The 139,360-nt window shown below is 46.2% G+C and overlaps 11 protein-coding genes and 1 non-coding gene across 14 annotated transcripts; 4 read left to right on the top strand and 8 right to left on the bottom strand.

Annotated features, from left to right (window-relative positions):
- Nucleotides 1–34,943: 34,943 nt before the first annotated feature.
- Nucleotides 34,944–41,263, bottom strand: desi1a (desumoylating isopeptidase 1a). Its single transcript, XM_067233270.1, has 6 exons — nt 41,067–41,263; nt 40,772–40,793; nt 40,570–40,639; nt 40,129–40,238; nt 39,474–39,596; nt 34,944–36,246 (listed from the first exon to the last, which is right to left on the bottom strand). Exons 1-6 carry the CDS (start codon nt 41,155–41,157, stop codon nt 36,156–36,158), a joined length of 507 nt encoding a protein of 168 aa, XP_067089371.1. The 5' UTR covers nt 41,158–41,263; the 3' UTR covers nt 34,944–36,155.
- A 2,020-nt stretch (nt 41,264–43,283) lies between these two features.
- cbx7a (chromobox homolog 7a) lies at nt 43,284–47,353 on the top strand. Its single transcript, XM_067233725.1, has 6 exons — nt 43,284–43,569; nt 44,676–44,719; nt 44,855–44,920; nt 45,239–45,305; nt 45,526–45,820; nt 45,940–47,353. The coding sequence occupies exons 1-6, from the start codon at nt 43,501–43,503 to the stop codon at nt 46,620–46,622; spliced, it is 1,224 nt and encodes a 407-aa protein (XP_067089826.1). The 5' UTR covers nt 43,284–43,500; the 3' UTR covers nt 46,623–47,353.
- A 544-nt stretch (nt 47,354–47,897) lies between these two features.
- ep300b (E1A binding protein p300 b) lies at nt 47,898–82,459 on the bottom strand. Its single transcript, XM_067230709.1, has 30 exons — nt 80,391–82,459; nt 77,724–78,301; nt 76,820–76,996; nt 75,971–76,268; nt 75,341–75,454; nt 74,990–75,226; nt 74,483–74,582; nt 74,137–74,268; nt 73,619–73,736; nt 73,206–73,389; nt 72,298–72,375; nt 72,080–72,168; nt 71,810–71,962; nt 71,197–71,709; nt 70,714–70,950; nt 70,282–70,495; nt 69,911–70,029; nt 67,288–67,527; nt 67,007–67,095; nt 65,827–65,907; nt 65,261–65,317; nt 64,919–64,996; nt 64,673–64,740; nt 62,902–63,052; nt 62,434–62,694; nt 62,117–62,282; nt 60,948–61,115; nt 60,600–60,761; nt 52,865–53,146; nt 47,898–52,463 (listed from the first exon to the last, which is right to left on the bottom strand). The coding sequence occupies exons 1-30, from the start codon at nt 80,482–80,484 to the stop codon at nt 49,239–49,241; spliced, it is 8,463 nt and encodes a 2,820-aa protein (XP_067086810.1). The 5' UTR covers nt 80,485–82,459; the 3' UTR covers nt 47,898–49,238.
- Nucleotides 82,460–82,894: 435 nt separating this feature from the next.
- On the bottom strand, nt 82,895–87,639 carry xpnpep3 (X-prolyl aminopeptidase 3, mitochondrial). The gene is made up of 10 exons (XM_067232985.1): nt 87,424–87,639; nt 87,000–87,122; nt 86,405–86,812; nt 85,907–86,091; nt 85,678–85,740; nt 85,437–85,550; nt 84,904–84,989; nt 84,599–84,782; nt 83,474–83,594; nt 82,895–83,347 (listed from the first exon to the last, which is right to left on the bottom strand). The coding sequence occupies exons 1-10, from the start codon at nt 87,491–87,493 to the stop codon at nt 83,175–83,177; spliced, it is 1,527 nt and encodes a 508-aa protein (XP_067089086.1). The 5' UTR covers nt 87,494–87,639; the 3' UTR covers nt 82,895–83,174.
- Nucleotides 87,640–87,810: 171 nt separating this feature from the next.
- Nucleotides 87,811–92,221, top strand: st13 (ST13 Hsp70 interacting protein). Its single transcript, XM_067232430.1, has 13 exons — nt 87,811–87,932; nt 88,328–88,465; nt 88,750–88,798; nt 88,947–89,040; nt 89,391–89,464; nt 89,642–89,708; nt 90,292–90,376; nt 90,600–90,710; nt 90,861–90,963; nt 91,250–91,366; nt 91,488–91,584; nt 91,690–91,784; nt 91,902–92,221. The coding sequence occupies exons 2-13, from the start codon at nt 88,356–88,358 to the stop codon at nt 92,031–92,033; spliced, it is 1,134 nt and encodes a 377-aa protein (XP_067088531.1). The 5' UTR covers nt 87,811–87,932; nt 88,328–88,355; the 3' UTR covers nt 92,034–92,221.
- A 1,990-nt stretch (nt 92,222–94,211) lies between these two features.
- Nucleotides 94,212–96,091, bottom strand: rbx1 (ring-box 1, E3 ubiquitin protein ligase). Its single transcript, XM_067233139.1, has 5 exons — nt 95,995–96,091; nt 95,351–95,429; nt 95,099–95,169; nt 94,582–94,667; nt 94,212–94,460 (listed from the first exon to the last, which is right to left on the bottom strand). The coding sequence occupies exons 1-5, from the start codon at nt 96,070–96,072 to the stop codon at nt 94,448–94,450; spliced, it is 327 nt and encodes a 108-aa protein (XP_067089240.1). The 5' UTR covers nt 96,073–96,091; the 3' UTR covers nt 94,212–94,447.
- A 198-nt stretch (nt 96,092–96,289) lies between these two features.
- trnaq-cug (transfer RNA glutamine (anticodon CUG)) lies at nt 96,290–96,361 on the bottom strand. The gene has a single exon. It is a non-coding gene; the product is annotated as a tRNA-Gln (tRNA).
- A 416-nt stretch (nt 96,362–96,777) lies between these two features.
- Nucleotides 96,778–100,427, bottom strand: chadla (chondroadherin-like a). Its single transcript, XM_067232100.1, has 7 exons — nt 100,278–100,427; nt 99,877–100,071; nt 99,361–99,662; nt 98,392–98,896; nt 97,537–98,223; nt 97,212–97,378; nt 96,778–97,108 (listed from the first exon to the last, which is right to left on the bottom strand). Exons 1-7 carry the CDS (start codon nt 100,425–100,427, stop codon nt 96,778–96,780), a joined length of 2,337 nt encoding a protein of 778 aa, XP_067088201.1.
- A 1,429-nt stretch (nt 100,428–101,856) lies between these two features.
- On the bottom strand, nt 101,857–109,879 carry rangap1a (RAN GTPase activating protein 1a). Of its 2 annotated transcripts, none has more exons than XM_067232568.1 (16): nt 109,779–109,879; nt 109,154–109,273; nt 108,796–108,923; nt 108,574–108,633; nt 108,079–108,258; nt 107,480–107,614; nt 107,143–107,301; nt 106,935–107,048; nt 106,602–106,701; nt 106,391–106,475; nt 104,122–104,272; nt 103,859–103,975; nt 103,648–103,753; nt 103,282–103,370; nt 102,797–102,954; nt 101,857–102,599 (listed from the first exon to the last, which is right to left on the bottom strand). In XM_067232568.1, the coding sequence occupies exons 2-15, from the start codon at nt 109,263–109,265 to the stop codon at nt 102,829–102,831; spliced, it is 1,662 nt and encodes a 553-aa protein (XP_067088669.1). In that variant the 5' UTR covers nt 109,266–109,273; nt 109,779–109,879; the 3' UTR covers nt 101,857–102,599; nt 102,797–102,828. The 2 variants fall into 2 exon arrangements, with proteins under 2 accessions (XP_067088669.1, XP_067088668.1); XM_067232567.1 differs by having other exon boundaries at nt 102,833–102,954.
- Nucleotides 109,880–110,216: 337 nt separating this feature from the next.
- LOC136940424 (zinc finger CCCH domain-containing protein 7B-like) lies at nt 110,217–121,638 on the top strand. The gene is made up of 23 exons (XM_067232566.1): nt 110,217–110,334; nt 110,595–110,655; nt 110,801–110,837; nt 111,041–111,238; nt 111,354–111,512; nt 111,670–111,750; nt 111,914–111,970; nt 112,094–112,154; nt 112,246–112,472; nt 112,644–113,241; nt 113,352–113,410; nt 113,500–113,599; nt 113,757–113,912; nt 115,156–115,370; nt 117,562–117,662; nt 117,822–118,003; nt 118,195–118,280; nt 118,527–118,693; nt 119,065–119,170; nt 119,313–119,421; nt 119,797–119,939; nt 120,047–120,216; nt 120,404–121,638. Exons 2-23 carry the CDS (start codon nt 110,597–110,599, stop codon nt 120,582–120,584), a joined length of 3,252 nt encoding a protein of 1,083 aa, XP_067088667.1. The 5' UTR covers nt 110,217–110,334; nt 110,595–110,596; the 3' UTR covers nt 120,585–121,638.
- A 371-nt stretch (nt 121,639–122,009) lies between these two features.
- tefb (TEF transcription factor, PAR bZIP family member b) lies at nt 122,010–130,290 on the top strand. 2 transcript variants are annotated; one of them, XM_067233306.1, is made up of 5 exons: nt 122,010–122,236; nt 125,795–126,259; nt 126,864–127,081; nt 127,322–127,533; nt 128,085–130,290. In XM_067233306.1, the coding sequence occupies exons 1-5, from the start codon at nt 122,134–122,136 to the stop codon at nt 128,116–128,118; spliced, it is 1,032 nt and encodes a 343-aa protein (XP_067089407.1). In that variant the 5' UTR covers nt 122,010–122,133; the 3' UTR covers nt 128,119–130,290. The 2 variants fall into 2 exon arrangements, with proteins under 2 accessions (XP_067089407.1, XP_067089406.1); XM_067233305.1 differs by lacking the exon at nt 122,010–122,236 and adding an exon at nt 124,655–124,880.
- Nucleotides 130,291–131,365: 1,075 nt separating this feature from the next.
- Nucleotides 131,366–138,458, bottom strand: LOC136940385 (protein Tob2). The gene is made up of 2 exons (XM_067232508.1): nt 138,329–138,458; nt 131,366–136,618 (listed from the first exon to the last, which is right to left on the bottom strand). Exon 2 carries the CDS (start codon nt 136,359–136,361, stop codon nt 135,138–135,140), a length of 1,224 nt encoding a protein of 407 aa, XP_067088609.1. The 5' UTR covers nt 136,362–136,618; nt 138,329–138,458; the 3' UTR covers nt 131,366–135,137.
- Nucleotides 138,459–139,360: the final 902 nt, after the last annotated feature.

Raw genomic sequence — 139,360 nt, 5'->3', positions numbered from 1 at the left:
GTCAAGACACAAACAATTCAGTTGCATGAGCCCAGGACATGAGACCTACATTTAATCTTAGGGACTGGCTTACAGAAAATCGACAGACAAAATTGTAGATCAACAAATTACTTTGTGAAATTGTCAGGAATGAATGAAATTATTCTAAAGTGATATCATGAATCTTTTAAAACAGCCCCTTTAATCTCCTTGATTTCCAATTTTAGATTGTTTGATGTTTAAACTTGTATAGTAACGGTATAGTCTCTATAGTAACTGCACACCCCAACTGAAATGTACTGACCTGTCAGCCAACCACCCCGACCTCCACTGACCCCGGAACCAGACCATCTCACCTCCGACCCCTCTGAACTACAGCCTCCACTTCATGCACACTCACACCACAAATATCAGGTTCCGCTGTTGTCACGGCAGCCGCCGAGGCAGCACGAATAGTGTGATAAAACGCTATCTTTCTCCGCGGGGGGGGGGGGGGGGTCGTCCATGTCACAGGAGACGCGGTGTCTCTTCCTGCGCTGTACGTGGAACACGACAAGGTTTCAGATGACCAGAAACAACCTCTCTGCTGTGGGAGGGGTCACACCTAGTCAGGTCCTCCCCCACACACACACACACTAGGTGGGTCACACACACACACACCCTCCAGGTATCTCTGGTTCAAGTGTAGGGCTGCTCAGGGTGCTGAGGGGAGGGTGAGGATGAAGATGAACTGGGAGGGATGGGAGATGGGATATACACACACTAATACAAGCGGATTACACAATACTTACACACTAATACAAGCTTACTACACCATTCACGCACACAGACTAAGACAAGTTGACCACACAATACGCATACACACAAATACAAGCCTACTGTCACGCCCCTGGCTGTGACACTGTTTCTGTTTCTCTTTTCCTTTGTGTTCTCCTCTCTCCCTTTCCCTGTGTGTGTGTGTGTGTGTGTGTGTGTGTGTGTGTGCCACAACCATCCTCACCTGTGGCAGATCAGCAATCAACGATCTACGTAAACCCTGCTCACCATCCAGACTCCAGATTGTTACCTCCACTACGACATTAAACACTTACCTTTTTGAACCTTCGCCTCACGTGTCCGTTTTGAGGTCCGAACGTTGCTGTACCGTAACACCGACTACACAACACACGCTCATACAATCGGACTACACAATGCACACTAACTGATACAAGCTGACAACGCATGACACATATACCTGTTGGCTCTCCTGCAGGGTGCTACTGTAGCCTGTGTTCAGCCTGTTTCTGTTTCTGTGCATTGATCAGGTTCAATTAGGCTGCAAACATGTATGCTCAGGACACCATCCGGCTCAGGCCCCGAGGTCAGACCATTCATGGTACTCTCAATGTCAAACTATGTGAGTCCTCTGTGCACTCACACGCATCCTCACATACATTCAGTACACGCTGACAACACACACATACTCACACGTACAATACGTGCCGGCAACACACGTTCACATACAGTACACACTCCTCTTTCAGACTCCCTCAGACTCTCTCTGTCTATCTTTGTCTCAATTCTTTCTTCCTTTTTTGGTCTCTGTCTCCCTCTCCGAAACACACTCACCCCTCCCTATCCATCACTACCCACAGTAACTACAGTAAAACACACTCACCCCTCCCTATCCATCACTACCCACAGTAACTACAGTAAAACACACTCACCCCTCCCTATCCATCACTACCCACAGTAACTACAGTAAAACACACTCACCCCTCCCTATCCATCACTACCCACAGTAACTACAGTAAAACACACTCACCCCTCCCTATCCATCACTACCCACAGTAACTACAGTAAAACACACTCACCCCTCCCTATCCATCACTACCCACAGTAACTACAGTAAAACACATTCACCCCTCCCTATCCATCACTACCCACAGTAACTACAGTAAAACACACTCACCCCTCCCTATCCATCACTACCCACAGTAACTACAGTAAAACACACTCACCCCTCCCTATCCATCACTACCCACAGTAACTACAGTAAAACACACTCACCCCTCCCTATCCATCACTACCCACAGTAACTACAGTAAAACACACTCACCCCTCCCTATCCATCACTACCCACAGTAACTACAGTTAAACACACTCACCCCTCCCTATCCATCACTACCCACAGTAACTACAGTAAAACACACAACATCCGTTACCGAGTTCTGCAGATGTGCCCAGGAACTGATACCCATGATCGGCCTGGAGATAAAGCAGTGTTATTCTACACATATTTATTGTCAGTAAAGTCAATAAAGTTGTTGTTTCCATAATCTTTCATCGGGCCAGGTTGTGCTAGTCAGGGTGCGATAGCTTTATTATCATCACTGTGGATGCAAGTGGCTGGTTATTTAAAGCGTAGATAGGCTACCATGCGATGAGTCCTTCAGACTGTTTTCCTCCATAAATTACATTTGTTTTATCCAGACAAACCGTTCTACTGCAAAGACCAATTATATGCATGAGTAAAGAACTATTTTATCATGAGATTGTATGGATGGCCACTAGGATGACCCTGTCTGCCCATGAAACAGGGCTGACATGTCTATTTATGGTGTGTGTGTGTGTGTGTGTGTGAGAGAGAGCGAAAGAGAAAGAGAGAGAGTGTGTGTGAGAGAGAGACAGAGAGAGAGAGAGAGAGAGAGAGAGAGAGAGAGAGAGAGAGAGAGAGAGAGAGAGAGAGAGAGAGTATTTCTCTCTGTAATAATACAGACCTCAGACAAATAGACGTGTCATGTATTTCTATAACGGACCTATCCTATATAGGGTCAACAGAGCAATATTCTCACAGCTTGTATTTCACAGCACTGTACCCACACTCAAGCCATCCAAGCGAGGAACTGTGTATTGCCCTATTTGCTTTGCTTAATAAATCTGGAGTGATGGGATTGTAAAAGCCAGAAGACTTCTCCTGTGTATTTCCTGTGAAATGAAATTGAGGAGAGAATATTTTATAAACTAACAAGTTGACAGAAAATGCATTCTCATTTTCTGGAATGACCTAGGGAAGGATAGTGGAGAGGATGAGCGAGAAGCAAATAGTACAAGAAGTCAGATGGTTTATGGGTGATGTAGTTTGTTGTTCCTGTACTTTAAGAAGGATGAAGCTGCTGTAGTTAAGGAGTGAGGTAGTTCTGGAGTGATGGTTTTGGGCAGATGTTGGGGGCTGCACTTCATTGCTTTTGTCGTTTTGGAATTACAAGTACTTTAGCGGTAAAATAGTTCAAAGTCAGGTGTGTTTAAGAGTGATGATTTAGGAAGTTATTACCTACAGTATTTTAGCAGTTCGATGGTTTAACAATGTTATAGTTGTTGGAGGCTGAAGGAGAGCACACACATGCCAGCTGAGATTGATGGGGATAATATTTGACATTTATTCTCAACCCTCTGGTGTAGAGACAAATGTGTTTAAGAGTACAAATACCAGGATGTAGAACATTCCGCTCGGGGGAAAAATAACGATAAGATCACTTGTCAGCCACACCAACACAGGGGAACAAATCATAGTTTGTCGCCTGAGTCGTTCAGGCGAGGAAGAAACAAAAAACAAAGAAAGGGGATGAGAGGGGGGGGGGGGTTTAGGGACGGGGAACGAGGAGTAGAAAGACACGAGTGAAAAAAGGTGCCTTTTTTGTTTAATTAGCGGTGGCAAATTAATTAGTGACAGAATTGGAATTAATTAGCAGTGAGAAGCGTTCTAAAGAAAACGCCACGAGGAGGGACCGGGGGTCTCTGCAGACTCTCAGCTTGTTGAAGGGGGAGAATGTGATCCCATTATTTAGCAATTAAATACATTTTCTGTTTCAGAGACGCCGACTTTTAGCGCAATTAGTGTGCCCTGCTCGCCTCAATAACAGAGCTGAAGGAGCCCCTGCTGTTTTAAACACCCTTCCGATCAACTGACTGAGTCACAGCCGAGCATGTCCGTCTATGAATAGCACCATAACGAAGTTATGTTGTTGTATTTGTGGGTTTGTTGGCGCTACTGGACACGTTGCCTACAGGCGTTAGCAATGACTTCATTCACAGTAGGGATTAGGGAATTAAGTTATTTTGAATTATTGGCCGTATGGCTGATATCAAACGCTTGGAAAGAGAATCACGGGGGTATTTTAAAGGTGTTAATAGTCCCTGTTCTCTTGCCTTTGTATGCCATAGCTCCCAGTTTTTCGAACCTAGCAGCATTTCTTGGACAGTTCTATAGCCGTCGTTAACAGTGTACTCAAGTGCATAACCCTAAGTGACATCATGTTCCCTCTTCAGTGCTACCCCCTGAGGAGCCGGCCCTCACAGCTCCCCGAGCACCACAGCAGTGCACACAGCACAGTCATGGGTCAATGCCCAGGATCTATCTATCTACCCACACATTCGCTTTTCATCAGTCTTCTCGTCGTCTAACCTGAGGAAGTGGACCCTCTGCGTACCCTCCGCCCTTCGCAGTGTCACGTGACCGGTGGCCCTGGTAACCACGGTGTCATCACCATGGAGACGGGGGTTCACGTGAGACGGAGGACGGGTTAAACCACTCTGTTTACCTTAGAGAGCGGAGATGAGAGGGGATGGGAGAGAGGAGGAGAGGAGGAGAGGCGAGGGGCCGAGGAAAGGTGAAGGAGAGCAGAAGACAGTGGAGGGGAGAAGAAGCTCTTATCATGGGGTGGATAGAGCAAGGCTCCATACCTCGGGTCAACCCTAATTGTGTAACACTGGCCATGACCATCGATTCTTCCAGCAGCTCATTTGGAGTCATGCGCACTGCTTCCCCGTACCAATGGAGAGGCCTCCCAGCCATCGACCTGCACCCGGCCGGATCAATGCTAATGACAGTGCATGTACAACGCTAACACGGCTCCTACACAACGCTCTGGTCACGATCACACACCATGCGCTAACACTGCTCCTACACAACGCTCTGGTCACGATCACACACCATACGCTAACACGGCTCCTACACAACGCTCTGGTCACGATCACACACCATACGCTCACACGGCTCCTACACAACGCTCTGGTCACAATCACACACCATACGCTAACACGGCTCCTACACAACGCTCTGGTCACGATCACACACCATACGCTAACACGGCTCCTACACAACGCTCTGGTCACGATCACACACCATACGCTAACACGGCTCCTACACAACGCTCTGGTCACGATCACACACCATACGCTAACACGGCTCCTACACAACGCTCTGGTCACGATCACACACCACGCTAACACGGCTCCTACACAACGCTCTGGTCACGATCACACACCACGCTAACACGGCTCCTACACAACGCTCTGGTCACGATCACACACCATACGCTAACACGGCTCCTACACAACGCTCTGGTCACGATCACACACCACGCTAACACGGCTCCTACACAACGCTCTGGTCACGATCACACACCATACGCTAACACGGCTCCTACACAACGCTCTGGTCACGATCACACACCATACGCTAACACGGCTCCTACACAACGCTCTGGTCACGATCACACACCATACGCTAACAAGGCTCCTACACAACGCTCTGGTCACGATCACACACCACGCTAACACGGCTCCTACACAACGCTCTGGTCACGATCACACACCATACGCTAACACGGCTCCTACACAACGCTCTGGTCACGATCACACACCATACGCTAACACGGCTCCTACACAACGCTCTGGTCACGATCACACACCACGCTAACACGGCTCCTACACAACGCTCTGGTCACGATCACACACCATACGCTAACACGGCTCCTACACAACGCTCTGGTCACGATCACACACCACGCTAACACGGCTCCTACACAACGCTCTGGTCACGATCACACACCATACGCTAACACGGCTCCTACACAACGCTCTGGTCACGATCACACACCATACGCTAACACGGCTCCTACACAACGCTCTGGTCACGATCACACACCACGCTAACACGGCTCCTACACAACGCTCTGGTCACGATCACACACCATACGCTAACACGGCTCCTACACAACGCTCTGGTCACGATCACACACCATACGGACACAGAGAAACATCATGGCCTGCTGAGCCACAACAGTGACCCCCCCCGGAAGAGTCCGGGCCCGGTGTAACAAGATGGATTCCATCCATGGAAGGAAAACGTCCCTGCATGTGCTGTGCTGAGCTACAAGGTGCTTATTTGCCAGGGTTGTGGTTAGCGCGCCTGTCACAGAGCTCTTAGTTTCTAATGGAAGGGGGGGGGGCAGCCGCACAGAGAAGCGGTAATAATAATATATCATAGAGAATATATTTGCGGCCATATATCATAGTAAGATAAGGTTGTCTGCTAAGCGGCTGAATAATGATCATAATAATGCAATGAGTTGCTGCCATTGCAGCTGGTTTTGAAGCTTAAAAGCTGAGAGAATCTTTGGTACACACAAACACACAAACGGGTTTGGATAGGTTTACAGCTCAGAGATGCAACCTGCTGGCTTGCCAGCACTCCTCCCAGACTCCCTAGAACCTGAAAACAATAGCACCACTGCTAAATATAGAGCTCCTGTCTCTTCTCCCTCCCTCCCTCCCTCCCTCCCTCTCACTCTCTCTCTCTCTGTCTCTCTCACTCTCTGTCTACCTCTCTCTGTCTCTCTGTCGTATCTCTCTATCTCTGTCTCCTTCCCAAGCTCTCTCTCTTTCCCTTCCTCTCCTCTCTCTCTCTCGCACTCCCCCTATGTCACTTCTATTCCTTCCTTTATTCCTTTCTTACTTCACCTCTAATCACACTTCCTTCTCCACCTCTTCAGAATAACTGTTGCAGACCTGCAAGTGTTGCTGTTGATGATGTTGGTGCTGATGTTGATCAGTAGAGTTGTTTGTTGTATATGTTGCCCTGACTGCCAACAAGGTTGTGTTAAAGTAAAATAGGATTGGTTTCACCGGTCGTCACCTCGCTGTCCTATCATTACATCTCCCTGTTTCAGTGTGTCAGCATTTTCATGTTGTCCCCTAGTGTGTGGCGGGTACTCTGTATGTGTCTGTATGTGAGTTTAGATTTTTGTTTGTGTGAGCCTCTGTCATTATTATTTCCGTACTGTGCATCTGAGGGGGCATGCGTTTGTGTGTCTGTGTGTCTGTCTGTCTGTCAGTGTGTGTGTGTCTGTCTGTCAGTGTGTGTGTGTCTGTCAGTGTGTCTGTCTGTCAGTGTGTGTGTGTGTGTCTGTCAGTGTGTGTGTGTGTCTCTGTGTGTCTGTCTGTCAGTGTGTGTGTGTCTGTCATTGTGTGTGTGTGTGTGTGTGTTTGTGTGTCTGTGTGTCTGTCTGTCAGTGTGTGTCTGTCTGTCAGTGTGTGTGTGTATGTCTGTCAGTGTGTGTGTGTGTGTGTGTGTTTGTGTGTGTGTGTGAGACACTCAACGGTTCTAACCCAAATGTAGCAGGCAAAAGTCCTACAGACACTCTGCCGTGTCTATTTAATAAGACAAGCAGCCCGTCTCGTCTCAACTACAGCCACGCTATCAAAACCTTTCTGAAACTCTCCCTCTGCACCTTTGCTATCTCTTCCCCTGTTATCCTCCCCTTCAATCCCTCTATCCGGGCTGCCTGAGTCTGCCTGTTTGGGGCTGGAGGAGGAGCCGTGTATGTGGGTGATGTTTGGATGCAGAGCTGCTAATCAGGATAACAAGCGTACAGGCTGTCGTGGCGTCTGATGCTGTGCCGTCTGCCACTTCAAACAAGCTCCGCCGCCGAGGGTGCGACGCGCCCCATCACACCCGTCTTATCGCAACCAGGAGGATTCTGGGAAGCGACTCGTAGTCTCGTCTCGCGCTAGGATCTGAGGCTCTGGTTCTCGATGCGCTCCTCTGGTTCACACTCCTGGTGTTCTGTCTCTTCTTGTGTGTCACGTCCTGTTCTGAGTTGTAGTACACGTTCGGAGGTTCTATTCTAGTCTGGGTTCTGTGAGGCGTTTGCCGTGGTTTGCGTTTTGCGCAGGTGACTTGTTAACGAGCAGAGGGTGTGGTTTGGCTGCTTGTGTGTGAAGAAAAGTAGTTGTGTGGCGTCACTTTGCGTACGTGTCGGCCGGCTTGTGTGTGTGTGTGGTTCCTCGCATTGGCACTATCTGAAAACGTACAGGCACGTTCACACACAGCTCCCTTCCTGCCCCTTCCATGTTGCCTGCTTGTGGAGGCTGGCATGAGATTACAAGCTGTAGCAGCAACAGCAGGCTGCCGTTGCTGACACATGGATCGGAAATCAATTGCGTCCAGGCAATCCATAGACAGCCCCGTCCGGGTCCTTGCATCACCCACATGCCACCAACTGCTTTGTAAGGAAAGGGAAAGGCATTATCACCATGTCCATGCCGATGCTGACTAATTGCACTGTTTTAGCAAAAGAAAACATGTCTGTGTGATCAATGGCAGAGGGCATTGATCTGATGGGGCTCTATGGAGGCAAGGGCAAGCGGGGGAGGGGACAGAGATTCTCTGCTGCAATCAAAAACCTGTTCATTCACTTAGCATGCAGCTGACAGAGACTGATAGGCTGCATGTGTAATACGGCGGAAATGCTGACACTGCTCCAAAGGGTCAATAACTCCTATCTATATTAGACCGAGTCAGATAATGACCTTTCCTTTGGTGCTGATTTTGGTAGTGAAACATCTTGGACATGTAACAGTGGTTACCTGTGGCCCACACATTTTTGACATTATACACATCTCATCTCAGGGCTGGTTAGTGGTCTTACTGCTGTGAGTCTATATAATGAATATACAGTCTTGAGTATAATCTAGCCGTGATTCTGTCTGGCTGCAGTTAGGCTAAGACTGTTAATGCTCTCAGAGCTCTCGCTAGTTTCCCTCTTATCTCCAAAGCAGAGCACAGGGATTTAAATGATCTTATTATTAAGGAATCTGCAGTGTGGAACGACAGCCGTGTCTTGTTCGTGCGATGAGGGTGCACGACTGGGTGAGGAGTTTCTAAAACAGAACTTTATAACGTGAGAAAACCTTTCAGATGTGTTTTAGTGCTGGTGAATATCCGTGAGCACGGGCCCGGACCCCACCATCCTCATGTTTAAATGCACACAAACACACACACACAGACACAGAGAGATAGAAGGACAAGTAGATGGGCAGATCGATCGAAAGAACCTAGATGATCTCCGCGTTGTTTCACATGCAGACCATTTGTTCTCGCATAACTTGGACGAAAGGTTTACGATAACGACCGACCCTGACCTAAATGAGAAAACACTAATGCGCCTTAAATAGATGAAACCTTTGTCTTCAATTTTCGAGACGTACGAGGGAGCCTCCTCAGAGGCTGGGACGGCAGGTCCTCTGATTGGCTCGGCGGGAGGGGAAGTACCACGTGGCGTTCAGAGATGACAGTCATGCTCTGAATCCTGATGTGTCCTTTATGTTCCCACCTTCCCCTGAGCCACCGTGTGGAGGGAACCTGAGCAGAGACACAGTGTGGAGGGAACCCGAGCAGAGACACAGTGTGGAGGGAACCTGAGCAGAGACACAGTGTGGAGGGAACCCGAGCAGAGACACAGTGTGGAGGGAACCTGAGCAGAGACACTGTGTGGAGGGAACCTGAGCAGAGACACAGTGTGGAGGGAACCCGAGCAGAGACATTGTGTGGAGGGAACCTGAGCAGAGACACAGTGTGGAGGGAACCCGAGCAGAGACACAGTGTGGAGGGAACCCGAGCAGAGACACAGTGTGGAGGGAACCCGAGCAGAGACATTGTGTGGAGGGAACCTGAGCAGAGACACAGTGTGGAGGGAACCTGAGCAGACACTGTGTGGAGGGAACCTGAGCAGAGACACTGTGTGGAGGGAACCTGAGCAGAGCCAGAGGTAGCAGGCTTCCCAGCAGGCCTCCTGGCTGTAACACTCCTTGATCATGGAGGAGAAGGTGCACACATCACACACACACCACACACACTTCACACACACACACACACATCATACACACACCACACACATCAAACACACACACGCCACACTCACACATCACACACACACATCAAACACACACCCAGCAGGTGTCTCTGCTTGGTCCTCCAGGTCTCCTTCATGTCTACCTGGAGTGTATTACAGACAGTGGGAGGATAGCAGAGCTGGAGAGAGAAGAGGAGGGCTTGTGAGTTGCAGTGCGCCACTCTGCATGTGGCATTTCTCACAAACGCACTAACACAATAATGCCCTTTTGTAAGATCTCTCTGTTCTGACTTAATGGGTTCTGCTCTCTCTCTCTGCCATCCCTCTCTGCTCCACTCCCGTGCTTGGTTTGCTGTGACAGTGGTTTGAAAACGGGGGGGGGGACATAACAGAAAGTGTACTGTGCTTCTTGTGCCTAGGAGCAAACACATCTGCCATGCCCATGCACTATAAAGAGAATAAGGGATACATTAAGGGAGATGGAGACCGAACGAGGGGGAGTGGATTAGAAGGGGGAGTTCGGAGGGAAGGAAGGAAGAGGGGGGCAGAAAGGGAGGGGGTTCAAGGAGGGGGTTCTAGGGAGGGAAGGGAGGAAGGGGGGCAGTAGAATACAGAGGGAGGGAGGGAGGGAGGGAGGGAGGGAGGGAGGGAGGGAGGGAGGGAGGGAGGGAGGGAGGGAGGGAGGGAGGGAGGGAGGGAGGGAGGGAGGGAGGGAGGGAGGGAGGGAGGGAGGGAGGGAGGGAGGGAGGGAGGGAGGGAGGGAGGGAGGGAGGGAGGGAGGGAGCTGCGGTGGCCTTTGGAGAGAGAATAAAGAAACTAGCTGGATGGAGCGAGGAAAAGGCGGAAGGTGAGGACAGACAAAGCACAGGTCGGGAGAGATGGGAGTGTATGAATGAAAGTCTGGTGACAGGGAGGAGAGTGGCATTTGGAGAGATGGAGAGGCTTGTTGCAGTGGTGGCGCTGGTATCCTTGTATGAGCAGAGGCGAGTCATCGCAGCCCCATTGTCTCTAAGCCTCTGGCAACACTTGAGAGGCTCCTCTTTGGCCTGTAAATAGAGATTTGAATTTGGAATGAGGGTGAAAAGAGAAACACAGAGGGGGGGAGGGAGATAAAGGGGGGGGGGAGAGTGGTAGAGTGAGAGAGAGAGAGAGAGAGAGAGAGAGAGAGAGAGAGAGAGAGAGAGAGAGAGAGAGAGAGAGAGAGAGAGAGATGGAGTGGGGGAGAGAGAGAGGGAGAGGGAAAGATAGGTATGTGTGGAAGGAGGGATGAGAAAGAGAAAGAAAATACATTAAAGATGGGACAAATATGACTGCTGGTATTTAACATGGATGCTTGTGTGCGTGTGAGTGTTTGAGGATGTGTTTTTGTGTCTGTCTGTCTGTCTTTTGTGGTATGTGTGTTTGTGGGTGGAGGGGACTAAATAAATATAAATACAATGTGATTCCTGCTCCCTTTGTTAACCGATTCTTAAAGAGAGTGGGATGCAAGGAGTGTGAATCATTCATAACCATTCAAAATTCAAATCCTGCAACCCACACACACACACTCATACATTGAGTGCAGGTCACAGATATTTCTGCACGCCGCGGAAATATAACTGAATGTCCAACAAAGTGCTATATCTGCATACTGTACACACTCACAACTAGCAAATAAATGTCAGTATTCATACATTTAACTCTCTTGAGAATTCAGCAACAACCCCAAAACTCAAAAATAAAGTTTCCTTTAAACCTCAGGCCTTCAAAGTCAGCACAGGGAAAGTTAAAGATATAACTGACATTTCTCAGAACTCTTCCTTCCACTCTCAGGTTTAATCATTCTCAACACGCCTCAGCTGTTGTTGCCCAGAAACAAGTTTTTTTATTCTCTCTGCATAACAGTGAGCATATCTGAACGAGCAGCCATCTTTAATAGCTTTTCTCTGTCGGACAGAGAGCGGCTCTCCTCAGAGCTGTCACGGACATATGTAGTCTGGGTTTCTAGACAGCTGAACTCTGAGGAAGACAGCTGGAGGGGGGAGAGTTTCCATACAAGATGGTGCCACCGAAGACATTGAATCTGGGAGATTCCTAGTCTGGTAACCCAATTTCATAGCCCAGTCTCATAACCCAGTCTCATAGCCCAGTCTCATAACCCAGTCTCATAGCCCAGTCTCATAGCCCAGTCTCATAACCCAGTCTCATAGTCCAGCCTCATGATCTAGCCTCATAATCTCAAAGCTGATATGGAACATTGATGATGATGTATATAAAATGAATGTGTTTGTAATAGTTTTATTCTGAAATGCTTCTGTGTTCATTGTTTAAATAGACATCCTGTGACCAGCATGTCTGTCCTGTGAGCAGGAATGAAACATGATATAACTGGGTTTTGTATGGGAAAAGAATGTGACATTTATAACAAATGAATACTTTTTTGAAGGACCAGATGTTAAGAACTTATTTAAGACTGTGTATGTTTATGACCTGTATCACTCTGTGGAACTATGGTTATCGTGTTGTCCTTTGATAGATGGACCACAAAGATCTTTGTTAATTATCATTGTATCATCGTAAATAAAAAAATTAAAACAATTCAGCATCCTGATTATTTTATCATACAGGTACTGCAAAAATTCCATTACATAGCCTAGTCTCATAGCCCAGTCTCATAGCCCAGTCTCATAGCCCAGTCTCATAGCCCAGTCTCATAGCCCAGTCCCAGTGGTCCTACAGTTGGTCTTGTAGCTGTGGCCCAGTCACGGGGCTCCCATGGGAGACGAGGATGACCTAATCTCTACGCCAGAGCGGAGGCACACCTGGATGCATGGCATCATGTGCCAAGCCGGGGAGACACGAGGAGTAGTGTAGAGGGAGGAGGGAGCCATCTGCAGGAGGACCGCACCGTCCAGACACACACACAGCGTCCAGACACACACGGCGTCCAAACACACACAGCATCCAGACACACACACAGCATCCAGACACACACACAGCATCCAGACACACACAGCGTCCAGACACACACACAGCGACCAGACACACACACAGCATCCAGACACACACAGCGTCCAGACACACACACAGTCCAGACACACACAGTGTCCAGACACACACAGCATCCAGACACACACAGATGAACGGAGGGAGGGAGGGAGGGAGGGAGGGAGGGAGGGAGGGAGGGAGGGAGGGAGGGAGGGAGGGAGGGCAGCTATAATGTATGTTTTGTAGCATCCACTGGTCTATTTGCAGCAGTGTGTGTGGGTGTGTGTGTGTGTGTGTGAGAGTGAGTGAGTGAGAGAGAGAGAGAGAGAGAGAGAGAGAGAGAGAGAGAGAGAGAGAGAGAGAGAGAGAGAGAGAGAGAGAGAGAGAGAGAGAGTGTGTCTGTGTGAGTGTCTGCATGAGAGTGAGAGTGTGTGTGTGTGTGTGTGTGTGTGTTTGTGTGTGTGTGTGTGTGTGTGCATGCCAGTGTGTGTATTGTGAGTGTGTGAGAGAGAGGGAGTGTGTCAGTGTGAGTGTCTGAGAGTGAAAGAGCGTGTGTGAGTGTGTATGTGTGCATCCATGTGTGTGTGTGTGTGCGTGCCAGTGTTGTTCTGTGTGTGTTTGGGTCTTTTTGCTGAGCTGAGGGGATTCGAGGGGACGCCCAGAAATGAATGGGAGCTGTCAGCCAGCATATGATGCTGCCTCTGCTGTTTACCAAGGAGGGGAAGAGATGGATGAGAAGCAACTGAAGACATTAAGACTGTCTCTCTATCTATCTCTTTCTCTCTTTATGTCTCTCTCTGTCTCTCTCTCTCTCTGACTCCCTCTCAATAATTAAATCACAGTCTTTCTTATTCTTAGAGAGAGAGAGAGAGAGGAGAGAGAGTGAGAGAGAGAGAGAGAGAGAGAGAGAGAGAGAGAGAGAGAGAGAGAGAGAGAGAGAGAGAGAGAGAGAGAGAGATGAGAGAAGAGAGAGAGAAAGTGAGCCTATTAAAGTTTGCAACAGGGCTTGACCTACATTGCTCACATAGGCTGCTTAAGCAGAAGCACACACTCACACTCACACTCAAATCTCAGGCATGCTCAACAGTTTAATAATGATGCAAGATTCAGAGAAATCCAGTTGTCATATTAAGTCTCAGGATTAGATGCTCCTTAAGCCCTCTCACCATGCTCCAGCTCTTTTAGGTGGTTAATATGTGTGGGTATTAATCTCAGCTCACACACACAAACACACACACTTTCTCCAAAGATGTTATGTTGAGACATTCCCAAACCTGCAGTCTCAACGCACACATCACAAGTGCTATGGCGGCAGATGTATTGTTGGTTTCATGCACACACACACATACACACACCAACCCAAACACAGCCCACCTCTCCAGGTTTAATTGTGTGGGCTGACCAAGTCTATTTCCTGCATTCTCTCAGCAGTAATTAGAAGCCAGGGAGACGGGCAGGTAGTCCTGGTGATAATGGCCCGCTGCTATTTTGGTTCTCTCTCAGTCTGACGCCCTAACAATGCCGTCAAGCAGTGAACTCTGCTCTGGAAGGAATTGAAATGTTCCTGCCGCCCCCACACCGTCCTCCATCTCCCTCTCTCCTTCTCCCACCCCACCTATTCTTCACCCCACTTTATCTCACTCTCATTCAGCTTTTTGACTTGTGTGCTTGTGTCAGTGTGCGTGTGGTTGTGTGCATGAGCCTGTGTGTGCGTGTGTAGCCTGTGTGTGCGTTTGTGTTTGGCTTGATAACGGTCCCTTCGACAAACTCAGGGTCCAGACTGACATACTTTACAATGTCAAATCTACATATTAACAAAATACAATATCGTGAGAATTGTGAAGGTGTTCTTTTATTTAGATCAAGGACACGGACAGTGTTTCAATGTCATTATGTCTAACCCAGCCTCCACTGTTTACAACAGGAGTGCTGTGGTCTCTGATTCTGCTCTCGTATTGAGAAAAACCACTGAGCCAAACAGAGATGATGATGAATTTTAAATGATGTTCAGGTCCATTGTATGGAACGTACCATGTGATGTCAACTCTCTTTTGTGCGTAGGAGAGATTATTGTTTTCAGTCAGTCTATTGACGTATTAAATGTTGTGTAGGCCTACATGTAGAAAATCCAGCTCCAACTAGTTGTTAGCATGTCACCTGTCAGAGAGATGTAGTTCTGATTATCCAAAAGCTGCATTGATAGTTTCAGCATCTAGATTCATGAAGTACAGATAATTATCCAAATCGGATGATTTATCCAGACAGTTTTATTATTGTTACTGGTCTAGACTGTGCTTCCTGTTTGTCTCCAGACTGTACTTCTGTCTGCTCAGTTGGTCACAAGATGTCTCTTTGAGCAATGAACACATAAGCCTTCAGAATAAACCACTCTTCAAACACATTCATTTTACATAGAACATCAACAATAGAAAAGTTCCTTCTCCAGCTCTCTTTTTCGCTCTCTCCCTCCGGTTCTCTCTCACACTGCATCTGCCCTGCACAATGACCTGAGTTAAACCTTGAAATTAGCAGCAAATTGCTATTCCTGGGCCATGACAAGGAATGTGTGTGTGTGTGTGTGTATATCAGAGAGAGAGAGAGAGAGAGAGAGAGAGAGAGAGAGAGAGAGAGAGAGAGAGAGAGAGAGAGAGAGAGAGAGAGAGAGAGAGAGAGAGAGAGAGAGAATTAGGTTGCAAGGAGCTGGAGGGACTTGGCGTCAGCATTTACATTGATGTGTACACTGTGTTCATCACAGATGTCATTGTCACAGTTGACACACAGTGTGTATGAGTGTGTGTGTGTTTGAGTGTGTGTATGTACCTTTGTGTGCCTATGTCTGAACTGTTTGTGCATGTGTGCCTTTGTGTGCATGTGTCTGTACTGTATGTGTGTGTGGGATTGTGTGTGGATACCGTCAGCAGGTTTTTTATCAGCATTTATCCGACCAGAAAGTTGCCGCTGAAGTTGTGGTTTTGGTGATAGTCTCTGAACACAGCAGGCCTCCAGATTGCAGAGATATTTCACTTTGCTCTGTGAATGCCAATGAGTTTGACCCTCAAGGTCTTATTCTGTCACTCTCTCAACCAGGCCTTGAAGAGCTACAAAAATAACACAGGACTTCTGGGTTTTTTTTTACCTCCGATGCAATTTCACCCCCCCTCATCCATCGGGGTGTCATGTTTTTGGATCAGAAATAACCAGAGCCTGCAAGAAGAGAACATCAGTACTGTCAGTGTCCTCCATGTCTACAACACGAAGGCCGTTCTCCCTGCTCCTCCTCCTTGTGTGTGTGTGTCTGTGAGTGTGTGTATGTGTGCGTGTGTCCCACTGTATGTGGCTGTGTGAGATTGTGTGTCTCCCTCTCGATGTCTGTTTTTGTATGCGTGTTTGTTTGTGTGCCAAAATGCACACACTGTCGTGAATCATCGTCCCTCTCAGGGTCTTTGAGACCCCCCGTCGATGTGCCCAATCGCATCAAAGCTCCGGCAGAATCACTTTGGCCTCGTTCTCGGCATGCCTCCCAGGCCTGGTTTCGTCTCCCCAACAAGAAGAGATCTGGGGCTGGATTTAGGATATCTGTCTGAATGTGTGTGTTTGTGAGAGTGTGTGTGTGAGTGTGTATCTGTGTGTGTCTGTTACCTGGTGTGTGAAAGGCCTGTTGAAAACATAAACACACACACACAGACAGAGAGAGAGAGAGAGAGAGAGAGAGAGAGAGAGAGAGAGAGAGAGAGCGAGAGAGAGGGAGAGAGGGAGAGGGAGAGAGGGAGAGAGGGAGAGAGGGAGAGAGGGAGAGAGGGAGAGATGTGTGGGGAAAGATGAAAGAAAGCAAAAAGAAAAAGGGAAATGAAGGCATATCAACTGGCAGGCAATAGCTGAGAGGGGAAGGGCAGAAAAGGGGGAGGGAGATGGAGGGAGAGAAAGAGAGAGAAAAAGCTTAAGAAACTGGCAGCTCATGCCTCTTCTCCCTGTTTTACGTCACTCGGTTAATTAGATGTCGTGTCTGGCAGGTAACTCCACTGAGACTTATACCCATGGGGTTAAGAAGTGTAGCGGGGTTTGCTCGTTTAAGAATAGAAATACTTTATTATAATAAAGTATCCTGATATAATGGGAAACCACCTCAGAATTTGTTTAAAGGGGCTGAGGAAACCTTATAGAACCTTGTTTAATAATAGCCTTCGTAATAATCAATCTAATCTTAAGTAATGAACTCTATGAAAGTAGAGCAGATCAGATAACATGAGGGATAACGTGAGTATTATACACACTGATTTATTTAACCCGTTAAGGATTAGCGCCGCACATATGATCGTTCGAATGCGGGTCTCACAGCATAACGTCACACGTGCGATTTCGAACATTCCAACTGAATATTTTCCGATGGACAAAAACTATGCCACAAACGCTTTAGTATGGCTTCGAAATGTACTAATGACAAGGATAACAAGTAACACTAGCATGGTAGAAGCATTGCTACGAGTGTTATAGCTAACTTAGCCCGGAAGCTAACGAAAGCTAGTTAGTTACCGTTTCGGAAAAATAACTTGTGCTGTGGGGACCGTCGGAAATATTTAGAACTTACGCATCTAAGGGTTAAGGAAATTTAATTATATAATGAACAAATACAAACAGGGCTCAACATTAAAAAAAATTGCTTTGAAACTTACTGGCCCACCCTCCAAAAGTTGTAATTTATCATTGTTACAACAAAACCAAAGACTTAGCTATAAGTTATGTTATTCTGTTAACATGTTTAACCATTTATTAAACACATCCTGGATATAAAAAGAACAAAAATGAAATCACATATCTAGTGATAACAAATAAAAATGTCAGCAAAACAATTGACTTTTAACCTCAAACATGACGTGCTCTCTTCCCTGCTGACAGCCATCTCTGCACAACTCTGTCTGAAACTGAAACTTCTGGTCCCTCAATGCTAAAAGCTTCCATAGCATTTCATCAGTATGATACTAAAGGCCGATTTATACTATACTAGGGAACGGCTATTCTCGCCGGTCGTTTCAAGCAGCCGCAGTCCATGTCGAACGCACCTATTGTCTCGCGCCAGTTGTTATTTTATCGAGATTAGCTAGAGAATTACAATTTGACAACCACGCGTCACTCACTACTCAACTGTTGATCTGCCAACTGTGCGCCCCACGAGCTGCAAAGTTATTTATGCATTTAGCAGATAGCAACAATTTTTTTTTTCAATCAATAATTTGCAGTGGCCCGATCGGGCCAGTGAGTTGCTAGTTTAACTGTCCCGATGTTACTTTTTACTGGCCCCGGGCCATCGTTATTGTCGAGCCCTGACAAAATAAGTTATGCGTTAGTCTTGAGTCTGAATAGTACAATGTTTCAAAACAAAATGTAACAAAATGGAATAAAAACTAGGGAGGGTACAATTTCTGGGAAAATTGTAGGGTGTGCTTGCTTGCCTCGGTTGCAGATGGGTCAGATGGGCATTTTAGATTAAACAAGCTGAACCCCCTTTGAAACAAGCTATTCTAACAACGTTGTCACCGGCAGTATTTTTCAGATGGAATCGCGATTCAAACAGTACCATTTGCTAACTGCAAATATGCCCCCAAACGCGACTTTTTGGTCTCAGTCTAGAGCCCTGCGTGGAGAAGCTGAATTGTGCTACGAGCAACCCAGCTAACAAAATGACGTCCCCAGGACGTGATGGGGGGCAGGGAGTTTGCCGTGGGGGCAGCGATAAGGCGGATCACAAAGAACACCTGCAGAGGAAGATACGATAGGATGAGAGACAGTGATGATACCGGCGGCTTTTTGTGTGTGTCACTGTAGTAATTGCTAGGAGTCATAAGGTTTTACTATTACAACAATACACTTAACAGGGATGCTTCACGACCAGAAATCTGTGTGTACAGGAGTTTGTGTGTGTGTACAGGAGAGAGTGTGTGTACTCCGATACCAAATCGCTACTCAAACAAAAAGGTAAAATACCAGATATTCTGAAGTTACAGTAGTACCGAATCTACCCAGTACCCATGCAGAGTTGGGAACTTTTTAACGCAGTGCCAATCTGAAAAGATGCCGGCATGGAACATCCCGAATGTCCCCCGAAAGTTATTAACATAATGTCATATCATAACCCAGGGGTTCTCAAACTTTTCAGCCCACGACCCCTAAAATAATGGAGCCAGTGACTCACGACCCCCACATCCACGGAGGTGGTTTACGTATACCTGGGAGTAAAAATAGGCCCTGGACTTTGAACCAGACCGGCCCACCAGAACTGGCCACGACACCACAGCTAACCTAGCCTGGCTCTGCCCTCCTACGTACTTCCGCTAAATTTTATTTTTGCTTCTGTACATAGGTCTGGCCATGAGGTACGTAAGTGAGATTTTTCAGGTTGATTTTCTACCGGCGAATCAGCGAACAGAGGGAGTGGCTAAGAACGATGACGTTGATGTTGTGCGCTAGTTTGTGTTGTAGTTCCGTAATGGCAGCGGAGAAAGATCAGAATCAGAATCAGAATCAGAAAGGGATTTATTCGCCATGAAAGTTTGCACAGACAAGGAATTTGCTTTGGCAGGAAGGTGCATACAATAAACATATACCTAAAATTTAAATATGTGGACTAACTATACTAAGGGTACATAAACTAGCAGTACTAAGTGGAATAAATATAAGTTGCCGTAAATTACAATATAAAAATACAAAAATACAAATATTACAAAAAATACAAATGTACAAGATACCATGTTGTGGTGCAGTGCAAAAGCAGAGTGTTTTAAGCAATAAGTCATTTGAGTCAGTGTGGTCCCTTGGCCTTGTTGAAGAGGCCAACAGCAGAAGGGAAGAAACTGTTTTTGTGGCGTGAGGTATTGGTCCTGATAGACCGCAGCCTTCTGCTGGAGGGGAGTGACTGAAACAGGGAGTGTCCAGGGTGGGAGGAGTCGGCCACAATCTTCCTCGCTCGCCTCAGGGTCCTCGAGGTGTGCAGGTCCTCGAGGGTAGGCAGATTGCAGCCAATCACCTTCTCAGCAGTACGGATGATACGCTGCAGTCTGCTCTTGTCCTTGGCAGTGGCAGCAGCGTACCAGACGGTGATGGAGGAGGTGAGGATGGACTCAATGATGGCTGAGTAGAAGTGCACCATCATTGTCTTTGGCAGGTTGAACTTCTTCAGCTGCCGAAGGAAGTACATCCTCTGTTGTGCTTTCTTGATGAGGGAGCTGATGTTCAGTTCCCACTTGAGGTCCTGGGAGAGGATAGTGCCCAGGAAGCGGAAGGACTCCACAGTGTTGACTGGGGAGTCACACAGGGTGATGGGGGTGAGTGGGGCTGTGTTCCTCCTGAAGTCCACAACCATCTCCACTGTCTTAAGAGCATTGAGCTCTAAGTTGTTCTGGCTGCACCAGGTCACCAGGTTGGCCGCTTCCCACCTATAATCAGACTCGTCTCCACCAGAGATGAGCCCAATAAGGGTGGTGTCGTCCGCAAACTTCAGGAGTTTGACGGACGGATGACTGGAGGTGCAACTGTTGGTGTACAGGGAGAAGAGCAGAGGAGAAAGGACGCAGCCCTGAGGTGATCCGGTTCTGATGGACCGGGAGTCAGAGACTTGTGTTCCCAGCTTAACGCACTGCTTCCTGTCAGACAGGAAGTCTGTGATCCACCTGCAGGTGGAATCAGGCACGTTCAGCTGGGAGAGCTTGTCCTGAAGCAGGGCGGGGATGATGGTGTTGAAGGCAGAGCTGAAGTCCACAAACAGGATCCTGGCATAGGATGCTGGGGAGTCCAGGTGCTGTAGGGTGAAGTGGAGGGCCATGTTAACTGCATCGTCCACAGACCTGTTGGCTCTGTAGGCAAACTGCAGGGGGTCCAGTAGAGGGTCAGTGATGGATTTAAGGTGTGCCAGCACCAGGCGCTCAAAAGATGCGAGCAAAGCCATTCGGTCCGTTGTGGCAACGCTGCCGAATATCCAACAGCTAAAGCCGGAGCAAGAACAAGTTTTGCTGAGTTTTGTTGGTGGCCATGATGTTGTGGCCCTCCTCCCCACGGGGTTCGGGAACAGTTAGATTTTCCAGCTACGGCAGCTAGCTCTGTTACAGTAGTGAAGGAATTGGCTAAGGCGAACACCAGCGATTGGTTATGGCAGATCAGAGTGGCTCTGGGCAGATCCAATAGTTTTAAACATCAACAGAGTACCCGCCTACAAGGAAGTCAACGCTTGTCAATGGAGCGAGGCCAGACTCTCTGTACAAATGCAATGTACGATAGTCTGGTTAGGACCAGGCTACAGCTAACCTGCTAATGCATGCACATTCTGAGTTTCATGTGATGCTAGTTCGGGGGTTCGAAAGTTAATGCTCGCGCGCAGGGCACATTTTTTGGCCTTTATTTGAACGCAAAGTATTTTTTGAGCTTTGTGTAAAATAAACATAGGTGTTTTTCAATTGGTAAAACCGTGTCTAGTGAAGGGGACGTATTTTTGTCTCTTCAGCCCCACCCTTACGTTTCTTAGCCTGGTTTTCCATCGTTATTCTTCTCCCGGTGCTCCGGATGGCCAGTCCGCTACTGCGGGGCTGTGCCGCGGTGGTGGATTTTCAAGTCATATTATTTTAAATTCTCGTGCTGTCAGGAAGTGCTGCAGCACTCTCAGCACCCATAGTTCCCGCGGCCATGGGTATTCCCTCTCCACTGAAATCCAAAACTCAGCCAGTGTCTTGGCTGAGAACGCTGCCTTTAACGTTTGGTCACTTAACAGTTCAACTAATGCGTCCTCCTGATTGGATGTCAGATGGTTTGCCATACTTACAGTGATTGGAAAATCAAAAGGCTGATGGCTGTTTTATTTTCATGCATTAATTTAACTACTATTTTTAACTTGTTAAAAATTTTGGCTAAAATATGCTATTTATAATTGTTTTAAAATGTTCCTTGATTTCTGGAAATCATCTCGCGACACCCCCTCGCTGTCTCGCGACCCCCCGTGGCGTCGCGACCCCCACTTTGACAACCACTGTCAAAATAAATGTCTATAACTGACTAAATTGTGACCTTTTAGGAACTTTAATAACGTCCTAAGGACGTCCTAAGGATAACATCACGGTATAACCTATACGGGACCAAATAGGAATGTCACCGAACGTCCCTTGTTAGCTGGGAGCTAGCCTAGCTGCTGTTTCTAGCCAAACTGCACTGAGGATTGTTTGAATGCGCCGGAAATTAAAAACGTTTCTTTTGACATAAAGTTTAGGCTGTGGCATTGAAGACAGCGATGCACCACACAAGGTTGAGTTGAAACACATTATTTAATGTGACATTACTTACTGTAGGCTACATGCAAGTCTTGAATTGCTTAAATGTATAATGCTGCTAGTACACCATGGCACGATACGATACTTGCTGTGCAACAGCAATGCACGTTGTATCCATGCGTCGTTGCTAACGTGTGCTGACGTTGTGACGTAGGCTAGCACTGAGTTCCCTTCGTTGACACAAGGCACTTTTTGCCACAAAAACTTTCAGCCTTAACCGTGCAACGGAACGTAAATAAAAATACAAGCAACTCAATCCCTACCAAGACGAAACTTTTGACAACGACGTTGTCTATGTAGTCCAAATATTGACGGATCCTTAGGGGGGCAAAAATAAATTGTGCGATTAGCTGGCGGGGGGGCCTTAAATAAAAAAAATAGTCCATAGCCCAGAGGCCTCAGGTGCTATTAAGACGCCCTTGCGCGTGGGGAGGGGGAAGGGAGAGAGAGAGAGAGGCCTCGTTAGAACAAGGGTGGACAGTCTAGCGGTAACTATAATCCTAATAAGAGTTAGGTTGAATCATTTGTAAACTAAATCAAACAGACAAAGTAAACCACAACATGCCAATGACACAAGTAAGAAATGTAGCTAGTCGCAGTTACTTTTGTCGTGTGAAGAGAGGGGTCAAGGTTCCATTCACTAGTTCAGTAATCACACCATAGATTGAATAGATAGCTTTTATTGAAGCAGAGCTGGTAGCAGAGCCAAGCCCGACGGTGGAGGAGGCTGGTAGCAGAGCCGAGCCTGGAGCGGTTGGTGGAGGCCGGTAGCAGAGCCGGGCCTGGTGTCCGGGTGTGGCGGAGAGTCCTAATGGGTCACGGCCGAGCAGCAGCTCAAGCAGATCCCCAAAAGGAACAGACTCACCTACGGGCTGCAGCGAGGCTGATGCAAGCCTGACTGTGGTGAAGGTCGGGGATGTTGGTCCTGACGTATGAGCGGTATGCCTTTCCAGAGCCGAGCCTAATGCAGTGTGGTGTAGGCTGGTAGCATAGCCATGCCTGATGCGGTGTGGGGGCCTTGCGCCAGTGGAGATGAAGGGGGGCCAATAGTGAGGAAGTCGTCCAGGAGATGGAGGAGGAGGGAACTCAGGAGGATTCAGCGGAGTGCTTCAAGAAACACGAAGATGCACGGCCTGCTTTTGCATCCAATGCCAGGCGGACAGCAAGCAGTTTGAGTCCTGCCAGTGAACCCAGAAAGGCGGGTGGATGGGAGGGCCTCGAACGCGGTCCCAAGGCCCGCAGGCCGGCTGGGTCGAGGGAGCAAGATGAGCGAGAGTGGGTCCCGCCGCAGAAGAGCATGCATGGAGGCTCCGGCAGGCAGACAAGGAGCAGCCATCGAAATCGCAATGGACCACCAGGGCCAGTGCCTGCGGGTCCGGACAGGAGGGGCTGCAGGGAAAGGAGGGCCGGAGGAGGCGAAAGGGTGCCAGGCGGGAGCCGGGACCGGACACCCCAGGGCCGGACGGGAAGGAGAGTGGGGGCAGGGGCAGGGCGGACAGCGAAACCCGACAACAGAGGACAGGGCCACGGCGCACGGCATTGGTGCAGGGGGCAGCAACCCGGGACGGGAGGAGAAGGACGGCCAGGACCACGTAATCACCCTGGGGGATGGCCGCCCGGAAGGAGGCAGACACGGGGTGTGGGGGGGGGGCAGAGGGGGCCACGGAGCGGGCAGCGCCGCGAAGGCAGGGGCGACAGGGCCCCGACAGGAAAGGCAGCAGCCGGGGCGGGCAGGATGGCTTGAGCGGAGCCACCTGCAGAAGGGAAGGCACAGGGCAAGGGCAGAGGGGCGCAGCCCAGAGGAGGCAGGGCCAGTCCAGAGCAAGCAGGGGCTGGGCCAGGCGGCGGGGCGGGGCAAGGCCAGGCGCAGGGCAGAGGGGCGGTGGGGAGCCCAGGGAGGCGACGAACACCGCAAACAGGGCAGGAAGGACAACGAGGGCAAGAGCCGGACCAGGGGAACAGGGGCCGGGGGCGAGGCAGCAACCCGCCAGGCACAGCCCAGCACCCGGCAGCGGGAGAGGCGGGGCGGGAGCAGGGAGCTGGCAGGGTGCCGACAGGAACGGCAGCGGCCGGAGCGGGCGGGCGGCCCGGAGCCACCTGCAGGAAGGAGGCACAGGGCAAGGTTAGAGGGGCGCAGCCCTGAGGGGGCAGGGTCAGACCGGAGCAAGCAGGGGCAGGAACAGGGCCGGCGTCGGAGCGCCCCGGGAGGCGACGAACAGCGCAACGGCAGGAAGGTCGGCGAGGGCAGTAGCCGGGGCAGGAGAACAGGGGGCATGGGCTAGGCAAGAGGCAGTAACCCGCCAGGCACGGCCCGGCGCCCGGCAGCGGGAGGCAGGCAAGGAGCGGGCAGGGCGCCAAAGGGATGGGCAGCAGCCGGAAGTGGCAGGCGGTCCAGAGCGGAGCCGCCCATGAGGATAGCGGCCCAGAGGGAGGGAGACACAGGGAAAGGCCAGGAGGCAGGAGCGGGCGGGGGGAGGCGCGTGGCCAGCGGGAAGGCGGAGGCAGGAGCGGGCACGGACCCAACGGGAAAAGGGCAGCAGCCAGGGCAGGGGGGGCATCAGGGGGGGGAGCCACCTGCAGGGGAAAAAGCACAGGACACGGACAGAGAGGCGTGGCCCGGAGGCGAGGAACACCGGGAACAGGGCAGGAAGGTCAGCGAGGGTGGGAGCCCGAGGCCGGGGCAGGGAGAGGCGGGCGAGGCAGGGTGCAGGTACCCGTGGGGCGCGGCCCAGCGCCCGGCAGCAGTAGGGGGGGAGCGGGGAGGTAGGCCTGCCCCCAGACTCCCCGAAACGGAGGGAGAACAGCCAGGCCTGAAACGGATCCCGAGCCCAGAGGAGGTGCTGCAGGCCAGCGACGGTCCAATCTGAAGGCAGCGCCGGGAGGCCCGAGGTGTACAGGTGCCACGGAGCAGGAGACGGGGGGCTATGCGGAGCAGCAGCCTGGGCGGGGGCGGGGGGGTCAGCCAGAGAGGAGCCACCCGCAGGGAGAAAAGCACAGGACACGGTCGGGGGGGCATGGCCAGCTTGGCGTTTTCCTGAGATTCACGTATAGGTGTGGAATGGCCGGTAACTTTTTTGGTTTCAGTGTTTCAAATGTTCATGCATCGTTTATACTTCAAAATATAACAATACAACATTCATAAATGGTATTGTTATATGTTAGTATGATACAATTATTTGGATCTAAAGATTGACTAACGTAACTCTACCTGAAGGTAAGTTATGATCAAACATCAATTAAAACAACATTCTAAACACTAAGAAAAGCACACATTATAACACATCAACCCCTTTCTCTTGTCAGGGGTAGGAGAGGGTGTGAATGGTACCGTGTTTTGTCTGTTGGCTCGGCGTTACAGAAGATACACACACACACATCCCCTCCCTCTTTCCCTCCTTCTAGTTCAGAGGCGTGAAGAGCGAGCAAGGTTACAAAAACGATCCTTACGAGGACAATGTTGTTGTGTTCCCTGAATAAACACGTTGAGTAGCACCAAAATATGCTGTCCAAAAATTAATTTACTAAAAGCACGACTGCATGGGTCATGATTCATCATAGGTCAAAATCATTGTGTAACACTGCGGTTTTCGGCACTGTTTATTGAATCAGTGATTTGACATGCCCACACTTGCCATTTTTTACTTGATTTCCACACACCCCCTTTCCTGTGGTGTTGAGCCTGTCAACTAGTCTCCATTTACATTTACATTTAGTCATTTAGCAGACGCTCTTATCCAGAGCGACTTACAGTAAGTACAGGGACATTCCCCCCGAGGCAAGTAGGGTGAAGTGCCTTGCCCAAGGACACAACGTCAATTGACACGGCCGGGAATCGAACTGGCAACCTTCAGATTACTAGCCCGACTCCCTCACCGCTCAGCCATCTGACTCCCTCCACGCCTCCTTTAGTCCTTCACTATCCATATGCCTCCCACAGGTGTGTGGTCTGTGCAGTGTGTGGTCTGTGCAGTCTGTGGTCTGTGCAGTGTGTGGTCTGTGCAGTGTGTGGTCTGTGCAGTGTGTGGTCTGTGCAGTCTGTGGTCTGTGCAGTGTGTGGTCTGTGCAGTGTGTGGTCTGTGCAGTCTGTGGTCTGTGCAGTGTGTGGTCTGTGCAGTGTGTGGTCTGTGCAGTCTGTGGTCTGTGCAGTGTGTGGTCTGTGCAGTCTGTGGTCTGTGCAGTGTGTGGTCTGTGCAGTCTGTGGTCTGTGCAGTGTGTGGTCTGTGTAGTGTGTGGTCTGTGCAGTGTGTGGTCTGTGCAGTGTGTGGTCTGTGCAGTGTGTGGTCTGTGCAGTGTGTGGTCTGTGCAGTGTGTGGTCTGTGTAGTGTGTGGTCTGTGCAGTCTGTGGTCTGTGCAGTGTGTGGTCTGTGCAGTGTGTGAATGTCTGTGTGCACGTGTACTTACTTACGTATGTGTGTTTGAGTCTGCGTGTGTCTGTGTTGCAGTACCTTAACAGTCTCCCACCGTCCTGTGACTCACATTATAGCACACCACGGATTTATCATCCTCCCGCTCACTGTGGCAGTACCCAACCAAGTGTGTGTGTGTGTGTGTGTGTGGGTGTGTAGGGGAACTTGTGTGTACAGTACTTCAGCCTGCATTAATTCATGTGCGCATCTAAAGTTGAAACAAGTTTTTTTGTTGTGTTTTTTTCATGCTTCTCCGCAACCCTTTGTGTTTGTAGCCACGTTGGCAGTTGGTCATGACAGGCGTTGCGTAACCTTACCATAACCTAGGAGCGGCTCTACACTGTGAGAGCCTCTGCTTACATAACCAGACACTGCCAGAGAGGACAAAGGCTTCCACACTGGACAACGGTGAGGAAGAAAGCTGCTGCTCTTTGGTTCTAGGTGGGGGGGCTTCAGTCACTGGCTCTGCAGGGCATCTCGGTCTATCCCTTGGGACAGAAGTGTTTGTATGTTTTGTTTCCATTGCAATCTGAGGCCGTGTTTATTGCGAGGGAACAAATATTGACATATGAGTCCATGCTTTTTCAGATATCGTTTCATTTATACATATTAACATGTTCTAATGTATTGCATTTTCTCAGCAACACTCTTATTTAGCACATGCAGAGGTTGGTTGACACAGATGCACCACAAAACTGCATGATGGCTGCCAATGCCAGGTGCAGTGATACCAGCGACAGTGACCTTTAAGCATGGAACCGGATTCATATTGTGTTGCTCTGACGACAGAGAGAGAACAAAACCAGAATGTCTGCCCCAGAACGGAGAACACACGTGTGCCCGAGCCATGTGTATATCGCTACTACGTGTTTAGCTTCTCTGCAGTTTTAATGTGCGTAGGGACTCGGGCAAGGTAAGACTCACACACGGTTACTGGAAGGCCGTCATGCCGTCAAGCCCGTTGTAAGTGCGTGATGTCACCAGAGAAGATGGTGGCCGAAGGAATAGGAAACGGAAAAGAACAGATAAAAGATGCCCTTTGTTTGTGGCAAGGTGGGAAAAATCCTCTGCACAACTGCATTACACCATCGCCAGAGTTCGCATTACAGAGATCAGAGTTATCAAATAATTAGAGATCCACACATTTAAGTGGGACGTCTATTCATTATCCACCACTGCTTTTAATGATATAGAGGACATCACAAAGCACTCTAGAGCCAGTCTATAAGATGTAATCTAGTGATAAGTCAGGGAAGGGATGTGAGATGGCTGTAGTGAGCTGGAAACTGAGTTGGGGATGAGCAAGGCTGTGATGCGGAGGATAAAGAAAGTCAATTGTTAGCAATAGAGAGAAAACGAAAGATGGAGGGCAGGCGGGAGGGCCGTGGAGTGGAGATGGGTAGAGTCGAGCAGAGAGTAAAGGCTTTGTGTGTTTCTGCTGCAGTGTAGTCTGTGTGTCGGGAACACTCTGTGCTCCAGGCCCATCTCCAGAGTAAACCAGGCCCGGGCACGTACCCACATACCCAGGACCACTAACTAGGCTCTGGGCTCAGGGGAAGCAAAACAAGCCATCTCTCCATCTCCCCCGTCCGCCTCAATCCATCTCTACGTATATCCATCCACTCAGCAATCAGCACGACTACCAGCTAGAAGCAAGGAGAAAGATGAGAAAGAAAGAAAGAAAGAAAGAGAGAGGGGGAAAGAGGTATACCGAGAGAGAAAGGGATAGAGAGAAGCAAAGATAAAGGGAGAGAGCGAGAGAAAAAGAGTGAGATGATCGAGTCATTTTTAGGGACTTGTTTTAGTTTTTCTCTTCAATGTAATCTCTCCTCTATCTCGTCCTCTCTCCCTCTCTCTGCCTCTCTATCTCTCTTTCCTTCTGTCTCTTTCTCTCCCTTTCTCCCCCCCCCCCCATGCTGTCATGTTTTGGCTGAGGGCTAGTCATTTCAACTCATCATGAAATTAAAAAGTGTGGCACTGTGACGTGTTGTTATCTCTCTGCCCTGCCTCTCTTGTTTGGTAAACAAACATCTCCCTGTCTCTCCCACTCCTCATCCTCTGAGTTGCAGACTAGCTATGTGACACTGTGAGCCACAGCAACCATTTATGATTAAGATTACTATTATCTTTTCTCCCAGTCTCAACCTGAACTCATTTACTCATTTTATCCTCTACTCCTATGGAAGCGTTGAGGACAGATGAATTTGACACATTATTTGAATATTTCAAAATTGGACTCAACTGTTGAACCGGAGCATTCTGCACAATGTGTCTCTTCAGAACTTAAGAACACTTCTTACTCTCTGTGCTGTCTAAAAATGTGTCTCTTAAAAGATCAGGTCGGAAGCTTTTTGACGGTACACCACTTGACTTTGTTCAGAGATTACAGGATTGCCACTGCACTGTTTCTAAGCTGCTCGACAAATATTTGAGAGCTCTGCCACCCAAGCACTTTTCTTTCACTCCATCTCACTTTCTTCTTTCTACTTATCCACAGCTACCCCCTGGACGTCTTGGTTACAGCAGGCACCTGTCTCAACCCCCCCTCTCTCAAACACACACACACCGTTCTGCTCTGTTACCTATCAGCCCTTCAAATCCTGACCCAGGTGACCTGGCGGAGGTCAAACAGCGAGGCGCCCACAACTGGTGCCTGTACAAAGTTGCCGTCTTCATCAGAAAACAGCTTCCCGTGGTGGCAGCTACTTCCTCCAGGTCAGAGACAGAGCTACACTCCTCCAACAGCCTCCCCCCGTTTCTGGCTGAGGTTAGTACTTGAGAAGGACGGAGGGAAGGAAGGAAGGAAGGAAGGGAGGGAGGGAGGGAGGGAGGGAGGGAGGGAGGGAGGGAGGGAGGGAGGGAGGGAGGGAGGGAGGGAGGGAGGGAGGGAGGGAGGGAGGGAGGGAGGGAGGGAGGGAGGGAGGGAGGGAGGGAGGGAGGGAGGGAGGGAGGGAGGGAGGGAGGGAGGGAGGGAGGGAGGGAGGGAGGGAGGGAGGGAGGGAGATGTGGATGCAGGCTTCCAGGTGTGCTCGGCGTTGGATGTGATGACAGGAACGCAGGACATGCCGCAGCCCGACAGGAAGCAGAACATTCTAATTCTCAGGTCATTCGCTGACGTACAATTATTCCATTCACCAAGGTCATCCGTGTTGAAGTACAATGCAAGAGTTTGTGTACATGACTACATTTACATTTAGTCATTTAGCAGACTCTCTTATCCAGAGCGAAATTACAGTAAGTACAGGGACATTCCCCCCGAAGCAAGTAGGGTGAAGTGCCTTGCCCAAGGACACAACGTCATTTGGCACGGCTGGGAATCGAACTGGCAACCTTCAGATTACTAGCCTGACTCCCTCACCACTCAGCCATCTGACTCCCTCCCTAAAGAGTGTCAGTGCATCCTCTGCCACTTCACAGAGAGAAGGGCAAGTGTGATTGCTTCTTAGGCGTGTTGCCTCTCAGTCCATTGAGACGAAATAAGGGGAGGATCCTTGACCTTTCATAATATAACACACCTCACGCTACATGGATCACATCCTCCCCACGGCAAAAACTCTGAGTGTGGGTGTAATTATCTTGTTTTTAGATTTCCAATCTAGTGTAACTTGTTTCTAGTTTAAATGGCTTATCTGGTGACTTAATTTAAGTAAACAACACGTAATTTTAAGAAATCTTATCGGGTGAAGTTTTCTTACAGCCCTGGCTGTAAATGTAAGATGGCTGTAAATGTACTTGTTTTAAGCATTAGCAAGCTCAATCACATGTTTGCACTTCCATTTGACAAGGCATTTTTGCAGTGCACAACATCTCCATAGCCTCCATCCACATAGTCCATATCAGTCTCTCCCCATTCAAACACTTAACTAGTGCCACCAAGTGTCAGACCACGGTACTCGACCACAATCTCTAAATGGAGGTTTCCTTGGTGGAATTTTAAACAGCACTCAACCTCAGCCAGGTTCTCCATTAGGAGGGAGATTATCAGTGTCCTTGAGAGCAGGGTCAGAGAGCCAGTTGTAAGTCTGCTCAGGAAGGAAAGCTGCTGTTCCGCCAATGCTCCGGGACGAGAACGTGAAATTTGATTAACATAATAATAGATTGCAGTTTTAAAAATACGTGTAGCTGAGCTGAATGGTTTCATTTCTACACTGTTCTTTCTCTCTATTTCTCTGTCTCTCTCTTTCTTCTTCTTTTTCTCTCTCCTGCTTCTCCCCCTCCCCCCACCTTGTACAAATACACTGTCTTTTCTCCTCTCCTCTATATGTACCGTCCCTCTCATTACCCCTCCTTCCTTCACCTCTCCTCCTCTCTTCACCTCCTCTCCCCTCCTCTCCGCATACATCCCATCTCCTCTCCTCCCTTCTCCTCTCCTCTCCACATGCCTCCCTTTTCATCTCACCTCTCTCCACCCCTCCTCCCTGCCTCTTTTCTCTTTACCTCTCCTTTCCTCACCTCCCCTCCCTTCCCCTCTCCTCTCCTCCACATGCCTCCCTTGTCATCTCACCTCTCCTCACCTCTCCTCCCTTCCTCTTTTCTCAAACCTCCCTCCTGTCCCTCTCTCTCCCTCTGGCAGCTCCTGTAATTGGAGCTTGCCTGTAGCAGTGACTGGTCCTGAGGCCAGGGGGACCGTGGGGACCAGAGTAGCTCAGTCCACATCGGGGCTTGGCTGGCAGCTTGCTTGTCTTTAGTGCAGGAATTAATTAGGCTTAACTTTCTTACCTTAACACTTGGCTGAGGAGGAGAGAAGGACCTTCAGGACTAATAATTTTACCATGGCGACAAATTACATCACACAGACCTGCATGTGCACACAGATACATGTGAGTGTACACCAACACACACACAAGCACACACACACACACACACGTTCCCAGCATGTTACAAAAAGCTTTTAAAACAATTAACAACAACCAATTATCCATCTCTCTGAAGTTGGGTGTGCGTGTGCGTGTGTTTGTGTGTGTGTGTGTGTGTGTGTGTGTGTGTGTGTGTGTGTGTGTGTGTGTACAAGACAAGCACAGATGTATTACACTATCTTTTTTAGCTCTCTCACAAACCTTTATTGCTGTGGATGTCTATTCAGATATGTGAGGCAGGAAAAGAGGCATCGACATGGCTTTCTATGTAGAGTGTCAGGAGCCCTCCATATATAGTCAATAACGTACAGAGTATATCTCAGCTGTAGGTGTGCCAGAGAGGGTAAGGCTCAGTGGTGATTCTGCCGTGATAGGCAGCGTGGCTCCATTGATCGGCCCACTGCTGTGTAAGTGGGGATGCAGGAGAAAAAGGCCAATTCCTGGATTCCGTTTGTTTTGATGCAATGCCTTGTGAGGGTTCCCTCCTGTGTGTTTGTGTGTGATCGAGAGAGAGAGAGAGAGAGAGAGAGAGAGAGAGAGAGAGAGGGAGGGAGGGAGGGAGGGAGGGAGGGAGGGAGGGAGGGAGGGAGGGAGGGAGGGAGGGAGGGAGGGAGGGAGGGAGGGAGGGAGGGAGGGAGGGAGGGAGGGAGGGAGGGAGGGAGGGAGGGAGGGAGGGAGGGAGGGAGGGAGGGAGGGAGGGAGGGAGGGAGGGAGGGAGGGAGGGAGGGAGGGAGGGAGGGAGGGAGGGAGGGAGGGAGGGAGGGAGGGAGAGGGAGAGCACTCCACAGAATTTGTATTGCAGGATGTCAGGCAAGGTAGAGCAGTGTTATCTGGTCTGATGAATAAAACTGTTAAAAGCATTGCAAAGCAAAAAAGACAAAAACAGTCACACACTCTACAATCCAAGGGCATTCCAGGAAACCTGCCTATTGACTAAAATGTCTGTTTGGCAAGGGTAAAGGACATAGCTGCATTCTCAACCTATTTATGTATGTATGTATGCGTGTGCATGTCATGTTTAGTGACTAGGTCTTGACGCAGACCGGGAGGTGCGGCAGGTCACGTTCTCGTGGGATTCTCCATATGGCGACCTGGACAGCTGGTTAACGCTCCCTGGGGACACACGACAAGTAAAGACGCTCTCCTCTCTCCAAGGTTCTTCATCTATATTACTTTGTGGTACATTTTCATGAAAGTATGAGTTGTAAGTGTTCACGCCACACCGGTAGAGATGAACTTCAATTGAAAAACATAGTTGAGCTCTTTTCGTGATAACAGCTTCATTTCTTACGAGAGCGAGTGTTTCTCTGGTAATTGGTCTTGCAAATAGAGCTGCAAGTGGATGTTCGTTTTGTGAGGTGGCAAATAAGAGTGAGGCAGAGGAGGTCGACGCAACGAGAATGTCACGGCTCTATGAGAAACAGATATGCTTCCACCAGCATTCTGCTTTCTCATTAACCCCCAGGACCACCGCTGTAGCGTACCTACCCAGGACTCATCTGAATACTAATGATTGTGCGATCTGCACCTGTGGCTGTGGTGGAAGGTGGGGGGGTGGGGAATAAACAAAGAGAGATGTAGAGAGTAGCTAAAGGATATAAACAAAGTGCGGGGAAGGGGAACGAGAGAAAGAAGTGAACATAACCACAGTGGACAGTTTAAGGAGGATTTCTGTGTGAAACGAAAAAGAATGAGAACGACATCCAGTGACAAGGAGAGAGACAGAAATAGAGACACAGGGAAAGAGGTTTAGAGAAGAGGGGTCAACATAGCCTGTGAAGGGAATATGGGTAGAAGAGGAGAGCAGAGGGTCAACCAAGCGGAAATTCCTGGGTGTTTTAGGAGGCTAGAAGAGAGCAAGAGGAGAGAGAGATGTCGCGAGAGGGGAATGACAAACAGACAGTCATACAAAGCGACAGCTTGAAAAGATAGATGAGGAATGCTTGAACAAGCATAATTGAACACGAGGGACACAACACCCAAGTGAATCAATCAGTAACCAAGACCGTATACACTTTAAAAGACAGTGGTGCATCATGTGACCTTCTCACTTTTGTTTTGATTACAGACAGTAGACTCGTCGGACACAGTTGTACAGGATAGTGGAACGGAATGTGTAGAGACAACATTTCTATCATACAATTTTGACATTTGTCATATTAATTTATTGTATGCTGTGTGGGTAAATCTAGTAGGCTAGGAAATGAGAACCTGCTGTCCACATGTGTTCCTGTGGCAATGTGACAGGCCATAGTGATGCTGGGTGCCTTAACACATGAAGTGATTTATCATGAGCACACAAGGAGCAACTCAATTAGTTAACCCCCTTCTCTTCCAAAGCCTAAGGACTACACAAAAACTTAACTGCTTATGCAAATCTAGCTCAACTGTTGCTGTGCTGTGTTTTATTCCTGTCAGGACGCTCAGGCAGGCCAAGGTGACATTGGTGATGACGAGACCTTCATCAAGTTCCAGGCACTGTTTTACCTAACTCTGTCTCATCGTCGAACCCCCCAACCCCCACCCCAACAGTCTCCTCAGCCCCAATTCTGCTCATGCTTGTCTTAGTGAGTCACATTATGAAGTAGAAAGAAGCACTGACTGTCATGTTCCAGTGTCAGTGGAAGAGGCTGGAGAGTGACTCAGTGTTATTCTCACAGACCGAGGTAGCAACATGTCAACTAGTTTGCCCTGACATAAGTTTGACAAGTTAGACAGCAGTTTCGTGTTTCTTACTTTTAACCCAGCATTTGCCGTTGGAATGGAAGCCTGGAAGCTACCATTAAACCAAGGATAAATTACTGTACGCCTGAAAATACCTCAACATCAGTCTTTTTTTTTTTTGAAGGCCTGAGCTAAAGGTTCTTCAACTCATCTTCAGTCAATCACATCTGTCACTGAGTTTATTTGATCATATTATATGGCTACTGTTAGACCTACTGTATATGTGTGTTGGGCTATAACCTGCAAAGTCACACTGGAAGTCACAGACCTAGTTTTAAAACCTGGAGTAAAACATTTTAGAGATGGAGTGATTGAAGGTCACTAGATGGAGCGAGAGTGCCTCATGGTGGACAGTTATGGAAGAGCAGCAAAGATAAACAATACTATTACTCCGTATCTGCAAATGATGTGATATAAGTTTTGACAGGACTGCCAACAAAGTACAAGCCGGGTATCATTTTCCCTCACTCACTCAATCTGAATACCCCATGGGTGCTGAGACGTGTGTGTGTGTGCGCATGTGTAAGTGGGTCTTGTATCTAGACTAGCATTGCAGCCTCACTACTGAACCAAGAGTGAAGAACATACGGTCAAGTAATTGCACAATAAAAGTCCAATTAAAATCTGCAGTCATTGGCTTTATTTATAGATAGATACAAAACAATTGAATAAGCAAATGCCAAATAATATTTACTATGACATAATATGACTTGTATAAACAACTATACACAAATATATTATTATCCAGAAATATATATTAAAATGTCTCATTACAAGTAGCAGCCAGCAATTATCAAATCCTGAATCAAGACCTATAGCATGTAAAAGTATAAGGTGTGGAGGGTTTGTGTGATACATTTCAGTGGTCAGGTTGGCTGAACATCATGTAAGTGAAACCCAGCGAGTACAAAACTTAGGTGATGGGCTGGGCTCGATTGCAGTCTGTCATCGCAGCATACACAAACTACTATGGGAACAACCCAGCTAAATACAGTATTCCATCTGTTGTTTACAGTCTGCTCGGCCCAGAGGAGCTCTGTTCAGCACAACGGGGAAGAATGCTTTTTTTTTTTTTGTAAAGGGATATGTCGTCTGATGTCTAACTCATTTGAAGTCGTTTGAGTCCTTTTCTAATGAGTTTTGATAGGCTAAGTGAATGTGGTTTTATTGCCAGCCCTGAAAAGCTCACAGGACATTTGGTAGGAGTAGGTTAAACGGTTCAGTCTATGTCCTCTAGTCTCAATAACAAAGAATTCTCTTGATATTTAAACAGTGTCAAGCACTGAAGTATGTCTGAATGACAATAAAGTGTGACTTTTTAAAGTGAAGTGAAAATCTAAATGGTAACTTAGAGCATATATTGTAAACTCAAGCCTGGTGCCAGATCTGCTTTAAACCAACTCAAGGTTATAATCTTCATCGAGATAGAACAGAACTGTGTTACTGCTGATCTGGTGCTAGGCTTCTAACACTGATATGACACTATCTCAATGTAAACACAACAACACATTTACAGTACTAGAAACCGTGTGTATGTGAGAATGCAAAACGAATGATGAAGGCACAGAGTTGTATGCATCACAAACACACACCCTCCTGGCCAGAGATACAAGACAATAGTCTCATGAATCATATATTAATCGATGTCAAAGAGACATTCTCTAAAATGCTCATGATGGACAGATAATTCTGATTGCATTACACAGTGAATTCAGAATGTCTGTTAGTTTACACAAATAGGAAATAATCAAGAATAGCATTGCTGATGGGGAAAGAATAAAATCATGTCCAACAAAAGCACGAAAAACCAAGAGAATGACTACTAAACTCACTTTTAGTAGATCAGGTATCGACTTCTTTCTCCAATCACACAATTCCAACGAAATTGGATTTTATTGTGTTTACCTAAATGTGTATGTGAGCGTGCATAATGGGGAGGGGGTGAATTGCGATCTGGCAGATTTAACTGTTGTGGCGTCCGTTGATGACGTTGCCCCCTGGAGGGGCGATGTGAATGGAGTTCAGTATGGGCCGCAGTATCTGACCGAACGGCCTGGTGGGGGTAGAGAGAAGGTGTGAACAAGAGAGGTCAAGTGTGGGATATAGTGAGATGAGTCATAATGCAACAGCTACTAAGATTCACCTGCGTGAAGACTGGGTTCAGCTGAAGAACAATGTCAGGTATATTTATGTACATATACACACACGCGCATATATATATATATATATATATATATATATATATACAGTTAGGTCCATAAATATTTGGACATTGACACAATTTTCATCATTTTGGCTCTGTATACCACCACAATGGATTTGAAATGAAACACTCAAGATGTGCTTTAAGTGCAGACTTTCAGCTTTAATTTCAGGGTATTTACATCCAAATCAGGTGAACGGTGTAGGAATTACAACACATTTTATACGTGCCCCCCCCCTTTTTATGGGACCAAAAATAATTGGACAAACTAACATAATCATAAATCTAATTGTCACTTTTAATACTTGGTTGCAAATCCTTTGCAGTCAATGACAGCCTGAAGTCTGGAACCCATAGACATCACCAGACGCTGGGTTTCGTCCCTGGTGATGCTCTGCCAGGCCTCTACTGCAACTGTCTTCAGTTCCTGCTTGTTCTTGGGGCATTTTCCCTTCAGTTTTGTCTTTAGCAAGTGAAATGCATGCTCAATTGGATTTAGGTCAGGTGATTGAATTGGCCATTGCAGAACATTCCACTTCTTTGCCTTAAAAAACTCTTTGGTTGCTTTCGCAGTGTGCTTCGGGTCATTGTCCATCTGCACTGTGAAGCGCCGTCCTATGAGTTCTGAAGCATTTGGCTGAATCTGAGCAGATAATATTGCCCGAAACACTTCAGAATTCATCCCACTGCTTTTGTCAGCAGTCACATCATCGATAAATACAAGGGAACCAGTTCCATTGGCAGCCCTACATGCCCACGCCATAACATTACCTCCACCATGCTTCACTGATGAGGTGGTATGCTTTGGATCATGAGCAGTTCCTTCCCTTCTCCATACTCTTCTCTTCCCATCATTCTGGTACAATTTGATCTTGGTCTCATCTGTCCATAGGATGTTGTTCCAGAACTGTACAGGCTCTTTTAGATGTTTTTTGGCAAACTCTAATCTGGTCTTCCTGTTTTTGAGACTCACCAATGGTTTACATCTTGTGGTGAACCCTCTGTATTTACTCTGGTGAAGTCTTCTCTTAATTGTTGACTTTGACACAGATACGCCTACCTCCTGCCAACTGTTGTGAAGGGGTTTTTCTTCACCAGGGAAAGAATTCTTCTGTCATTCCCCACATTTGTTTTCCGTGGTCTTCCGGGTCTTTTGGTGTTGCTGAGCTCACCAGTGCGTTCTTTCTTTTTAAGAATGTACCAAACAGTTGATTTGGCCACACCTAATGTTTTTGCTATCTCTCTGATAGGTTTGTTTTGATTTTACAGCCTAACATTTACATTTACATTTATTCATTTAGCAGACGCTTTTATCCAAAGCGACTTCCAAGAGAGAGCTTTACAAAGTGCATAGGTCACTGATCATAACAACAAGATAGCCAAAAACATCGCGAGTAGCCAAAACATGAAGCACACATTGTGAACAACCAAAGTAAGTGCCAAAGGGAAGAACCATAACAGCATGTAGTTAAACAAGTTACAATTAAACAACATGAACCGCTATAAGAGCAAGTGTACCTGTGGAAAAAAGCAAGCAACAGTAATAAAAACAATATTTCACAGCGAGAACAAAAATTTTAAACAAGAGTCATTGTTATCCTTGAGGAAACTAACATCGGGTCAAACGAACCATTCCTAAGTACCGTTGTACTCCCGGAACAAGTGCATCTTGAGCCTTTTCTTGAAGGTGGGGAGACAGTCAGTGTCTCTGATGGAGGTGGGGAGTTGATTCCACCACTGGGGGGCCAGACAGGAGAAGAGCTTGTGTTGGGACCGGGCGGTCTTGAGCGGTGGGACCACCAGGCGGTTGTCTGAAGAAGACCGTAGGTGATGGGTGGGGGTGTAAGGCTGCAGGAGAGACTTGATGTAGACGGGTGCAGTCCCGTTCACTGCTCGGAAGGTCAATACCAGGGTCTTGAATCTGATAGGGGCCATGATAGGTAGCCAGTGGAGAGAGACGAGGAGCGGGGTAACATGGGAGCGTCTGGGTAGATTGTAGACCAGGCGGGCCGCCGCGTTCTGAATCCTCTGAAGAGGGCGGGTTGCACATGCTGGGAGACCAGCGAGCAGCGAGTTGCAATAGTCCAACTTGGAGAGGACAAGTGCTTGGACTAGCAGCTGGGTGGAGTGCTCAGACAGGTATCTCCTGATCTTCCGGATGTTGTAGAGGGTGAATCTACACGACCGGGAGACCGCAGCAATGTGCGCCGTGAGGGAGAGCTCGTCGTCCATGGTAACCCCAAGGTTCCTGGCAGAGGATGAAGGGGTCACCGTCGCAGATCCCAGGGTGATTGAGAGATCGTAGGAGATGGAGGGTTTAGCCGGGATGATGAGAAGTTCTGTTTTGGCGAGGTTCAGCTGGAGGTGGTGCTCGGTCATCCAGGCGGAGATGTCTGTGAGGCAGGCCTCAATCCTAGCTGAGATCCCCGGATCGGTCGGGGGGAACGACAGGTACAGCTGCGTGTCGTCAGCGTAGCAGTGGTAGGAGAAGCCATGGGCTAACGATGGCTTGCTTCACTGATGGTGACAGCTCTTTGGACTTCATATTGAGAGTTGACAGCAACAGATTCCAAACACAAATACCATACTTGAAATGAACTCTAGACCTTTTATCTGCTCCTTGTCAATGAAATAACGAACTCCCATGAGGGAATAACATACACCTGGCCATGGAACAGCTGAGCAGCCAATTGTCCAATTACTTTTGGTCCCTTAAAAAGGGGGGGGCCACATATCAAATGTGTTGTAATTCCTACACCATTCACCTGATTTGGATGTAAATACCCTGAAATTAAAGCTGAAAGTCTGCACCTAAAGCACATCTTGATTGTTTCATTTCAAATCCATTGTGGTGGTATACAGAGCCAAAATGATGAAAATTGTGTCAATGTCCAAATATTTATGGACCTAACTGTATGCACATATACACACACACATATATATATATATATGTCTAAATATAATGACAGAAAACTGCTAATATTCTACACAGTAACAGGAGAAAAATGAACTCTACTCTTGCCTAGTGTTAATCCTACAGGTGATATAGGCCTATTATCTGTGAGGCTCCCACTCACGTGGACAACACTTCAGAAGGCAGGTCTGTGATGTAGGAGGGAATGTTCCTGCCGGTCAGGAACTGGGCTACCTCATTGGTGAAGGTGTTACAGTTGTGCTCAAAAAGCCTGTACCTATCACCTCTGTGGAGAGGACAAAGGAGAGGGTCAGTCTCAAACAGTGTGTATGTCACTAACATGTGTCTGTCTGTCTGTCTGTCTGTGAGAGAGAGAGAGAGAGAGAGAGAGAGAGAGAGAGAGAGAGAGAGAGAGAGAGAGAGAGAGAGAGAGAGAGAGAGATTAATAGACTAATTCATTAGTCTATTATGACCCATAAGCACGTACACACACACACACACACGTAAACACACACACACACACATATATATACACGCAGACACACACACACACACACATGCCTTCAGTACTAGACACAACTTGGACTGATCTTATTTGTGTGTTTAAAGGTCAGTGTTGTCTTCACTTGCTAGGCTGACCTACATACAACTGGGCCCTAAGTTTGCGTGTGTGTGTGTGTACATCTGTCAGTCTATGTCTGTTTGTACATATGTGCATGTGTGTTTGTCTCTGTCAGTCTGTCTGCATGTGTGCATGTGCGTGAGAGAGAGAGAGCGGGAGAGAGAGCGGGAGAGACAGAGAGAGAGAAATAACTCACCTATATGCACTCTCACCCAGAGAGGCAAGGTAGTCCATGAAGATATCCTCTGACACCTCTGTGTCTCCCAACTCTACCACATTGTCTGGAGGGCCAAGCATGGTCCCACCCTACAAAACATATACATTCTTGGAACATAACTAGCTGGTCTTGGTGGGTACAGAGTAAATAAACTGCACAGATGTTCTTATGTGAGCGGGAGAATAGTCCATAGGGTTGGAGTCCTGTTCCTTTCGTATGAAGCAGCTTGATGTACAAGTGAACCCTCCTGGACTGGGAATGTGGCACACCAGTCTAACCCCATTATTCTGAGTACAAAAGCTGAATTCCATTTTGAAAGTATTAGGCATGGGATCACAAACATCAAATAATCAGGCAGACATACCAAGTTTTCTCCTGTGATTTTTAAAAACCTATTGCCTGATGTCATGCTGGACTTACTGGTGAGCAACTAGAGATGCCCACTCCTCCAAAGAAGAATTCGTCTCCATACACCACAATGGCAGTGTGCCTGTGAGGATGTATACACACAGAGAATCCATGTTGACCTACAAGTAATTGGTTCTTAACTGTGTTTGAACAATTCTGGTATCATACAACATGCAAGTCCATTGTAGGTCTATATGTATAGGAGGGCTCATACCAAATTCCATCAAGTTGTTTTCCTGCAATAAAGAGGGTTCACATAATTAGCTGGCAGATGTTCAAACAATGTGAATGCATTGGACTAGCGTGCAGACCTGCATTCACCGGTCACCTGAATTGATGACTCATGTGAATGACATATTCCTCATGCCAATATAAAATCGTTAACATCAACTATGGCCCACTGTCTGGTACGCTTGACAGCACCACAATTAGGTTCCTTAACCCCAACGATAGCTGGCTACTACTGTAGCTATACCGATTAGATCATGTTTCCAGACAGGCATGCTTACCCAACATTATGGGGCTGAGACTACGGGCCATTCCTCTTGACAGGTCGTATACATACAGTTGTACACTGTACTTCATGCCATTTTTATCCATCACGGTAAAACCGATGAGTTTATTCGCCGGTAGTGTCTTGCAGCCCTTTTGTCCTGAACTGACAGCTGCACCTGCTGGTTTTGCTTTTCCGTATTCAGTGAAATTAGAAAACGAAAAAAGCAGCGAAATTATTTGAAGGTTACCTAAATCGGCGTTAGACGTATAACTCTTAAAGGCCGACGATTCGAACACATTCCCAGCGACAGTGGTCTCTACTCCCTACTGCAAGAAGCTAGTAAAAGCTAGCTAGAGAGCTGTGAGATAAAACAAGGTGCTTTGGCGCCTCCTTCGGGGCACATTGACAATAACCATTCTAGTTCTTGATTATTAGCTAGAATCGAACATCTAACGTTCTGGTTCTATATTTTTCAGTATTGAACTTAACATTGGTTCTAAACAAGATGGTCGTTGTGTGTTTTCTCCTGAACGAACCAAACAATGCCATTTAAACATACTTGATTTATGTTGTCAGGTCAAGTCCTTGGCTTTGTGTTGTCCATACATTCACCCACCATCCTAGTAGACTGGGAGATAATTACTTTATGTTTAGATCAAAGTATGATATAACTTGCAACTGAATCAACGCTTGACTCTGTCTTGTTAGATACATGGCGTGGACAGAGTATCAGAAAGAGAATTATATGTAGTGACCTATATCGTAGGGCTTTTAAAGTGTTCTGTTGTTAGGCTACCTTTACGTTTGAAGGCTCGTGCAGCTAGATTCTGAAAACGTTATCAACATCTCTGCCTGCCGCTGGCACACTCGTGAGTCATACATGAGTCATGCGTGTGGGTGTATGTGTTCTGGCTTGTTTGCTTTTCCATCAATCCTCACTTCACTACTGAGTATAACAACTGAATTGCTGTAAACCGTTGTTTTTTATATATATGTAAAAGTATGTTTGCCCTTTAGACCTCTTGAGCAGGTCAAAGATGGGAATGTAGAGGAATTGACCAGGCAACAGTTTCTACTCTGACCTCCACAATCAACAGATCAATCAACAGTCCTCCATCATTTCACTGATCACCTTGGAAACAGTTACCATGACAGCCCGTTGGTGATGCAAGTACTACCAGGTGCAGAGAACTGTGGCTGTGGCCGGCTTGATGGAAGTTTGTTTGAGAACATTGATATTGCAGGGAGAGGTAGAATGAGCTGTATATATCCATATACCGTCCATCGATTAGCCTATGCATTCCATTCATCTATCTAGTTATCCTTCCATTCATCCATTGATTCATCCATCAATTACATCTACCTACTACCTACCCATTCAGTCATTAATGTATTCATTCTTCCATCTATCTGTAGTACTTTCATCCATCCATTATATTCAACAACGTTTTTTCGTTGTTTCGTATGTTCTGGTTGGGAGACATTGTTTTGTGTGTGCTGTATGTGATGTTTTTCCACTATCACTGTCTACATTGTAAATAAATATTAGAAGAAAGTAACATTCTTTACAATTATTCATTTAGCAGACGCTTTTATCCAAAGTGAATGCCATTCTACGCCTTCGGCTGTGCATGATTTAGCTGAGGCAATACCAATAACTAATAATATACACTGTTGGAAGAGTGGGTATTTTCCAATCAAAGAGCAAATGGCTTTCATTTCCAATGCAGATTGCAATCTTTCCTGTCTTTTCAACTGTTATGTAATTCTTTGTCTCAGACTTGTGGTGTAGTTCAACTGAACTGTTGATCCCATGTCAAACATAAATAGGATGGCTGAAAAGATATCTACCTTTCTCAGCTGTGACAATGCACCATTGTCAAAATTGTGAGAATAAACATATAAGAAAGTAAAAGCAACATGCTTTTTTAGGCGACACATCTAGGCCTATATTTAGATCTACATAAATAGGCATATGCTTATATACGGAGAAACGGAATGTTTGAGTGGTACATCAAAACAGCGGTGCTTCTTTGCAAAGGTCTCAGAAGTAGGCCTTATTGTTGTCCCATCCTTCCCACCATTTCAGTCTTTGCGCTCTGCTCTCATTTGCGTGCGCGGACTCGTGGGCACGCAACTTGGGGGCTCGGCGCATCGCAATGGAAAGGGGGCGCGCCCTAGCGAAGCACGAGCTAGTCAGTGTTGATGTGTCGCAGATTTTAAAAACTCAGAAAGAAGCACAGTTTTAGCGCTCAGCGTTGGAGATTGCCTGCATTTGAGGATGAAAGAAAAACCCAAATACCATAGAACGGGTTCAAATGGGAAATTTCGATTAGTTCAGTCGCTACTGCAAGTTTTTTAAAGGAATTATTATTTCTTAGAAAACGAGAAAAGAACAGTGCAGACACTCGCGTCCTACTGCGTGCTGCCAGCTCAGTGTATGAGGGATGGAACTGTCATCCATAGGAGAACAAGTGTTTGCAGTTGAATCAATAACCAAGAAGAGAGTTAGAAAGGTAAGAAATATGACCAAGTTTGTCCATAGTTAATGTTTCCAATATGCAGAATGTGCTGTAGGCTACCCTGCTTAGTCTTTAAAACACATTATCTAGGCTACTGAACAAAAGTCCTACGCAGTTTTCGTATGAGTTTACGCAAGAGAACATTTTGTTGTTCAACATATCCTGTAAGGACAATCTATGGTCTATAGCCCCTATTAACTATAACGCAAAAGTTTGACATTGTTTTTATGGTGTGACTATGTTTAAGGACGGAAGAGAGAAGTGCCCTTTTGTACATCGACTGACTTTATTTTTCAGCGGAGCTTGTTTTAAAGCAGCTTACGCTATTGTAGTAAAATATAAAGGGGGTGTGTTTGTCTATATCGATTCGCCTCCGCTGTATAGGGATTACAGCCATATAGCCGATCCGCGCGGCCAATGTGTGGAAGCTACGCAGTTTATTTGTAGGTTACGCCAATGGGAGAATCAAGGGGACACAGATGAATGGGGATCCGTGAAACTGCGTAATGTTAAGTTTAATTCATGCATATCTCCGAAAACATTATGAAATGCCCTTTGGCCAATTTCATTTTTGTGGTGGTATTTTGTTATTCATCCTAACGTATTTATTGTCTTTCTAATTGAAAACCTTGAAAACAGTTCGGATGATTAGAGGTTTTTGTAGGCTATGTGATGTTGTCCACCTAACCTATCGCAACATCATTCGATAAAGAGCAAGGCGCGTTGCACATAATGGTAGGAGGTGGACGTAAATGAGACCTTAGCTGCACAGCGCGTTGCGCAATACCAGTTGTTTACATGTTACCATGGCCCCACCTATTTCCATCACTTTAGTTTTCTAGACGTGCTGCTACATTATTAAACGCAACCTATAGCACTTGTGCGACCACGCAAGCACGGTAGTAGTGCTGTAGGCAACCGAGACCCCTTGTCATTGACGTCATCCTGCACGATCTCCATTCGAAAAGAACATTCTCCCAATGATCTCCTCACCGTTCTTGCCCATTAAAGAGACAGTATTTATTTTATGCACCCGTTGAGTTAGGCATTTTTTTATGGTACTAGAATCCAAAATGTGTGTCGTTTGCTCTCTGTCTTAGGGTAACGTGGAATACCTACTGAAGTGGCAGGGATGGTCACCAAAGTAAGTGGGGGACGCCATTATCTGTTCATGAATACCTGTGTATGAGTCATGAATGTGTCATATGTCTCACATCTGAGAGCTCCTTGCACACAATGTGGATGTATTCACATACACAATGTGGTGTGTGTTTGATAGGTACAGTACTTGGGAGCCAGAAGACAACATTCTAGACCCACGTCTGGTTCTGGCCTATGAGGAGAAGTAAGTCATCCTGAAGGTGTGCTGACAGTGACAACACTTTCAGAGTGAGACCTGTCGGCTTGAGCTTAACTTCTTCTACTTTCTCTGTCATCCTCCCTCTTTCCTCAAACACCCTCTTTCTCACACTTCCTTCATTGCTATCCTACTTTTGTTCTTTCTTTCTTTTTCTCTAACACTCTCTCTCTGCAACTCTTTCTCTAACTCTCTAACTGTATTTCTAATTTCTTTTTTTATATCTCTAACTCTCTTTGTCACTAACTCTCTTTGACTCTCTCTCTTTCTCTACCTCTCTCTTTTTCTCTGTCCTCTGTCTACCAGGGAGGAGAAGGACCGGGCTCTAGCGTACCGGAGGAAAGGCCTGAGACCTCGAAGGCTGGTCCTACGGGTAGGACACCTACCTTTGTCCTTGTCCAGAGACACTCTTCCGTAGCCTATTATACAGTATAGCAGACTGTGGTGTTGATAACATTACACAGCAGTAAATAACAAAAGCTCATTCAGAAGTTGTTACATGACAGTTGTCTTTGTTGTTCTGGGACACACACGGTATGACTGTGGCCAGCGGGGCAGATTTCAACCTTGTGGATACGGTATCTCTCTTGTAGAACATCTACGCCATGGATCTCCGCAGCTCGCACAAGGAGAAACCCCCCCCTCGCCTCCGCCTCTCCCTCACCCGTTCCTCAGTGAGCTCTGACCAGGACCAGGGCGAGAGGGCGGGCATGCTCCGCCGCCTGGTGAAGCGCAAGACCAGGCAGAGGGCATCCAAGCTGGTGCCGGACAGAAGCCCGCCCCAACTGCAGACTGCCTTACAGAACCCCGTGGAACAAGACTGCGGAGGCACAGAGGAGAGGCAGGAATCAGAATGCACCACAGAGACACATGATGACAGTCTGTATGGTTGGTTATCTGCGATTGTGGGCTGTCAGTTGAGCATTAGTCAGTGTTCTTATTCAGGATTAGTCCACTTGTTGGTTCATTTTGATCAACACACTATATCTGTATCCTTGTTTTTACAGGGCAGTCAGAGTGCAGTTCTCCTCCTGTTCTGGAGCGGGAGGTTGAGGTGGACGACATGATAGGCAGCATGGAGGAACAGAACCGGGACATGGAGATGATTGACAGAGTGGAGTACTGTGGCTCCCCTAAGGAGTTGTTGCTGGGCGCAGCCTCAGAAAAGATGACAAGGGAAGTGATTGTGACTGACAGGTCAGAAGGTGAGGCTTCCGACCTCGGACAGGAAGAAGTTATTGACCTATCAGAGAGCTATATGTCTGTACTGGAAGGGCCAGAATACATTGTTATGAGCAACGCTTCAGACAGCGTTGTGGAGGTGGGGGTCGATATTTCAGAGGAGAAAGTATCAGACACCAACTCAGAAGTAGAGTTAGGGAGCGAGGAGAGAAAACAGGGTAACACTCCAGTAGAGGAGGTGGGAGCAGGGGGAGAAGAGGGAGAAGGGGCCTGTGGTACAGTGGCCGAGGGTCCAAACACCTGCCCCGAGGTGGTGGAGGTTGTGGAGGATCTCACAAAACAGGTAGACCAGTTGGAGAAGACAGAAATCCTGGATAGTAGTGCCTCAGCCTCAGGGCAACCTGGTAAAGTGTTTGTGACCAATGTGACTATCAACTCTCTGACTGTGACCTTCAAAGAGGCCCTGACAGCAGAAGGGTTCTTCAAAAGCTGTGGGATGGAGGTTTGAGAAAGTGAGGGAAGAGAAAGAAAGGACGGGGGTGGTGGAATGGTTATAGCTGAAATGTAACTAATGTTGAATTTACCGTTCATGAATTGCCATGTATATATAATCATGTAGTATATAAGCGTAATATAATTAAAAAAAAGTTGTTTACAAAGCTTAGATATGAAATGCATACTACTTCCTATATGTTGAATGAAGAATATTTCCCTTTGGAAAAAATGGGTGGTAAATTTGACTTGTGGTTAGGTTTTTGGGAGAGTAGGTTCAAGTATTAGAAAGACTGGATTAGGGAAAGTACAGCAACTGACTCCAGAATGTCATCCATTACTACTTCCAAATGATTACTTCTACTTCCCTAGTCTGTTGTATTGTTCAGGATATAGCTAACCTGCTCATTTCAAATTTGTTCGGGGGCTTGTTTCAGTTGCTCCCTTTTTTAACAAAAAGCTTTTCTAAAGTCCTGATTTTTCATCTATTCTTAGTCATTTGTGCACCCCCTGTCAGTGACAAACTAACCTGTTATATCTTTGAAAGTTTATTTTCATTACGAAGGAATACAAGGTGGTCAATGTTACCTGAAGGCACGGAAGCAGATGAGCATTTCAAGGAAATATGATGCGCTATATACAATGGTGTTGTGTTGCTGTTCTGTCTTTTATTAAGTATAAAATGATACCTGGTTCTATTTTTGTATTACCAATTGATAGTTCATTCTTCTCATGAAGCCTTTGTGCATTAAAGGAGATCAGTTGACTCTACTATGCTACACCGTAGGAACCGTGAAAACTAGGATAGATGAACTTAAGTTGTAGGTCTTTATCGCATGTCACATGTACTGTATATGCTAACTTAAATGACGTCACGTGTCAGAATGAGTCTTGTCATGACCTGTCAAACTTTTCTCTATAACAAAAACCTTCCTTTTTTGACTGTATTTCCAATAAAGACACACTTCTACGTTCTTGTTGCCAAGACACACTTAAACAATAAAAAAAATAAAAATCACCTGTGCAAATGGATTATATTATGTAATATACCACCATCATGCTACCCAATATGACCACTAGGGGTCATGTTTCACTTAGGGATGGGAATGCCATGTACCCCTGCAGAGTACTGCTCTGCTTAGCCCTTTGTCCTAACAATAAGACTTGGCATGTGTATGTGAAGAGAATTTTCCAAACACTGCATAACAAAGCAACCGCTCAGTTGTTCCAAAGACAGGCACAACTGAGTCATTGTAAGATAAACACCCACTCAGCGTACATCATATTATTTGTCATTTTCATTTTATTATAAAAAACAGTATTCGAGTCCACAGTTTGTGTATTCTTTGTACAGTAAAAAATATTAAATTAAACTCCCAAAGTTCTGAGCAGAAAGATAAATTGAGAAGGTGGGGTTGTCTGGGGAGGAGAACGGAGTGACAGCGATTCACCCACGGGTGGGGGGCTGGAGGAGAGCGACGGGGGTTGCAGCGGGACCAGTGCATTCGGAGCTCTTAAGCTGGGGTGAGGGAAGGGGAGGGTGGGTTCAAGTCCAGAGAGAGGAGCAGCATGGAGGGGGTGAGACAAGGGGTGGGGATGTCTCCAGTCCCTCCCCCACCTCAGGTCTGTGCAGTACAGTCATTTAGGATCCATTCCCAGAGCAGAAACATCCTACTACAACACTGGTGGACTCTCCTCCAAGCCCACCCCGTGTTCTCTTCTCATTACAGGCACACAGGTATGCACCTCCCACCTCCAGTACTCAACAAGTGTCTTTAAAGGAAGGAGTGCACACATTCAAGAGGGGGCTTGTTTGTAAGAAATGTCCCTTCCAGTAAAAATGTCCAATGATGGGGCATTTCCATGGTAGCAGGCCTGTATCCATTGGCCCCACTCCCTGACGCCTACAGCAACACCCTCAACCCAAAAACACTGACATTTATTCCAGGTTAGATAGGCCCAACCTATGACATAGCATGTGAAATGAAATAACCACTCCCCCGATTTTAACCATCCAATAACAAAAATATATTTCTATGTGAATTGTAGCAGTCTCAGGGTATATACCAACCAACAAACCGTCCCAATGAAAAAAACATAAAGAAAATAAATAAAGTCAAGCAAAACCCAAACATTTAAAGGAAGATATGCATGATGTTTGGATTCATAATTATAACAATAATAATATTATCCACTTCACTCTGCAAAACTGATAAGACAGACTGAATGGAGAAAAAAAAAATACAATTAAAAAAAGTCAATTGCATTCAATCATTTGCTCTTTAATTCTTAGTCACTTTTAAAATCTTAAAAACATTTCTTAAAAAAAGGCAAATACTCCCATAGTCCTCCAAACCCCAAAAATATCACCTGTTGTATTCTTTAAGGGAAAGAGACCATCCCCCTCTTTGTACACAATTGGCAAAAAAATATATTAACAGCAATAACTTACCATTCATTTATTTTAATTCATTCATTGACTTGTTGATTTATTGTTGCATCTCCCATAGGAAGTTCAGTTCAATGTATCTTTATTGAAAACATTAAATAATAACATTAAAAGTATAAAAAAAGGCTAACACTGTCCTAGGCGAGTGCAGTTCTGCAAAGCAGGAGGTGAGTCTCTGACACCCTACATGATGTCTAAGGTGTGGTTAAGGTCCTGGCTGTTTCCAGACAGCATATCAGCCCCCCCGGGTCCATGAAGGCCCCCCATCCCACTAAGCTGGGACAGCATGGCGTTCTGCTCCGACCCAAACTGGTCCATAGAGTTCTGCTGCTGCTGGGCCGCTTGCTGCTGCTGCTGTTGTTGTTGTTGTTGTTGTTGTTGTGGGACCACCATCCCAGGGTGGTGCTGGTTGAGGTGGCCCGGGTGCGGAGAGCCCGTTTGGGTTTGAGGGGAAATGTGGTGGGGGGAAGGCTGGGGCTGCATGCGGGGGGACGGGCTGGAGTGCGGGGGCTGAGACTGGGGCCGCGGGGAGGGTTGTGGGGAGCGGACCTGGTTGCTGAGGGAGCCTGCGCCCAGAGCCTGACCCTGGAGATGGGGGTGGGGCGACTGGGCCATCTGCTGCTGTGGGCTCATAGGGTTACTGTGCTGGGCTGGGGAGCCCCCTCCCAGGTGCTGCTGCTGGAGCAGCCTCTGGTGGATAGCCTGCTGGAGAAGGGCCTGGGAGGACGGTGGCTGGGGGCCTCCCTGGGGGGGCTGCGGCTGCTGCTGGGGGCCTCCTACACCCCCACCGGGCCCCCCGTCACCCGCCTGGAGGCCTGCCATGGCAGCCTGCTGCTGTTGCTGCTGCTGCTGCATCTGGAGGTGATGCTGGTGCTGGAGCCTCTGCTGGAGCGCGGCAGCCTGCTGCTGGGATACCGTCCCTGGGTAACCCTGCTGCTGCTGGCCTGGCTGACCTCCAGCCACCTGGGGAGGAGGGGGGCCCCCAGGAGGGCCCTGACCCTGCTGGGGTGGCTGCATCCCAGGCTGGCCCATGTAGCCCTGGCCCTGAGGGGGCTGGGGCTGTTGGAACTGGGCATGGTTCCCCATCTGTTGTTGTTGTTGTTGCTGCTGCTGCTGCTGCTGTTGTTGTTGTTGTTGTTGTTGTTGTTGTTGTAGGTGCCGTCTCATCAGTAACTCTCTGAACTTGGGGTTGATGTTGGCCATCTGAGGGCCTTGTCCCGGCATGTTTCCTGCTTGCTGCTGCTGTAGAGCTGCAACCTGCTGCAAACCAGCCAGCATCGGCCGCTGTTGTTGTTGTTGTTGCTGCTGCTGTTGTTGTTGTTGTTGCTGCTGCTGCTGCTGTTGTTGTTGTTGCTGCTGTTGTAATTGTTGCTGTTGTTGCTGCTGTAACTGCTGTTGCTGTACCTGCTGTAACTGAGCCATGGAGGGCATGTTGACGTTCACCCCCTGACCCATGTGACCCATTCCAGGCTGGCCACCTACAGCGTTGACATTCACCTGCTGGCCGCCCATGACGTTGGCCCCGGGTAACCCTGCAGGTCCAGGCCCTCCGGGGGCCCCTGGCCCTCCCTGGGCCCCCTTGTACTTGGAGGCCCTCTGCTTGATGAAGGCAGCCATGAGCTGGGGGTTGGAGCGCAGGATGTTGAGGACCTGCTGCTGCTGGAGAGGCGAGCTGGGGGAGCGAAGGGTTCGTAGGAGCTCCTGGAGTGCCGCTTGGGGCAGGTTACCACCCCCGGGCACCACCGCTGCACCCCCCGGGACACCCCCTCCAGCCTGCTGCACCATCCCTATGAGCGCATTACGCCCCTGGACTTGCTGTTGTTGTTGTTGCTGCTGCTGCTGCTGCATTTGTTGTTGTTGTTGTTGTTGTTGTTGCTGCTGCTGCTGCTGGGCAGCCACCATGCCTGGATGTCCCATCTGGTTCATCATGGCCTGCCTCTGCTGGGGCGGCATGCCCTGGCCGGCCCACTGCGGCTGGGGGTTCTGGAGAGGGGGGCCCCCTACCCTCTGCTGCTGGAGCTGGACCTGTGCCTGGGGGGGCATCCCAGCCTGGGGGTTAGCCTGCTGGGCCTGCTGCTGCATGGGGCCAGGCCCCACCATCATCCCTGGAGGCCCCTGCTGCTGCTGCTGTTGTTGCTGCTGCTCCATGTGAGCCCTGGCCGCCACTGCTGCAGCCTGGGCCTGGGGGGGCAGGCCCTGGGCACCTACCATACCCACAGCCCCGGGGTGAGCCATGCCCATCTGCCCCTGGGGCTGTTGGTGGTGGGGGTGCTGGGGCATCATACCCGCAGCCTGGGCCGCCTGCCTCTGCAGTGCCATCTTCCTCTGGGCGTCTGCCACCTGTTGGATCTTCATGGCGATTTCCACGGCTGCCGGAGGTGGGCCGGACTGGGGCTGCTGTTGCTGCCCAGGCATGGAGACCTGGCCTGGGGTGGGCTGCTGCTGGGTGGCCTGGGGCTGCTGCTGCGGAGGGGTGGCTGGGCCCAGCCCAGGCTTGCCCTGGGACTGGGGATGGAGAGGAGAGGACCCTGGGGGTCTGTTGGCGTAGGGGGGCAGGCTGTTGGGGTGCTGCAGCTGCTGAGGGTTGGGGGCCTGGTTCTGGTTTTGCTGCTGTTGGACCTGGGGCATCATCTGCTGCTGTTGCTGCTGCTGTGGAGAGCTCATCATACCTCCTCCGCCCTGTTGCATCTGCTGCTGGAACTGGTGGTGCATGTGGTGCTGGGGGGGCATGCCTCCACCCTGCTGCCCCTGCTGGAGCTGTCCTTGTTGGGGCCCGGCCCCGGGGCTGGGGCCCATCCCTGGCTGTGGGCCTGGAGGTAGACTGCTGGGCTGTGTAGGGGTCTGGGGCGTCGGGGGCTGGGTCCCCACCGAGGTGGGGGTGCTGGGGGCTGTGGTACCGTTGTTCCCCGGGGAGGGCAGCCCTCCCACGGGGCCTCCTCCCCCGGCCGGCTGGCCTACCCTCTGCATGCTGGCCATCCTCCTCCTCAGCATCTGGGCCTGCTGGAGGCGGTGCTGCAGCTGCTGCTGCCTCAGCTTGTGCTTGATGTTGAGGCAGAAGGGCACAGGGCACTTGTTCTCCTGGCAGTGCTTGGCGTGGTAGCAGCACAGGGCGATCAGCTGCTTGCAGATGGGGCAGCCTCCGTTGGTCTTGCGCTTGCAGCCCTTGGTGTGCTGCACCACGCGCTTCATCTTCTGGCAGGACGGCAGCGAGCAGTTGGCGTTGCGGCACTGGCAGGCGTGGACCAGGGACTGGATGCAGCGCTGGATGCTGAGGCGGCGCGAGTCTCCAGGGCTCTGGGTGGCAGCGGCGGCCTGGCTGTTGCTCTCGTCGTCCAGACCCAGACCCAGCTTCTCCATCTTGTGCTCGTGGCCCTTGGTGTTGTAGCAGGTGCCGCACAGGTCATAGTCCTGGGGAAGGAGGGAGAGGGTCAGTATTTATGTATATTATCTGTGAATGAGGAGTTCAACCATATGCCCTTATTCCTGAACATCTCATACTCATACCATTAAAATATAACGATCCAATGTCTAATGCTTTACTGAGCCAAACTATGTAACCCTATCTTCATTCTTATATTTCTTTCCCTTCTTCTCACCTACTCTCTCAATCTCATGGAACTGAATCCCACCCCAACCCCCAACTCCAACCTCCCTCCCTCCCGTATCCGTCCTCCCTCCCTCCGTCATCCATCCTCTCTCCCTCCTCCCTCATCTTTCAACCCCCCTCCATCATTCCTCCTCTCCATCCCCCTCTCCCAACCTTATCCCTCATCTGTCCATCCCCCCTCCCTCCTCCCCCCCCTCCTCACCTCGCAGACGGTGCAGTGGAAGCGTGTCTCCACGTGGTGCTTGCACTCGTTGCAGGTGTAGACGAAGCGGTCCTGGCTCTGGTTGTGCAGCTCCACCAGCATGCACATGGAGCTCCACTTAGCCCTGCGCAGCGAGCTGAACTCCAGGTGCTTGTCCCGTGCCAGCGTCAGGAAGGCGTCGCGCCCATCCATCAGGTCGCACGCCATCAGGGGGTCGGGGTCCGTGATGGGGGGCAGGGAGTTTGCCGTGGGGGCAGCGATAAGGCGGATCACAAAGAACACCTGCAGAGGAAGATACGAGAGGATGAGAGATAGTGATGATACCGGCGGCTTTTTGTGTGTGTACACTTTAGTAATTGCTAGGAGTCATAAGGTAAGGTTTTACTATTACAACAATATACAGTTAGATCCATAAGTATTTGGACATTGACACAATTTTCATCATTTTGGCTCTGTATACCACCACAATGGATTTGAAATGAAACAATCAAGATGTGCTTTAAGTGCAGACTTTCAGCTTTAATTTCAGGGTATTTACATCCAAATCAGGTGAACGGTGTAGGAATTACAATACATTTTATATGTGGCCCCCCCCTTTTTAAGGGACCAAAAGTAATTGGACAATTGGCTGCTCAGCTGTTCCATGGCCAGGTGTATGTTATTCCCTCATAAAGGGAGTTCGTTATTTCATTGACAAGGAGCAGATAAAAGGTCTAGAGTTCATTTCAAGTATGGTATTTGTGTTTGGAATCTGTTGCTGTCAACTCTCAATATGAAGTCCAAAGAGCTGTCACCATCAGTGAAGCAAGCCATCGTTAGGCTGAAAAATCAAAACAAACCTATCAGAGAAATAGCAAAAACATTAGGTGTGGCCAAATCAACTGTTTGGTACATTCTTAAAAAGAAAGAACGCACTGGTGAGCTCAGCAACACCAAAAGACCCGGAAGACCACGGAAAACAACTGTGGTGGATGACAGAAGAATTCTTTCCCTGGTGAAGAAAAACCCCTTCACAACAGTTGGCCAGATCAAGAACACTCTCCAGGAGGTAGGCGTATCTGTGTCAAAGTCAACAATTAAGAGAAGACTTCACCAGAGTAAATACAGAGGGTTCACCACAAGATGTAAACCATTGGTGAGTCTCAAAAACAGGAAGACCAGATTAGAGTTTGCCAAAAAACATCTAAAAGAGCCTGTACAGTTCTGGAACAACATCCTATGGACAGATGAGACCAAGATCAACTTGTACCAGAATGATGGGAAGAGAAGAGTATGGAGAAGGGAAGGAACTGCTCATGATCCAAAGCATACCACCTCATCAGTGAAGCATGGTGGAGGTAGTGTTATGGCGTGGGCATGTATGGCTGCCAATGGAACTGGTTCCCTTGTGTTTATCGATGATGTGACTGCTGACAAAAGCAGTAGGATGAATTCTGAAGTGTTTCTGGCAATATATCTGCTCAGATTCAGCCAAATGCTTCAGAACTCATAGGACGGCGCTTCACAGTGCAGATGGACAATGACCCGAAGCATACTGCGAAAGCAACCAAAGCGTTTAAGGCAAAGAAGTGGAATGTTCTGCAATGGCCAAGTCAATCACCTGCCCTAAATCCAATTGAGCATGCATTTCACTTGCTAAAGACAAAACTGAAGGGAAAATGCCCCAAGATCAAGCAGGAACTGAAGACAGTTGCAGTAGAGGCCTGGCAGAGCATCACCAGGGACGAAACCCAGCGTCTGGTGATGTCTATGGGTTCCAGACTTCAGGCTGTCATTGACTGCAAAGGATTTGCAACCAAGTGTTAAAAGTGACAATTACATTTATGATTATGTTAGTTTGTCCAATTATTTTTGGTCCCTTAAAACTCTAGACCTTTTATCTGCTCCTTGTCAATGAAATAACGAACTCCCTTTATGAGGGAATAACATACACCTGGCCATGGAACAGCTGAGCAGCCAATTGTCCAATTACTTTTGGTCCCTTAAAAAGGGGGTTCACATATAAAATGTGTTGTAATTCCTACACCGTTCACCTGATTTGGATGTAAATACCCTGAAATTAAAGCTGAAAGTCTGCACTTAAAGCACATCTTGATTGTTTCATTTCAAATCCGTTGTGGTGGTATACAGAGCCAAAATGATGAAAATTGTGTCAATGTCCAAATACTTATGGACCTAACTGTACTTAACAGGGAATGCTTCAGGTCCAGAAATCTGTGAGTACAGGAGTTTGTGTGTGTGTACAGGAGAGTGTGTGTACTCCGGTACCAAATTGCTACTCAAACAAAAAGGTAAAATACCAGATATTCTGAAGTTACAGTAGTACCGAATCTACACCAGTACCCATGCAGAGTTGGGAACTTTTTAACGCAGTGCCAATCTTAAAAGTGCCAATCTGAAAAGATGCCGGCATGGTGACAAGCAGCTTTTGCTGCGGGGGCTGCACTAAAACTTGTCGACAAGATAAATGGAAAGACCCAGGTATAGAAATACTTGGGTGTGAGGCAGATGACCAGGAATTATATTGGATAACCAAAAACTAATTTGCAAATGCAATACCTAATACTGGGGAATACGAATGGAAAGGGCACAACAGGGTAAACTCATATTTACAGAGGCTTTTATATTACATAGTTTGCAAAAATGTGTGTGTTGGGGTTTGGGATGTATATTTACATTATTAATTATATTAAGTTTAACATTTTAATGGTATTGGTACCGACTACTCAAATTTTGGTACAATGACAACCTTAGTGTGTGTACAGGATAGAGTGAGTGTGTATAGGAGAGTGTTAGTTTGTGTGTACAGTAGGGCTAAAACGACTTTTTCAGTAAAAGATAGTTTACAAATATTTCTGGTGTCGACAAGTCGTTTGATTTAATTTGACTTATTTTAAGGGGCCAACAAGAATGCTATTTGATCAGTGCAATGCTGTAGCGCTAGACGGTAATGCTCCCGTATGCAATCCAATAATAGACGAGACGACACGGTGCTTATGAGAATGTCGGAGTGCAAACGAAGCCGAACTAGCAGTGTTTTACAAAATGTCAAACAATAAATGCTGTTGTGTGTAATACATGCAGGGTGGAACTTTCATTTCATGGGAGCAAAACGTGGATGTGGAAACATCTCGTCACGAGGACATAACTAGCCGGGATAGCTGTTAGCGACACCAGTTGATAAAAACCCTCTATGAAATGAGCTAGCTGTATGTTTACTCTGCATGTTTACTCTTTACGCTCTGCCCTCCTACGTACTTCCGCTCAATTTTGATTTTGCTTCTGTACTAGGTCTGGCCATGAGGTACGTAAGTCAGATGTCTCCGGTTGATTTTCTACCGGCCAATCAGCGAACAGAGGGAGTGGCTGTCGTGCGCTAGTTTGTGTTGAAGTTCCCTAATGGCGGCGGAGAAAGATGCGAGCGAAGCCATTCGGTCCGTTGTGGCGACGCTGCCGAATATCCAGAAGCTAAAGCCAGAGCAATAAACAAGTTTTGCTGAGTTTTGTTGGTGGCCATGATGTTGTGGCCCTCCTCCCCACGGGGTTCGGGAACAGTTTGATTTTTCAGCTACGGCAGCTAGCTCTGTTACAGTAGTGGTGAAGGAATTGGCTAAGGCGAACGCTAGCGATTGGTTATGGCAAATCAGAGTGGCTCTGGGCAGATCCAATAGTTTTAAACTTCAACAGAGTACCCGCCTACAAGGAAGTCAACGATTGTCAATGGAGCGAGGCCAGAATCTCTGTACAAATGAAATGTACGAGAGTCTGGTTAGGACCAGGCTAGCTCTCACTATGAAACCGGCAAGAATCAAGCGCGTCTCCCCTGGAAATCTTAGTCGAGCCTGCCACTTATCAGCCAATCAGAAAACAGAAAGGGGCTACACAATAGCCAATCAGGAAATAGCACTATTGTATCTGGGTAAGATTTAAAGCAACAACCAATGAAAAAAAGCATATCCTGGAATTGTTCACGTGATTCTGATACAACACTTTGAGCACAAAGTCATGATCTCCTGTTTTAATGTTACAACAAATTCACAACTTGTTTGACACAAACAATGACAACTTGACCGCTGTTAGAAAAGATAATTAGCATCAGTTTTTCATGAGTGTCTGTAACTTAGCCAACAGTTTTACAGCCTGTTCACTGAAAACGCCTGCTCAGAACAAGTCTTCTAGGCCTAGTCATATTTTGGTTATCATTCGATGACTGACATATTGTCACATTATAAACATCTCTCTCCAAATAGGCTTAATAATTTATTAGCACTAAATAAATTTAAGTGTATTGCATAGTCGCTGTTATAGGTCACTTTTAAAATCATGTCATATTTTATAATTATATCCTGGCCATGGATGCATTAATCATTGCATCTGTCTTTCAAAGATGTCAGGTAAAAAGCAATTAGGGGGGGGGGGGGGGGGGGGGAGAGAATGTCACTGTTGCCTGTCTTCAAAACTTGAGAGCCCTGTGAAAGCGATCTAGCATAAGGTGTCGGGACCATTTTTTATCGTAACATTAGAAAGGATGAGAGGAAATGCGATGACTTACGAAATGTATAGTTTATCCCAAAATAAAACATCTCATGTGACATACAAAAGGATATATTAGGCAGAGTGCGGCATCAGTTAACAAGTTACTTGTTAATACAGTTCAGTAAATAGTGAATGACACTGTCTTGACGATTAGTCGATTAATCGTTCTAATAACGATCTAACGGTACCAACATTTTTGTAGTTGATACCAATACCAGTGAAATTTCACAGTATTCAATACCATCTTCGATACCAAAGCAAAAAACTTAGATAGGTTACTGAACAACTCATTTGTTGACAGTAACAGTCACCTACAATATCTAAGGCTGGAGCCTACTTATGACAACAGAACATTAAAGAGGTCATTGACTGCAAAACTGAGTTTACCTTGTCATAGTTGAATAACGACAGTTCTGTGGGTAAAACGGACATACAGTGAACCTCAAATTCCATTGACAACTCTTTCCTATGCAAATCTCACAATTTGAAACTCCCGCTGTAAAACGGCCGGTTTCCAAAAAAACACCTTTGTAACGTCACAAAGGTGGCTCCATCTTTTTTGGCTGTGGTCTGTACCTCTGTCACGCCCCAATCTCAGGGTTCGCATAGATCAGACACTAGTTTAGCTGCGCGCTGCTCTGTGTACTTGAATTACAAAGAAGAAAGTCTTTCAATGATATTGAAAATGGACCACGGTCGTAAATGCAGTGTTCCAGGCTGTACAGGGAAAGCTGACACTTTTCATAGTCTTCCCAAGGAACCAAACACTCGACGGGCATGGTTGATGTTTGTCTATGAGAAGATCCCTGTGAAGTTCAGCACTCAATTTTTCATTTGCTCAAACCATTTCACCAAAGACAGTTTTGAAAAAAGATTTCCTAAGAAGCTGTTGCTGAAAAGAGGTGCTGTTCCGACCGTATGCTCATCACAACCCAAGCTGTAGGTATTATTTTGTCGCTAACAGTTATTAGCAATGCTAACGTCTCCTGTATCTAGCATAGGTAGAATGTGTGATGATTTAGTTTATTGGAAATGGGGCTAACGTTATTTAATTTACCCTTTTTTTTTAGATCAAATTTTTTCATTTTCCTGACTGTGTATCATTCGAATAAATAACCTCTGTTGTCATGTAAATCTACAATTCACAATGCATGTTTGGCTATGTTGCGTCTTTGTTCCGCAGCTTCGCTCGTTGTAAACCACCAATCAGCGCGCAGCTCTTCTAAATATTTATGAGCATACCATAAAAGGGAGAAAACCTCCCGTTTTATTCTAGGGATATTTCACAGGGTTGCATTAGGTCGCATAGAACAGCACCCGGGCCATTTTCAGCCCAACCAATGTTACATACCCTATTCGGAGACCTTAAGGAACAGTGTGAAATACCCTATAAAATCAGTCAATGACCCCTTTAATACAATCACAATGCATTTAGGCTTAAAGGCAAAAAAAAGTGTGTGGACTGAGTGTAGACCAGGGGTGGGGAACCTTTTTTCTGCCAAGGGCCATTTGGATATTTATAAAATCATTCGGGGGCCGTACAGAATTATCAACTTAAAAATGTGCCTGCTATATTTGGTCAAACATTTAATTAACTCACCCCTAATTTGATGGCTGGAACTGCTTCTCTTTGGTGAGGTTTGTGATGTTAGCTGGCACGGATGCAGCCTGCTTTGACTAGGGGTGCATCGAACATTTCTTGGGGGGTATCATGATTACGGAAAGGGATCGTATTATTTTTTATAAAATAAAAAATAGGGTCAAGCTTCCAAGGCAACAGTCAAACCCATCACATCATTACACAAACAGGCCTTGAAAATAATGGATCAGAAACCAACAATGTGGCACCACTGTTTGATTTTACAGAAATACAAGCTTTTTAATTTTGATAGTTTTATGAAGTTCGCTTTTCTTAAACTGACTTTTAAATGTTCCAATAATTTAGCTCCAGCCGTACTCTGTCCTTTTGTGACAAAAACAAATACAAGAAGAGTGGCCACTAGGGGGGCAGTGGGTGGCAACTGCATAGTAGAGGTGCGCAAAAACACTTTCGGCCAATCATGTTTTTCAGTGATAGGGACCCATTTATGGAATAATTTACCAACTGAAATAAAAACACAAACCGAACTGAAAACATTTAATAAAAGGTGAAACACTGGCTGAAAGAAAACCAAACATGTAGCCACTAAGTCAGGTACAATGTATTCTGGGTTTGATTTGCTAGAAAGGAATTCTACAGTTAATGCGAGCACGCGAGCGAAAGTTTTTGGTACATTGGTACGCAACTCTGCGCGCCTCCACGGTCCTCTTCCACATATTAAAATAGTGCTGCTGCCAACAAATAATGCACCTAATAATATGGTTCCTGCAGTGCCATGGCGGGCAGGAACCATATTATTCCCCACCCGTGGTGTACACATTAAGTGAACTCTGCAGATGACTGTTTGTTCATTTGTAGAGCTCCAAAATAAAAATGTTGAACATTATTTATAAAAAGGAGAACAAGTGGATTCAACACGCTTCATGGGCCTCTTAAAATGTTGATCGCGCTATCAGCACAAAATGTAAATATACATCTCAAACTCCAAAATACAAATTTCGGCTAACCACGTAATCTAAAAGCTTCTGTAAAAATGTGTTAACCCTGTTGTGCCTTCTCCTTTCATATTCCCCAGTATTACATTTAGTCATTTTTAGTCATTAGTCATGGTATTAGGTATTGCATTTGGAGTATGCCGCAAACCATAAAGGACATGAACGGGGATGTTTGCGGTGATCAACAATGTTCTCATTGTCATTTGCCTCACACCCAAAGTATTTCCATACATGGCTCTTCCACTTTTCTTGTCAACAACTTTAAGTGGAGCCCCTGCAGGATTAGCTGCTTGTACAAGTGTTGCCAATTTATCAACTTTGTCGGTAGATTGACTTTTCGCCTTCCCTAGTGACAAAAAAAATCCCATCTAGCGACCAATCGAGTGATTTGTGAGCTACTAGCGACTTCTGGAGAGATTTGTTGGCAACACTGTGCTTGTCAGTGTCCGACTCTGCATGGGTACTGAGTATATCCAGTACTCGGTACTATCGTAACTTGAGAAATTCTGGTATTCTACAGTTTTTTTTGTTTGAGTACTGACTTGGTACCGGAGTACCGTTTTTTGTGACAACACTAGTGTGTATACAGGAGAGAGAGTAATACCTCCTTGTGTTTCTCCATGGTGGCGTAGAGCTTCTGGGAGAGGTCATTGGACACGTTGGGCATCCCCGGCTTCTTCTTGTTGGCTCGACTCAGACTGCTCTTGTTCTTGCTCGTCTTTTTACTGTTCTTCTTTTTGGCATTCTTGCTGTCACCTTTCGTGGCCTTAAAGAGAGAGGGGGGGAGTTTAGATGAACATTGATTCCTGTAGTCTATTCCACAGCTTCTCTGCTGTGTTCATTCGATATGGCAGCAAACCCCATTAGTCTACCTAACCTCGCCTCAGGCGTGCTTGCGGACACCAATACCATAGCCCTCCCCTCCTGCCGTGTCCCAGCGCTTCCCACTCACATCGATGCTCTCGCTGGAGGTGCTGTTCTCCTCCCTCTTGCGCTCCTCCTCCTCCTGCTCCAGCTCCTTGATGCTCTCCTCCAGCACGTTGGGCCAGAAGTCGCCCTCAAAGTATGGCAGCTCCTTGGCGCTGGTGAGACGGTCCTCCGTCGCCTGCTTGAAGATGTCCTGAAGATGGGAGAGAGCGAGAGAGAGAGGGATCAATCAACGAGCCGACGGTATAGATTGTGTATTGGCAGTAGGGATGGGCGGTATGGCCTAAAATATGTATCGCAGTATAATTCTGAAGCACAGACAGTACCGGTATATATATCACGATATATTAGTTTTCCTTAAACTTTCATGACAATGTAATCCGCACCGCTGCGGCTAATCTACCGCACTCGGACGGATTTGGTTGGGGTACGAAGAGTGTGCTTTTTTCAGTGCTTTGCAATGGAAGAAGAGCTAATATGTAGCTTTCAACAGTATGGGAAACTTCGTTCAATATTTGTAGAGAGCTAGCTTTAACAAATTATTAACCTACATGGCTGAATACTCGATTCTGTTGGACCACAATACACATTTCACAATACCAACCTGGCATCATTGCTTGCATGGCTACTCTTCCATGCAGCATTACGTCATGTTGTGTCATACAAAGAGAACGGGATACTTCATCTGTGCAATACTGATGATGAGGATGTGGAAGATTGCCTGCGATGTTCGCTTAGATTGATTGCAATATTTGCATTTAAGTTCCGTGCGGTAATTTTATGCTGTGCCCGGTGTGAATGGGGTTGTGATAAATCTTATTTCTGGAAGGCTCTACCGTGGTTAGCACGGTATACGGTGGAGTCAGGTGGCTGAGCGGTGAGGGAATCGGGCTAGTAATCCAAAGGTTGCCAGTTCGATTCCCGGTCATGCCAACTGACGTTGTGTCCTTGGGCAAGGCACTTCACCCTACTTGCCTCGGGGGAATGTCCCTGTACTTACTGTAAGTCGCTCTGGATAAGAGTGTCTGCTAAATGACTAAATGTAAATGTAAATAGTAAAAATCCATATCGTAGGCCAAATTCATACCAGTATATTTCTATACTGTTCTTACCGCCCACCCCCTAATTGGCGGCCCTTTGTAGGACAATCTGTGCCAATTATTCATTCATCCTCCTCTCCACACACACACTGACCTTGTAGTCATGTACAATGCGCTCGGCAACAGCCTTGTCCAGCATCTTCTTGTACCACTCCTGCAGTCGTTTGGGCTTGGGGATCTTCTGGTCCATGGGGTGACAGTGGAAAATGTAGTCGTCACCCTCACTGGGAGGGCATGCCCAGATGTGGCCTGTGGTATACCTGATAGGAACGAGAAGAGGATTTCGTTTAGGAGGTGCAGTTAACTTAAAATAATCCATAGGTCAGGGGGCAACCAGTGGATTTTGGTTGTGTTTCTTTTAAAAGTTCATGTTTTGGCTCAAAAGAACGTGTATTGTGCAGCATCTCTCACCCCAGCCTCTTGACATACTCCAGGTAGCCTATGAGGATCTCGTGGTAAACACCTGTGCGCAGGTGTCGAGGCTGGAAGAAGTGCACACTGTCCAGATAGGAGATGTAAACCCGTCTCTGATTGGGCGGCGGGCAGTCCGAGCCGTACTCCTGCACGTGCATGCCGAAGAAGCAGACGTCGGCTCCGTCAATGTCCTCGAAGGCAAACAGAGCCTTGGTCCTGTAGGGGAAGGACTCGCACATCTCCCCACTATCCACAAACCTGGAGGGGGACGGGGGAGACGGTCAGCGAGCACGCCAGCACGCACAACACTGTTTATTCACTGTCTCAGAACGACACACAACTGGAGGTGTATTAAAAATGAATCTCTCTTTCCCCTCAAATCATACACTGAGACAAACAGTACGCCTTCCTCTTTAGTGTAAATTTGACCCAGGAAGGACAGTGACCCCTGACCCCCTCCCTCACCTGGACTTCATGCCCGGCTTGACCTCCACCACCTTGTCGGAGACGTGGACCACACGTATGGTGACGTCACCAGACTCTGGGTGGTTCAGGCGCTTGAGGTAGTCGTTCACCCGTGTCTCCAGGAAGGTGCCCAGCTTTGTCTGGGGGAGCCCTGGGAGAGACAAAGGCCGAGGGGAGGGAGGAAGAGAGAGGAGAAATGGAGAGAGAGAGAACAGGAAAGAAGGAAGGAAGATGAGAGAAAGAGAGAGCATGTTTAGGAGACCAGCCACATGTTTGGAGGAAAAGCCAGCTCGGTCCAGTATGGATCAGGGGGTGTAACTGTCACGTTCTTCAGAGTTGAGGGGTTGACTACCTAGGTCTTCTGACATTTAAAGCCCAGGTACGAGACACTAATCTCTGAGGCAGACTAAAGGGCATGTCAGTAGCACACAAACATGTGACAGCAGCTCAACTGCTCCACAGTAAGTCTTCTAGGCACTTTGTCACTCCTTCAAGCGAAGTCTGAAATAGCGCGATGACTGCATCAAAGGGGCTTTTCTGACCTTAAAAAGGAGTCAAATAACGAGAGTTCACCAGCAGGACTGATAACAAGAGAACTGGTTAGACCAGCTCGTTGCTTTGAATATCAGGGCCGAGGATGCCAGTGGGGGGGTAGACAGACTGGATATCAACACACTACCCTCATAGTCCGTCCCACTTTTGACATACACACTCCATGCTCTCAGTGAGTGACGGCTGACAGGTTTGAGCTGATTGGTTCGTCTCTGGAAGTGTCAGCCTACCTGTGGCTTCCTAAAACCATCAGCTTCATTAGGTGAAGAAGAACGGGGATCACTGAGTATATCACCAGGGAAAAGGATGAGGTACACCAAAAATGCTCATAAAAAGTAGCATAACAAGAAACAAAAAATGAGCTACAATCATTTCCCGCACGATATTTACAAAGGCTGGAAAGTCGCTAGTCATTGTGAAGTAAAAAAAAAAAAAAAAAAGATTTGATAAAATCTCTTGGAAGAGACATAAAAAAGACAAAAAAGAAAAAGGTAGTATCGGACATTCATTAAACTGCCTGAGAAAACCGCAAAAAGGCTGTGAAAAATTGAATTGAGAAAAAGGACCCTAGGCCTTTCAGAGTGTAGCTACAGGCCTGGAAGACATGAATGAAACCAAACCACGAGGCTGCCTGGGAGTCTGGCAGCAGTGCGCTAGTCAGAGGACAGGCTTCTGAAAGGAAAAAACAAGTTTGGTTACAGGTAACATTTTTGTTGGGGGGGAGGGGGGGAGACACAGAGGGAGTGGGTTGGTTATGGGAAAAAGAAAGAGAAAAATATATTTTGTGTGTTTTGTTGATCCACTTGGTCTCGCAAGCTGTGTGTGGTTCTCCCATGGCAAGAGGACTGCCACCGAAAAAAGAGAAGAAAAAAAAGAACGATTTCTTAAACGGAAAATGGTCCCTGTGAACCCAGAGGAAAACATTTTGTACAAAGATTCAGTGTCCGTCAAAGGCAAATAGTGCGTTTGCTCTTCACAGGAAATAATTGCTATACTTGTGGCCAGTGGGCTTCCAAAGAGATTAGTGTGTGTTTGTGTATGTGTGTGTGTGTGTGTGTGTGTCTTAGTTAAAACACTGAAGTCTGGGACAGCGTGGAGATTAGAACACAAAAGTTTAAGCGAAAGAGAGGGAGGGGAAGGGGAGGACAGACATGGACGGACACCCCAATGAGTGATGGTTGTAGATGCGCGCCCCCCGTTTTTCACTTACTCCACTTACTTTTGGCCGCGTACTTGTTCTCTTTTCGTGTCTTATTAGCCTTTTTAAGGCAACTGTCACACACAAAGCTGAGGAGAGGGGAGAACAAGAGAGACTGGATTGATTTCCATGTTGCCATTTATCTCTGACAGTCAATCGTGTCTGAGAAATGACGCCATTCACGGCGGCAATTTGTCATATAGGACTGGATAAGATGGAGTGTGATGTCGGAATGTTTAGTATGTGTATGAAGGCAGCTTGGCTCACCCTGCCGGCCATATGGTGTCGTTATGAAGGACACAAATCTGGTGCATTTTACGACCGCAGTCATTACATTCCACAAGCCTACACAGAGAGAGAAAGTGAGGGAGAGAGAAAGAGAAATGGAGAGAGAGAAAAGTCCGGAAACAAAAAGAGAGGAACAAAGGCCATTAAGCTGTGTGTCATTCATCATAGAAACAATCATTCTTTATTTATTTTTTTAAGAGGGATCTTCAATGAAGTTGGATAATCTGGTGCTTGAAGACAAACAATCCACTGTGCTTTAATACCTTCTATCTGATGACAAGACACTAACCACAACAACAAAAAAAAGAGATGAGGACGTACAGTTCGGGGTCAAGGGTGTCATTCTTCTTCCTCTGAAACTGCTCTTTGCTGATGGACCTGGGAGAGATGGGGGGGGGGGGGGGGGGGCATCAGAAAACAACCATCTAACACCCTCTGCTGGTCATACACATTCATAGTAACAGGCTCGGTTCCACACACAATAAAATCACACTGGCAAAAAGAATAGAATTATATTATCTTAATTATTAAATTGAGACCTATGGACAAATATAACATTAGAAGCCTGTGGGCAAGGAGGAAAACGTCTAAAAAGTAGTAGCTAAAAATAGAGGGAAAGCAAAGAAGGATGAACCCTGCATTTACAGGGTTGAAAGAGGAAAGGTTTTTACTCTAAATGTCACTAGTAAGATGGAGAATATAGTAAGACGGTAGAGTAAGAAGAGGACAATCCTTCAGAAGATAAAACAAAAGTTTAAATAATTCAACTAAATCAGAACATCTTCACAAAGACCAGATATTATTCAACAAGATGGGCTGTAAATAAGTCTATGTGTTTATATGGGGAGTAGAGTAGGGTATTTGGATAGGGGGGTTGTGGTACTCACGTCTGAGGTTGGGAGGGGTCGTCTCCTAGCGACACGCTCTCGCCCTGGATTTCGTTGAAACACTTCTCACAGAAGTGGTACCTGTCAGCAATAAGCCCATATTGTGGTGAACTACACCGTTCGCCAACAGCACAGCCAATCACAGAGTAGGCACGAGGAAGCAGCCACCAATCAGGGCAGGGCAGGGTAGGCCAGGGGGGCCAGGCACACAGGAGATGGCAAGGTCGTCGCCAGGTAGCAGCCAATCATGATGCAGGTTTTTTGTGTGGGCGGGAGTTTGATTTTGCACGTAAATTTCGGAGTGGATGATTGGTCACACCAAAGCAGGCCAATGCAGACATCACAAGCGTTAAAAAGGAGGGAGAGAAGGGAAGAAGGGAAAGGGGGATGTGGGAAGGGAGGGTAAAAGGAATATTAAAATAGCGTGAAATAAATCGTTACAGGTCAGATGAGGACAATAGAGGGATGGAAAGGAGAGAGGGAGGTAGGTATGGATGGAAGGAACATGAACAACATCCAATAAGAGACAGACAGCCAAGGCAAAAGCAGAGGTTAGCGTTGTACACCCTAGCGGGCAACACTCAACATTACAGTAACACAGCTAACAGGTGAATCTGCTGGGTGTCAGAGGGGACAGGAGAGAGGGGAGAAGAGGGGGAGGAGGCTGGCAACATAAAAGACGGTTAAAGAAAACAAGTAGTAGTGGTTGCAAGAGACCCATCATCTCTTCAGTCCATTTATAAGGAGGGTACCCATCTTGTCAACATTGGTGAGGCTGTCCTTTCCCCTAACAGCTCTGATGTATTAATAATTTAATAAAATAATATCTAACGTGAGATTTTATTTCATTTCAGAGTTTTGCGTACTAAATAGCACAAACGGGTTTAGGACCCAAAATGGACAAGTCCAGGTACCCCCTTTAGAAATGACCAACAAATGGGGGAAAAAAAGAAGGTGGACAATGAAGATGAGAATGGTGGCAGGGTAACCAGTTAAAGCCAAATTAAAACTTCACTAATTAGTGATTGAACAATGCTGTATTACAGAATATCATTGTGCTTAATGTCACTCGGGTATAAGCCCATTGCCCTGTGTGTGTGTGTGTGTGTGTGTGTGTGTGTGTGTGTGCGCGCAGAGGTGAGGTCAGGTTAGGTGTGATCTGTTTGTCTGCGCCCCTTACCTGTTCTGGTAGCTAAAATAAGCAGCGTCTCGTTGGATGGTGCATAACTGTTTTCCATAGCAGCATAGAGTTTGGGGGGAAAACTCAAGCTGTACCATGGAAAAGAAGAGAGAAGGGGAGGGGGGGGGGAGGCACAGAGCTTAGTAAGATGTGGGCAGATTCCGACACAAAACTGCATGGTGTTATTGATATGATGGAGAGAGAGAGGTGTGAGATGCCATCGTTCACTGATGTTACAAACACACGCGCGCGCTCGCGCACACACACACAAACTCCCTCACCTTCCGCCCGCAGCAGTAGCCCATGCCCTGCATGACGGGGTCGATCTCCTGCTCGAACACCTCGGCCAGCTTGGAGCAGTACTTGTAGACGCGCGACGTCTTGCGGTTGTACAGCCAGGCGTTGTTGAACATGAGCCAGATGTCGTCCACATACTGCCAGGGCTCCTGGTACTGGCCCGTGTCCAGCTTCCTCTTGATGGTGGACAGGTCCATGGGAGTCTTCACGATGTCAAAGTAGTCCTGGTGATGGGAGGCGGAGGGAGGGGGCAAGTCCAGGAGCGGGGGGGAGGGAGAGCAAACGGAGGTGGACCCGAGGCGGTGGAGTGGTCAAACGTGGGAGAGGAGGACATGAACGTGGTCATCGCGGCGGCGGGCCGAGAAGGTCCAGGCGGGGCCGGGGCAGAGGAGAGAAGAGGGTGCGGGGGGACAATGTTGAGAGCTGCAGAGAGGAGGTTCATGTGCAGACAGAGAGACATGACAGCTTCTCCCCTTCAACCCTCCGCTTTGCACCCAGACTCCCCCTGCTGCAGCTTATCTTGGGGGGACGGGACGGGGGGGGACGACAACACACAAGCTGGGGACATGCCGACTCATCCTGGTACCAGCATAAAGGTAGGTCCGGAGACATTTTACAGGGGGCGTATTGACGTTCACAAGTGAGGAGTCAGGAGCTAGGACCCAGGAGCTAAGACCCCGGCAGAGAGATAACTCAACTACTTTGGTCTAGGTGCTACTCAAGAGTCTGCAGTCATTTAGTGGGGTCTGGGTGCAGAGGTGAGGTCAACAGAGCAGACAAGATTCACACTGTGGAAACACTAGTTGGTACACACTCTCTTATTGGCAGCTTTTGGCGGTTGGCCTTGCTGAGCCAGCGGTGAGGGTGGCAGCATGGCACAGTCAAAGCCAAGGGCACAGAGAGGCATGGCACAGACAAGGGGATTGGGAGGGAGGGGGTAGGGGTTGGTGTTGGAGGGCACAGCAAAAGGTCTCTCCGTCACCCTGGAGCAAGAGATGAGACCTTTTGGTCCGACCAGCAACGGTTACGCCATGGCAGCCAAGCGATGACGTTCCTTCCTTAACAGATGTGCTCGTTGTCGTACGGGTGAGGTCGAGTCCGCATTCAGAAGAGGCTTCCGGGGTGATGATTCAAATGTAATTTATTTACAGGGGCAGTGCACATTAATAAACATGATTGCAAATGTGCCAGAATTAGCCAAATGGATATTTTTCATCTGTAGACCGGAAATCATGCTGGTTATTTGAGATAAGTTACGCTTAAGTGTTTGATTATGAAAAGCCTTGTGGCATTTCTAGATCTGTATCAATAGCTACCATGATACAAAGCCATGGATATATTACATCATTTAATGGCAAATTCTCAGTATGTAGGTTTCATTCTGATCCAGTGAGAAGGGGAGGGGGGGTGGGGGGTACTGGGGTGGAGAGATGTGCCAACCACATACCTCTTCAGGCCTATAATAGAATAGTATGTTCAAAACCATCAAAAGTGGAATAAGCGTTCCAGCATGTGGTACAACTGACTAGCTATCCAAATACAGTCAACATGTGGCCTTTGACTGGGACATGTATTCAGGCTTGTACCTCTAAAGGCTGGAGGACTGAGAGTTGGCACACCTCAACACACAACTGAACACACACCTCAACACGCAACTAAACACACCACTCAACTCCAACACAGTACTGACTACTGGCGAGGAACTGACTAGGAAGCTATGAGTGAGACGAAAACAACAAAACCGTAATACAAATTAAAGTCTACGAAAGCAAAATAAAAAGCTTGGAAGCATAAAAAAGGCAATTAACTAAAAATAGGAGTATGGAACATGATAAAATAAAGCAAAAAAGGCTATGAACATTCTTTGGGAGGCCTCTACAAGTCAACTTTATTCCCGTAGGATTTGGTTCATTGAAATGCTGAACGGTGATGTGCCAGTGATAAAATGGCGGCTTATTTTGCCTCTTTGATGAGTGATGAAAGAGAGAAAAAACAAACAACCATTAACTAGGCCCAAGGGGGCGGAGGGATACACAGCCTGGGCCAACACGCCCAGAAAGGTGATCTTCACACAGCTAAATCAACTGACTAAACTGCTGTTGAAAAGGACAATCAGCAATACAGCACATTTAAAATGAAAGTCTATGCCCATGTTAGAATGTTCATAGCCTTGCTTTGTTTTATCTTGTGGAAAAAGTGTTCTATTTTTGTGTATGCAGTGTAGGAAACTAACTAAAGCAGTCATGAGCTGTCACACAAACACACACACGCCTTCCCAACAACCTACAGTCCAACCAATTGACCTGTACGTGGTGTTCAAACTACCTGAGTAGAGACAGAACACACTCAATTCAACACATTCAAGTTACCACACATACACATTTCCAGGCACCAAATGTCAATCTCTCAACTTCTACACTTGTACGCATATCATGGCACTAAGATGGAGAAAGTGAAGGATGAAAGAAAAAGCAGTATGGCAAATAAAAGAAAGAGAGAAAGTGAGAACAAAAATAAAAAAACTAAAAAGGAGTTTTAGAGGGGAGCAAAATGGAGGCCAGCGCAGTCCCTTACCAGGTTAGTTTTGTTACTAGTTCGAATACGTACGGGTATTCCCAGTAACTGGGGGTCCACCGGCTGTCTGAAGGGCAGAGACTCTGGGTCCTGGCGGTACAGAGCCTCCAGGGTGGGCATGAGGGCCTGCCGCAGCTCCTCAGGCTTGAAGACTTGAGGTGGAAGAGGAAGAAAGATACGGAGGTGGGGAGAAAGAAAGGAGGGTTGAGAGGAAGTGGTTGCAAGAAGGGATAGATGGTGGAGAGAGAAAGAGACATTATATGAAGGAGTGGGGGGGAGGTGGAGGGGTTAACACATTCAAAATGTATTGTCATACATTAAAAAGGAACTAAAAGGATAAAACAGCTGCATTTCCAGAGATCCAATGAGATCGGTCTGGAGAGGGATGAGGAGGGCCGACTTACTCTTCTTCTTACTCTGAGCACTGGCAGGGGAGCTGTGCGTGCCTGAAGACCCCGACCCCTCCTCTTCCTCTTTGGGCTCCGTCTTAATCTCCGGCTTCCTGTCCTCGCTGGCCGTCCCCGACGACGAGGACGACGAGGACGTCGACGACGTCGAGGTGGACGTGTCCATAGGCTCGCCCTTGCACCCGTCGCCCGAGGGCTTCTCCTTCTTAATCTGACAGGACAACGGAACAAGACATCGTTTAGTCACTTGGCTGCACTGTTACGGCGTGGCATCGTTTGATTTCGACGATACGAAATCCTCTGATGCAATGTGACAGGGTAGGTGAAAGCATGTGCTTTCCCAGCCTTGTCGTTAGCATCACTGTCCCACTGGATCAGTGACGGGGAGGCAGGATGGACGGCAGGGATGGGGGACTGTCCTCGACCCACCTCTGGCTTGTCCTCCGTCTTGATGTCGGCCTGTCCCTTGCCCATCTTCCCGGAGGCTTTGCCCTCGCCCTGGGACTCGGCGTCCTCCTCGTCCTGCTGCTTCACGCCCATCTTGGACTCGCCGTGGGCGGGGCCGGGGGCGTCGGGCGGGGCCAGCTGGGAGGAGGGGTCAGTGCTGCTGACGGAGGCCGGTGTGGAGGCCTGGCCGTCGGCCGTCAGGGACGACTTCTGAGACAGCTGGAGAAAGAGGGGGAGGACAGAGTCAGAGACTGAATTTGAAGAAGGGAGAAGAGTGGAGGGGTGAGAATGAGTGAGAGAGAGCAGGTGCCTGTGGAGCAGGGACGTTGCCATGGGAACATAGGAGAGGCGTGGTCCTAATAAGACAGGAAGGAGCTGGGAGGAGGCAAAGAATGCCCTCTCACCCCCTGCAGATGCTATCCCCCAGCACCAAGCTGCTGAATGTAAACCAGGAGGGCTACTCACCGGTGTCCGTGGTAACTGAGTTGGCACATGTGCATTCTGGGTAGGCACAGACTGAGCCTGCCCCGTCTGGGGGCCTCCTGAAGCTCCGCCTCCATGTGGCTGCTGCTGCTGATTGGCCTTCTCAGAGTTCATCCCCTGCCCCATTGGCTGCGGCTGCTGCGAGCCAGGCTGTTGCTGGGGCTGCTGTTGCTGGGGCTGCTGAGGGGGTGCAAGCTGGGGGGGGTTGGGCGTGTGCGGCTGCGGCGTCTGCGAGCCAGGCAGCGTGGGCGGAGTCTGGTGGGGCGTGGGGGTGAGGCTGCGTGCCGGCGAGGGGGAGTTCTGTCGGATGGGCGGGCAGTGCGGGTGGGAGTTAGGCTGGGAGTTGGAGGATGGGGGCAGGTTGGAGGGGGGCCCTCCACCTACACTGGGGGGGCCCAGGGAGCCTGGGGGAGCCCCGGGGCCGGTGGCCGTGGAGCCTGGCTGGGCGGCAGGGCTGCTGACCGGTAGGGAGGGCGGCGTGGACATCTGGTTTTGCTGGGGAAGACCACAGGGACGAGGAGAGGAAGGTTAACAAAGGTTCAAAGCTCTAAGCCATCGTAACCAAAAGCATGCAACGGTCCTTATGTTGTGTTACCTGCGCCATGCCTCCTTGCTGACCAGGCTGGTTCATGCCCACAGGGCCAGCGCCAAGGCCAGGACTGGACCCAGGGAACTGTCCAGGAGGGAGGTACTGGTTCTGGAGCTGGCCCACATTGGGCTGGCCCATCCTTGCAGCAGCCATACCCATCTAGAAGAGAGTGAAGGAAAAGTATGGATATCTTACGATAGTTTGCGGGAACGACAATCTTGTATTTTGTCATTCGTACATCTTGAATTTTACATGAGGAAAATAGAAGACGCTCACCTGATTTAGCGGAGTTCCAAGAGGAAGGGGCGGGGTTGACCTCTGACCTAACGACTGCAGTCCCATCTGACCAAACTGGTTCATCCCTGCTGAGAGGACAGACAGACAAGATGAGTGCACACTTTAGACAAATACAACTTTTAGGTAAAGATGTGTCTTTTCATGAAATACTTGGTCCGATATATACCAAGGATTATTGTGTGTGTGTGTGTGTGTACCTGCAGGGTTCTGCATCCTGTTGACCATCTGACCAGGACCAGTGGGTCGGACCATGGAGGGCTCAGCATGGGGACCATCTAAAGGAAAGGAAAAACAAACGCGTGTAAAACACAACCAAAAGACTCGAACCTGAGTGAGTGTGTACTTGTGTTACAGAGCATCTAGTACCGTATTTTTCGGAAAATAAGCAGCATTTTCTATACACCGCACCCCACCAGAATGGGAGCTTTGTGTTTGCAAATCTGAGTATAAACCGCACTGGAACATATGCCGCACTTGATATGGGAACAATGATACCAAGCAATGCAGGAGTATAGGTGATCTTACAGCGTTCCGTTGTTTATCACACTTCGAAAACGAAAGTAAGTGCGTAATGTATGTTTTCTATTGCCCGGGAATTAACTAATATTCACCTTTAGACGCGTGAGTTCTAAATATTTCCGACGGTCCCCAAAGCGCAAGTTATTTTTCCGAAACGGTAGCTAGCTAGCTTTAGTTAGCTTCGGGGCTAAGTTAGCTAGCATAATACTTATAGCAATGCTACTACCTTGCTAGTGTTACTTGTTAGCCTTCTCATTAGTACATTTTGAAGACATACTAAAGCGTTTGTGGCATAGTTTTTGTCCATCGGAAAATATTCAGTTGGAATGTTCGAAATCGCATATATGCGACGTTACGCTGTGAGACCCGCATTCGAACGATCATATTTGTTCGATGCTACTCCTTAACGGGTTAAATTGCATTCACAAAAAAAGTATTTATACTGTTGTTTTGTTATAAAAACGTGCTATAAGCCGCATCGAAATATAAGCCTCACCACAAGAAAAATGTCAAATCGGTGTATAAACCGCAGCTATATTTTCTAAAAATGCGGTAACTGTGCGTGTGTATGTGAGCGTCCACTCACTTGGAGGCAGTCCGGTAGCCATAGGCGGCTGGCCCATGCCAGTGGGCCCCTGAGGCAGGCCTGTGGGCGGCATGCCAGGCTGGTTGGGCATCATGCCCTGCTTCTGCAGCCGCGTCCTCCTCTTCTCCTCCAGCTCCTTCTGGATCTTATAGATCTTCTCGGCTAACAGGTGGTAGTACTCCGCCTGGGACCGAGAGAGGAGGTATGCATTAGGGAGTATTTCCCCTCTCTAATATTATCACTCTACCTGTCTGTGCAACACCAAGACTCATTCATGTGATTGAGTGTGTCTGTGTGTGTGTGTCTGAGTGTGTGCGCCCGAGTGTGTGCGTACATGTGTTCTTACCCTTCTGTAGGCCAACTTGTACATGTGATTGAATGCGTGTGTGTATGTGTGGTAATAGTATTCCTACCCTGCTGTTGGCTGACTCGTACATGTCCCCCTCCACCTTCCTGGCGTAGGCCACCAGGTTCTCCATGCGCCGGTCCTTCAGCGCAGCCGGGTCCGGGGTGGGGAAGATGGCCTGCACACTGCTCACCCAACACACGCACAAACACAGAGAGACACATATAAGCCAAGTGGACACGGGTGTCCTCACCTGACCACACCTCCAACACTGCCTGGTTAACAAGGCCAGGTGAATTACCTCAGTGGCGCACGAGCGGTGTGTCTTGCCAGTCTGACAATAAGAGTTATCTTGTACACAACGCTTTTACTGTATTTTTCTACATCTTTGATGTATTCTGGCTGTGAGGCAACTCGCAGACAGCAGCGCTGTAGGTCAACACTGCTATAGAATTGCGCACTTTGATTCAAAATCTCTTTGGGTGCTGTTGGTTGACGTGTTCACCGTTCACGTTTGTGCAGACTGTAGCGTGTGTTTTTTCATTCAGAAACGGTGTGTGTCTGGTGCAGTGAGGGCGGACTCACAGCTTATGGACGAGGTGGTTGCGCAGGTCCTGGGTGATGTCCTCATGCCAGGACTTCCTCATGCCCGCTGCTGAAGGAGGGGTTGCCGTGGGCATGGAGCCCAGACTGCCCACCCCACTGTCATTCATCAAACTGAAGGGAGGGAGAAGGGAGAGAGAGGGAGGGAGGGAGGGGGAGAGGGAGAGAGACAGGGGTAGAGAAGGAAAACAGAGGAGAGTGGCGAGGGAGAAAAGCAGAAAAGAGAGAACGTGAGTTATGGTGCGTGCCCAAAGCCAAGATAGATAACAGAGATGATGACTAGCCGATTCAAGGGAGAGGAGGGTGTGTGTGTGTGTGTGTGTGTTACCTCTGTGCGTTCATGCTGTTGTGCAGCATGGCGTCAGGGAGCAGGTTGGACTGTTGGTTGGGCTGCTGCACCCCACCATTCACTCCCATGGGGTTCCCTCCTGGTGGACAAACACACACAGAGCAGACCCACAGCGGTCACAACACAGCTCCTGCTGGCTTCCACTTCTGTGGAGAACTAGTTATACAAAATAGAATGCACATTTAAATCATGCTAAAATAAAACTATTCACTACATGACTGAAATGTACTTAAACAAACTACATATGAAATTGGTCTTCCATCACATTTGGTCCCCAAAACAACCAATCACGTGGGTGATCCAAAACATATAGGCAAGAGTGATTATGTCACACTCTTGATACCTGACAACAACATACCACTTTAAAGCAAAGCTGTGACAAGCTCTCCTAATTCAAAACAAGATTGAATTACTCCTGTGTGGTAATCAGCCAGCACAATTGCGCTGAGCGTGCGAGTGTCGAGGCTCTCCCTTCTGCCAACTCACCCATGGTGTTGAGCGACCTCATGCCAGGCTGGCCAGGCAGGCCCTGGTTGGCCATGTTGCCCTGGGGGGGCTGCTGAGGCATCTGGTTGCCCTGGTAGGTGAGGCCCAGGGCTGCGTAGGCCCGCTCTATGGAACTGGGGTCGATCTGGCTGGGGGGGTTCAAGTTGGGGGTGCTCGGCTGGCCCCCAGGTACGGTTCCGAGGGAGCCCAGGCTTACCCCTGCACTACTGAGGAGGGCTGTGGAAACATATGACTGCTATGAGACATGTGAAGGCATATCAACAAATAGTAAGGTCTGGGACCACACAGGCATGCACCTACCCCCACACACACACACGTCTGTACACTCACACTGCTGGTTCCGCTTGTCTCCAGCGTTCTTTAGCGGAAGGCAGACAGGACAGTCGTGTCGCGTGCAGTTCTTCCAATGGGAGATGATCTGTCTGGACGAGGCACAGTGCGCCACTGACAAGGAAAAGAACAGAAAGAGAGAGAGAGAGAGAGAGAGAGAGAGAGAGAGAGAGAGAGAGAGAGAGAGAGAGAGAGAGAGAGAGAGAGAGAGAGAGAGAGAGAGAGAGAGAGAGACAGAAAGAGAGAGAGAGAGAGAGACAGAAAGAGAGAGAGAGAGAGAGACAGAAAGAGAGAGAGAGACAGAAAGAGAGAGAGAGAAAGAAAGAGAGAGAGAGAGAGAGAGAGAGAGAGAGAGAGAGAGAGAGAGAGAGAGAGAGAGAGAGAGAGAGAGAGAGAGAGAGAGTTTGAGTATAAAGACAAGGTGTCCCTGGGGAGAGCTGATAGTGGCACTAGGAAGGTCCACCCAACAGTAGGGGAGACACAACACCGCCTCCAGAGAAGGAGGGAGCCATAGCCCTCTGTTTCAAACGTAATCATCAGCTGCCTTAGTGACCACAGGTCTTAATGACTGACCTGACCTCACTTAGCCAGTGTTAGGACGAACAGGACTGTCAGAGTGGCCCGACTCACCCTGGCAGGACTTGCCGGCCTGGCAGTGGGTCATGTGGTTGAGGACGTTCTTCATGGTGCGACAGTGGGGCAGGTTGCACTGGCGCACCTCCCCGTTGGCCTGCTCCCGCCGCTGGCACTTGTGGGCGTGGAGGAGCAGCACCAGCTGCTGCTGGATCAGCTTGCGCTTCTCCGGGTCTGCCGTGGGGGGCGCCGCCCCCGGGCCCGTTCCCACGGCGCCAAGGCCAGCCTGGGCCCCGGCCACGCCCGCTGCTCCGCCTACGGCCACGCCTCCGATGCCTGAGGGCTGCTGGGAGGCCTGGAGATGGAGGGGGAGAAGTGGAGAGGAGAAGGGGGTTAATGTGATTGGACTAGAGGACTAGTTCTCACTGACTGGATAGATGAATGGATGCTGAAGCTTGGTTTGTCAGGCAGGACAGGTGTGTTACACTTGCTTCAGAAAATAAGACATTCTCAGTGACCACTGCCTTGTTAAATTAGGGATGGACCAACAATCAGGGTTGGACGATATTACCTTTATTTGTGATAAGAACAGATATATGGTGCATTAAGTGTGAGAAAAAGGTCTCTACAGTTTCTACAGAGGTTAGTATTTAAGATTAGCACCGGACTGATGAGCTCTGGCACTGACTTCATATTTCCCTGCATTCAACAGTAAGAGTAGTTAAGTCAATAAATCAGGGTTGCTAAATTGGAAGTGACAGAAGTTCTAAAAAAGTAACTGGTATGTGAGTACATTTTAGATCTGACAGGCCAGATGGTAAACTGATCCATCTCTTATCTACAGACAGCTACAAATATTCACGCAAAGAGAAATGTGACAAAGACAGGCATATGTGCATCTCCTACCATCCCAGCCATGCCCTGTCCTGGAGGCGTCTTCTTGTCCAGGCTGAACTGGGCAAGACTGTTGGGCAGCCCTGCCTTGTTCTGGAGCTGCGGGCCCAGCCCTGCCCCACCCAGCCCCTGGCCCCCCGCCTGACCATACGGACCACCATAGGGGCCAGCGTTAGCCATCATATTCATCTGAGGAAGACAGGGACAGTGAAGATGAAAGAGGCAGGACAGGAGATGGTGGAAGAGGGATGGGAAGGAGAGCAGGGAGACAGAGGGGTGGAGGGAGGGATGGAGAACCATGGAGACACAACACAGTTCTCAGTCAGGCACAATGAAGTCAGCTCAGGGGTTGAAGTATGACATGCAAGTACAGGACCAACTGACTACTCCAGATTCAGGTCCTTCCATCTCAGGGCATTCAACTATAGGGTAGGGCTAATCTAGCATGACGGACATTCTCTGCATTGAGGGTTGCAAACATCCCCTGCGTTATATCTCCCTCGCTGCACCAACAAGTATCTCAATTGAATAATGCACCAATCATCTCAGCAATGTCATTAAGTTGGCTACTTTTGAACAAATTTGACTAACATCGGAGCAAAGTCAACAAGAACATTATCGTGAATTTGCCTATGTCAACGTGATGGCTGGACAGCAGCAGGAGAAGGCCCTCAGATGCACTGTCAGTTTTGCTATGTGGAGGACGAGGCTCTTCATGCTTAACGTCAGCCTACTCTTTCAGACCAGACTTGGTTGGCAATAACTGCCTAATAGACACAAGCTAACTATTCAGAGAAAAGACACCAGTGTAATGTCTGCCGAGGAAAACTAAGCAGTGATATATCAAAGAATATTTTCGTTACAGCCCTGAGATGAAAAGATGATGTGCTGCGTGTGACACCCCTGCATGTCTTACCTTGTTCAGTGCTCCAGGTTGCTGTGGCCTCATCCCAGCCTGTGGCCCCGCCCCCATCGGCTGCCCTGCCAGGGTCTCAGCCAGCATGTTACTGTTGCTGCCCATCCCAGGGTTGCCGGGGTAACCCACCCTGGGAGAGCCGTTCATCACCTGGCCTCCCATCATGCCTTGCTGTGGCTGTCCATTGGGGCCCTTCTGGGTCCCCATCATGGCTGCCCGGTTCAGTCCTCCCACCATGCCCACCTGCTGCATCAGTCCAGCCTGTTGGGGCCCAGGGTGCTGCTGGCCCTGTGGGCCCCCAGGGGAGGCGTTCATCCCCCCCATCATACCCATGGAGGCCCCGCCTCCTCCTGGGCTGTTGGTGGCACCCTGCTGTGGGGGTGCTCCGGCTCGGAGAAGCTCCGACAACTGTTTGTGTTTGGCCGCAGCGTCCTGACCTCCTCCAACTCCCATGCCGACTCCACCTCCGAGGCTGGTGTGCAGCTGGCTGAGGTCTCCTCCGTTGACCAGGCCAAGGTCCGAGGAGTTGATGAGTTCGTCAGGGAGGTCGTGCTCCAGGTCAAAAAGTGAACCGAAATCTGGGGAGGTGAGAAAGGGAAGTAAGAGTCACTGAAGCATCCTCAAGCATCTTTTGAGAACAGTAACTTATGTTCTTAAGGACGTCTATATGTCTATTTACTTTATCAGTTAAAAGTGCACATATCATAAATCATATGATATTGGATACAAGTGTAAAGCAAACATGACTAATATTCACAGAAAATGACTGACGTCCCCCCCAAATACAACATCTGTAGGCTATACTGAGCAGTTCTACTGTACTCAACAGACTACTCTATCAAACACCAGTAATGTACAGCAAGTGTGGCTGTGGCTCAGCCCAGAGCTGAGCTCTCCGTACTCAGCATGAGTTTGTGGTTTGAGGGAAAGCCAAAACACAGACAGTAGATGTGGTAGGCTCACGGTGAGAAGCCACAGACAGGTAAATACTGACTGGGCAGGTGTGCACAGAGTACATGGAATGGGCCTGAGACTACCGGTTTCGAGAAAGCTACCTCTTATTTTGTGTTCTCTCTCTCCCTGTCTTTCTGAAAAACATTTGGAGCAGAAGAACAATTCTGTCTAAAATCCCTCAACTTAACCTTCTTCTCCAACTTGACCTAAGTAGGCGGAAGTTGGTCCCTTGTCTTCAAATAAGTGTCCCATCTGAGGTTATCAACATTATTGCATAGCCATTGAATCCCTCACCATTGATCACAAAAGGGTCACACCTAACCATTACCTATGGTACAGATAGAACTGACAGATCCAGTTGTTGTAGGATGCCTATCCATGAATCACACTTTAAATCCCTCGTCACTGCTTGATTCCCTTAAAAGTCTTATCTATAGGGTTATCTGGTCGGCTTCATATCATTCAATTCAGACATGTTTGCAAAGATTCATTATTTTATTGTTGGTTCCACATAGAGTTTAGCCGAACAAATCCACCAAAAAAAGGTTTTTCAACAGCCACTGTCTTTCTAGAGTTTCTGAGCAAATAGTCTTATTTTAAATCAGATATGCTGACTTTATCAAACCTTGGATTAGTACGTTGTAGATGTCGGAGAGTCAACCATTATCTTTAAACTACAGTTATAGCCGCCACAAGTCAAGAGGGGCGCAATAGTCAGACAAAAGCGATAAAGAGCCATATTGAAGGCTACCAAGCAGACAGAATCAATTCAGTCTATTAAACAACTGCATCCAGAATGCCAGAATCTCCATGTCTGTGTGCAAATCACACGTTACGTTCACCTGCTATGTTGTTGCGGCAGATGTGACCGTTAGAATGTTGGCAATATTTTAGTCAGCTTGCGAAGTACTTCGCTATCATCAAGCCAGCAGCAGTAGACAACAATGCAGTGCTCAACTTCATTGAATCAGAGACACGGGGCAAAGTGATGAGGGCCCAGCGTTCGTGAGTATTTAGGCAAGTTAGGCATTTCCACACTTTCTACAAAACTTGCTAGCTCTACATTTAGTCAAATGAATAAATAACTGATTAAACCTCCCTGCCCTCGGTTTTGCTCCCAAGCAATAGCGGACTCTGCGAAGACGATTCCGCTATTTTGAGAAACCTCTTCAAACGCCGAGTAAGAGGCTTTTAATTGTGTCACTTAAGAATTTCACACGAACCCAAATGTCTGTCGGAAACAACATAGCCCTACCCTGATATTAGTAATTGATTTTGGCTAACTTGCTAACGTTAGCTAGCTCGCGAACCATCCTCAAGTAGCTGGGCAGTGATCTGACACAACTTGCATGTCCCATTGTTCCTGGCAGGCAGAAAACTGACTTACCAAGTAACGTTTTTGCCGGTTGACCACATTAATACTGGCTACATTTACCATATTAAAACACTCAACACACGAATACAGTGCTTTTATCTGTGAGCTCGCTAGCTAAGAATACTTTCATAATTACAAGTCATTTAGTACAACAATAACAAGATTTGACTTGGTTACAATGATTTATACTCCCACACGTAATGTTTAGCTAGCTAGCTAGCCGACTGATGTGTGCAAGCAATCTAGACCAGCTCAAAGAATACACAGAAATCTGAAAAACCTGTATCTAGTTTGGTAAATAATGGTATATTTTGCAGATATGCATGCAATATGTTTACCGTTTCCATCGCTTGCAGACACTGAGAGAGCCGGGGAGGATAGTTTAGGCCTCTTGGCTGAAGGCGGGCCGGAGTCCAGAACATTATCGGCCATATTTTTCACGAATTAACAATTTGCTGTAGGTCCACAAAGGATAAAAGTATTCCCTTGTAAGCGTCCTTCCGATTCCTTTTGGACCTCCGTTAAACGTTTTTGTTTCTTCCCCCACCGTTTGGGGACGGTAGGGGGAAAGAAGGCGATTGCGTTCAACTCTTCCTTTCAGGGCTCCACTCTCGATTTATCCTTCGCTGTAGCTATCAATCCCCCTCCCCTGTCGGATATTTTGTTCCTTTATAGATTTTCTCTGACTTGAACAGGAGGAGGTGGGAAGGTGGAGTCGGTGAAAAAGATAAGTGTGCAGGCCTTCGACAACCTCATGTAGCCTCTTCGGCAACGCTGAAATTGTCCCAAGAACTGTCCTCCATGGTAGCATCAGTCTTTTCCGCCATAGTCGGCGGCGAAATTGAGTGTTTAATTCTACACTGCTCAGATTAGGTCAAAAGGCCGGGGAAATAAATATGGGGATCTGATAATGGAACGTAGTCCAAACGTTCCCCGGTCGTAACTTTGGGGGCCTCGTCTCATGCAACAGTTATGAGAGCCCCGAAAATGGATAAATCTTCCACTTGGTCTGGCTTTCCATTGCAGTCAATGCAATTTGTTCCCAGCATCACCACAAACAAGGTGGCCAATTGGTGGGATGTTAAATCGCGATGTCCAGCTTTAGTAGGCTAGGTGACAGTGGTTTCAAGTGCATTTAATGCATGTACGGCGACCATTTAACCCTGCAAAAACGACATACAGTGTTGTCAACAGATTATCAGCATCGAATGCAGTTCTGCAGAAAAAGCCTAATCAAGTTCCATTCACTTGCAATAAATTGCTCTCACAAAGAGTTCTATTGGAAATGTCAAATTCCATGCATCATAACTTTCTCTTAGGATGTTCTTGCAGACTACATCGTGCAATTGGATGTTCGTTCGTCAATGCAAGGCAGTCAAAAATAACGGACTCGTATTGCACACTTGGATGCTGCACCCCTTTGCGCGAATATGCCAATTGCAGCCAGTTAGGTTAAAAATGGTTGCAAAAATCCTCAACAATTGAGTTTTCACATTCAGTCTGCTGGCGAGAATTGCTTTCCGACGCGTAGGATGATCTTCCTTTCCCGAAATTGTTTCAGAAATCACAGTTCTTCCCAATCAATGGCCGATCAGATTGATCCAATTAGTTTTATTTAGCAGAGGACGTTCCATAGGGATACTTGCCCTGGGCTTCAAAGAAATTGCACTGATTTCACTGCTAGTAAAATAACGCAGCCTAATGCAATCGGAACACCTTTGATTACAAAACATGAAACCGTTGATAAATATCGCAAGAATCTGTCACTGCGTATACTGATTTGTCTTGCCATGCAACTGAAGGAAAAAAATCCCAACCAAGAACAGGAGAATAACGATGAGAGAAAATCTGATAAAGCGAGGGGGGTCGCTACAATATTGTGGTTATTTCAGAAGTGGGCAGCTTCGGATCCGTCTGATAATGATAGCAACACCCCCTAAATATTTTGGGTCCACAAAATCCTTTCATTGAGTCTTTGTGATGGAGAATGCCCCCCTTCGCGTTTACCCTGGAAATTTCTCCTTTTCTTAAAATACGGCTTTTGCCCTTTTTTATTTTTCTTTAATGCCTACGGGCAATTTATCATTACTGATATATTTGCGGACATTTTCTTTTTGCGGTGATGGGCTCATAATGGTTTTTCATGTTCCATTTTTTCTTCCGTTCGCAGGTTTTCCTTCGTTAAAATATATTGCCCTCTTCCGCCTCTCCGTCTCCGCTCCGTAAAAACACCCCCTTCCTTGGATTTTCAAATAGAATTTCCTTTTTCACAGCCTCGATTGTCTTCACTCTTATCACAGATTTTTACTTTTATCCCTGTTTGCGCTCCGATACGACACCGCCACTCATTCACCGGCGGCTCCCGGAGTGACAGTTATCGGTGCTGAAGTCGCTCTTTCTCGGTATCTCCTGCCTCTTTCGGTCTGTCCGCACAAACAAAATGGCGGCTTGTTGTTTCTACTCCTCTGATACGGGGGGAGGGTTGGAGGTACAGCAACATTAGGCGTGAAGGGGGGTTGGTGTTCGGTATTGCCCGGATAGTACTTTCGTATTCTCTCGGAGTTGCAATACCCCCTCTATCATCTGTAGGGGGCAGTCGTGTTCCACCGCACCATGGGTGGACATGGGACGAGTGCTCTGCGCACATAACTCGCTAACCATTTACCTCGGTAACAAACATTGTAAATTGGATTTGAACTCATCAATCCAAAACGCGAATATTATGCTGCCTCATACTGTACAAACTAACCGTCTGTGCGGTTTAGTGATATAACTGAAACCAAACGGTCAAATACTCATCTTTACTAACTAGGCAAAAGCAAGCAGCCATTATCCTTCGCTTGATGTTTTGCATTGAACCTGTAAAATGTGATTTTATTGTGGGGGCAAAAAAAGTGGTTTGTCGTATTTCTATAAAAGATAGGATGATGAAAACATGAACATTTACACCAACTGAGAAAAGACAAGTCATTTTAGAATCCACAAAGTGCTCCCATTCAGCCTACGAAGGAAGGAGTTAATGATTTTTTTTGATTCACATTTGCTCCTAAGCACTCTGACCACGAAGGAACACCCTCCCACTGGCCCAAAGATGAATCCAGTGTCCTTGTAAGTTCCCTCCATCAGCTTGATCTCTGAGCACAAGCGCTTTCCACCTCCAAGATGGTTTTGGGAGTGTCAGAGGACAGAATCAGAGGTCCTCCTTCCTCTCTTATCACAACATCGTCTTCTATCCTCACCCCAAGCCCTCGGAACCTCTCTGGAACCTGGTCATCATCTTCACAGATGTACAGCCCTGGTAGACATGGAGGATAGATGGACCAAATAGTGTGCAAATGCATTAGCTAGAAAAATACTATTGGGTGTGCCTTGAGGTAAGTGAATGTGTGTGGTGAAATGTCTTGGTCATGCACAGGCTTACCTGGTTCAATAGTGATAGCCATGCCTGGCTGTAGAGGCTGGGAGCGGGACAGCTCAGGGGTATCATGCACATCCATACCCAGGTAGTGGCCGACATGGTGGGGGCAGTACTTTTTAGCAGCCTGGGGAAATCAAAAGATGGAAGCAATCATGCATTCTTCATTAATTCTCTATTAACCTTCAAAAGGCATTGCTTTCCATGTTTGGGTTGGGAGACATACTTATGTTAAATTGCTGTGGCATTACAGATTTCATTGCTGGTGTACTTTTTTTGTTACAATGGAACTAAAAAGAGCCTTATTGTACCATTTGTCTGAGTTGAACTGCTACAGCAGTGTCTCTATTATAGGTAGTACACTAGGATATTGTGCTGTAAGAAGGGTGTAATTAGGTCACTATTTCATACTTTAAATTGTCCAGAAGAACGTAGTCATTTCCTGACCACAGACCATTGGAAGAGTCAAAATAAACACTCAACATAGCAAGCTCCTAGATTCCTTCTCCTAAGATATGCTAGCTGTAAGTGTTAGCTGTAAGTGTTTTTGATAGTGTTCAGATTTCTTTATTTACACTTTCATTTGTTTAACTCATGTTAAATCGATAAAATATTATTTTAGGTGAAATACCTAAACTGAGTTACCATCAGTTTATTAAGATAAACCTGCATCAGGAACTTTACATTGCTCCTTACAACAACAACAAAAATCACTATTAATTCTGTTTTTATAGTTTAATACTTTAATTCAACAAGGTCTATATTTATTATGCTCCTTTTCCCTATCACCGTTCTGTTATTCTGGGAAGGCAGAGAACTCAAGTCATTCAATGATCATTGGTTAAGTAATTCAACTGAACTAGCAGCCATCATTTGGCAGAGATGGATAAGCAGAGTCACATGGTTTATGTCCCCACTCCTCTATATCTTGATTTGGGGTTTAACTTCAGCTAAGTGTCCCGGTGGGAGTATGAACCACTCCCATTGGCCTCACACCATGACTATGGGGTATTTGGGTTTAAGTTACTAAAGTATTGGTCTAGACTCCATCCCTTTAATTAAACCAAATTAAGTTCCAAACTTGATATCCGTATGCATTTGGTAATAGTCCCTCTGTGTAAAACAGCCTACCTTTACAGCGTCAGCATCAGAGGTGGAGGTCCTGACGAGGCCCAGCCTCCGGAGCTGCCGGCCCAGCAGGGCCAGCATGGTGCTGTAGATGTGGTCCAGACTGACCCCTGGCGAGCACAGAGACAGACAGGTTCTCTGCACCTCCAGCACCGCCTCGTACAGCTCCACCTGGGCCGGGCTGAACCTTGGGTCCAGAGGACAGAGGAAGGGCAAGTGAGAGGGCCACACACAGAAAGGTGAAAATGGAAGACAGTGGGAGTCGTTTATTTTAGTACCGTCGTCCCACTTGTGAAAATCCTACTTACTTTCCATTCACTGGCCAGGTTCGAGTGACATCACTAACGTAACCAAAATATTCACATCCTCCATCGAGCAGAACCATTTCCCCAGCCTGAGAAAAACAATTGAGAAAAAAAAAGTTCAAATATAATGAATATGGCTGAGAAGTATTGCTGGGTGTAGGCTGAGCAGCTTTGAAGGCTTCCAAAATGTCACATTTTAGATGGTATACATTTAGTTATGTGTAATTCGGTGCTGTGAAGGATGATATCTGTTGCACTGTACTTGTTGTTTCACTGTCCTATCATCAGAATTATGCATTATTGTATGTTATTATTTTATTGTAACATACAGTATTGTATTGGTGTTATTGTTGCACAGTCAAAATACAGACAGTTCCTTGGCACTGACCTGTGCACTTCTGGTCCTAGATTATCTGCACTTACTGTATACACTATTTGGATGTCACTTTGGATGAAACAGCTCCAAATTGAATACATGTAAAAATGTCTGTCCCACCCTGGTGAGGTCCTTTCGTAAAAAACACTAACAGATTCACCTTGACCATCTGGTTGTTGTTTATGTAATGAAGCGTGTTAGCTCTGTTTCCACCTGCCACCACAGGAGGATAGGCCAGGAAGTTGGCTCCATGGGCACGGCACTCAAAATCAAACTGAGATGAGAAGGAGACAGAAACAAATGGATTGCTTTTTCACTGAGAAAGATTTAGTTCCAAATACCATACTTGGATACTTTCTCTGGGACAACCAGGGCTGCTGAACTGAATGCATGTACCTCACCTTTGCATACAGCAGAGCTTCATCAACGTCCCCATGACATATACCCATCGTCTTTCTGAAGGCCTGAAAACCAGCACAGACACTTCTCATGAAGTAGCTTCACCACTTTTCCTATATACAGTTTAAACACTGCATATAGCTCTACAATTATGACTATCAAAAATGTGCCTGTTTCAAAACAAGGGCACAACATGGAAATGGCTCCCACGTTGAGCTAAATCCCAGTTACCTGTGCCGTTATGCAACCAGCCTCCGTCATTAGGGCCACCTCGGCAGGGCTCTTGACGGCCCTGAGGGAGTGTGTGAGGGGCCGGAGGGAGCGCACCATGGGGCCCACCTCCAGCAGAGGCCTGACGTGGCTCTGATGAAGCTGAGGGTGGCAGGGCTGGGAGCCGTCATACCACACATTGCTGCCTGAAAGAGACAACAGGAGGGAGGAAAAGTGAGCACGTAGCAGCAACGCCCCACAGACAGTGTTTTCCCCAAAGAATCTGAATAGTTTGAAAGTAAATGATGCCCTTTACTGTAGTGCAGGATTCCACAAGAAAAAGTGCCATCATAATTCTAGTGCTTTTAACCAATGCAGGACGAACTGCTCTGGGAAGAAGGTTCCTTTGATGGACCAAATTGTGACTTCTTGTCTACAGAACTAAATCAAAGTATAAGTAAATGGTACACAAGATCAGAGACAACAACCCCCCCCCCCCCCCCCCCGGCCTTCACGTACCTTTGAGGCTCTTCAGGATCAGGCCTAGCTCCTCAGTACTGTGGACCCTCTCTATTCCTGTCAGCGCCCTCGCCCCATCCTTCCCTGATCTGGGTCCATCCCATAACTCCCGGGCCGGATCCCTCCGGGGCACAAAGAGGATGGCCTGGTCTGGACATCCGCTCCCACACAGGACCAGGGCGCTGTCAGGCTCCATGATGCCTGTGAGGTAGAGGAAATCCTGGTTCTGGTGGAAGGGGTAAGGGATGTCATTGGTCATGTAGCGGGTGGGGTGGGAGAGGACCACCACCACATGAGAGCTGGAGGAAGCATCGGGTCCCAGACGATCCGCCTGGGCCTGGATGAGTGAGGCCAGCTTGTGTCTGCGCAGCTCATACTCTGTCTGGGTCAGGCCTGGGGTCACCTCACCTAGGACAGTGATGGAAACAGGAAGACTTCTAATACTGAAATGGTCGGAAGCGCCATGTTACAAAACAACAACAGTTTCTGAGCTATGATCTGCGTTTGTGTTAGATTTGTGTAGCCTACAATACATTTACTGAGTTTTGATTTCATGTACATTTGGGATATGATGACCCATAATGAACAGACTTACCATGTTTGATAAGGTGTGGATGTGTGAATGGACTTGGTTGGCCAAGGTATCTTGGTGGAACCTTCTTCTTCGTCCAACCTCCGGGTTTGACCGACACATGTCTACATGGACACCAGACCCACCCTACAGACAAGTTTCTTCCAGTTAGCAGAGGATTTCTGGATTTTTACTGAATGAGTAACGGCAAATTCTGCTGCTGACAAATCATGGTACAGAATTTCTACTAAATTAGACATTTAGCAGTACAAAGAAGTAATAGTCCTTGTAGTTAAGTACAATATCAGGTCTTACAAAACATATAAGACCACTTGCATAACACATTTACGTACTGACAACGAAGGCACTTGCTAACAAGTTATTTGCTAGATAATCTTTTGGGATAGGAACTCAAAGTACATAACCCAAATAAGATATCAAGCCTAACCTTGACTCAAATTAGAGGATGAAAGCAATCTGACAGACGATCTGGTAAGAATATTAGATAAGGGCAACATTGCTGTAGGTCAATATGAGTCAGCGACCGTTAAGTTCCACCATGTCGCTACTGATAAAAACGTGAGTAGAAACGCGCTGTAAACGTCTACATGTTGAAACCAACGTTACAGACAGCGAAACGATTTATATCGATTAAACTGCACTGCTAACGGCCCATGGGAAGGAGACAGATTGACCTCCCCTTTAAGACCTGCATTGCCATTGGTGGAGATGTTAAATGTGGGCTTGATAATTGGACGGACCTTATATGACATCATTTGTTTGCGACTGAAGTCGTTTCCATACGACAGGACCTCGCTGTTTTGATTGCCATTAATTTTTGTTTCATTTAAGCCTGAGTAAAATTGTCAGACCAACACTAGAAATTGAGAGAAGCTTTGGGAGCACCCTTTCCGCCTCTCTGCTTGCTTGCCATTGAAGATTTTACTGCTCGCACAGGTAGCGAACCGAATTATTTTCTCCATTGTAATTCATGTGATGAGCCATTGTTGAATGTTCGCATTATTTTGTTGCTTCAAAACTATCACGAGGCACGGCTAGATAGCTAGCTAACGTCCAAATTCTAGAACCTTCCAGCTAACCAGATCCACACTGGAAGTTGCGTTAGCCAATGCACGTGTCCTGACAGAGGTTTTAGGAATACATTGACTGCATTTGTTGTGCGTTCTACAGCAGTGGGTTGCTGAGTAGCTCATTTGTTTGCTAGCTAACTAGCCACTTCGGCTCAGATTAGCCCTGCATGCTATAGCTAGCTAGTCTAACTCTTTCACCACAAATCACGCTAGCTAGCTTGTAACATACGATAACTGTGGTTTATATGTTTTTCTCTTTAGTGCGTTGTGGTGGACCTGAGAGACCAGAATGGACTCCCAGAAAGTGGCAGAGTTGAAGGCTTTTGTGGAACTATGCGGTTCAAATCCATCCATATTGCACCTGCCCGAACTTGGCTTTGTTCGGGCCTGGTTGAAGGGGTCAGTAATCGCTTTCTGCATTAGTGAACATTCTCAGTTGCATTTGCGGCCCATTTCAACGTTTTTTAACATGGTTCGCAAGCTCTTTTTTAACAGTGTTTTCACTCAAACTGCGTTATTTCTACGTTAAAAAATAATCTTGCCGCAGTCACGCCCACCCACACAGACCGTACTCCAGAGTGCATCAGAACGGGTGGTGGGACTGCAACTAAATGGCCATAGCCGATAGCACAAACAAACATCGTGCATCACAGTGTGTATAATGATCATATTAACTGTTTCAGAATGGGAGCCAATATTCCACTAGCACCCAGAAATGATTCTTCATGCAAGGTAAGGAACGGTACCAAGTCTATAAACGCAGTTTTAACCATTTGTGACATTGAAACGGTGTAATGGTATATTTTGTAATAGTTGTACGTGTTTAGAAGACCCACTGCTGATGCAGCCATTCACTTGTCTCCTCCCTCCTCTGTTACAGGGTGGTTGTCCGTGTGCTGGAGCCCCTCCCCGTACCTCAGCCCATTCCTCTGCTGAGCCCAACATGTCCTCTGAGAGTGAGGAGAGCGACCTAGGTACCTTGACTCAAACACATGTACATAAATAAGTCACTATGCAAATCCTATGAGTCATTCCTTTGAGAAGCGCTCCAATCCAGGCGGTTATTTTGTCACTCCTTCCCCTTTTCTTGATCAAACATGTAAACAGAGAGAGAGGCTCATTGAGTTTGTAGTGCTACAAAGTCGTGACCACTGGGTCAACAGCGCAGCACTGTTCACAGCTCAATCCACTGCCAAGCATGGATTGAGCAATTCTTACAATGCATTCCATTCCTGAGGAATTACATTATTTCAAATTCTGACATAATTCAGACCACATGTTCTTAGCACTTATTAATCCCTAACGTGCCACTTTTGTCGTGTAGAGATTGACAATGAGGGGGTGATTGAACCAGACACAGATGAACCCCAGGAGATGGGAGACTTTGAAAACCTGGAGGTGAGGCCATACTAGAGAATCTCCGCTCATAAGGCTCAGGAATTGGCTGTCAACATCAATAATGCATAAAGAACACCATCAGCACCGAATGTACAGCACTGAAGCTATGTCTTACACCTGAACGCGTGCCATGCCTTTTAAGAAGGCATTCTAGACAACTGTTTCCTACTCTTTCAGGTCACAGAGGAAATGATGGATCAGGCCAATGAGAAAAAGACGGAGGCCATCGATGCATTAGGAGAGGGTAGGTAGTAGGGTTGGGAACCTAAACCCGGTGTTAATATGGCACCAGTACCTACATGACCGGTATGTACTGGACCAAATCAGAACGCAGATTCCGGTGCCTCATTTCGGTGCCACTTAAATGCCTGAGCTGTCGCTTGAAAAATGTGACCTCTGCTCTGAAACAGACGTAAGAAGCATCATCACTGCACATGATCGCTAGTTGAATTATAGCCTACTGCATTCATGTGGTGTCGGAATAATCAGGAAAACCATTTCCCGACTGAGAGAATTCACGTGAATGCAAGTCTGAACACGGAAAGGAACTTGGCAGACAAGTGATTTTTTTTTTTTTTAATTGTAATGAAAAAGCAGTTCTATACTGTCATCCACCATCGTTTTGTTGCTCTTTTGTCATTCTTTATTTTTTAAGTATCGGTTCAGGCAACCTTTAGGCACCGGAACCATTTTTAAAGTATCGATTTGGCATTGTTTTGTAAAAACACAAACGATACCCAAACCTAGTAGGTAGTCTTGTCTCTCAGCAGTTTTTATTTTATCTTCACAAGTAATGTTTCTACCCATTTTCCTCTTGTTAAATCTAGGTGACCTGAAGAAAGCCCTGGACCTTTTCACTGAGGCCATCAAGCTCAACCCATGTTTAGCCATCTTGTATGCCAAGAGGGCCAGGTGTGTTCCCAAGCTTTAGAACAATGTAGCCCCGCTAACACAACAAGATCATCCAGGGAGAGCTTACGTTTATTAAGCATTTTATTAAAAAAAAAATAATAAATCAAGTAAATGTTGTAAGACTGTCATATATTTAAGATGCCTCTGCAATGCTCTAACCCTGGACACACTGCTCTACATGGACACAGCTGCATGATACTAACCAACCCCTGCTCTTCATCAGCGTTTATATCCGGATGGAGAAGCCCAACGCAGCCAAGAGAGACTGTGACCGAGCCATCGACATCAACCCAGACTCTGCACAGCCCTACAAGTGGAGGGGCAAGGCTCACAAGTACGCTGCTGGACATAAAATACCAACTCGCAATAGCGATCGGCATGCCATATTGTTTGAAAGTACCCAAGCATGAATGGAAAGAATCGGGATTTGGGAACTCGCGTTCCATCCTACCCCTCAACTGATTCCTCCTGTTTTGTGTATCAGGTTGCTTGGGAACTGGGAGGAAGCAGCTAAGGACCTGGCCACTGCCTGTAAGCTGGACTATGATGATGACGCTAGTGCCATGCTGAAAGAGGTCCAGCCCAAGGTACTTGAGATGTTATTGTTACTGAAATTAAGATGCTACTATAATTGTTGTTGTTCACTGCTCCTGGTGGTTTAATATGTGGTTACTTGGTGCTGCAGCTAGTAAATGCAGACCGTTCCTTGACTGATCACCGAAATACTGTTAGAAATGTGCACATACGATCCGAACTCTTAGGCTGTTCTTTTCGATATATGAGCTGTTTGTACATCACTCGCCTAATTAATCTATTTTCTCTCGTGGAATTTCTCTGCTTTCATTTCTCACGGTTTCGCTTTATTTTCCCCAGGCAAATAAAATCATCGAGCACCGACGCAAATATCAGCGCAAGAGGGATGAGCGTGAGCTCCAGGAGAAGAAGGACAGGATCAAGAAAGCCAAGGAGGAGCATGAGAAAGCCCAGAGGGTGAGGGCACCGCCAGGGGCACCGCCAGGGGAACCACCAGCAGCAGGGAGAGGACTGGGACAGTGAAGTGGGAGGATAATGTCATCTGGCTACATTATCTGTCCTGTGTTTCCTTCCCCAGGAGGAGGAGGCCAGACAAGCAGCAGGAGGGGGGGGAATGCCCGGAGGGATGCCAGGAGGGATGCCCGGGATGCCCGGAGGTTTCCCAGGGTTCCCAGGTGAGAAAGAGGGGGCATGGTTACACCCCACATCAACCGTATCATTTTTAAATGCACTGTAGTATGTATTGGGGTTAATTGCATTGCTGTTGTCTTGACCTCCAGGTGGTGCCGGTGGCTTTGGAGGTGGAGCATCTCCGTTCGGCATGCCAGGACTGGGCGACCTCTTCAACGATCCAGAAGTGCTGAACGCCATGAAGGTAAAGGGACACAAGTCTCCCCGCCACACCTGTTGCCTAGTTTCTCAATAGATCTGAAAACACTGTTGGGGTGCTATGTCTTACTGCATATCTAATCGTGTATGTGGTGTCGTCCAGGACCCTGAGGTGATGGCAGCTTTCCAGGATGTGGCTCAGAACCCAGCCAACATTGCCAAGTATCAGGGCAACCCCAAGGTCATGGCTCTCATCACCAAGCTGAGCTCCAAGTTTGGAGGACCACAAGCATAAGCCGGCGAAGAAGAGAGGAAGGCAGAGCAGAAATTGGTGGGGGGGATCAGGAAAGGAGATTAGGAGGTGGTGAGAGTTTTAAGTGGAAGTTAACCTGCAGCGCAAAGAAGCATCGACTTGAGTTTTCCACTGTGTCTGAGTCAAATGGGGAGGCAGGCAGATTTGTATGAGATACAAATGTGTGTGTGTGTGTGTGTGTGTGGGGGGGGGGGGGGGGGGGGGGGGGGGCGCTAAAGAGAGGCATGCCACATATTTTACTCTAGCCAAGGGTTTGGGAGGGAGGGAGGGGAAACAGAAACTAAAATCTTAATGTTCTTAATTGGGGGCCAGCCGTTTTATGGCGATTTGCACTTCGTGGTTCGGCAAAAACCTGCTTAATGGTTGTTGATGGGGAGTTAGGCCTGTTTGAGCCTTATCATGTAGAATCCCTTCAATCTCCCCATCCATCTCCTTTAGGGCTGTGCTTGCATACCGGTTGATCTACCTTTAACCTCAGTCTGGAATAGTCACACTGAACCTCTCACTTAAAAGCTACCAGCAAAGTCAAGACATCATGAATCCACTGATGGTTCATTTTCTGGGATCTCGAGTGAGCTGACCAAACCATTGCCTGTCTGTTATCAGGAGTTGATGTGTACAGTAGGGTGTTTCCAGTAAAGTTTTTTTCCCTCAGGTTTTGTAACGTTTTCCTCACCTTCACTGTAATGTAACACGTTTCCTGTGTCTCTCCTTCCAAATGCAAAAAAGCAATTTAATGCATTCATCTGTCCTTTTTGATTTTGAATGTTTGAAAATATAAATTCAAATCAATAAATTTTGGTTGTTGCAAAACTGGCAGTTGTATTCTAGTTTGTATTTCCTTTAGTGGATAACATGGTTAGGTTGAATTTAAGTTGTCTTTGATAACGTGTGCTGACTATACAAGTCTGTAATCATAATGGTTTGTAATCACAATGGTAAGAGTATGTCGTCACAGTGGTTTATGTATACATCCAGTGTGTCATGTAGAGCCTGTAACACTGAAGAATTGTGGCCAACAGGCTGTTCTCACCTGTACTAGCCTGCTAATCCTTCCAGCTCATTTCTGGAGGATTAGCTTTTCTCCCTGCCACATGGATCCACACTTGGCCAGGGTCAGTGCCTGATCTGTCTGTATGGACTAGTCAGATCACTAAAGGTTCAGTATCAGTGGGGAGTATTACTCAATCAAGTGGTGTCACAGGAGGAAAGGGAGGACCATCCGCAAAATAATAAAATAGGGAAACAAAAGTTGAATAATTGAATAAAATACACCTTAGCAATGAAGGTCTACAGTAACTTCAACAGCACTGTGGGATAGATACCATTGTGCAGCTAGGAGACTTCACCTAACCTTGTGAGAGCTTTTGCCAAGCTCAAAGTTCTTAGTTTGTGGATCAGCATCTTATGAGGAACTTCTGGCAGCTATAGATGATTCTTGCAATCACCTGCCCTTTTCCAAGGACAACTTCCCAGGTGGTTATGTGTAACAAACCATCTGGTGAGTCAAGTTAGGCCTCATCCCCTTCCAGAGGAAACCCTCTAACCAATCAAAGCTTTTGCAAAAGGAACTGACAGTCTTTCCAATTATACAATATGGATAAAAGGATGAATCTACTGTTATTGTGCCATAGAGCATTCTAGGGGTTCAATGTGATGATAAACCTGTTGACATGTTGGACAAAGGTTAAGAAAGGAGTGATGGCTGAGGAATTTTTGGGGAGACGGAGGGGTATGTTATAAAAGTATTGGTTTTAGAGCTGTACTTTTGTGTCTAGTCGACATAAGACAGCCTTGCTATCTGAAGTAGAAAGAAGCAGTAGGTAGTAGTGAGGGGGCATAAGCAGTTTCCTCCACCAGAAGGACTAACGCTACCCAAAATGTTGTGGACTTAATGTTGAAGAACCCCTTTGATTCTCTGGGGTACACAGAAAGGTGTGAAGAAAAATGAGGGTTGCCTGCTTAATTCCCTCATTTAATCACTGCAGCCCCTCACAACACTAAGTAGCCATCTCATTCCCTTCCCCATAATATTTTTCTATAAATCTCTTCATTAAATGTTTTAGAATTCCAAATGGTTTGCCTTCGATGAAAGTATGCACATAATGTACTGGTTTGTAAAAAGTTTAGAAAAAGTTTACACAGTAAACATTTTAGACCAAAGATTTTAAACGAAAGTTTGGCCGAACGTCAATGTTTAATTATAATTTACAACAACATTGCAAATTCCAACTTAAAAAAAGGTTGTTTTAGCTAACCTAAAACAATGACAGGGAAAGATGTGGAATAATGTCCTTTGATAGACTGGTTGCAGTGAGAGAGATACAAAGGAAGGGCAAAACAACAATAGCCTAAGCGTGAAACTGGCAGAGGAGGCCGAGTCCAGAGTGTTGCACCTAGTGTCCATACCTGCATAAGAGAAAGGAAGAGGTCAGACAGTCTGTGAGATAACACAATACATTCCAATCGCTCTATATGACTGCAGCTCATCCAGTAACACTGAATACACTTCACAGGTGGAAATACTCACTTCTGAAACTCCCACTCTCTGTTGTCTAGAGGGCACACCTGCCTAGTCTTCAGCCAACGGGAGATACAGTGGAAATGGAACGCATGCTAAAACAAAAGTTGAAAAGAAGGGATGAGATTTACATTTAGTCATTTAGCAGACACTCTTATCCAGAGCGACTTACAGTAAGTACAGGGACATTCTCCTTGAGGCAAGTAGGGTGAAGTGCCTTGCCCAAGGACACAACGTCATTTGCACGGCCAGGAATCGAACTGGCAACCTTCAGATTACTAGCTTGATTCTCTAACCGCTCAGCCACCTGACTCCCAGACAAACATCTTTAATCCCTTCCCTTGTAAATACAGCACATCAACTAAAAACATTTTTTCTAAAGTGAAACTACAGCAAGTATGAACTTGCATGTGTCAGTTTTAATGGTGTACATTTTTAAGATTGTAGCTTATAACAAACTCCAACTTCAAATTGGACTATCTATTTGTAACACTTGAAGAATACCACTAGAAAATGTGTTACTCACATTGCAGACTCCCCAGGCTACTGTGCATTCCTCAGACGTGGCAGAAGCCTGGTTGGCCTGGCACTCTATACCTTTATGGAACCAGAACAGCAGGGGACATGTCAGTTTGTCAATATTAAAAGGGAGTGTCATGGGATTGACCACAAAGACTTATTTCCCAGCTTCCTTTTATCCTCACTCATTGCCTCCAGTGTAGTGAGAGGAGGTAGAAGCAGGGTGGCGTGTATTCAGATTTCTTTAGAAACTACTCACAGAGATCCATGATGTGGTTCCGGCAGATGGCACAGTTGTCCACAACAATGTCCCATGCCCAGAGTGCAACAGCATTCCACTATTGAGCAATAAAGAAATGTGTAAAAGAAGGCTACATTTTAGCACAGTCGTCTTGTTTCAGTACAAGTTATTATTTGGAAATAATTAAGGTCCACACAGCGTCAATATTCGATAGACTAATTATTTGGTCAGATGTGCAACATGATGGGTGAACTAACGCTACTGTGTTAGTTCCCGACCCTAGCTAGTGACAGGCTACATTTGCTAGCTGGCCTTAGCCTGTCAAGTGGCCTTTCTTCCAGTAATTGAAAAACTCTACTCTAACTAGCGATCAACATGGCCGCCTTTGAGTTGACAATAACTCGCAATCTATCTCATTTAGTTCTGTGGCACAAATCAGGAAGTTGACTTGCTAGCTTTTAACGACACTAGCATAGTGCAAATTCATTCTTCGTACCCTAATCTGCTATGCTACCTTGAACCGCTACCTAGCTAAATTAGCTAGCTACTAGCAAATGGCTGACTAACGTTAGCAAAACCGGTTTTGACGTTGTTAAGACTGATTTCGCCTAGTTTGACAAGTTACAACCAAATGTTAATCAAAGCAGTACATAAATTAATACCTTCTTCACTTCAAAACGTTTCTTGCTCGCTCCACTGTTTGTGCCACTTGGGGTATCAACATCCATAGCTGCTGCCATCTTGACTCTGAAAGCGTTGAAGTAGAGAATGCGCGAGACTGGTGTAGTGTGCATCCGGGAAAATGTGTACTGCGCGAATTTTAAAGGGGAAGTCAGCATGTACATATCAAAATAGTTGTACAAAAAATAATCGGTGAATGTAACCACATTTTAATGTCGAGCTACGAAGTTTGTATCCTGCCATTCTCAAAGTTAACATTTTAAACGTTCAAAACACAGGTCCTACCGAGATTTGAACTCGGATCGCTGGATTCAGAGTCCAGAGTGCTAACCATTACACCATAGAACCGCTGTGCGCTATTTTGCAACAAATATTGTTTAAATATCATAAATTTGCAATGTTGTCATTAAGTCATTATGACATCTTGGAATATAAAACACCCAGAGTCTCTGTCAGTTCTTAGCCTGACTGGTCAGAATTGGTTTTATTTACCTTCACTTACTCAACACAACCCCTATTTCATTGGGATGGAGTTACATCATATAAATGTAAAAATGGTTGTTGTAAAATCTACTCCAAAATGACACTCTATTGATTCTCTTCCCATTTATTATGTATGACAAATCATCGATAGTGCATACAGGAAAAAAGAGAACAAGACTAGGGTCTCTGATCGTAGACATGTATGACACCTGTTGGACAGATCGGGCATTACAATGTAGTTCAACAGTACACCAAAACACCTCATGTTCATTGTATGTCTGTTAAATTCGTAATTTAGGCTGTACAGCCTTCTTGTTATTTTCAGTCAGTGGGGGCTTCTTTTCAGGCTTTGCTTTGGCCTTATTGGGCTTGGCTATGTTTGGCTTGGCTATGGCCCTTACTGGCAGTTTGACTTTCCCTTTTGTCACGTGAAGGATGGTGGGTTTAGGCTTGCTGGATTTTGGGGTCTTTGGACCCTTGAAGGACTTTCCTGGGGTGACCTTTTCTTCTGGACAGCCCTTGAAGACATGGACATGTCTGACATTCTGACCGCGGAGTTCAGGAGGGTGACCGCAAGTGGCAGTCGTCTTTAGGGGAACTTTCTCCATCCACCTGGGCAGAGAAAGGAACAGAGCAATGAAACGGATAGCCTAACTGTGTATACAGGTGCAAGGGCATATTTGCATGTGTGTCTGTGAGGGTGAATCAGATTTACCTGCGCAGGGGCAGCAGCAGGCAATCACACAGCAAAGGGTTGCCAGCCAGGTTGATGGCCTCCAGGCCAGAGAGGGGCCTCAAGTCTGGCAGCTCCTTCAGCTGGTTCCCCCCCAGAGAGAGCACCTTCAGCCCAGAGCCTAGTCCTGCTAGTGAGTCCTTGGCCATCTAAGGAGGAGTGAGGAGACCACACACACCTATCAACACAGAGGAAGGACATGACTACAAAAAAGATATGGAGGATAGATGAAGGGGATGACCATGTAAAAAAGAGGTTGCAATTGAATTTATTACTGACGTGATCATCAGCTGATGGTTTTCCTTACCTTCTCCAAACCCATATCATCCATATGGAGCTGCTTCAGACGCCCAGAGAAAGGAAGTAATGCCTTTGGTCCAACCCAGCGAATAGGATTCCCTGAGAGGCGGAGCTCCTCTAAACTGGGTGTCTTGGACAGAGCATGAGTAGGCACCTCTGGAAGCTTATTGGCCTCCAGGTGAAGTGTATCAAGGTGGGTCGAGTCCAGGGCGCCGGGGGCAATGCTTGATATAGTGTTGTTAGTCAAGTAGAGTCCTCTCAGCCCGGGGGTTGTAGAGAGCAGGCCTGAGGGCTCCAGCTTAGCAATAGCATTACCCTCCAGGTGGAGCACCAGTAGGCTGGACAGGCCAGAGAGGGCAGCGTCAGGGAAGTTGGCAAGCCTATTCCCCTCCAGGTGAAGATAGGTGAGCTCCAGGGCCCCTGTGAAGGTCTCTGGGCCCAGTGAGGTGAGATCATTGTTGGATAGGTAAAGGTAGACAAGGCCCTTCATGCTCCGGAAGGCACCAGACTCTATGTCATGGATCTTACAAAAGTCCAGGTGCAGAGACACCACCTGTTCTGTTCCAGGAAAACTGTTACCAGGGAGATAGTGGAAGTGGTTGCCACGAAGATCCAGGAGCTGGGTGGTGGAGGGATAGCCACGGGGAACTTTGGTAAAACCCCGTCCCTCACAGGTGGCATGCTGAGCCTCAACCTAAGCAGGGGATGGAGAGAGAGACGTCGCATTCAGTGATGAGGAGGATTCAACGACTTGTGTTTAAAGGATATGTAGGATAGCTGAATATTACATCTGATACAGAGACATAGACTTTGACTACTACAGCTGAACCCAAATAAAAATGTATTAACGATGACCACTCACATCACAGTCACAGTCATCCGGGCACTTAGTCTTCTTCTTAGGCTTGACTGTGGGCAGGGCCTCCTCCCTGCTCTGCACCTTCTCCTCCAACTCCTCGTTCAGCATGTCTTCCCTGCTCCGGCAGCGCATCTCCAGGGGCCCCACTGCCTCCAAAGGCTCGTCAGACAAGTGAGGGGGCCCCACACAGGCCCCCAGCAGTTTCACTTTGCTCTGCCTGGCCCAAACCTTAAGGGGCCGCAGATAGCAGCTGCACTGGATGGGGTTTCCTGTGAGGTTAAGGCGCGCAAGCTGCTTGGGTCCAGAGAGGGGCTCCAGGTACATCAGCTGGTTGTGGCTGAGGTCCAGGTGGGAGAGGCAAGGAGCCTGGGACATAGCTGTGTCTGAAATGTCCTGCAGGGACATGTGGTCCAAGTAGAGGTGGGTGAGTTTGGGCATGGACACAGCCTCCTCGCCCAGGTAGGTCATTGGGTTGAAGCTCAGGTCAAGTCGGGTGACCTCCGGTAATCTGAGTTGGATAAAGAGACGTCAGTCAAACACAGGGGTGGATGGGTGTGTGTGTTTGTTCAGAAGAACATATATTGGGGGGGAAAACAATTAATGCTCTATTGTCCAAACCCTAAATACTTATTGTTGACATGTCCCTTACTCTGGAATGCAGCTAACGGGGATGTTACTATTAATTTATGATGGAGATAGGAGGCCAGGTTTATGGTCTGTTTATGGTCCTGGCATCTGGTTTCAAGGGGGGACTCCCCTCACAACCTACATAGCATTCATTCTTTAGACTATAAAGGGAGTACCAAGCCGTAGGATCAGCGCACATAAGGTAGAAGCACTTTTGTTAATGTCTGTAGGCTATGTATCAGCTTGCAAGTTTAATAAAACTCAAAACAAACAACTATAAATTGTCAGCATTTGTTAAAGATTATTATTTACATTTTTTAAGACATATTTCCACCCCAACCTCACCTGGTCATGGTCGAGGAAGGGAAGAACTGCAACTCGTTGTGGTCAAGGCTGAGGCGTGTGAGAGTGAAGAGGCTGGCGAAGGTTTCAGTGGCCAGGTTGTTGAGAGAGTTGTGGCTAAGACGCAGCCATTTAATGTTGTGCAGACCCTGGAAGGCCATGTTGGGGATGTAGACCAGCTGGTTGTGTGTGAGGGAGAGCATGTTGAGGAAGCCCAGCTGAGTGAAGGCCCCAAGTCGGATCTCTTCAACACGGTTGTGTTCCAGCTGCAGTTGCTTCAAGGAGGAGAGGCCGTCAAAGGACTCCTGGTGATGGAGGGGGGGAGGAATGATAGAGAAGTCAGAGACTGAAGTATGTAGCCCAATTGGACAAACTTACAGATGTGTATTTCAGTCCAGAAGGTTGTTAACTCCCATGTTCCCCTGTTTGTGTAAATCTACACACAAGACCTATAACCAGGTAAGGAGAGGACACAGGGTTGTGAGCAGCATTCTGAAATGGACATACAAAAATTTTCACCTGGTAGAGGATCTCTATGTTGTTGTTGGCCAGGTTGAGGGAGACCAGGCGACTCAGGGTACGAAAAGCCCCCTCCTTCACTGTCCTGATGTTGCAACGCTGCAGGGTGAGGTGGGTGAGATATGGTGTATGCAGGAACGCGCCTGGTGGCAGGACCTGAAGATTGTTGTTCTTCAAGTCCAGTTTCACTGTGATCTAAATTAATAAACCATTTGGAGGTATGAGGAATTTGTAATAATATTGTTGTATTATTTATATTAAATATTGATCTTGAACAAAATTATTCATAGGGTAAAAAAAATTCGTATTCATTAAATAGACCGGGAATGACAGCATCATTGCAAGAATGCATGGGGTTTCCATCATAAAGTCATGAGTAGTTTGGGATATTTTACATTTACCTCATCTATGGTGAGTGGAACTTCAGTCAGATTCTTGCCGATGCAGGCTACTGTGAGTTTAGAGCTGTCACAGATGCAAAACTTGGGGCACTTGCCTGCGTGCGATGGCAAAACTGCTGCCCAAAGTATCAGCACCCAGACCGAGAGCATTGTAACGCAATCTGCTAAGGAATGCATCTGTGTTGGAATAAAACGTATTTATTTACGTTACATTACGCTTTATTCAAAGCTACGTAGGCCCTACAGTGAATTTAGAATGTGCAACTGAACAAGGACTAATAAACGGATACAATTGCTCTGATAAAATTAGAAAACTCTTGGTTTGATTAAACGAGGTTAAAACAAACCCTCAGTAGAATATTATCGTAATAATCCTACTAGGCTTTATACTAAATAACCTATCACATTTATAAATTAGACAAACACAATAAACTGTAGGCTATATTGTAACGGATTTGGTCGACTTCCTAAAGCCTATCTAAAGTTGCCTAAAAGCCTAAATCTATCAGACCCAAGAGTAAAAATGTATAGAACTGAAATATCTTTCAAAATAATAAAGATGTGCAGTACCTTTCTTGCAGAAATCTATAATCCCTCATCCAATGCGATAGCTCTTCGATAAGTGTATCGGCTCCGCAATCAGGATAATTGACCTGCGACCGACGGATGTGAGGCTAGGTTATTCACGCACACACTATACTTTGCGTTGTTAAAATATCTGTGCATTTGAAAGAGTGAGGAGTCTCAAACACGGCTTTGGCAAATTCTTGCGTTGTGAGTCTAAGAACCTGCGCCCCCCTTCTTTAAATTAACACCAGGTCAATACATTTCGGACAGGTTGGAGGTGGACTAAGAAGACACCGTTACCACCGACCGAGTGTAGTATTTGCTAAAGTATTTCATTGAGAAGACCTGATTTGAAATGGGGAATGCAACTATCAACAATACATTTAAATCAGGGCCAACAATTGACAATGTCAACCTTCTCCCTTCCAGTGAGCTGTGCAAAAATGAATGAAATCCCACTCCAAAGTTTTCTCTTCTAAGTTTAATGTTGAAACTGTAAAAGATTTCACTGGCAAAGTGCTCAAAGAAAGTTGAGCATAAACAAAGACCCTAGTCTTTGAGAATAAGCATTGGACTGTCTCTTAAGATAGTCTGTGGGAGTCATTGGCCTTCACATTGCTTACTAGATAGATAAAAGTGCCCCATAACACATGTCAAAAAAGAACTGGATGATTTTTGTGTTTTGATTGTTTGATGTGCCAAAAAATGACCTTAATGTCTGTTGGCAATGTCTCATGCCATCATGCCATGTCCTAAACTAGACAGATGACCAGATCTACTACAAATACAGTATTCATTCTAAAGAGCACTGTCAGCCTGATATAATTTCCAGATCAAGTGTAAGGACACATACTTCAACATTTACTTAAAGCCATGTCCTCTTCAAATGAACAATATCCAACTTTGTGCTGTACTGTAAAAACAAATTTGCCATTTTACCCGGACATATTGGCAAATCATTAAGTTACATTTAAATCGTTGGTCAAAGCCAAGAAACAAGCTACTCCTGCAGTACATTTCAATTGAACTATATTTTATTTTGAGGTCTGTGTTATTCCAGCTGATTACAACTCAGTACTGTATCTGATCAATACCATTAACAAGCAGAGATCCCAGTTTTTCTGCTCTTCCCTTTTGATTGTTACTACTGTATTAATACACAGATACGATTTGTCGCTTCCTGTAGCCCCAGCATTGTCTTCCAACATTTTTCTATCCATCTTTCTATGTTTTTTTTTGTTTTTTTTAAACCTTTCATATGTATTTTGTGAGTACAATACAGGAGTAAACCAGGAGACCAGAAGTTTGTCCACACCACCTCGCCACAGTACAATCTAAAACTCCCACCATAGATGTGTCCCACTGTGAGAACGTGTGTGCGTGTCTAAAGGTTCAGTCAGTCAGTCCCACAGTTAACAACCTAATTCTATTCCACAAAAAAAGTCCATGATATAGCTCCCATGCTTGTGTAAGTCCGTCTCTCTCCTCTCTGTCAAAGGCAGGGATCAGAGCAGAAGTGTGCTTCGATGTGGTTAATCCTTGTGTGCGTCGGCTCACTCCTCTGTGTCAGTGGAGTGTCAATTCTTCAGTCCATCGCGGTGTTCAGTGCCCCTCCTAGTTGGGGTTTAGTCCAGGTAGAGCGGGTGGGTTGTGCATTGGTGGTCTTGTGTGGCTCAGCTCTCAGACTGGACCCTCTGCAGTGTGGACTGGAGGCAGGTCCTGGCTCCGCAGCACGACTCAAGGGCCTCGCTGTGTCTGGAGGGCCACGCACAGACATACACACGCACACAAACACAATGACAACACTGTATAAAAGCAAAACAATGCATTTTCCACTTAATAGCACCAGAACAAGACTTAGCAACATAAGGCGTGTAGAGCGCCTATTTGTGAGAGAGTACGAGAGGGAAACAGAGACAGACACGCTGTGTGTCTGCAGTTGGAGGGGGTACCTGTGAGCTGTGCCGCCGCCCCTCACACGTCCTTACCGGGACATGAAGGCCTTCAACACGGCAATGTGCTCCTTAGGGAAGTAGTCCTGACGCACAGCGTGCTCCAGGGCCTGCAGGTGACCAGGCACCACGCGCACCGGCTTCACCTTGTCCTCACTCTGACACCACACGGGCAGGGGAGGGGGAGAGAATGAATGTGAGGGACAGCAACATGTTTGCTTTTTCTCTCAAAGGGTCAAGTCTTCACTTGACCTTCAGGTTAACCTTCAGGTTAAGTGAAGAACCAACCTTCAGGTTAAGTGAAGAACCAACGTGAAAGTTGGTGTCCCTCTCTTAGGACGATTCCCCTGTCGCCAGATATTATGAGTTGCGACGTAAGATGAGGGGACATCTTTTGTTCAAATAAAAACATTTTTCAACAGTTTTTTTCCCCCAAACAGGATCAAAGCAGCATGGAAAGGAAGATGTGTTTAATGGACAAATACCTTGAGGAGTCCCAGCATCACTAATATAGATGATACAAAGGTGTAGCCTTCAAAGGAAGGACTGGAGAATGCTTTTCTTAGAACTGCATCTGCATGAGGAACAAAAAAAAGAGAAGGAAGAACTAAATATATTTTCTCTCTTTAAGAAAATAAGAAATACCCATAATTTCATGATCATAATCATATGATTATGAAATTATTGGTATTTCTTATTCATCAGAATCATACCCATAATTTCCCTTATGGTAGAGGTTTAAGTCTTCTAAGAACAAAGTACTTTCCAAAGAAATAATGCTTCTAAAGTGAACACCCAATGCCTTGGATATAAAATATGAAATATAACCTGTTTCTTAGAGGGACTCTTACCAACACTGTCCAGTACTGCAGCCTTGACCTCCTCATCCTCCTCCTTGTACACTGAAGAGATCTTGAGGAAGGCCTCTGCAGTCTTCCCAGCATCCACCACATCCACCTGTACAGACAAGAAAGTCACGCACCACCATCTACCAGATCCTGTTCAGAGTCAGACCAAGTGTAACCAGCAGGTGCGGAGGGATGAGAAAGTGTGTGCGTGTACCTGTTGCTGGATTAGAACAGCCCTCTTGGCCCCCAATCGGAGCAGCTTGTCTGGGGAAGGAAAGCTAAGGAAGGAGGACACGTCTGGGGGCCGCGGGGCGGACGGGGGGGTGGACACCTGTGAGGGACAGGAAGGTCAGACGTCAAGCAATAAGCAAAGTGATATGTTCTAATCTAGAGCCATATGGGTGCTATGTCTCCCTGGACAAGGACTGGTCTAATCTACAGAACAAGAGGGTTCTCTTAAATCCCAGAGTCTCTAACCTGGTCCACACTGCCATTCTCCTCCTCCTCTTCTTCCTCCTCCTCCTCCTCCTCTTCCTCCTCCTCCACCTCCTCCTCATCAACATCTTCCTCGTCATCCTCCTCATCGTCATCGTCGTCTTCATCATCCTCTGGCTCCCCTTCGTCATCACTGGGAAATAAGACATGATGAGGAAACCAGCGTTAGAGCTTAGATATGGATAGTAAACACTGTTCACAACCCAGAGTTAGTTTCCACCTGTAAGTAGAAGATGACAAAACATGTTTGATTTTGAAACCCTCAAACCCCAGTCCCAGGTGTGGAACACATTGACACAAAAGAAACAAAATATGTGATTTACGGATATACAGTTAGGTCCATAAGTATTTGGACATTGACACAATTTTCATCATTTTGGCTCTGTATACCACCACAATGGATTGGAAATGAAACAATCAAGATGTGCTTTAAGTGCAGACTTTCAGCTTTAATTTTAGGGTATTTACATCCAAATCAGGTGAACGGTGTAGGAATTACAACACATTTTATATGTGGCCCCCCCCTTTTTAAGGGACCAAAAATAATTGGACAAACTAACATAATCATAAATCTAATTGTCACTTTTAATACTTGGTTGCAAATCCTTTGCAGTCAATGACAGCCTGAAGTATGGAACCCATAGACATCACCAGACGCTGGGTTTCGTCCCTGGTGATGCTCTGCCAGGCCTCTACTGCAACTGTCTTCAGTTCCTGCTTGTTCTTGGGGCAATTTCCCTTCAGTTTTGTCTTTAGCAAGTGAAATGCATGCTCAATTGGATTTAGGTCAGGTGATTGACTTGGCCATTGCAGAACATTCCACTTCTTTGCCTTAAAAAACTCTTTGGTTGCTTTCGCAGTATGCTTCGGGTCATTGTCCATCTGCACTGTGAAGCGCCGTCCTATGAGTTCTGAAGCATTTGGCTGAATCTGACCAGATAATATTGCCCGAAACACTTCAGAATTCATCCTACTGCTTTTGTCAGCAGTCACATCATCGATAAATACAAGGGAACCAGTTCCATTGGCAGCCATACATGCCCACGCCATAACACTACCTCCACCATGCTTCACTGATGAGGTGGTATGCTTTGGATCATGAGCAGTTCCTTCCCTTCTCCATACTCTTCTCTTCCCATCATTCTGGTACAAGTTGATCTTGGTCTCATCTGTCCATAGGATGTTGTTCCAGAACTGTACAGGCTCTTTTAGATGTTTTTTTGGCAAACTCTAATCTGGTCTTCCTGTTTTTGAGACTCACCAATGGTTTACATCTTCTGGTGAACCCTCTGTATTTACTCTGGTGAAGTCTTCTCTTAATTGTTGACTTTGACACAGATACGCCTACCTCCTGGAGAGTGTTCTTGATCTGGCCAACTGTTGTGAAGGGGTTTTTCTTCACCAGGGAAAGAATTCTTCTGTCATCCACCACAGTTGTTTTCCGTGGTCTTCCGTGTCTTTTGGTGTTGCTGAGCTCACCAGTGCGTTCTTTCTTTTTAAGAATGTACCAAACAGTTGATTTGGCCAAAATGTTTTTGCTATCTCTTAGATTTGTTTTGATTTTTCAGCCTAACGATGGCTTGCTTCACTGATGGTGACAGCTCTTTGGACTTCATATTGAGAGTTGACAGCAACAGTCAGGTGGCTGAGCAGTGAGGGAGTCGGACTAGTAATCCGAAGGTTGCCAGTTCGATTCCCGGTCATGCAAACTGACGTTGTGTCCTTGGGCAAGGCACTTCACCCTACTTGCCTCGGGGGAATGTCCCTGTACTTACTGTAAGTCGCTCTGGATAAGAGCGTCTGCTAAATGACTAAATGTAAATGTAACAGATTCCAAATACCATACTTGAAATGAACTCTAGACCTTTTATCTGCTCCTTGTCAATGAAATAACGAACTCCCTTTATGAGGGAATAACATACACCTGGCCATGGAACAGCTGAGCAGCCAATTGTCCAATTACTTTTGGTCCCTTAAAAAAGGGGGGGGGGCACATATAAAATTTATTGTAATTCCTACACCGTTCACCTGATTTGGATGTAAATACCCTGAAATGAAAGCTGAAAGTCTGCACTTAAAGCACATCTTGATTGTTTCATTTCAATTGTGGTGGTATACAGAGCCAAAATGATGAAAATTGTGTCAATGTCCAAATACTTATGGACCTAACTGTATTTCGCAAGGTCCAAGCAGACTTTGTTTGACTGTTTCTCTCCCAAAAATCAAACGGGGGGCTAGAAGTCATGCGTACCTGAGGGATCCCAGCAGGTTGCCCATGTCCATGCTGTCCATGGTCTCTCTCAGAGCTTCACAGCCGTCCTCTCCTAGACAGTTACCTGAGGAGAGGAAATGGACATTGTGTGGTGCTGATTCAGGTGCTGATTCAAACAGCTTAAAAAAAAAAAAAAAAAGGATTCGAAGCATGGGACGTAAAGAATGCTTAATGTAAACTGTGAGTGTACCATTCAGGTCCAGCTTCTCCAGGTGATCTTTTCCCTGGACAGCCTGTGCCACCACAAGAGCAGCTTCCTCTGTGATCTCCCCGAACGAAAGATTCAACTCCTGAGAGGAGAGACGAACGCAGGCTAATCAATTAGAACAAACTAGGAAAAATTCAACTCTATGAGTTTGAAAATCTGTCAAACAGCGTAATAGATGTTCTTTGTGACACGTGATGGAGGTTGTCAGAGACTGTGGCTACCATTCCACGGCCCCAGAAGCCCCTCCATTAACTAATAAGTACAACATCCAGTATGTCCCAAGAGGTGTCCCTGCACTGAAGGGCTGTTGCTCACCTTGAGGATGGGCAGGCCCTCTGACACGGTCTCTGCTATAGCAATGGCCCCCTCGGAACGCACCAGACAGTCACCGAAGTTAATCACCTGGACACTGCGGAGATGTTTCAGGCCCTTGGGAAGACGCATAGACTGTTAGTACAGAAATACACTCACCGAGACAAAACACACACAAACACACACGTGTGGCCGGTCCAAATGGGTGTACCTGGGCCATGGCGATGGCTCCTTTCTTGGTGAAGGTGTTGTCGTTGAGGTTGAGGACGCGGAGGTCAGGGTTGTGCTGCACGGCAGTGGCCAGGGCTGTCACCCCTGGGTGGTTGATGCCATTCTGGGGCATGTGCACCTCCTCCAGACTGCCCATCAACTGTGGAAAGGGGGAGAAAAAGTGTTCAGTGGACATGGAACTGATTCCACAGTAATTATCTAAATATCACAGTAATCAAAGAGCCAATTATCTTTATCGCAACAACTTACAACGAACAACTCTGGATGTGTACAATGCGGGATGTGACTTCCAGAGAATGTAATGGGTGTATTTGTACCTGGAAGGCGTGGGCTAGAGCTGTAGCCCCATCGTTCTCTAGGCGGTTCCGTCCGGCGATGAACACTTTTAATCTGAGGGGGTTACCTTTGGCAGTGGATTGTTTATGGCACTCTGTTAATGCTGCAGCCAAGATCTGCAAACAACACAAATACAGCTACATTGATGCTCTATGTATCTAAAGCAGCAGCCAAAACATGTCTTCATAATGCCAGAAAAGCTTGATCAAGGCCAGTCCCAGTACACCGGGTTCAGGCTAGTCACAGATAAGGAACAAATAAACTAAAAGCTCTTTCAATACTGAATCTCCATGCACTTTTTTCAAGTTGAAGAACTCGATTTATATGGTGTCTAGGGAAACTGGTCTTATAACAATTCAGTTCATCTTTATTAATTTCCTTGGGGAAATTTGGTATGCAGCATATGAGCATCTAAAACAATCAATCCCATACAACCAAAACAAACACATAAAACACATTTAAAGTAAATCACTTTAATGATCTTCCTACTAAACATTACCTACAATTCTAAAGCTTTACAGCTGAGGGGGATAAATGAATCGGTAATCCGATTGGTCTCATCTAAACCGAACACACTCACCTTTCCTCCTCCGATGCCCATGCCACAGTTATTGAGCTTCAGCTCCTGCAGCGTGTGGCAGGCAGTGCTTTTCAGCAGCCTCTCGATGCCCTTGACCCCATCCGGTCCGAAGGCGTTGTCACTGAGGTCCAGCACGGTCAGCCTGGCCCCTGCCTTCATCAGGGCATCGCCCAGGGAGTTCTACCAACACGACAGACGGTCAAACATGTTTGAGGCTCAGGCCCATTGTTATGTCAAACATGCATCTTAGGTTCATTTGCTCTCATAAGTAAATCAGCGACCTGACAGAGTTGCAGAGAGAGAGAGAGAGAGAAGGGTGTGTGGGCCTGCCTCTCCTACCCGCTGCTACATTCACATAAGATTTACTGATTAGTCGCATTTAAAGTCCAGAGCAGTCAAACACGCCCTGACACTGGATATCCATCATTAGAAAAGGGGAGGTTCTGAATTTGGAAATGCAATCCTGCATTCAATTTAGCAGCAGAGACATCTCACCAGAGCAGGAGGGATCTCAGAACGCAGTCGGCCAGTGAACATGTCACTCCAGTAACAGCACTGGAGAAGAGACACAGAAAGCAACAGCAAGAGAAATTGAGTGACACTGACAGCATTTCAGATGATCTTCTTTTAACATGGCTTCTGGTTGGAACAGCCCGAACACCCCCACACTGAAACTTCTAAAGACATCCCGTATACCACTCGACGGCTGGTTGGCACCTTAAACTCGCTCTTGGTCTCCAGAGCCTTAGCGATAGCCTGTGCAGCCTCCACACCAATGGTGTTCCCCTCCAGCCTCAGAGCCTGAAGACCCTGGAAGTCCTGGATCTCCTTAACAATTTCTTCCACTGAAGGAGAAGAAAGGTGTGCGAGAAAGAGAAACACAGGGAAGAAATTGTGAGTTAGAGAATTGTGTATGACATGCTATGGTGATCATGTCAAATTGGCATTTGAGATTTAGTGCTATAAAAATACGTTTGATTCGACTGGAAATATCAAGGGAATATCAACATATGTGTGAATATTAAGGTATGACTTACATCAAGGTATAAAATGTAAGGCGTACATGCATACTCACCAGACTGTGCATTGTCCAGTTTGCGCCCCTGGCCCTTATAGCTCAACTCTCCCTCAACCACCTGAGTTTTGGCCAGAGAGTCAGCCAACTGTGATACATCATCGGTTGCCATTGGAACACCTATGCACATACACAAACACACTTAGTTATACCATGTGCCTGTTCTCTTTTATAAGCTCTAATGTTCAGTGCCCAAATTACATAATCATTAGTTTACACGAATCTAACGGCCATGTAAGGATTATTATGAGTGCCTCAGTCATGAGCTGGTTTATTCTCATGCTGATTACTGCTGCCTACAACTAACGTTAGTTTAGTACACAGCTAGCTACATAGAAAAGTATAGAGCTGGCATTTGAATATAGAGCTACCGTTACGGGTAGTCGAAATGTTTCCCGTCAGTTTAGTGCTAAATGTTTACATGCGACTCGACTTTCATTCTTAATAACCAAGCTACAAGTGGCAAGCACTAGAACGGCCTTCCAGCAACACACATTTGCTGGTTAGCTAGCTAGCTAATGTTAAACAGCTAACTCTTCCTTGTCAACTGTCCATGGACAACAGCTCTTATTGTTGTCAATTAAACGTATTTCGTGCAAATTATGAACAGTGTTTATAAGCTCACCAAATGCAAATGTTTATGGATCTCAACCCTGTTGTTAAGAGTGCTATGTTTAAGGCCGAAGCTAACACTCGCTGTCTCCCGCTCGCTCTGTTCTTTCAAACCAGACCACACAACCCGGTCTGGTAAGTGAAAGAAACAGCGAGATGTGGTGATGGGACTTGTAGTTCTAATAACATTTGGATAGTGTCTGTCTTCAGTTGTTTTGCTATTAAAAGCAAGCCCAACAACAAATCCGATTATGTCATTTTCAATTAAAAAAAATAGTGAAATGTAGTTTTGCATTTTATTACATGTATTCGGATGTCGCCTTCCACGAACCATACTATCTGTAGGACCTAGATTCGGTAACACAACGGGGTAGTGGTAAGGGCTATTCGAGGAAAGTGAAACTGTTCTGTTGAATCTGCTCACGTATGCTAGCTGCTAGAGAGAGATACAGTAGTATTCTTCAGGGTTGTAAAGGATATTGTTGTCCACGACTGGAAATGTTCTGTGCTGTATGTGTAGACCTTAACTACCACTACTAGTAAAACACCGACTTTATGTTTCTTGACAGGTGAGTCTCGAGTTTATTTGTTGCACGTTCTTGCAGAAAATGTAATTAGGCGAACGCCCTTAAAATGTAGCTCGAGTAGCTTTCTATATATATTTTTTTAAAATGTATTTTACAGATAGTGTGGTCCTACAGTGTCCATCTGTATTTCTTTTATTTGTAAAAAAGTTACTTCATTAACCACTGTTACCTGCCACTCAGTCTGCAAATATTCTTCAAAAAGCCTGATGTTTACATCTGTTTTCGCGCATGTGATTGTACAGCTATGGACTCGGAACGGCAGAAGCGCAAAAACGAAATACAGAAAGGACTTTCATTCATACGGTTAGAATAGATTCATACTAATATTGTTGCTCTAGGTTTGCATAAAGATTTTTTTGTAAATGGCTAATATCAAATGAGTAGAAGGATATTGGTAAAGTTTTTGCTTTCACTTGTTGATATTGGAAAAAACTCATTTCTCCTATAGGCCATCTTTGCCTTATCCAAAGCCCAACAGCAATGAGGTAAGGTTATGAAAAATGTGTTTTTCTTTTAAGACTGTCTATTGTGACCATGGTCATAATTCCCACAACCTCAACTTACTGCCCCAAATATCTGTTGGAAGTTTGTGTGCATTCCCATTTCCCAAACATTTCACAACTCCTTTCTCTTTACTTATCCTCCCTCTCTGTCCTTGCCCCTCCCACTGTTACAATCTCTACTCCAGGGCGTTCTGACCCAGCTTATTTGCAACCTCCTGGATGAGGGGAATGTGTCATTCAGGGAGGAGCAGTGGGACCAGGCCATTACAAACTTTACGGAAGGGGTGAATGTGGCTCAGTATGCCCAGTCAAAGGACCTGGGCATCCCTCCAGCCCTGTTGGAGAGCCTATATGTGAACCGGGCCAGCACCTATCACAGCATGGTAAGATATATATAGAGAAAAAATATCACTGATGTTGAGAATTGTATTATTATTGTTTCACACAAACACACACACACAACCCTCAGTCCACTATCATTGATTCCTTCTCTCTCAGGAGAAGTATGAGCGGTGCATTCAGGACTGTGACCATGCGCTGGCAGTGTGTAAGGGCAGTCGCAGGGCTCTGTACAGGAAGGCCCTATGTCTTAAGGAGCTGGGACGATACAGGGAGGCCTACAACTGCAGCATTGGCTGCCTGCTCACGGCTCCTAACGTAAGTCATCTATAGGACAGTCGCAAGACAACTTCATAGATATTTATATCTCTATGGCCCCATGCTTAGTTATCACACTTTCACATGACAAGTTGATTGTACTTGTTCAAACAGATAGTTTGTGTCCTTATATCATTTTGTTTATCTCCACTCATAGGACAAACAAGCCAATGAGCTGGCACGGGAACTGGCTAATAGACTGGGCATGAGGGTCCGCAAAGCCTATGTTAGCTCTAAGGTGAGCATCCGATTTTCAGACTTGTTCCAGGACTGTAAGGGGTTGCTAAAAGCCGTTGATATCTACTTTCATCAAATTCTCCATAACAACTTAGGAAATGTTGATCATATCGAGTAATTGAAACTCCATATTGAGTATTTGAACCCCCCCCCCCCCTTTAAAGGAGCCAGCTGCTACTGAAAGTGACAGTAATGGTACCACAGGTCATCATATGGATAAGGCAAGTGCTCTACTGTATATACAGAATACAAAATAAAATGATCTGACTGAGGTTTCATATATTGCGGGATGTTTGCAAAGTGAACCAGTGCCATCTTTTTTCTTCTTCCTTCTCACCCTCTAGATTTCAGCCAATAGAATGTATTCCTTGAGGGACATCGCACCAAGTACGAATTACTCTCAAAGTGAGTTTAGATGATCATCACCTTCAGTACATGCCAGAAACCGCTTTCCATATAAACTCTTGTTCCTTCTCCTCTTCTGTCCCATTTTCAGGTGGCTTCTCAGACACGCCTCCACCTGCCAGGATACCAGGCCGTGATGGTGACACCTCACTCCCTGCAGCTGGATCTATGAGTTCCAGCCGGTGTGTCGACAGCCCTGGACAAGGCCCCCAAGGCCTTCTCCACTCAGGGCCCGAGGCTCCTGGAGACTTGGATTTGATAGGGGATGATCTAGACACCCTCCTGGACAGTTTTTCTAATGAGCTAGAAGCAACTGAGGTGAGCATCAGATTGCATGACAAGTTGAGAATAACCAACAACAAAAAAGGTTGCATATTTTTCTTTCCATTTGCTGGGATTCATAACCATCGGCACTCTGCTTTTTCTCCCATTTCCTTCCCACCCCCAACTCCCCCTCCACCCATGTCTCCCACCCAAACCCATATCCAGGCTTCCTTTCCCACTGAGCCCTGCATGTTCACATCTAGCCCCGTTCAGACTTATGGCCTGGCCCTCCCCGCGCCCTCTCCCAAGCTCCCCCCAGCATTCTTCACCTCTGCAGTCAGCCAGCTCAACTCCCTGGACACCTTTCGCCCCAAAGGGGAGGACCCCAGCACAGCACCGAGTTCCCTGGATTCCCTTGATGGCCTTGATGCCTTGGATAATTTCCCAGCTCATGGGGGGGGTGGCGATGGCAGTGCCCTCCAACCATCACTTAATGCCCTGATGGAAATAAATGCCCTGGATTCTTTAGACAACCTGGCCCCCTTTCTAGGCAGTGGAGCTGAGGCTCCCCCCATGGCAGCCACCGGAGACGAATTGAACGACCTTGACCTCGAGGGACTTGACTTCTTGAATACCCCCGACAGCATCCCTGTCCTGGGCGATGGGGGCCCACCTGAAATGGCTGTGTATCCCCTGAACGCACTGGATTCCCTCGATTCGCTCGACAACTTCTCGCCACTAGAGGGCGCCTCTGCACCCGCACTCACATCCAAGGCAGTTGGCGGAGGCAGGCTGGTCTCCCCCTCTGAGTTCACCCAGTCTGGTGAGTGCACTGAGGGTAGGGTTATGTAAAAAGCCAAAACACATAGTATTGTTTTTGTACAATACAGTAAAAATGTATGTGTTGAATAGAATGTCTCCTCTTTTAACAAGGTGGTGGGAGGTCCCTCAGTGCACCGCCTGCATCACGCTCAACCAAGTCTAACTATACCGTAAGAATTGTCTTTTTCTGTTGATTTTGTCATTGACATGTTATATTTGTCTTGATGGTATTCTAACTGAAAGCTGTTTTGCGTTCCAGAACAACCATGGAGGCTCAGTCATGTCCCGGCTATACCAGAACCCTCTGGCCTCCACCCACATATTCCTGCAGGCCTGCTTCACCTGTTACATCAGCACAGGTAGCACCCCCACCCCTACACACAGACACACATACACACACACACACACACACACACACACTGACCTCCGCTCTCTCTCTCTCTCCAACAATCTCCCTCTGATTACGCCCCCCCCCCTCTCTCTCTTTCTAACTCTGCCCCCCTTATTTCCTCCCAGGCCCAGGGATCTTTGATGTCCAGCACCAGCCAGACTTGGTCCATAACTGTAGGCGGGACATCCTGCTCTGCAGAAGCAGGGCTGAGTCTCTCTGGATGAGAGTGAGGGCGAGGCCCATCAAGACCCAGGTCTTTGGACCCTATGTCCTCTGCAAGGGTGAGGACTGCTAAGCTCTGGTCACACTTTCAGCTGGGTATTCTCCTTTTTTAAGGCCATGCCCAGATACAATGACACATATGAAATTACCACCCTCAGGTCATGATAGCTTCAGTTTGAAACTCTGTTTACGTACATACTGTACTGTGGTCCGAAGGAAGAATGTTGGAAGTGCTTAAAGACCCCTGTCTGTTCTGTACTTCACCTACAGAGGATGTTTACAGTGTTCCTTAAACTACACAAACACTTAAAAATAAATAATATTGAGCTCACAGACTGGGTGAAACCCACATGAACACCAGTGGTTAGAGTAAAGGCCATTTGGATAATGACCAAAGATTCACCTCAAGGTCCAGAAGAAACATGTAGAATGTGTTATCAAAACAAGGGAGTTAACACTACACAGTTGTATAAAAGGATGCTGCCCAATATCAGAGTATAGAGTAGTTGTAAACACTGAATAAAATGTCTACACAGACAAATGAACACAAATGATGTGCCGCACATAGCAACCTAACTAAAACAATGCAGATATTGTGGAAGACCACTCAATCCACACACAATCATTCTCACTCTTCACTTATGCTGTGACATCAATTCCACTATTTGCTTTCACTAATGGCAATCAGATGGAGAGTTGTAGATTTCAAAGAAATAACTCGACACAAGTCTCTTAGTGGCTTTGCAAAGTCAGAGAGCATTATACAGTATTAACACTTGATATATAAAAACAAGACATTGCAGCCCCATTAGTTCGAATCATTCATAAATGAGTGCCAGTTAATCACTCTCCACTAGGGTTTGCATCTGGTGGTGCCGGTCTAACACAACACAGATTATCCATATCAGCTGTGTCCTTGACCGACCAACACAGAAGGAGAGAGAAAGATGGTTTCAAGGAATACAAAATGGCATAGGAATTGTTGCATACATAGAGGCCTTCAAAGTTTATATTATCACTGTAACTTACTCCTTGTTACAGCATAATACAAATCTAAATCTTAACAGCCTGTTTGACGGTTACTTAATTGTTTCTTATGCAAAACGTTGATAAAATACACATTCCGGCGTCACACGGTGTGTGAGTATGGTTTAGTGGTTGATTTAGAGAGATTTGGACTGTGCACTCAACGGCCCAAAAAAAACACACACTTTTCAAAACGTCGATACCTACTCATAAGTGTGTTCATAAAGGTTGTACTTGATGAAGTGGATGGCTGTGCCCCCTTTTCCCCCTATCCAGAGATACTGCAGTCTGGCCTGAAGAAAGGCTGTAAGTATGGGGAGGCCTGCATGTTTGCCTTCTGCCAGCAGGAGATTGATGTGTGGACCCAGGAAAGGAGGGGAGCTCTGAGCCGGGGCCTGCTGTTCGGCCCGCCGCAAACCAACCCTGGCTCTGTCCCCACGATCAAGCATCTGCTGCAGCTCTACAATGGCATGTTCATCTTCCTCTGTAAGGTAAAGTGGACACAAACAAGAACACACGAGCACACAAAAGCATGAGCTTATTTCCTCATTTGACCATTGCCATTATTGGTGCTCTGTATTCACCCATTGTCCCTGTGGAGGAAAAAGCCCTTGTTTTCAACTGGCTTGTTTTTGTGGGGAAGGTCTTCGAAATATATCAAACAGAACCCAGTTTAGTTAGGAGTTTGTTCAAAAGGATTTAGATCAAAAATAGAGTCAAAGACGGAATATCTTTCAAATTTAAGATGGCTTGATGGTTTATTCAGCAATGCAGCAGCAGTACACTTAAGACACAAAAAGCAATCACGCACGTGAACACATTATCTTATATAGGCTGATATGAGGAATATCTCCTCATATCAGCCCTGCATGATGATTTCACAATGCTCGAGAAGTTTCTCTTCCAACGTTTTGGCCAAGGCCAACCTATCTTCGATAAAGCCAACATGCATGCGCACTCCCTATATCTATGTCTACTCAAAAATGTTCCCTTTTCTCCTCAAACCCTAGTTCACCCCTTCTCCCCACCCAATATGTGTCACCCGACCTCCATGTGTATCTCCTCACTTCCCTGGCTAGGTCAGCTTGGCCTGCCACTCTTAAGGACCTAGATCCCGGAATCAGAGGCAACCGAACCAAAGGGCCTACAATCATGAGTTTTCCCAGCTGTTAGGCCTTGGCACCTCCATTCCTCACTGTCCTAGAGTGCCAAGCACACATACCAGTCTCCTATAAAGCTGACTCACCCTGGCCCCCCTTTCTCCTTCGAGAACATTCTATTTTGCTCTGGCACCATATCTGCTGTTGTCCTCTTCTCAACCTTCCAAAACCCCTGACTAGTTCAGGACATGTTTCTCTGCAAACATAGGCCTATCTTCCTCACCACTGAGTACCACCCATGCCTGCCACCCTGCCCAATAATCAATAAACCACGACATTATACAGAGAAACGATGAACTAATGAACCAACTGATTAACCAATTCAAACAGACTCATTGACTAACCAATAGATGGACACATTGGTAAATATACTGATGCATCAGAGAACAGTTCAACTTAACATACAGTTTCTCAGGCTTATCTAGGTCTCCTAGGTCAGTCTCCTTCCCTGGTTCGCTGAGGCGGTCCTGAATACTTCCAAGTAACACAAGTGACCTAGAGTTCTGTGCATGAATTGAGTTTAATGCAAGCTTGCAGACAGAAGGCACTCAGTCCTTATATAACAAGAGCCCTCATTGACATATGTCTCTACCAAGGGTCTGTACTATTAAGGGTCTTAAATCAAAAATAATTCCTTGTTTGAACCAGTAGGTACCAGGCGCTAACTGGTACTTCCTGTTTCTTCTCCAGCTCACAGGCTGATTTGATCAGGTTACCTGAACAGTTAAGGTCCCAGACAGTATGCTTTTTTGTCTGTCTCTTTTACACAAATGAATAAATCATAGAGCTGAGAACTGCACAGAGTGTTCTTAACAAAGAAATACGATGGTCTACACCTTCATATCTAGGTTACAACATTCTGATCAAACATATTCTACCTTATACAAAGCATCAAATAAAGTGTCAAAAATAGTTATAGTCATAATAATAATAAGACTTTATTTATATTTCACATTTCATACAAAAATTGCAGCTCAAGGTGCTTTACATAGAATCAATAAAAAACAATAATACAAGTGATAAAAGTAATAATTAATAGCAAACAATAATATAACTAATAAAAGTAGTAAAACCCTTCTGAGATCAAATTAGATAAATTATAAATAATAAGCTTTGGTAAAAAGGTAGGTTTTAAGCTGTCTTTTAAAAATGTCTAGCGTGTTTGTTTCATGGTTTGCACTTGTTTATCTTTAAACCTTATCAAATAAACGGAAGGATAAAGACAGGGTCACTCTGGTCGTTCCTCGACAGTACCTTGTCCCATGTCACCTATAAAACAACACATTTAAATCCTTGCAACCATAACTCACTCCACACATATTTCCATCCTAACCTTGAGAGATTATTGACCAATGACTGATTGACCAAATCTTTCATATCATAGAATAAGCATGGATCCAAACTAACTTCAAACCTCTTCTTCTTCTCCTCTACTTTTCTGTTTATCGTCCTTTTTTGTCGCCTTTCATGGTGTCTCGGTCTCGTCTCTCTTTCTCTTGCGCTCCGTCTCCCGGTCTGTCAGGAGTGTTACGACAGTAAGCCCAGGATCATTAGTAAGCGCAGTGAAGAGGCACCGGGCGTGTGCTCCAACCTTTCTGCTCCTCACCCGTTCGACGGCAACAAGTGAGTAACATTCTTCACACACGCACACCCACACACACACACACACACTTCAACCCCCTGAAAGATGTTACTGTACACGGGGCACACACAGACTAAATTCACACACACATACACACAAAACTTGGCTAGAGCCCCCCTCCCCCCCTCTGTGCCTTGCAGGTGCCTGGTCCACGTGGTGAGGTCCACCAGCGTGAGCTACAGTAAGATCCGCCCTCTGCACGCCCTGTGCCATCATGACGTGTGCCGCCATGCCATCCGCTACGGCTGCCAGCGGGAGGACACCTGCCAGTTCGCCCACTCTGTCATAGAGCTCAAGTTCTGGATGCTGCAGAGAGACACAGGTGCAGGCCAATCCGTCGCTCGGGCAAAGGGTGCACACGGAACATTTGAACACACAATCGCAGAGATGATCTCAGGAGGGATTTCACCGCGATAACCGTTCTCATCTTCTGCCAGTAGATGGCAGTAGCTGTCATGTCGTTGTCCATGTTTTTGCTGTCTGTGTGTGTGCTTATGTGTGTCTTCTACCCAGGTATCACTCCTGAAGAAATCGTGCTAGAGTCTACAAAACACTGGCAAAAACTGGAGCAGAATGCACACAAGCAAAGAGGGAACAAAGTAAAAATGAAGGCAGAAATTCTGGTTGCACAACAGCAGCCTTTTAAATCTCGATAACCTGTAGCTTTCAAATAAATATGGCGTATAGCTTTTGTGTAGATAAAGTCTTTAGCTTCTATAATATATAGTCTTTAGCTTGTATATCTCCATATCCGTAGGTTAGATTCATTCTCTCTTCCATTTTCTCGTATTTCCATCACTGATGCTTATGGCTGGTGCATCTGTGTGTTTCTCATGAACCGAAAGCCTGTGAGCGTGCCGCAATCTCGAGCAACAGGAGGCGCAAGAGGAGGAGGAGGAAGTAAAGGTCTGAACATGAGGATGAAGTTTGTCTGTGGTCAGTGCTGGAAGGACGGTCTGGTCAGTGAGCCAGATAAAGCCCTTAAGTATTGCACAGCCAAAGCCAGGCACAGGTAAGAAAACAGCTTAACTAGTACATAGTATTGAGTGTGCACTCTATGTTGAGTGCTTTTAGCTTCGTTTGACATTCCTCCCCTTCTTTAGATTACTACACAGTAGTAGTGACACAGTACTAGCCCCTTTTAAGTTATTCTGCTCTACCCTCTCTATATTCCCCCTGCCCTCCCTTTTTTCCTCTCTCTATATCTCTCTCTCCCCCCCTCTCTCTCCCTCCCTCTCTGTCTCTACCAAGCTCACACACACACTTCCCTGCTTCTTATCCTTCCTCCCCCTCTCCATGTATGCTAATTGCCGTTTCATGTTGTCACTTGTACTTCTGTCACATGTCTTCCTTCTCGCGGTCCTCCTGGTCCTTCTGCCCCAGCTGGACAAAGGAGCGCCGGGTGCTGTTGGTGATGTCCCTGGAGAGAAAGAAGTGGGCGATGGTGCGCCCTCTTCCCTATGCCAAGACCTTCCCCCAGCAGTACGAGGTGCGTCCACTTCTCCTCGTATTCCTCCCCCCCCCCCTCCCTCAGATATGGAACTACTTAATGTGAATAACGTACCAAGGAGCTTGACGTCTCGCTGGAACCTGACTGGCCGTGACGGTGCGCCAAACGTGTCCCTCCTCAGATATGCGGCCACATAGCGAAGCAGAGGAAATGCACTTTTACTGGGAACTGCACCTACGCTCACAGTGTGGATGAGAAGGAGGTGTGGACCTACATGAAGAACCAGAACTGTATGTGAACCCACACACTGTAAACCGCTGGTCTTTTTTTTTCTTTGCTAGCTACGTTATTTTGCTTCTGTGCTTGTGCTACTTTGCTTTGAATCTATCTTTGTATATGTATTTATGCTGTATGCTATATATTTATTTTTATATATACGTTTCTTTGTGATGCTACTTTAGATGTTTCGATGTTCGCTTGACAGGTCACAATAATTTTACATTCCTGATGATGCTATGCGGTGCATGTGACAAATAAACCTTTGACAAGTGCACATTTCCTGCTCTTTGTTCACAGTATATCTGTCTCTTTGTTCACATTCTCTATCCTGAAGTGAATCTGGCCGGACCAGAGGTGTAACATTTCTTTTGATCCCCTTTCCGCAGTGAAAGATATGCAGCAGATGTACGACATGTGGATGTCTCTGACCAGTCACGACCGACAACCTGATGGTGCCTGGCTCTCCCAACCTCCCGTTTGCTCCGAGGATAAGTACATCGTCATGCCAACCGACTTTGCCGAGCCAATGGTGAGCGGCTCGACTCGCCTCTGATTGCGTGCGCTTCCGTCCACGCAGGTACGGCGCCGGCGCGGTTTCTGATGTGTCGGTTTGCCGTGTTTGTGCATTTGTGACAGAACGGCTTCCACTGCCGTCTCTGCGGGAGGCACAGTAACGGCGAGCGCCAGTGGCAGCAGCACATCTCCTCAGAGAAGCACAAGGACCGAGTGTTCAGCTGTGAGGGAGAGGACGAGAGCCTGGCCTGGGCCTACCGCTTCCCTGGGCCCCACTTCACGCTGTGCCCCAGGTCAGTCTTGTCTGTGTGAGGCTATATTGCTCATTCAGCCCTTTGTGATTCACTCAGATCACTGAGGCTTACGAGTCGCGGAGCTTACGCCTTGAAGCTTATGATGTGGAGATTATTGTAGAGCCAGAGGGGTGGAACTCTTACCTGGGCGAACGACACCATGAACCAAAGTTGCTATGATTGACAGGCTGGAGAGCGTCTGTGAGGATGGTGTGAGCTGCGACTACGCCCACAGCGAGGAGGAGCTGGTGGAGTGGAAGGAGAGGCGGGACTTCCTGCGTCGCAAGCTAGCCAAGGCCCGTGAGGACATGCTCATCATGCCAAACGAGTTTGACTTTGGGAAATACAACTTCCTCCTTCAGGGTTGAAACCCCTGTTTCACTATGTAGCGATGCATACAGTATACACACAAACATACACAAACCACACAACATCTCTACCCACATACTCATACCACATACTAGATTTTGCGGTCATTTTTATTTTGCTTACTCTTCTGTCGAGCTACAAACACAGACCCATAAATGGGCTAGACTGACTGGCTTACTTCAGAGTAAAACTTCTGACTTAAGCGTATTTACTTTGACCTGTTGATAAACTTTTAGTCAATTGAAAGTATCTCTGTGCTGAGTAACTAGACCAGTGCTTTGAAGTCATTCAAAGGAAGAACCATGTGTGTGTGCCTAATCGTTCTCTTCATAATATCTTTGCCAAAATGGTATTTGCAATCTTCGTTTAACCTTATCTATGCACTTTGAGTTAACAGAAGGGGACCTTCCCAGTCAACCAGTGGTGCACTCCCATGGATTGGATGTAGAATTCTGATGACTGATGTCACCCTTTTATCAGTTTGTTGCTATATAATGTATGGGTAACTGGGGTGCTTGAATGGCATCCTACTATATGCCAGGAGTGCTCAAGGCAGGGGGCTCTTAACTGAGGAGTGTTTGAAGCAAAGGACTGCAACTTCCAGAGGACTTATCTCTGAATGTGTAGTTGACCCATAAATGATATTGAATGTAATAGCAAGAAACTGCTTGTAGCACAACATAATCACAAAGTTGTGAATGAACAATTGATATCATTTCAGATTAACCACTTTCAAACTATCTTAAACTGAATGCACTAAAGTTGTGTACATTTTTTGTTTATTAGGTCAATCCTATGTTCTTCTAGGGGTTTATTCAGTGCCTTGAGATGAGTGACATGACTGTGGAAAACACAAAAGAACTGTCTGGAAAGGTTCAGTAGCCTACACATCACTGGTGATTTATGTTGAAGGGCTATGTTTTCAGATAGTGTTTACTGTATTATTTGAATTAATATACAGGAAAAGCAGTATGTATTGTAGGTTACTTTTACTTGTGAATGACAGCTGTTTATCATTTATTTTGTTACAGAGTAAACTTTTTTAAGAGGGTTGTTTTACTTGTTTTCTATTAGGACTATTACGATTTATTGAGGATAAATGTCAGGCCTATTAGACTGATTGCGATGTAGGCTACTGATCAAATTCTGTGATATATTTCTCTGTCAGGATGTTGTCTACATTGTGGCCCACGTGCCTCAGAATGTGACGCCTTAGAGAGACATGGCCTACACAACAATTATAATTGGACGTGGGCAATGACTGACAGTCCATACAACCAATTGACATGGTGTTTCTATTGAATAAACGTTACATTATTAATTTCATGAGCATTCATTGGTTGTCGAACAAGACTATTTTAATATTCAGTAAGTCGGAAAGCGTGACCACTGACCAACATGTTGCTGCACCGCGTGATAATACCTGAGAAGTTGGAAAGTAGTTGGGAAAGGAAATAGTTTTCTACGTTAAGTGTAGAACCTTTAAGTCTCATTACCAGGATTTTGTGATTCGTTAGAATAGAAGCAACTCAGTTTCGGTCTTTAGAAATGTCAACAGCTAATAAAATATTCGGGGACAGTGGTGATGTTAATGAAGTCTTCAAAACTCTTATGGACTATCCATTATTTTTCTCTGCCTTCGATGACAACGGTAAGTCCGTAGTCTGCATGGATAAAATATACTAACCAAATGTGTTAAACTATCGTGAGTGTACAGCGACGAATTATTCAAGCTTACTCAAAATGTGTTTTAGAGTAATGTAGCAACATAATGTTATTACTAGGCTGTAGGCCACGCGGTTGGGATAGTGCGTTCAATTTGTGACATGACGGTCTACTCTCTCTATGACATGTGTTGACAAAATAAACTGATGCAGTAGCTTTGAAATGGGCTAAAACCTTCTCAGCGTCTCATATCCCTGTTTGCATTCCACTTGCCACCCCATTTCTTCTCATACTATGTGGACCAGCAATGTTGTGATGAAAATGTCTAGGTTGAAATTGGGAACATGATTGTGTATCCATTGTTTCTCAACATTCATGTAGCCTATTGAGGAATCTCTCTTAACATTTAGTGTCTGCAACCGTTCCCACCCACAACCACTCTGCTCTCAAAGCATCCTTTACCAGAGCCATAGAGAGAAGTGGCCTAATAGTACACCGAAAGGTTTCAGAAGGGGTTGCCTTAGTAATATGACAGAATTACACAGAAGGCATGTTAACCTTGGGTGTCAACCTATTATAATTTCCTTCTTAGAAAGCGCTTTCTTTTTCCATAAATCCTCTGGCAGGTTTGTTGTTTTCAATGCAAGATTAAGTGAAAATACTTCTCCCTTCAGTCCTCTGTCCTTGGACCTGCCTTTTGAGACCTTATATTCTATGGTTGAATCTCATGTTCCTCCTTGAATTCCTCACACCCTTAATTTCCTCTTAAAAACAAGGGATGTGTTTTGAGTATGAAGGCTATACGAGGAATGAAGAACATACATTTAACATTCAGTCCTTTCGGCAAATCTATTCTTCTACCATTTTTATTGACAAATAAATCCATGAATTGTGAAAATACACAAACGTGTTTGCATGTTTACATTTCAATAGGCCAAGTAATTGGTGTGGTGTTGTAGAAGGCGGTACTTGACCTGTTTAATGTTGCTGAGATGAACACAGTCTTCATCGTCAAACATCCATCTGTTCTGTGGGCAAGAAACAGACGAAGACTGGCATCATCATCAGTCTCTTGGCAACCAAAAGCACTGTGTACTTTCACAGAGAGCTGTGTGCCCTCTGGTCGTCTCTGAGGAGAGCGACTCAGGACAGGATATCACAGAGGACATGTTTTGGCTTGACGTTGAATGCAAAGATCAGTGTGAAACATTAGATTACTTGTTGTTGAAAAGTTGATTTTGATCATTTAGATCCAGTGGTAGGACTGATGTGAGGGATCATGATCAGCCAAGACAGTGTTCTAAGGTGGTAAACCCACATCTTATTTATTGATAAACATATTCAACTTTCCCTCTGAAGATAAATCAAGTCGTTTTATTCTAGTGAAATAAATACACCGATGCTATTGCATAAAGATTGCAATTGAAGTGGATTGTTTGCTTGTCCTCTAAGCCTTTTTGTTGAAGTGAGAAAATATATGCGGCGTGCCATTGAATGGTGTTCAGTAGGCTACATGTCCCTGGCTAAAACCACACTTTAGATTTGTATGATTCATATTGGCACTGTAAAAAAATAAACAAGATCGTCGTGGTTTCATCTGTGTAGTTGGAAGTTTAAATATGTCCCTAACCAGATCCACACACATGAACATGATGCATGAGAAAGATGAGGACAGACTGTTTTTAGTCAGTGCACACCGTCGCACGATTCTCATCTGGTACCGCCTTACTGCGCACGTGCCATAAACACGCCCACCAGACAGCTTGTTCCTGCACGTGAGTGAAGGGGCACGTGTTTGGCCACCAGTGGTGTGTCACCTTGTGGAAGTGGATGAAACGGCGTAGGCTACCACCATAATGAATTATTGCTGGAATTACCATCTAACAGATTTAGAAATCGCATATAACGTCGTCAGATTGCTGCACTTTCGCCAACTTTATTGCTCAAATAGAAAGAAAACATACTTATATTGTTATCATCATAATTAATCACCCAGCATTCCACCTACAGTAGTGCAGCATATTCATATTAAGCTGCCTGCATATTCCACCCGTTCACACTTGGGTTGGTGAAGAGGCTGTTCTTTGGGCTGTGTGTAGGTTGTGGTCATCAGTCGAGACAAAATGTTCTCTCACTGTTCACGCACGTTGTAAATAACTAGCAGCCTTTGCAATATATAGGAAATGTACAAGGTTTTCTTCAGCCAATAGATTTAACGGGCGTTGCACTGCTACAATTCAGAACGACACTCCAGCACTAAATATTAATGTGGGGCATCCAATCAGCGTTTACCATTGCCAAAGGAGGCGCAGCCAAAAGCTCATGAATAACGAAACAGCGCTCCCCTAAGCGACTGACAGGTCTGTGTTGTGTTGTTTTGTTTCTGAAGCTTGGAATTGTCAAACAGGTTTCCATGCAACATCGAGTCTGAAACAAAAGGGATCACCGTCAGTATATATTTGCTTACATTTTCCCACGGAATATTTCGATTTGCGCTATAGAAATGGCCGGAAAGGCGACTATCGATGGGGCACTGGAGCTTAAATCGAGTCCTCAGAAATCGTTCCCTTTTGTTTTAAAGAAGATTATGGATATCCCCCCTCCTAATATTCTCGACGAAGGCGACGACGGTAAGACGGGTCTTACACTTATTGGGGAAAAACCCACGTATGAAGTGTTATATTCGTGTCTCCATGTAAGGCATCTACAACTTGACCCACATTGAATGAGGACCATAACGTTGTCAAGCTTGGCTTACCCTTAATTGTCAGCATTCAAATGGAAACGTAGTTATGCATGTCTAGGGTGCAAGTAATCACTTGAGAATAGTGATGTCCGTTAACAATGAAGTTAGGATTGGTAGTCTATTGTAGATTACAGTTGGTGGTGAGGGCTGTTCCAGTCCAGTTTCCCCTTGGATTTAGCACAGAAGTGGGTGGGGGAGGGGAAGGAGGAGACGGGAAAGGAACAAAAAGTTCTAGCACCTCTCAGTATGCTCTAGAGCAGTGTACCCAAGTCATAATGAGGAATCAAGACAAGCAACTCATCACATTTCGGCTGAACATTCTACTGAATTTTGGGCAGCTCATGTTATGTCCATGGTCGCACTTTTGCGTTAAGTGCTAACTTTCGCTCCCACCCTGGTTTGTCTGCTTCTCTCATGCGCCTTCCTGGCTCCCGTTTCACGTCCATTATTTACCAGTTTTTTTAAACTATCCCATGACATTGAAACTCTAACCTACTATTGTTTGCCCATGTTTCTTTGTGTGTTTAACATGGTCACGCCCCCTTCTCCACTCTGACTCACCCATCACCTTTCCTTTCAGTCCCGCTTTTATTCGTTTATTAGGGTTTATTAGTTGTGTGGTGGGATTGAAGCTTGAAGATCGACATCCATCGCAAACAACCGTTATTTGAATGTATTTGATTATTTTGGTGATGCATTGATTTGACATTTAGTTGTGACAGTGCGAAGCCTCATCCCGTGTCCATGTATCAGACAGACAAGTGAAGTATTTCTTTTTCTCTCTGTCCTTTTTTCCAGAAATAGAGAAGGAGAAGTTGTGTTCGTCGGAAAATGTGGAGACCGGATCGGGCGGAGGGGGCAGCGGAGCCGGGGGTACAGGTGGCAGTGGGGGCGGGGTGTCAGCCTCCCTGACCCCAGCCATCTGGGAGAAGACCATCCCCTACGACGGGGAGAAGTTCCACCTGGAGTACATGGACCTGGATGAGTTCCTGCTGGAGAACGGGATCTCCAGCACCCTGGAGGAGGAACTTCAGAAGAGCCTGACCCAGGAGGAGGACAATGAGAGCAAGGCCCCTTCCACCTCGGCCTCCGCCACCATCTCCTCAGCCTCGGAGATTGTCACCATCACCCTGAAGACAGCCAAGATGGAACAAGAGGAGGAGGAGGAGGAAGAGGAGGGAAGGGAAGATGAGGATGAGGATGATGATCAGGATTCCGTGTCTGTGGCTGATGCAGCCGAAGTTGAGTTGGATGATCGTACAGGTGAGTCTCAGAGGCTCAGTCAAATGAACAATATGTTGTGTTCCAGGTAGCCTAGACAACAGTCTGACTGCCTTGCTCATCATATTTATGTAGTCCCCACCAACATACTCTTCATCTGTATACAATGTCATGAAGGGTTGTGGGTACGGGTTATGTTATTAGCCACCAATATTCCAATGCTACTTTAGTATTCATGATACTCAAATCAGTCACACCCACAAACCACAGACTGCGACACAGAATGGCATGTACTTAACTTTCACCCACTGGTGCAGCATAGCCATGTGTGTATGTGCGTGTTTATATATACACATGGTCTGGCATGTTGCCCTAGGCGGCTAGAACAAACATGGATACATACAACATGGGACTCGTGTTACAAAGCTATAAGAGTTTAACCTTCCCGGATGAACTGTCCTTGGGAAAGAATTGTCAAACTAAACAGCTGTCCACTTCAGTCGAGCAGCTTGGTTTTAAGGGTCTTTTTTTTATTAACATTCTAATTAGCCAGTACACCACTTATAAAACAACAATACTCGTTCATAAGTAAACAATCTTGCCGTCAAACCCCAACCTCATTCGGACCCTCCCGTTTCTCCTGTAGATGGCAAAGCGGTCGATCGCGACCCGCCCTCGCCCATCGACCCAGAGGCCATTGAGGTTGATGTTAACTTCCAGCCTGATCCCACCGACCTGGTGCTGTCCAGTGTTCCTGGAGGAGAGCTGTTCAACCCCAGGAAGCACAAGTTCTCAGATGAGGAGCTGAAGCCTCAGCCCATGATCAAGAAAGCCAAGAAGGTGTTTGTGCCCAATGAGCAGAAGGTAAGATATTCTAATCCGACACGGTTGTCGACATTATAATACATATATTATAACTGTCCCACTAGGTGACTATCGTATTAGTGTTGGAAGCTCATATGGTACAGTAGGGGTTAGAGACCTACTATGAGGGATTAGAGACCAAAGATTATAGCTGTTTCCACAACCACAGACTTTCCATATTTCAATCCACTGTTGATGCCCGTTCGTCTACCCCTTTCCTCCTCTCCCTCGCGCCCCAAGGATGATAAATACTGGTCCAGGAGAAAGAAGAACAACATGGCGGCCAAGCGTTCTCGCGACGCCCGACGTCTGAAGGAGAACCAGATCACGGTCCGCGCCTCCTTCCTGGAACGGGAGAACGCGGCGTTGCGGCAGCAGGTGGCCGAGCTGCGGAAAGACTGCGGCCGCTGCAAGAACACCATGGCCCGATACGAAGTCAAGTACGGGCCACTGTAAGGCACCGACTCTTCCCCTTAGAGACTGTATCTGTCCTCTAACGACACAGACCTCCCCACCAAAACACAAGTTGCAGACACAAAACACAAAAGGGACTTTTTTTTCAAAATGGAACTGCTGTCTTGTGCCGAGCGCCAGTCAGTTCCTGCGTCCAGCCCCAGACCGGCTAGGACGCTCCTCTGGAGCTGTGAGCACACACTGACAGGGAACCCCGCAGCTGCACAGGAAGGGGGGGGGGAGACAGGAGAGCCCAAAGGAGCGGCTGGCTCCTACACACACAGAAGGGTTCTGGACACTCCCCATGTCGCTTATACACGGGGAGATGTCGTGAGAGTGGTCCGAAAAAGTCAAAGAATATTGGCTTTGCTAAAGAAAAGCGGTCTTAGAAATAGAAGAGCCCAGGCCATATTTCATTTAACCACTGCCCACACCAACAAGTTCTGTAGTGGACCAAAGCATGAGTACCGTTGTAATCGTTGAAAGATGTCCCCACCACCCGTCCCTCTGTTTGTGCCGTAACTGACTGTCTTGTCTCCTTTGTTCAAAGAACTCGTGCAGAGGCTCTGAAGAGGGACATGTGAACCAACTGTTGATTTATTCATAGTGGGTCATGAGTGGAGCTGAACCAGTGAATAAAATATCCAATGGAACGGAGAGAACCAGATTACACCTTCAGGATTGTAACCATGCAGAGGAGGCAGGAGAGACTGAGATGATGAGGATGAAGAGATATTAGGTCAAGGAGTGATTTTGATAGACAGTCACAGATTGTCCTCTTTTGCAAGCCTTTGCTTATACCGCACACCCAGTGGTGTGCTTTAAGAATTCTCTGTACATAGTCTTCTCCCCGCACCACGTAGACGTGTGTATTTGTGCGTTACCCCTGTTTTGCTCCCAACCTTCCCCCCCAGAAACACTGTGTGTGATCGATTAGCTATAGCTGTGGGTGGCCACCATTTATGTACAGGTGGGAGGTATAGTAACTTGAAGAAGAAAAAAAGCATGATCCACAATTTTAAGTCATTGTGTATCTTTGTTTTAGAACACCCAAATCTTCTCCCAATATCTCACACATGTCAGTTGTTTGGGATATTTCCAAATGACCATTTTGAAAGGAGCAGGGTAAATAATGGTCTTTTCTGCCAGTATGTTATTGCTCATAGACGAAGGCTTACGTTAGGCACTTATCAGGGCCCTCATTAATTGAGGGGTATGTACTGTGTAGGGTTGTTTATTTAACTGCATACACTGCAAGTAGGGGGCACTAGAGAGCCAGTGCCCCATATTGTCAGTCACAGACTTTTTGTAAGACCCAAAGATGCCTGCTGTTAATTGTTTCTATGGTTGTTTTTCTGAACTGAGACAATATCTTTGTCAATTTTACCTGTCTTTTTACCCTATTGACTTACTGCTTTTCCTTGTGTTTGTGGAAGACCTATTATGATCAGTGCTGTATTTATTTTGATAATAATACATCTATTGATTGTGATGTGTGTCAGTATATATTAGATTACATTTCCTCTGTGGAACAAAACATAAATGAAACATAAATGACTAAATGACTAAATGTAAACAATACATGAAATGATTTGGCAGGGATTTAAATTTAAATTTGTTTTTAAAACACAATTTTGCAGGTTTTTGAAGCAGAATTGAATTGGAAATTTGCATCTGTCTCCCATTAGTACGCTCCAGTCCAATGAGATTCCATTTGGAACGTGGAGATCCAGGAGTGTTTTAGTCCAGTGAGGTGGAGGCAGGTATGGAGCAGTCAGTTTGGCAAAGCTGAATCAGATAAAAGAAATTACTTGAAGCTCAGCTTGCCAAGGTGCCTGTGCCTGATTTTATTGTTGCAGACAGTATATGACAGACTGTTAAGCTGTGGGACTCAAATGTCTTCAGCTAATGTGAAACCTGTTTATTCAGTTTGTGCTTATTTTTTACTCATTGTAAACAAACAAGCAAAATACATATGGCAATAATATTCTCTTTGACGCAATGCTTGATCTTCCAAATTATTTCAATAATTTCTGTGTAGTACCGGTATGCTACATTTAGAAATGGTCATCGTGCTTCCAGTTTAGATACCCACTTTTAGTATCTGCTGCATGAATTTAAGCAGGCAAAATTGGGTCATTTTATTATGAAATTCTCTACACAGTTGTGCTTCAGTATCTTCAAATTCAAAATGGATGATATTGTAGACACAATCTTATTGGCTAGAAACTGGTGGTTTGTTTGGCCAAAGGGCATGAAGTTAAACTAACCCAAAAGCGCAAAAAAAATCTGTCATGATCTTCATATTTTTCAAATGAAATGCAGTTTTTTCTTGTTACATGTCTTTTGGTAATAATGGATCGACCTTCCATCCTATTGTGTGATGAGACAGCAGAACTCCACTCTCCGACTCTTTATACTTCCTGTTTTTACTGTTTCTTTACTGTTTAACAGAACCACCTACGCTGTGCAGCTTTTGACCTTGGTTGAAATCTTTATATGTAGCAATCACCTTTTTTCAAATCAATCACCGAACTGCTATAAAACTCCTCTCACCATCGAAATGACTAAGATAACAAATGCATTTTTATTGTTGTTTTTATTTTATCTGGTAAGGTATTTTTGTCTATTTTATATACAGATACATTTATTGTGATTTCTATTCTCTACCCATGTTTAAGATGCGTGTAATTGCAGTCGGTCCAACTGTACAATCTCGTATCATACATATTAAAGTGGAATTTGATGAAACGTAAGCCCTTGTGTTGACCTTGACTGAGTCATCCGCCAACCGTGGCTGTTCTGCCCGACACTGATGGGAGGCAGGGAGATAAACACGGTGCATTGCATGGCGGACGGAAGACCCCCCCCTCTTCCTTCGTGCCTTGTGCACATAATCCATGAGCACATACATCTGCACGCATGCGTATCATCACAGACGGACACACATAAACCCTCACACAAGAATCCATGTGTGCGAAAACATGGTCTCTGGCAGATGAACCCTCACATATCGAAGCACAATCGTTTTTTGTTTTTTTGGAGGTCCTGTGTTGTCCTGCCCATCCCTTGTCTTCCCCTCATCAGTATTCCAGTGGAGTTGGGGATATTGCGTAATGATCACATCGACACACAGGGGAGCAGTGTTGCGTAACAGCAGACTCAAATATGGGGGGAGGAAGGGAGAAGGGAGAGACGAGAGGTTGGGAAGGGTGTATTTTGGAAAACGAGAGGGTGGGGGTGGATATCAGAGAAGCAAAGAAGAGAAACAGGGTGTGGGTGAGAGCAAAGCCTGAGATAAAGGAAAACATGAAGGGGAGGGTGGGGTGACAAACGGTGAGTGGGCGATGAAGAGATGGAGAGGAAAGCCAAGCCAAGGAGAGGACCGACCATGCATGTTAATGTCAAACTGTGAAACGCCATTGGAGAGCAGCACTCTGGGTATTCACATCACAGCAGACTGCCTCAGGCTGCCTACTCATGAAAGGCATTCAGAACAGGCTCACTATCTAAATATTAAGACACATGTCCGCTGATGAAATTAGAGGTAATACAAACTGACTTATTTTAGAATGGTGAACATCTTTCCAACTGAATGTTTGAAAGATGAATGTTGTCAACTGTTTGACCAGGGCTCACTGGAGTTTTGTCAAAAATAAGACATGAGAATGTTTGTCCATAGAGATTATATTTCCCCTCAAGGTAATTCAATTTAAGATGCCATTTGTTCTAATCTATCTCTCAGACGCTAACACAATAGAAGCTACACCTCTACTCATACTTGAGTAACGTTATACACACAAGAAAGAGAATCAAACAAGCAGGTTATTTTCCATGCTTATTTTTGCCATTCGGTTTTATTACAAACTTAAAAAAGAATCTGATACAATAGGAAACTGCAGTAGTAAGTCCCCATGTTACCGGGGCAGCACAGAAAACAGGTCATTGCATTTCAGTAGTGAAAGATTCATCATATACATCTACAGGGTGTACAGATAAGATACAAAATAGGAAAAACAATAACAAAATACAGGCAAAAAAGAAAGCACTATATTAATATAGCTTCTTTAATTATAATATTTAGTCTTTACAGTTAAATCTTACATAGAAAATAAATGTATTTTTATTACAACAAAATATTCCAAAGTGCAAAATAAAATACATAGATATAAGCAAGGGACACAAGAATAGAAAATGGTTTAACCGTAGTCAGATTTCATCCTGGTGACAGAGCAGCAGTTTGTAGATTTTAAAAGCCTTTTTAAATTTTTATTTAAAAAGATATATGGAACACCTTTTCTAATCTGTTATTCATTTGTTTAAATTATGTAACAAAACATGCCATGTAGTGAGATCCCCCCCATCCAGCAGATTACCTTCAGGTCACTTAACTGTGTAGCCATCAACACACCTTTGGACCTTTCACTTCCAGGTCCCAATAATTAATATCAAACCATGTATGCCTACACAGTAATCTGACCAAAGACAGAGAGCAGAAGGGACGGGGCCCTTTGGCAAGTTTGGACTAAAACAGAGGTCACAGAAAAGGAACAGAGGGAGAAAGAGAGTGAGGAGAGAGGGGGAAAGCAAAAAGGTTCAAATAGCTTGCCTCCATCATTAGACTAGCTGTCTATCACCAGGATTACCTAATCACGGAACGATCACATTCATTGCTTATCCATCTTCACCTGCTTTGAATACCGACATCTTATTTAATAAGGATGGACTGGAACATCTGCACTAAGGAATATGACCCCCTAAACCACCTCACTGAACTAGAATATGGTGACGACACTGCTTAGAAACAGGGTCAGCCCCTATGGCTGTGTCTGTAGGACATGACCAATATGGAGACCAACAAACACTATATGAAAGTATGTAATTATATATATAAAAATAAGTAATCTCAACATTCTCTGTTGCATGATCTTTGTTTAGGTCCCAATTCAGCACTTGTCCACTCCCTTCCATAAATGTGGTGTACATATAAATGCTGACATTTAGCCTACATTCCAGTATCATGTATGGGAATGGACAAGAACACACACCAGATTCAGGACTGGAAAGGAACCAGAGGTTGACATGGTAGGCTAAAACACAGGACGTGTGACATCATGAGACAGCAAAAAGGATTATGGGTGTGAAGCAATTAGAGAGCATCGAGACTGGTAAAAAACCAGACACCCTGGATAAATTCAGATTTGCAGGCAGATCAATTGGGATTTTTGGTTGAGGTCATTTAGGATTTATAGTTTTGACCAATCCCTTTTAAATCTCTATGGTTGCAGTGATTTAACATGGTGTGAGGGAGCAGGAGACTGTTCCCAGACTGCCCTTTGGACAAACTGGAAATGACTGAGTACACAAACTAGATCAAAGTTTGAGTTTGATTTCCCATCAACGCACCACTGTAAACATTCATGCCTGAAACCCTCCACAAACCCAATTTGAGTTTACATTTACCCGTCTTTTATTGGAGAAATTCTATACAGGAACAATACACATTCAATACTTTATACATCAATTTTTTTGTCTCAACTTGCATATATATTTATATAGTTATTTTCTGAAAAAATAACCTCAGCAAATAAGAAACTAAATGAAGGAAATCTGAACATAAGAAATCTTTACATATTTCTATAGTTATAGTATAATGTCTTACCCTTATAAATGTACTTTGATAATTCTTTTGAAAAAACACAGGGGAAAAAAAATAGAAAAATTGTAAATAAATTACAAACAAATGTAAAAATGCACCCTTCCCTCACAATCGCAACATTTATATAAAGTGATTTCGGTTCTCCCCACCCCACCCCCCTAAACTGAATGAACAAAAACAAAGACAACTCTCAGGACTGCGTGCATGCATATGACCTGTCACGTAGCAATGCCAGTGAGCACAAGTCAAGGGTCATCAGGTTAGCTTATACACAGACATTAATGGGCATAGCTAGAAATAAGAAAATAACATTCGAATGATTGCTAAACTGCCCCCCACCTCAACTCACTGACACCTTGCAAATATAACTAACACAATGGGCCATCGTAAAAAAACAACAACAAAAAGGACAAGGGAATGAGAATGTTAAGCAGCTCCCTTCATGGCTGGGATGGAGGCGGGTGAATGTGTTCTCTGTGGCCCAGAAATATATGTACATAAAGTGCTGGATGGCTCAAGAAGGACATTGAGGACTGAGGCTGCCTTACCCCCTCATGACAAACTAGCTACCATCTATTCCACAGAGCTGGAGGATCACTTGGATCAAGTAGTCATATGAAAGGATCAAAATTACTAAAACATTACATCGCATCACATTCGTAGTCCTCACTGCCCCCAAAAAACAGCTTTTTGTTTGATTTTCATCTTAGACAAGAGCAGCAGCAACTGGAACAGAGATAATTAGGGATTAAAAGAACAGGGGAGCGAGTGAGCTTGTTAGGGTGAGTTGTTGGCTGCTATGCAACACAGGCTCACCAAAAACGTGCTCTGGGTTTATAAGTGTTGATCTCGGCCAAATGTACTCCAACTGCCAAAGGTGATAGAACTTGCTAGATACCCCAGTCTTGCCCTCCCCTCCTTGTTTCCCTGCAGAGTAAGAGCTCTCCTTCATTGACAGTCCTAAGCCATTAATCGCAATCCCCCACTACTTAAATGCATCCCATCCCCGTCATGTTCACCTTCACACACTGCTGACTTGGACAGTGCATGTGTGTGCGTGCATATACATTTGTGTGCGTGTTAGAGATTAGTATGTTATATCCTAAGACGCAAAGATCAACTCACTCTCTCCCTGTCTCTCCTCACGTTCACCAAGGTCCTCTGACCTTCACAACAGTCATTTTTCCTTTCAAAACACAAGTGCTTTAACCTGCCCCCACCCTGCTCCCACACGCAAATGCTTAGTCCGCTACACTGACTCACAGACAACCAAACTCACTTTCAACTGAATAGATTCGAAAAATGGTTTGGACTGTGTGTGTGTGTGTGTGTGTGTGTGTGTGTGTGTGTGAGAGAGAGAGTGAGAGTGAATGAAATCCAAGTAAATAGATCCATTATAAAAACAGAGGGATGTCGAGCATTAGAGCCAACAGAGAGATACAGCAACACAGCACAGTCCCCTCTGTTAACTTGTCAACGAGTGCAGCACCAATTGCAAAGCAAAGAGCTGCACTTCGACCACCATTCTATAAGACAATCCCTCTTCACAGCATGACTGTGCAGTGCAAAATTGCAAACCAATACACACACACACACACACACACACACTTCTGCCAGACCAGCAAGCCAAGGACATCTTTATAAGTGGAACATTCAATGCAAAAACAAATGTCACTGTGCAACAGGAGGCTGGTTACTCCTCTGGTTGAAGACAAACTCAAAACTGAATCTCAGAACAGCCAGACAAAACTGTGCCAAAAAAGTGTACTTGAGACGGATCACATTAAATGTTTTGGATGTGGTATTAACAGAAAGAAAAATAACCCTTAGCTGTAGAATTGTTAAGAACACGTTTAGAAAAACATAACAGTAATTTTTTAAGAGCATCACTGTCCACCATCTGTTGTAGTAATACTCAACACATCATCGTAACTGGGTAAAGGCCTAGTTGGCCAGCACCACAGACTGGAAGGCCTGGCTGGGATATTGCAGGTTGTAGCCTCCTAGGCCCTCCACGAAGGGGGGCTTCTCCATGTAGGAGATCCCACTGTTGCCCCCAATCAAGCCCACGGCTGGGCCTGGTGGGGGGCTGGAGAAGGGGTCGAAGGCGGGGTGGGAGTGGGCAGGGTGAGGGGGTTGAAAGGGGCTGGCATGAGCGGGCATGGGCCCAGAGCCATCTGTGTCAAAGTAGAGCGGCCCCGGGGATCCTGGGTATACAAACTCTTTGGCGTTGGGGGAGAGCTGGCTGGGGATGCCCCCCCCCAGGGAGTGCAGGGAGAGGGACAGGGGCTTGTGCTTCAGCAGCCCTGGGGGGGAGATGGTGGTGGGGGAGCGGGAGAGCATCCTCTGGGGAGGAGGGACACCCACCCCTGAGCTGCTGCCAGACCCAGACACGCCACACTTCTTCATCTTGGTGGAGCCAAATTTAGTTGCAGCAAAACTGGCCGTGGTGAAGGTGATGGGCTGCAGGGGCGGCCGGGTGTTGGGCAGGGCGGCGGGAGGCTGCTGCTGGGAGGGTAGGTAAGGGAGAGCCCCGCTGGGAGGGGAGGGTGTCGAGGTGTTAGAGGAATGGGTGGTGGGGTTGGTGGGGGTGCTGGAGCCAGGGTAGCTGTAGAGCCCAGGGCAGGACGAGGAGGAGAGGGGTGTAGGGGAGCTGGAGAGAGAGGAGAGCAGGACCGGGGACACCTGTCCTCCAATGGGAACAAACACCTGTGCCTCCGGGTTGAACCCAATACTCTTGGCCTCTTCTGCATCGATGTCTCCTGTACTATCGCCATTCCCTCCTTCTGGCCTCTCTCCTGCCCCTCCTAAGCCCGGTGGGTCCTCCAGGTACAGAACTTTCACAGCTCCCTTCTCCCCAATCTGGTAGGACACCTCGTAGGGATCAATCCATACACTCAGCTCTGAGGGGACGTTAGCACGCACCTCCTCTGTGTCCAGGCCACTCCTCCGGGCTGCCAGCTCCACCACAGGGTCCCAGGGAGCTCCGAGGTGCAGACAGCGGAAGGCAGATCCCCGGAGAGGAGCCTCGGGGTACCAGTGGCCCTCAAAGCGTGAAACCAGTATCCTCTCCAGCTCTTCCCCAAAAAGGTCTGCTCGGCGACGTGGGAGCTTGTTATACAGGTAGGACACAATAAAGTTCAGGGCAACCTTCACCTCCAAGTGCATGGTTGAGCCAGGCCAGCGTATTCTGGGTCTCGGTATTCAAATTGTGTGTCAGAAGATGAGGTATTACAGTACCGGAATGGCTCGTAGCAGTCTGATATTTTTAGCTACATTTGATGAAGCCAGTAAGGAAGCAAGCTGAGGAATCGTATCCCTCCTTCAAGGAGGTCAGACTGAACAGACTTGGAGGCCAAAAGATAGTCCAACCTTCTCAGCAAAGTCTGAAGATGCTTGTCTGGTGTAAATATGCCAGTTTCAAACTGTTAAATGAGAGAGAAGGGGAAAATGTGGTTATTCATAAGGGAAAACTAAACTACTTCAGGACAAAGTGATAAAAATAATGCAGTCGAGGAATAAATGCTGAGAACAGGATTGAATATCCTGAAAAGCTGAAGCAAGATGCTACACTGTTCTTGACTACACACTGAGAACATTGAGTTTCAAGAAAAAGTCAATGAGCTTGTTGTAAATGCATTCAATCCCCCCCCCCCCCCCCCCGCCCCTTGTGAGAAAAACATGGTGTAAAATGGCAGGGCAGTAACCGATGACTGTAGAGAACACAATGTCCCACCATGCAATACTTTTACGTCATCATCACAACACGTGCACCGCCTCCGCACCATAAACATTTCACCTCGTTCCATTTAGCTCTTTGCCAGGTGGAACAGCAAAATAACATGAACAAAAACCACAACATATTTTAATAGTGTTGTATGTGACGATAAGAATCAAATGCAAGTTAATTACATTTTTAAAAGGTTCTTAGTCCTATTGTAGGCCAAGTTTGTATACGAACAAGACGAGGCATTTCATGGTAAACCTCCACACGTATCCCTTTGCTATAGCAGGCTGCCATCAGCTTTCATTGCTGTATTCACACAATTGGATTGTTGGACAGACTTAATTTGGAATATATCCCCACTTTCCCATTAAATTACCCAACCAGGATACATTTATTTTCGACATCCAATGTCATCCAATGTCATTTCGTTAAAATCTCGTTTAGAGAGCCCGTTTCATGCTAAAGGTCGTAGGCTTAATGTTAAAACAAACCTGACTGTTCGACCATGTCCAGCCAAAACATGCCTCTCTCCCCATCCTTTCCATTTGAGAAATCTGAGACGTTGTTCGCTTGTTTACTCAGCAAATTCTACCAACGTTCATTTAGACCAATAGCATAGGCTATTACTATAATCCCCTGTATTTTTAATTCATATTAGCCATGCGATTGACGGTTGATTTATACAGTTTATGGCCTTTATTGACGAACAACTAGTAGGCCTACCCTTCTTTCAAAAAGTAACAGCTTGAAAATTCATTGCAACAATGTAAATAACCAGGGAGTGCAATATGCATTCAAATGTATCGCGTATTTTATCTTAGGATACAGTAAGACGGAAATTGAATGTTATATAGAATTGCATACGCACTTTTAATATAAAACAAAATGATGCGATAATAAATCCCATGCAGCCTTGTAGCCTTGAACACCAAAGAAACCTTATCCATCAGGATTGGAAGCTTGTAATGATTACACTGTTTGATGTTGGCAAAGTGATACCTATTATGGTGTCACTGTCAATCTACCCCAGCTCTTCTATATAATTGAATTAAAGGGTGGCTAATAAAGTGGTGAGTGTTGCAGTCTCAAGTCTGTCTATTGACCGAGGGCAAAAAGAGATGAGCCCGGAATAAATTAATCTTGTCAGCAAAGACAAAACCTGCAACCAGAAGCTATTCAACCTTTGTTATTAACAACCAAATTGTTTTCGCAGAATTTAACAATATCTTCAAATCAAAAATGGATGACAACACAGCACCCATATATTCTCGACCGGTAGCTCATCTTTGGTAAATCCCAAACCGTCAGAAGATCACAATCTACAACGAATAAATGCATCTCTAGATCAGTTTGTAAAGATGTATGATAAAAGCATGTTTATTAGTGGATATTCTGTAGCTGTACTTACAAATGCCAAGGTTGTGTTCAAGTCCTGTTCTTTATTTCCTGTACGACACAATAGATTTTAAGGATGTTTTTTGCTGCCGAACGCCGTTGCACAACGATAGGTTTGGTCTCTTTTGTATGATCTTATCTAAAACGTGAGATTCAAAGCTTCCCCGTTTCCTCAACCGACAGGTTGAATGAAACATCCAGAGAACTTTACAGTTTGTCAACCTTGCGCATTTATACAGAACCATTCGCCCACACCCCCTGTGCTCGGATTTGGTCCTATCTGGAACTACTTTCTTGACATTATAATTTCCTTTTTTGACTAATCATTGCTCACATGTATGCTTTTCTTTATTTCTTAGTTATTAGCCAGTGTAATATGCATTTGTACTCATGTTGTTGGACTATCACCCACAACAAAAGTCTTATGTTTGTTTATGTGCATTGTTTGCACCTTCTTGTTGGGTGAACCTAAATATAATTTGTTGTGGTTAAACCTAAATCAACAATTTGTTGTTTCTCAGATGTTAATTTTATTAGCTATCAGTATCACAGTCAGGTCACGACCTGCTCTATTTTAGTCGGCGAATGTATATTAGTATCTTCGCGTAGGTGCTGTGACATTGCTAAAAATACAAGCTGTGATAGCAACAGAGTCTCCATTGGCTGAGATGGGGGAGGACCCTTAGTTTATTGGGTTGCAGCGTACAGTCAGCAAGTAAAGCGATATGAAAATGTTGAAGCGTTATGGGTAATGTCGTTTTGGTAATCTGCTTCTGTGGTTTGTAGTAAAGCATCGGTACTTGGCAGAGAAATAGTAACATGTTCTTTTAGATGGATAAATAAATAGATACATAGATAGATAGTCTTACAGGTGCACTTTTGCATTGGTGATATACCATTATGCAGGCTACTGTTCAGCCAGTCAACTGAAATTCAACATCACTTTTTAACACTTGATTATAAACACTGATAAAGTTCCTTATTAAGACAATAAATAACTAGTAGTGGTATCTTAAGGATGCATTCCATAGTGGAATAGAAGTGC

Source organism: Osmerus mordax, chromosome 3 (genome assembly GCF_038355195.1).
Source record: "Osmerus mordax isolate fOsmMor3 chromosome 3, fOsmMor3.pri, whole genome shotgun sequence".
Taxonomy (NCBI): Eukaryota; Metazoa; Chordata; class Actinopteri; order Osmeriformes; family Osmeridae; genus Osmerus; species Osmerus mordax.
Note: the sequence above shows the minus strand (reverse complement) of the source record. Positions and strands in the feature narration are given on the sequence as shown.

Bases quoted from the DNA above. Each gene is read 5' to 3' on its own strand.
- rangap1a (XM_067232567.1), bottom strand. From the start codon at position 109,265: ATGGCAACCGATGATGTATCACAGTTGGCTGACTCTCTGGCCAAAACT. The intron at 108,924-109,153 runs GTGAGTATGCAT...CTTCTCCTTCAG, and splicing joins ACTGGACAATGCACAGTCTG to TGGAAGAAATTGTTAAGGAG. The intron at 107,049-107,142 runs GTACACCCATTT...CGTCTTCCCAAG, and splicing joins GAGCCATCGCCATGGCCCAG to GGCCTGAAACATCTCCGCAG.
- cbx7a (XM_067233725.1), top strand. From the start codon at position 43,501: ATGGAACTGTCATCCATAGGAGAACAAGTGTTTGCAGTTGAATCAATA. The intron at 45,306-45,525 runs GTAGGACACCTA...TCTCTCTTGTAG, and splicing joins CTCGAAGGCTGGTCCTACGG to AACATCTACGCCATGGATCT. The intron at 45,821-45,939 runs GTTGGTTATCTG...TTGTTTTTACAG, and splicing joins ACATGATGACAGTCTGTATG to GGCAGTCAGAGTGCAGTTCT.
- ep300b (XM_067230709.1), bottom strand. From the start codon at position 80,484: ATGGCCGATAATGTTCTGGACTCCGGCCCGCCTTCAGCCAAGAGGCCT. The intron at 76,269-76,819 runs GTAGGAGATGCA...CTCCATCTCCAG, and splicing joins GACAGGGCATGGCTGGGATG to GCCTCCCAGCAGCCCTCAGG. The intron at 74,583-74,989 runs GTGAGTTGGCAG...TTTGTCCACCAG, and splicing joins GAGGTCGCTCAACACCATGG to GAGGGAACCCCATGGGAGTG.
- LOC136940385 (XM_067232508.1), bottom strand. From the start codon at position 136,361: ATGCACTTGGAGGTGAAGGTTGCCCTGAACTTTATTGTGTCCTACCTG.
- xpnpep3 (XM_067232985.1), bottom strand. From the start codon at position 87,493: ATGTTGCCCTTATCTAATATTCTTACCAGATCGTCTGTCAGATTGCTT. The intron at 87,123-87,423 runs GTTAGGCTTGAT...ACTTGTCTGTAG, and splicing joins ATCCTCTAATTTGAGTCAAG to GGTGGGTCTGGTGTCCATGT. The intron at 86,813-86,999 runs GTAAGTCTGTTC...TCACTGTCCTAG, and splicing joins TCCACACCTTATCAAACATG to GTGAGGTGACCCCAGGCCTG.
- LOC136940424 (XM_067232566.1), top strand. From the start codon at position 110,597: ATGGACTCGGAACGGCAGAAGCGCAAAAACGAAATACAGAAAGGACTT. The intron at 111,239-111,353 runs GTAAGATATATA...CTTCTCTCTCAG, and splicing joins CCAGCACCTATCACAGCATG to GAGAAGTATGAGCGGTGCAT. The intron at 113,600-113,756 runs GTAGCACCCCCA...ATTTCCTCCCAG, and splicing joins CACCTGTTACATCAGCACAG to GCCCAGGGATCTTTGATGTC.
- st13 (XM_067232430.1), top strand. From the start codon at position 88,356: ATGGACTCCCAGAAAGTGGCAGAGTTGAAGGCTTTTGTGGAACTATGC. The intron at 89,709-90,291 runs GTAGGTAGTAGG...TGTTAAATCTAG, and splicing joins CATCGATGCATTAGGAGAGG to GTGACCTGAAGAAAGCCCTG. The intron at 90,377-90,599 runs GTGTGTTCCCAA...GCTCTTCATCAG, and splicing joins TTGTATGCCAAGAGGGCCAG to CGTTTATATCCGGATGGAGA.
- rbx1 (XM_067233139.1), bottom strand. From the start codon at position 96,072: ATGGCAGCAGCTATGGATGTTGATACCCCAAGTGGCACAAACAGTGGA. The intron at 95,170-95,350 runs GTGAGTAGTTTC...GGTTCCATAAAG, and splicing joins GAACCACATCATGGATCTCT to GTATAGAGTGCCAGGCCAAC. The intron at 94,668-95,098 runs GTGAGTAACACA...CTTTTGTTTTAG, and splicing joins TAGCCTGGGGAGTCTGCAAT to CATGCGTTCCATTTCCACTG.
- tefb (XM_067233305.1), top strand. From the start codon at position 124,754: ATGGCCGGAAAGGCGACTATCGATGGGGCACTGGAGCTTAAATCGAGT. The intron at 124,881-125,794 runs GTAAGACGGGTC...CCTTTTTTCCAG, and splicing joins TCTCGACGAAGGCGACGACG to AAATAGAGAAGGAGAAGTTG. The intron at 127,534-128,084 runs GTAAGGCACCGA...CTTTGTTCAAAG, and splicing joins GAAGTCAAGTACGGGCCACT to AACTCGTGCAGAGGCTCTGA.
- chadla (XM_067232100.1), bottom strand. From the start codon at position 100,427: ATGCTCTCGGTCTGGGTGCTGATACTTTGGGCAGCAGTTTTGCCATCG. The intron at 100,072-100,277 runs GTAAATGTAAAA...TTATTAATTTAG, and splicing joins TTCCACTCACCATAGATGAG to ATCACAGTGAAACTGGACTT. The intron at 98,224-98,391 runs GTGAGTGGTCAT...TCCCCTGCTTAG, and splicing joins CGGATGACTGTGACTGTGAT to GTTGAGGCTCAGCATGCCAC.
- desi1a (XM_067233270.1), bottom strand. From the start codon at position 41,157: ATGGATAAAAATGGCATGAAGTACAGTGTACAACTGTATGTATACGAC. The intron at 40,794-41,066 runs GTAAGCATGCCT...TCTTTATTGCAG, and splicing joins TCTCAGCCCCATAATGTTGG to GAAAACAACTTGATGGAATT. The intron at 40,239-40,569 runs GTAAGTCCAGCA...TATGTTTTGTAG, and splicing joins GCATCTCTAGTTGCTCACCA to GGTGGGACCATGCTTGGCCC.